The 144179-nt window shown below is 39.1% G+C and overlaps 8 protein-coding genes across 10 annotated transcripts in view; 4 read left to right on the top strand and 4 right to left on the bottom strand.

Annotated features, from left to right (window-relative positions):
- Positions 1-12850, bottom strand: part of jvl (javelin-like) — a 254717-nt gene extending 241867 nt beyond the window's left edge. The window contains exon 1 of the mRNA XM_019045446.2: positions 12196-12850. The gene's annotated coding sequence lies outside the window, so the exon portion shown is untranslated. The remainder of the gene's footprint in view (positions 1-12195) is intronic.
- Positions 12851-13292: 442 nt separating this feature from the next.
- nbs (nibrin) lies at positions 13293-26665 on the top strand. Its single transcript, XM_019045485.2, has 13 exons — positions 13293-13537; positions 14343-14464; positions 15132-15286; positions 16150-16309; positions 17669-17924; positions 18300-18425; positions 20349-20527; positions 20838-20920; positions 22208-22596; positions 23065-23327; positions 24130-24291; positions 24962-25128; positions 25671-26665. Exons 1-13 carry the CDS (start codon positions 13501-13503, stop codon positions 25687-25689), a joined length of 2118 nt encoding a protein of 705 aa, XP_018901030.2. The 5' UTR covers positions 13293-13500; the 3' UTR covers positions 25690-26665.
- A 205-nt stretch (positions 26666-26870) lies between these two features.
- LOC109033064 (uncharacterized) lies at positions 26871-32941 on the bottom strand. Of its 2 annotated transcripts, none has more exons than XM_019045488.2 (4): positions 30919-32941; positions 29926-30081; positions 28646-28841; positions 26871-27117 (listed from the first exon to the last, which is right to left on the bottom strand). In XM_019045488.2, exons 1-4 carry the CDS (start codon positions 30977-30979, stop codon positions 27003-27005), a joined length of 528 nt encoding a protein of 175 aa, XP_018901033.2. In that variant the 5' UTR covers positions 30980-32941; the 3' UTR covers positions 26871-27002. The 2 variants fall into 2 exon arrangements, with proteins under 2 accessions (XP_018901033.2, XP_072154943.1); XM_072298842.1 differs by having other exon boundaries at positions 28646-28832.
- Positions 32942-33096: 155 nt separating this feature from the next.
- Positions 33097-38394, bottom strand: RpL14 (ribosomal protein L14). The gene is made up of 5 exons (XM_019045486.2): positions 38238-38394; positions 36991-37047; positions 35995-36096; positions 34882-35076; positions 33097-33441 (listed from the first exon to the last, which is right to left on the bottom strand). Exons 1-5 carry the CDS (start codon positions 38274-38276, stop codon positions 33142-33144), a joined length of 693 nt encoding a protein of 230 aa, XP_018901031.1. The 5' UTR covers positions 38277-38394; the 3' UTR covers positions 33097-33141.
- Positions 38395-38645: 251 nt separating this feature from the next.
- LOC109033088 (cyclin-dependent kinase 2-interacting protein) lies at positions 38646-44388 on the top strand. Its single transcript, XM_019045526.2, has 5 exons — positions 38646-38905; positions 39740-39911; positions 40638-40728; positions 41874-41994; positions 43331-44388. The coding sequence occupies exons 1-5, from the start codon at positions 38833-38835 to the stop codon at positions 43525-43527; spliced, it is 654 nt and encodes a 217-aa protein (XP_018901071.2). The 5' UTR covers positions 38646-38832; the 3' UTR covers positions 43528-44388.
- A 9005-nt stretch (positions 44389-53393) lies between these two features.
- On the top strand, positions 53394-76139 carry LOC109033068 (juvenile hormone acid O-methyltransferase). Of its 2 annotated transcripts, none has more exons than XM_019045494.2 (5): positions 53394-53582; positions 68413-68820; positions 70751-70883; positions 74012-74159; positions 75032-76139. In XM_019045494.2, the coding sequence occupies exons 2-5, from the start codon at positions 68432-68434 to the stop codon at positions 75196-75198; spliced, it is 837 nt and encodes a 278-aa protein (XP_018901039.2). In that variant the 5' UTR covers positions 53394-53582; positions 68413-68431; the 3' UTR covers positions 75199-76139. The 2 variants fall into 2 exon arrangements, with proteins under 2 accessions (XP_018901039.2, XP_018901038.2); XM_019045493.2 differs by lacking the exon at positions 53394-53582 and adding an exon at positions 56444-56600.
- A 1377-nt stretch (positions 76140-77516) lies between these two features.
- Positions 77517-84942, top strand: LOC109033069 (juvenile hormone acid O-methyltransferase). Its single transcript, XM_019045496.2, has 5 exons — positions 77517-78003; positions 79300-79702; positions 81621-81753; positions 82384-82531; positions 83301-84942. Exons 2-5 carry the CDS (start codon positions 79314-79316, stop codon positions 83465-83467), a joined length of 837 nt encoding a protein of 278 aa, XP_018901041.2. The 5' UTR covers positions 77517-78003; positions 79300-79313; the 3' UTR covers positions 83468-84942.
- Positions 84943-85512: 570 nt separating this feature from the next.
- Positions 85513-124925, bottom strand: LOC109033041 (calpain-11). The gene is made up of 14 exons (XM_072298840.1): positions 124729-124925; positions 121080-121267; positions 99189-99329; positions 98516-98693; positions 96880-97124; positions 95117-95289; positions 93080-93282; positions 92422-92579; positions 91280-91349; positions 90765-90861; positions 89059-89186; positions 87940-88135; positions 86515-86570; positions 85513-85829 (listed from the first exon to the last, which is right to left on the bottom strand). Exons 1-14 carry the CDS (start codon positions 124789-124791, stop codon positions 85803-85805), a joined length of 1923 nt encoding a protein of 640 aa, XP_072154941.1. The 5' UTR covers positions 124792-124925; the 3' UTR covers positions 85513-85802.
- Positions 124926-144179: the final 19254 nt, after the last annotated feature.

The raw sequence follows: 144179 nt of genomic DNA, 5'->3' as shown, positions 1-144179 counted from the left end.
CGTCTTCGTATAAACAAGACGAATTTTGCTGTTTTAGCAATTTCAGTGATTTTATCTAAAGAGACAAAATGAATTTTGTAGGAGACTCGATTTCGCAAATTTGACACTTCCGGCTCTCTTCGCTATCGCGGCGGAGTGGATCGAATCTTTATGAGAGGTCAGACGAGACAATTTTGACCAATATGGCTGATTGCAAAGTTAATTTCGTCAAATTTTATATTTTACAGGTTATTCTGATAGCAATTTTTGCAAAAAAAAAAAAAACCCGATGACACCACTTTAAAAACTCAATGTTCAATGTCAACGGAGTTAAGAGCTTTTAAAGTTTCCACATGTTGTCCGACATCCCCGTTAACTCGCTCCGTTGTGCGGCGCGGCGCGCGGTCTCTGTTGGTGGTGAATGCCGGATTTGTTTTGGTTCATAATTATACTATTCATAATTAAATCGATTTCAGATTTCTATTCACTCCATTCACGTCGCCGGCAACGCACCGCGCCGTCGCGCAATACGTGATCGCCGCTGCGGCTTTGTCGCTCGTCGTCGGGGCAAAACCGAGGAAATTCAAACAAAGTGGGCTCCGGGCCGCGTGCCAAGCCAGCTATTCAAAGGACCTTTCATTCCTGTAATTTTATGTGATTAACGCGGTTTTTTGCGCCCGCGGATTTATGGGCCTTTCACAGTGCCATGATTTGCGTCCGACGTGAGGTGGGATAAAAGCGCGCACTTCTACCCTTGAGTTGAGTTGCTTGAAATAGTGGCTGTTTGTTGCTTTAAAAGACTCACTGGAAAAAAAAAACACATTGGATCTAGAGTCCAGACTCTTGAAAACATTGACAAGAAAAAGTACTCTTGATTCAATCGGATTTTTGCCTGAATCAAAACGAAATCCGCTTAAAGAGGCTTGGTTCTTGATTTAAGCTAGATTCTGATTGAATCAAGAGTACTTTTTCTTGTCGATGTTTTTAAGAGTCTGGACTCTAGATCCAATGTGTTTTTTTCCAGTGCTCCATTTATTGCGCGAAAGGTATGCGGTTGTTTCGAGCGAAATAACTTTTGAGGAACGCCGTTATCAAACCAGCGGGCCGATTATTGAAATTGATAGACAAAGCTAGAGATAAAGAGGACAAAAGGGGTATGGAGGGATCCTATTAATTGGTGGAGGCGGTTCGTTGTAACGGACAATACTATCACTAATCTGTTATCACGCTCAAAATAAATTTATCACACACTCCAAAAAAACCGTTACAGCTCCTGTAGGCTGGCGAACATAGTCGTCCATGTCGAAAATCAAAACGGACAAGAAAGCAAATGAAGATGACTTAACAATCTTTCTCTGACATTTTTGTCTTTTCCCCTGATACTTCCACACTGGAAAAAAAACACTTTGGATCTAGAGTCCAGACTCTTGAAAACATTGACAAGAAAAAATACTCTTGATTCAATCGGATTTTTGCTTGACTCAAAACGAAATCCGCTTAAATTAAGAGGCTTGGTTCTTGATTTAAGCTAGATTCTGATTGAATCAAGAGTCCTTTTCCTCGTCAATGTTTTCAAGAGTCTAGACTCTAGATCCAATGTGTTTTCTTTCCCAGTGAGGGATTCCCTGACTCTATAAATAAAAATTCCCTGACGTTTCCCGGTATTTCCTGACTGTGGCAACCCTGATTTTAGCGGTTAGAAAAACACGACTGGTAATCATATGCGTGAGCAAGAAAATCATCACTTATGAGTTCAATCAGGAAATCTTGACGTCACTCTTCCATCAGTATCATAACATACTCCATCAGTCGTGCTCGGATTAAACGCGGCCCTTGAAATTAGTCTGCGACTGATTGTGTTAATAATTACGTTTCACGTGATTTTCACATCGGAATCAGCCGGTAACTTTGTTGCTGCCGATGACGCAAACACTTCGAGCAACTGATGTGTTAGTGCCATGCGTGGGCTTCAAATGAACGTATTTCTGTCAAACGGGGCTATGCATTGAGACATGAGCCCTGAGACCCATAAGAATGTATGCAGAGCAGGGATCACGTCCTAATGCACATAGTTCCGTTCGGCAGAAATACGTCCAAATGGTCCATCGTAAAATGCAACTCGTGATCTGTCGAGACGGACCTTGACGAAGAAAAAAAGGCGAGTGGAGTGAATGAACAGAGCTATCATAAAAACATAAAACAGAAATCATTCGACAAACACACGAGAAAAAATTTCCTAATTTTCCGCGAGGCGAAAACCGCGTTGCCGCCTCGGGCCCTGGTGTGAACACGACGAGGTTGCGTGGTGCAGGTGGGTCCCGATTATCCGCGTTTTGACTAGCCGCGGTTCGGATTATCCGCGTTTTGACAAGCTGCAGTTCGGATTATCCGCGATTTGACAAGCCGCGGTTCCGATTATCCGCGATTTGACTAGCTAGCGTGGTTCGTATTATCCGCGGTTTGACAAGCTGCAGTTTGGATTATCCGCGTTTCGACAAGCTGCAGTTCGGATTATCCGCGATTTGACTAGCTAGCGTGGTTCGTATTATCCGCGGTTTGACAAGGTACGGTTCCGATTATCCGCGTTTTGACAAGCCGCGGTTTGTATTATCCGCGTTTTGACAAGCCGTGGTTCGGATATTATCCGCGTTTTGACTAGCCGCGGTTCGGATTATCCGCGTTTTGACTAGCCGCGGTTCGGATTATTAGCGTTTTAACTAGCTTGGTTCGTATTATCCGCGGTTGGACAAGCTGCGGTTCCGATTATCCGCGTTTCGACTAGCCGCGGTTCAGATTATCCGCGTTTTGACTAGCGTGGTTCGTATTATCCGCGGTTTTTTTTTCAGTGGCTTTCCCGTGGAATAGAGGGAAATTTAGGGATCCATTTATTCAACTTCAAGGGAAACTCTCTTTAAACGCGTTGAAAACATTGCAGCCCATCAAGAAGTTGCAATTCTATGTCGCATAATAATTACATGAAAAACTTTCCTCCAGAAATAAAGTTCGACAGGATAACTTCTTTGGGGTAAAATGCCTTCATTTTTACTTAACCAATAATTATACGCATTTCTGTCTTTCATTCGAAGAGATTCTTCTACAATACGCAGCCTTTCCCTTTCCTGGCCAGACAGCAGTTTCAAATTACCAGTGAATTTCGATTATAGCAATAGCTAAAATTCAAATCACCGCGGGTTATCCAGATTCTACTATATTTGCATTGCCACCATTGATAAGCGATGTACATTGAATATAATGTAGCCATTAAGTCAGTGTATCTTATTAGGGGACATTTTTTAATCAAAATTTTTCGTAAAATACTCTCCTATGCAAGAACCCTCAAAAAGGTGAGAAGGAGTTGCCGCTAAACGTTGACGCTTATCATCTGCTGCACTCAATGCCAACTTTGAAATACTACCTAGAGATTCACGTTTAAAATTTTACTAGCCGTTCTGGACGCGCTTTGCGCGTCCGTCACGGCCAGCCAAGGGGCTGCGCCCCCTGGACCCCCGATCACTCGCTACGCGAGTGACATTCGGCTCGCCCCGCGTGCCATTTTTCTCAGTGATTGGACGTTTGATCACTAAGATGTATACATTTTGGAGACTCTGGAGGCAAAAATGATTTCGTCATAGAACCTTGTTGCCGGAGCGTGCCATCATTTGCACATGAATAGATGTGCGGAGATGAAGCGATGATGGGGATCGATCATTTCTTCAAAAACGCATTTGACTGGGACTTCATTCCATCGGGTGGCGGAAAAAGACAATCCATGGATCTCCTTCGGCGATTTGACTCGCTGAAGTAGCAAAAGTTCATCTTCACCTCTTAAGAAGATTATCGGTGGCGTAGGGGCCTAAAAACTGCTCAACGATAGTATAGTTCGAGTTCCGAATCGCAATGAGCCCACTCGTGTTTTTTTCTTATACCTTCATCGCATATAGATTTCTCTAATGTTTTTGTTTTATTCTCTCTGATTGCATATTAGTAATCATACCCTCATTTCGTTTTCTTCCCCTTTCCTTTTTCCTTTTCTGTAGCATCTTTGTCCATTTACAATTATTATTTTAAAATAGCTTTCCCTTAGTATACAATTGATGCTTCAAACGAAATCAATTGTTTTAATGACATTTTGGCTAAATCATGGATTTTCCCAGGCAGGCAGCCTCTCGTCCCTCCCGGACTCTATTGTTGCCAGATAAGTTGCTTTTTTAGCACTTTTCTCAATTCAAATCCATGTAAAATATTCACATTTATCGCACAATCTGGCAACCTCTCGAGTGAAATAGAAAAAGGTAGAATCGCTGAAAGTCTGAATCCTTCGAAGTTTATATTAATGATTTCAAACGTACTACTCAAAATTGGTTTTAAAATTGAGTAAACGCGCCTATCTGTTCGTTCACGGCGATAATCAGCCTGCTAAAAAAACTACATCGTTTATGGAAAACTGGCGGAACCCGAGTGGAAACTCGCAACAGGGCGAACAGTAAGATAGGATTATGAGATTGGGAGGGCAAAAAGGGGGGAATGAATGAGGAGGGGTGCCCCCGGGGGTGGAGGGGGGGGGGCATGGAAATTATCAGTCCTGAGTTCCGGTCGGCGATAATCAGCACGGCACACACTCACACTCGCTTGCGCATGCGCTCTCCTCCAACTCCCGACTCGCAACAAATTCACCGCCGAAAGCTCATCAAATTTTCACAATGGCTGAACAATCTCCGGTCCCTGACGCCGAGCCGCACTGTGGGACAAGTCAATTAGAGAAGTCGAACAAACCGTGGAAATTTAAAAAGCTTCTCATTAGAACCAAATTTTGGGGGTCTAAAAGTGGTTCTACTGGTTTTCTCGTACACTTTTCTCTCAGTAGAGCCCCTAAGAATTTAAAACTTGACAAAATCGACGTCAAATTGTTTAGTTTTAGTAAACACATTCATATTCGACCTCTTCCATTGACTCGATTCACTGTGCGCCGCGCCGCACTTTACGGCTTTGCCGTGCGGAGGAAGAACGCCGTATGAACAATCGAATGTTGCCAAATTTTCTCCCATTGAATATTCATTTTTGAGGGAAATTATGAATATCTCCCCTTGGCTTGCTCATATTTATTCGTTTTACATTTCGTACATAAGAGTATAAAAATACATAAAATTGCATATCCACGAAATGAAGGGGAACGTGAACTCCTCCTGCTGTCTCAGAGACTGTAATGCAGGCTAGAAAAGTTGGATATAAGGTTCCGAAACGCGTGATTCAACTAACTGGCTGCAACACGCGTTTAGCTAAATAGACGAAATTGCAAATCAATGAAATTAAGATTTGCCAATATGCTAGACTCGCCCATGAGAAGATTTTCCTTATGTTTGTTGATCATCTGGCAAGAACTAAGTATATCGACTAGCGATGACGCAACATTTCGAAAAGACAAGGCCAAGCGATCGAGTCTTCCTGCGATTAAAAACCAAGTTTTCGTCGGTTTTTGGTGGGCGCATCGGTCGCGTGCCCATCCTGGCGTATCAGCGGAAACTTACGAAATTCTAGGAATTTTTACGTGCTCGCCGTACCGTGAGCTCTTTAACGGCGCCTGATATCATTGCCATATAGTCGCTCTCCTTACATAAAGGCGTGGCTACACTCCGAGATGAACCCTGTCATGTATAGAACTCAATGCTTTCTCGGGCTCATCTCTGAGTGTAGTTACGCCCTTTTGTCAGCCAAGCGATGATATCCTTTCACGTCCAGGTGCATACGCGGAAAGGCACGAGAAAAGCATTGGTTTTTTCCCCTTTTTCCTATCGGTATGCGTTCCTGTACTGACTTCAATTTGACGCTTCAGAATGTTGATATTTTTAGGCCCGCTTGGTGTACAAAAATTGATTTTTTTCCTAGATAGATGGAAATTTAGAATAGTTTTCGGACTTTTAAGTATTTTCTTGTGTTGACCGGACAAGTTCGAAGTTCCGCGAGCCAGGGTGTCTACTAAAATAGGCTGGCCTTTTACAGTACTTTTTCAGTACGTCCCTAAAAAATTCAGTACCTCCTCAAAACAAAAATTCAGTGCTTTTTCAGTACCTCTATTGGACGAAATTTGAAATTCTATCTCGAATTGTGACAAAAATGACGTAGACACAACATTTCATTGAAAATTGGCTGACGCCATAATCGCGATCTCGCAGCCAAATACTCCTCTGAGAATCAACGCGCAGGGGAAAACTTCAGGCTTTTTTAAAAAAACACGCGTGGTGCGGAGAAAAAATTCCGGACCTTATTCCGGAATGTTCACTCTCTTTCAGTACTTCTAGGCCGCCCTCAAAAAATCAGTTCATAACCAGACTTTCCAGAAATTCCAGACTTGAAGATTTCGGATTTAAAAGTCGGGACATCAAAACTCCGACGCAGACGAAATAACACAATATAGACGAAAATACGTCGACTTCAGGGATAAATACGTCTATCCACCCTTGTCATCAACTCGGTGGTTTTTTCGCCAGATTCCGGAGTTTAGACGTCCGAAAATTTCGAGCGATCTCGCGGAACGTCGATACCTGAATGTTACAAATTATACTGTATACTGTATGGTAAAGTGCTTCGTCTCTTTTGTCTATAGCTTTGTGTATTAATTTAAATAATCAGCCTGCAATCCACAATCTCACTTTTCCCCAGCTCTATATCCAGAGGCTGAAATTGGACCGAAACGTACGCAAGACGAGAGCTAAATGCAGCGAGCCCTACTCTTCCAAAACCTCCTAACTCCAGCAGTGTTTCGATTCGGACACGCTGTTCTCTCTTCGACAAAGATGTCGGGCGACCGCGCCGCACAGTGGATCGAGTCAACGGGAGAAGTCGGACAAAATTTGGAAACTCCAAACGCTTTTAACTCCGCCCATACAAAACTTTGAGGTTCGAAGAGTGGTTTCATTGGTTTCCTCGTGAAATTATCTTTCAGAATCATCAATCACAATTCAAAATGTGACGAAATAAGCATCAAAATTTTCAGTTTAAGTCGTAAATGTCACGTCCGACCTCTCTTATTGACTCGATCCACTGTGCGCCCGGTGCGATGCGGTGGCAGTTGGGCAAATCGATGGGAACAGCCGCGCGGCAGCGACCGAAAAAAAAGAAGAAAAAACCCGAGAAGAAAACGGGTACGAAACGAAAGAGAAAGTACCGCACTCATCAACTCCCCGTTATCAACTTATCATTTTCTCGTTAACAGTTGTTTCGTCTTGCCATGTCGCTGCACCTCGCTGTTTCGCTGTTATTCTTTATCTGCCTCTTTCATTTCGCTAATCGACTCACTTGCGTCCAATTTCGTGTTGCAGCTCCGTCGCCTGGCGTGGCGTTGCCAAACAGAGCTCTCCGATAAGAGATGTTCCCGAGGGGACTTACACTCGCTGCCTAGAGTACCTATATTGAGAGAGTATGGCCACTGGGCCCCATGGAGAGGCTTAGGACCCAAAAATGGCGGTGCTTTGTTTTGGTTTTTGTGGATGGGAGGGGGGTCATTGCCAACTTTTGACGGTTATCACCAGCCGCACTTGCTGCCAACCTTACTACATCTGAGATAATTTTTCTCAAAAATTGCACACGATTAGCCTTAAAAATATGTAAAGTTGTCGCAATAGTGCATTTGAGTAAATTTCTCGTTACGATAAGCAAAGAAAACTACATTTTGAGTCATTTTGCATTACATTAATTTATGGCGTCCGCCATTTTTGGGTCCTAAGGGCTCCATTTAGCCTAAGATGGCTGAGCCAATCAGAGGTGGTAACCCCAGTGGCCATACTCTCTCAATATAGGTACTCTATCGCTGTCTTGCCCTGATAGGAAAGCCCCAAGTGAAAGGGAAAATTCCTATTTCCTTTCCAAACCGCGAGTCATCATATGGACTACATTTTGCAATTTGGAACTATAGCATCTGGCTCAGTTCAGAAACGACGTACGGGCAATTAGTTTCCCTGGGCGAACGAGAGTTTTTACGGATGGGATAGGACCTGAGGGCCTTAGAGGACAGGGCGCATACGTTTAATTTCTGCTATTTTGAGAAATACGTGTTTGAGGTTTCGAAATCACATGGATTCGTATGGCGGAAAGAAAGTTCTAAGTGACTTTTGATGCTTAAAAATTGGAATTTGAGAGCGAATTTTTCACAGAATATGCATTAAGACCAGTTATACTTGGAATAATTTACACCTCAGTTTTTTCAAAAACTGCACATATGCGCCTTGCCCACCAAGCCTCTCAATTGTAGTTCCTAATTGCAAATTGCAGTCCATATGTAGGTGTTTGAACCTGTGTCAATTGCCGAGGAAAGTTTCTACATATACCTCTTTGAGAACCAAGATTGACGCTGTGTGTCTAACTACTTAACTAAAATCTAGGGTTTTATACTTTATAATTGCATCAGACAGGTACATACTGCGATTACTCTGCATATCCCAGAACCTACGCTCAAAGTCTATTGATGGATATTGGATGTTAGTGAAATCCTCTAATTTACTGCAGACTTTGATACCGAATGGAGAAATTTTAGTATAACTAATCGAGAACTGCTACGAGCAGTCCTTTCTGCTATCCCAGTTGAAACTCTAGTCGTTTCCTAAATAAATACAACTTGAGTATATTATTGACATAGTTTTGAAGGACGAGAACCCTACTACAGTCTATCGCTAGGTCATTATCCAACTGTCGAATTTCCCTCTAGTTAATTGTAAAACGACCACATTTGCAGATAAAACTGCAATTTGTGGCTTTCTCATAAAAGCGCTTAACTGCAAAGGGAAACTAATGGCGCATAGGATGTTATTAAAATGAGGTAGCGATAATGGGTCCTCCTTGCGAAATATAGTCGAAATTGCAGTGAGATTTCAAAATTTCGAGCAGTCTCTTGGGCTTGAGCGTTCAGGCCGTGAGTTGATGCATACAATGGGTATACGCGACAACAAGGGCTTGGCGGCGTTTATTGTTATGTGCTTGTGCATTGTGCGCCGAGGCTTCTCAGCGCGCAATGCGTAATGTCCTTCCTTTCTTTCGCTTCCTAATTTTTGGACCACGACATCGTTCCAGCCCGACCGATCGCTGGATTCGAAATCGGTTTGCCCCCCTCTCGTCGAGAAGGGGGGCTATTCCGTGCTCAGTAAAAACGCCGTATGAACCTTCAGGCGTTGCCAAATTTCTTTTGATAGGACTCAAATTCCGTGGTAAATTTATGAATATTTTCCTCCCTAATTTTCATATAATTTAGTTCGCAATTGTACCTACAGCTTCTGAAAATTTAAAGGAAAAATATTCATAGCTTTCCTAAAAAATAAACATTTTATTCAAGGCAATTTGGCAACTCTCGAATGTTCATTGTTCATACGGCGTTCTTCCTTAGCACGGCAGTATTGGAATGGGTACAGGGAACTTGGAACAGTGAGAACAACATCGAAGAAAGCAGACGCTGCTAAGTTTTTTGGCACTCGGGGAGCAAGGAAGCTGAGAACTGAAAATTATAACACGTTATTCCGCGTCATCACTGCTAATTATGGGGAAAATGCAAGAGTTATGCGTAAAATTTTCTTATTCCAGCTGTCTCTTTCTACCCTTCGATATAAATTGAGGGGCTCGGAGGACAGAACTTCCTCGATTTTCCTTCCTTATTTGCAGAACATTCAGTTTAGATTTCAGGTCCTGAGTAAAGTTGGCTTGTTTCGAAAAAATAAGATAGGAGCGAAAATTTTGAGACATCCCAAAGAAGTTGCGTGGTTTCGCATTTTGGCCATCGATGTATAGGTCAAGACAAGATCGAAAAACCGTTACACGAATGATCGACTGAAGAAGCAACATGCATCACCCCTGTGGGCTGCTTCACTGAACAAGTAGAGCACGAATCGAAATCACAGACCTCACTCGTTGAAAACGAGTGTTGATAATGATGGAATAATTACCCACAGTCACACTAAATACAGTACCTTCTGCTTTCGCTCTTCAGGACTCTTTAACGGACATTTAAATGCCACACTCAGAAACGAGAGTTACCTTCAATAATGCCACGTGCTCACAATGGATGGAATGGAAGTTTCAAATTAAGTACGGAAAAATGGAACTTTCCTAAAACTTCGAGTAAATCAATATCGATTTGAGCTAGAGGAGTTGAAAACCGTTGTTGCGTCGATCCAGATTTTCAGGAATTAAGAAGTGCAACAATGAAATGCATCTATTGACTGTTTTCGAGTTTTTATTTCGCTCGGATACCTGGGTAAAGTTTCAGATGGGGCAAAGCGATTTTCCTCAAGTTGTTTCCCTTCTATTCTGACTTTTTTCTTTATTTTTTTTTTAAAGGGAGTGGGGGGGGGGGGGAGGGAAGGGGTCTTTGTGCCTAATTATTGCGATTTTTTGTTGGAAAATAACTGACAGTGTCTGACGCGTTGAAACCGATGTTTTGACGGAAATAAATCATAGCGAACACAAACCTGACTCACATGAAAAAATATGATCCAAGATAAACATCATTACCTACAGATTTTCTGTTTCATTTATCCTGTATAACTCTTTGAAAATCCCTTTGATCCGTTCAGCTTAATGACGTCAAATAATTAGGTAGGTATTGGATAGGACCCAAGCAGCCAGGCTCAAAAGCTATGAGAGCCCCTAAAAAACCGAGTGATACAGCGAGGTGGAATGTTGCAAAACAAATTTCACTGATCATCTCATCATATTCCAAAATACAGTAAAATCAGCGCAAATCTGGTTTTAGTTAGTGTTTTTTCCACCTGTGCAACACCTATACTCGCAAATTGCCAAGTGCTTAATTTTGTCTGGAAATGGTATTATATTCTTCATTAATGTGCACTACTTGATCAATGACCATTTAGTCTGAATTTTTTTTATAAAATTTCTGTGGGGGTACAGAAAAATTAGACGAAATACTATGCCATAAAAATAATCAGTTAAACTTAAAGAAAAAAAAGAAAAAGAAAAAAAGAGGAAATCTGTGATGTCACAGACCAAGATGTCAGGTTTTATCCTTTCACCATAGAATGTTGAACCTTAAATTCTCTTCAAAGCTCACATGTTTACACGAAATGCTGGTTAAATTAACAAGTTAGGTGTTAAGGCAAGTTCCCACAAATGACTCAGGTTTATTTTTTCAACAAGATCAGCAGGGTTGCAAACCAAAGGAGAAAACCGCTCCACTGAAGTCAAGAACAAAATTCAGCTGCTCAATGACCAACGTTTGCATCCATCCATTTTTAGACCCACCACGGGAGATGGGTCGAGAATTTTGGATAGGGTCTTCGTTGCTGCCAACATGAATCGAATGTTGTAAGCGCACTGGCGACAGGAGGAAATTTTGTTCTCTTGTAACGGAGGTTGGCAGTAAGTTAAAACCTTTAACCAAATCCACTCTTGAAAATTCGCCTTTTGAGTTCAAACAATAGTGTTATATTGATTGGTGGTTAGTGGCACCTACGGACCTACACTTCAGTAACCGGCAGTGTAAAGCAGTATTACAAATTTACCTTTTAGTTTTAGGTAGGAACCTTCTAGCCCATTCTGCTTAATTTTTAGGGGTCATTCAACACTTTTACTTGTTCTTACTTATACATAAATTCGAAGAATGCAAGGAATGGAGAAAATCTATGCTATTTTTAACCAGGATTTTTGGGATGCTGCTTTATGTCACCCGTGTAAGTGACAAAAACTGATAAATTGAATAATCAGCAGTAGGTACTACGGAAATGATCACAAGATACACTCTCAAGAGAGTAGCAACTTTCAAATCAGAAAAAATGAGAGAGGCCACAAGGTGAAATTCATGATTCAAAATTTTGATACAATAGATTTCGTAGATGAACAATGGCTCAGTCACTACAGGCTGAATTGGTGTACTTGTGTAACAAATGACACCAATGAGCGATGCAGACAAAACCAGTGATAGAAATTTGGTTGGGAGCTAAATTTGTACTTGACACAATTTAGAGTGAACAGACTTGTACGTATCTAGTTTACTGATGGATTATAAAATCATGTATGCCAACAACGTCTAATTCGACTGGAGTAGAAATAGGGTTTTCGAGAAGGTAGGATTGAGTTCACAATGGCTCTTTCCGACTCCAAACATATCCAAAAGTAATGCAGACAAAGTCAGCTCTGAAGTCAGATTTAAATACTTTGATACAGATCTAATAGAAGTTTCATCAGAGCGGTGTGAAAAATGTTAATTTGGAATAGGCTTACCAGTTAGCGAATAATCAGTTCCACTTCCAACCGATCCTGGTATCAACTCATAGCAGGGTGAATTATTCCAGACTATCTTGAAAATTAAAGACGCAATCCAAGGGAATTTGCACACAACACTTAAATGTAATTAAATTAGCACGATTATAGAAAATTTCCAACCGTAGAAGTGTTACGACAGAAAAAGCACCAACATACTTTCCTACAAGGTCTCACTAGACAGTGAAAATGGTTATGGACCCCAACTGTAGAAAATCGTTACAATATTGAAACAACCACGATCATAGCACAAACATTTGTTTGAAAAGATAATAAAAGTAGACAAATTCTCCTGGAAGGGACAATTTAATTTGACCAAAAAGAATGAGGTTAATTGCGTAAAGTGATAATGGTATTCGAAAACATTATGGACGTGAGTGATCGACGTAACAAACCGTGGGTTATAATCCGATGAAATGACACACTTTATTTCCGTGGACACAGGCGAGAATTCAAAATCCGAAGAAGTGAATTTATCCGCGCACTAATTAGGGATTTTACAAAATTTGAAGGGAACACATCACGGCACACACGGACATGTCACGAAATTCACTAATCTTCCCGTCATCCTTCTCCAACTTGCCTTGTGGTGATTTTGTGTGATGGTAGTTTCTGATTCTGACAGCGGATTCTAAATTGATAACAGCGCCACTGTACAGTCTGCAGACATTGACGTATAATACAATCTAGACCGCGCATTGGGCCCGACTTTGGGCGGGGAAGGTAAGACAGCTAGGGGGGTAAAGACGCGCCTTCAGCTTAGTTGATACCGCCGGATATACGAGCTAAGTGTACCCGTATCAGGCAACGGCACTGGCAAGACTGGCATTTCCACGAATTCCACCATTGTCTCGTCGGTACACTTGCTGTGTGTTGCTGGGTTGCCTATCGTCTCGCTTGAATTTCGTAATGCGCGGTCTAGATTGTATTATACGTCAATGTCTGCAGACAACACAGAAATGTTGCTATTGGTTACTGTTTGACACAGTTGCCAAATTGAAATAATGTAAGTAAATTTAATTTTTTTTTGTTTTCAGGTGTAAGTTTGGCATCTGCGTTGTCTGTGAATTGTTTTGTTTTCTGCCAATTTTCCGGCGTCTTTTATCTTCAGCAAATTTTCTCAAACTCTGCCGTACTTTTTTGTGATGGAATAACAGTAAATTAATACATGTTTTTTTATACATTGTGTTTATGTAATCGAACTTACTCTGCGTATTGGCGGTGCTCTGAAATATATTTGTCAGCCTGCTTGAATTCACTGCAAAAATGTGGTTGCTCACAGGGATAAGGGAAGAAAACCAAGGTAATTTCCCTCTCGCTTATAATTTAGACGAATTTTCCCCACAGCATAAGCTTGCTGGTTCCAAACAACTAAGACAGTTTCAATACGTATCCATTGATGCGAGTTATGAAATACATATTACTCGCACGTGTGTGCGCGTTCTGACTTTCATCGAAAAGATCATTCAATAAATACACGATTTTACTAGCTGCCACTCCTTGTAAGATAAACGTCGTAGATTTTAATAAGCAGTAGACGCCTTGCATGGTGCTCTGGGCGGAGGTTAAGGTGGCTTAACCTCCGCCTCCTCTCTTGCGGTTTCCAATTGGGTTTTTGAGACGTGTCCATTGACTTACAACACAATCTAGACTGTGCACTAGGCCCCAAGAAGGTAAGACAGCTAGGGGGTAAATCAAGGTGAAGACGCGCCTTCAGCTTAGTTGATACAGCTGGATATACGAAGCGTACCAGGCAACGGCACAGGCAAGACTGGCATTTCCATTGTCTCTGTACATATTGGAATACTATAAGTATGTACTAAGACAATCCGGGTTGCTAATCGTCTTGCCAAAATTCCCTAATGCGCGGTCTAGATTGTACTATACGCTAATGGACGTGTCCGAAACATGCTATTTTTCTACTAAGGAAGGTTTGAAAACACTTACTTAAAGGATCACCAAAGACGAGCTCTCTTAGCTTCTTGATATAGTGATATCATGAAAACACGAGAATTATTCCTTTTCAAGAATCAGCAGTACTAGGATACCACTCGTAATCTAAATAATGTTTTCATTGTCATGAGCTCTAATTTTTGGTCTTGTTTTAGATCAAGTCTACTATATTTATCAGTCGAGAGAGCACACTGTCAGCCGGAAAGGAGGAGATGTAACTCTAGCTAATGATCAGTCCATCAGTCGACTTCATGCCAAGATAATACATGGAACCCAGGTCTGTATATATCATTTACGTCCTAGAAAATAAATTTAGCACTATTGCTGTTAGTATGCAAATACTGCCAACATGAGTCAGAAAGTCATTGAAATAACTTGAGACAACTGTCAAATGCTTATAAAGTTGGTGTTCGGGTTCGCACAAGAACTTATTAATTTAAATTTTTTAAGAAAACTCACTTGCTTGTTGTTTTAAACAACGTGCAAGTGAGTTTTCTTAAAAAATTTAAATTGTGTAATGCTTGTAGTAATCCTTCAGGAATCACTCAGTCTTAGAACTTTTAATAGGCTCTGTACTAAAAAAATTGCAAATCAATACCTAGATCTGCAACTAAAACAATTGAAAGTTTTTGATCGAGAGCACTACTGTACGGTAGATTTGTTGGGCCACAGAGATTAAAAGCCTTTTACAATGTTTGTAACGCACTAATAAATATTAAGAAGCAAACATAAGGTGATCATTGTGACTTTTTAATTTAGTTTCTGTACTTTTTAATGTATGTATCACTTTCCACAGTTGTAAGCGGTATGCTCCAGCCAAGTTGAGATCCCTGCTTTGAGTCATTAAAAATAAGTTTAAAATACTCCAGTCTACATGTTTAAGTAGGCACTCACAGCATCCAACTTCTTAATGCATGGACTAATGTAAAATTTACTTTTGTCAGGATGAGAACCAAATTCTAGTCATGGATGCAGGCTCGAAGTATGGAACTTTTTTACTGGAGGACAATGATGAGAAGAAAAAACTGGTTGCAGATGAAGCAATTATCGTTAAATCTGGTAGCATTCTTCAGTTTGGACTTCAGTGGAATGTGTTTCGGTGAGTATTTTTATTCACCTAGAACTGGGGAAAGAAAAGAAGAGACAAATGTCACATCCAAAAATTGCACAATTCAACAGATATTTACATGCTAACCAATGGACCAACTGATGATTGATGCATCTAGACTGACGTGACCTTTGTCTCTTCTTTTCTTTCCCCAGTTCTACTCATCTTGAAAAATGTTTTTAATGATGATTGCTTGAATAAAAAGTCAATGATGAATGAGAAAAAAGAAACCCAATTGGACAGCATGAAACAAATAAGTAACAATCACGGTGATAGGATTTACATATGGCAGGGAATCGGATTCGGAACCTCTTGACTGCAGGGCTAGTGCGCTACTGTTGAGATACCACTAGGTTCAAAGAGGCCTTAAATATCTACTATCATAAGCTTGTGCTTTTACCTCTAAATAAAGGATTGGGGATGTCACAATAAAAATTCAGAAACCCAAGATCAATTGCTTCCAACATAGCGTATCGGTACGTTCCTCATGATTTTTTTTTTAAAACTTGTATTCTTATTATTATATGCTTTTTCTAAGAGAGTATCACACATTCCACTCCGAGATTGGAAATTCCTACTGTTGAAATTAACACTGATTTCAAGACATAAGTTTTTTAAAGATGGATTTTAAAACTTGACTATTTACCTAAAGACTCATCGGAACTGAATATGAATGCTCATAGTCATTTTTGAAATATTGAAAATCACCCAAACTTAATCGCAGCCCTCTATACCTATTTGTTTAACAATTTTAAGAGCCTCAACATCAGAAATGTATTCATGCACCAATTCTTGTTGAAACAGCTAAGCAAATAGCCCCAAAATTTAATTGTGTTTTTGCTCCAATGTTTCAGGCTTGATTACATGCCTCTAGTCGTGTGTCCATCAACATTGAACTCAGCTGAAAAGTCTCAACTGAAAGGAATAGTTCAGGCTTTAAATGGTCAGTTAGTCAGCGACTGGCAAGAAAACACAACGCATCTTACAATGAACAAAATTACTCTGACCGTCAAGGTATAGCAAAACACAAATCTGCCTACTTACTGTATTATGAATCAATACACTCACACACTTGTCCATTTCTCAGTTTCTTATGCACCATTTTTCATTTTATATTTTTATTTTTTGTAACCAAATTAGATACTTAAAGAAAAAATATAATTGGCACATGAAATATTGTTGATAACCTTTGCTCCCGGCGACAATTTTCAGTAGCAGGTCATGTAGAGGCTGTGATGTCTCCCCAAACAGTGGTCTTACATTGAAAGCACCTTTCAGAATACAAAGGCTGTTTCACAAAATTGAAAGCTAACCTGGTCGGAGCAAAGTATTGAAGATATTAAAATATGGTCTCCAGGAATTTATAGCTCATATCATGAGTTTCCTAAGAAGCTCTCGTCGAGCTTATTTGGTGAAAAATTCATATTTCTATGGCGATTTTTTTGGCATCACGTCAAAAAAATTCTCCAGGATTTTTAAGCCATTTTCCATTCTTCAAGCTCACTCTGTAAAGCAGTGTAACACTGGAAATGAAGTTCAAGACACAACTAATCTGCCATACTGCCGTGCTAAGGAAAAACGCCGTATGAGCCATCAGGCGTTGCCGAACTTCCTTTGAGAAAATATGTAATTACAGGGAAATTCATGACTACATCTCAACTGATTTTTCAGAGGATCTCAATCGTACTTTGATCTGAAAAGTCAGAAAATTTCAAGAAAAAATATTCATAGCTCTTTTCAAATATTGATTTTTTCTGAGAGGAAATTTGGCAACATTTGAATGCTCATGCAGCGTTTTTCCTTAGCGGGGTAGTGTAGTTCTCATGTCAACTGACAATATTTAAGAAGTTGACTCCCTTTTCAGATTTTCCGAATTCAAAGATGCCAACAGGCTGCCTTTTTTAGCCTCCTTGAAGTCTTTAGGCCACCTATCAAGTTGATACTAGAGTATACTTCAAGGAGTAATTCTGTGAAAAGAAAAGTTTGGTATTTACTCTGCCTTTTGAATTACACCATTTAGCGCTAAATTGTATTTTAAAGCCAAAATTTGACAACATGAGTCAATTTAGATAGTCTCAAGAAGTAACAAGGGTCATGAGACATTTTTTCCTTTAAACTAGATACCTTTACTTTGGGTTCTAAGACCTAAAAATTTGCATAGGTTCATAACTTCTAAGTACCTCTAACCAAAAAAAATTTCAAGGAAATCTGTGTCTATGTGTTGCATCACTGGATCACTTGTCAAATAATAAACCATGCGGAAGTTCAAACTACGAGTCTGGAACAGCTATTTTGAACTTAAGTTTTATTTTCTTTACGTTACCTTCCTTCTTATATTTCAAGGTAATAAGAGTCATTGATCTGTTTCTGTAGGTTGTCTGTGCCCTAGGATATGGTAAACCTATTGTCAATTTAGAGTTTTGGAATGCTCTCAAAAATGCTGTGGAAACCAACACCAAGCTCCCTAATTACGAAAATTACACACCACCTCTTGTCGAAAAAGCTTTGCACAAAAGCAAAGTTTCATTTACAATTGATCTTGGCCGACGAACATTGTTTGCTGGCAAAACTTTTATCGCTTGCTGTCCTGCTCAGAAACAGCGTCTAGAGAACATGGTTGTTGCAGCAGGTAATTCACTTTCTTATGCTATCAATTTCATGTCATGACAAAATACTAGCGGCGCGATTATTGAAACTATGTCGGCTTGACATGACGAGACACTGCTCTATCTTAACCATGCAATACATCGCATTTTGATGTACCATTGAGCTGCTTTAAACATTCAATATTTTAATGTCTCAGTATCCTAAAATTAATTACCACACGCATCAAATCCCTGTCAAGCCGCAGTCTCGGATCAAATACGTGCAGGGGCGTCGGGATTAAGAGTCAAATGCTGCATAAACACGGCCTAATAACCCATATGTATTTCTGAACACAAACCTAAGCTCTAACAATTGATGACTCATGCCATTAATATCAATTTAATTTGTTGTCAATTAGGTGGTAAAGTTATAAGCTGGGTGGACGGAGAATTTGAAAAAGAAAAGTTGCTTGATCCTGAATTTCTCATCATGAAACCAGCGCCTAATGAATCTCAGGTTGAGGCTCAGTACCTTGAACTCTTGAGTAAGTTATTTTATTACCACACTGTTAATCAGTGATAATATTCCCTGTCTATAAACTATGAGGTCAATTATCACCATTTTACTTTCAATGTTCCTTTTAGAAGGATTCAAGTATTTTGTACGCAATGTCAGGGGTGCAGAAACTCCCCAACTTTGTGACCAGCCAGGTCGAAGGCTGGTCTCGTGAATTAGAGGAACCCTTGCAAGACCAGGGAAAAACTGAGGATCTTCATGAAATCAGAATGGAAAGAGGAGGCGGGATGTAGTGTAAAATACAGCGTTTCAGCGGTGAAAAGTCTGATATTTTGTATAAAGAGATTTTCTTTGTCTTTAGGAAAAAGCTATCCTGAATTCTGTTTTGAATTTGAAGGAAGACTAGTTGTATGAGTCAGTTGCACTGGTAACAGAATTGTGTTTTGATGATTGATCCTTGCAGATTAACTAAAAATAATATCTGTCCAAACAGCAACTCTCTATGTTCAATATTAACAGGGATAACAGGGATATCATGCTTCGAAAAGTCAGCTATTTGACGTCATCCACCGGGCACGTAGCCAGGGGGAGGGCTTGGGGGGCTCAAGCCCCCTCCGCCCCTCTGCATCAATGATCAAACAAAAGAGGAAGAAACCAAAGGTGTCACTACCGCTGTGGATGACGTCAAAAACCCGTCTTTTCAAAGCGCAATATCTCAGTTAATACTAAACGTAAGAAGTTGCTGTTTGGACAGATTTTATTATTTTCAGCTAATCTACAAGAATCAAGCATCAAAACACAATTCTGTGACCAGAACAACTGACCCATTGGAGATAGCCTTCCAACTTTTCGCACCTCAGCTTAATTCTGTAAAAGATACTCACAACGTCAGCTGTTTTGTCTTATTTGAAGCTAAATTTCGTTTACCTCATCTTGCAAAAATGCTTCCTCAAAAATTCAGATTTCTTATTGTTTGCTCAACATTGCCTCCATCAGAGTAAAGGCTATGCATTGATTAGCAACTTTGTGACCAGATCACACATTGTTAGGAAGGCAAATTATCTTTCAGCAGTATGGTCAATCCGGTCACGTAGCCCCCTCAGAAACATTTTCATGTGCCCTCGATCAACATTTACATCACTCTCTGAGACTTGAATTATTTGATCATCTGTCTTCCCTTCCTGTCTCTCAAATGGCCGTTGATGGACAGACTTTCTCAATCAAATGAAATAATGGACCACTAGGCAAGGTAAGAATTTAAGCTATGTGATACATGTTTCTTAACCAGAATTTCACGTTGAACACGATTCGCACAACGAAAATTACTGAAACTAACTCCTAACAAAGATATTAACGTTTTTATTTCACATTGGTTACGAGGAATTTGAACTGCCTGCTCACATGAAACTCAAAGCTCTACGTGAGTAAAATCGCGCACAACGGTTTCAGCAAGCTTCTCAATCGAGCAAGTTCATTTCCCACCATGTGTTGTTCCAACTATTAGCAATTTGCTATAGCTGAGCCAAAGCGTCAAGATTGAGGCTGCCAGATTTTTGTATCGCAGAGACTGTCATGATAACGTTTAGCGCAGGATGTGAATCACGTAGAGCATTGAGTTTTCATGAGTGGGTAGTTTGAATTCATGCATCAGGAATCGTTAAATATCTTTGTAAGGAGTTAATTTCGGCAATTTTGATCGTGCGCATCGTGTTCTACAAGAAATTTTAATTATGAAACATGTATCAGAATGCTGAAAATCGTACCTTGTCTAGTGGTCCATTAAGGTTGCACCTAGCTCAATAACATAGAATTATATTAGGGTATAGGCCACGCAGGAAAATACATATAGATAGAGTACGACAAAAAAATGACTAGAGGGAGTTGGAGTTAAAGCTAATCTATCAGTCCCTATTGTAACCTCCAATTGTATCAGATCAATTTTATCTTTCAGAATACCTCAAAGGCAATGAAATCCGAGCACTAGGTGAATCTGAGATTGGCATCAGTGTTGTATATTGCTCAACAGAGAAGTACTGCAACCCACGCTTTGACTTCAATTCAAATTTAATCCGAACAGAAGCAAGTGATGCAACACATCCCGAAGGGTCCTGCCTTGTTCCGGAGACTCAGGTGAGCATGGACATTAACATTGTTTAAATGAGAGAATTTACAACTTTTACGTACCTAATGTAAAAAACCCGGAGTCATATTGCCGATATATGAAAAGAGGGGGCTCATCTAGGGACTATTACACATTGACAGCAGCAAAATCATGGAAATCGGTTCAGTAGAACGAACGGTGACAAAAATGAAAATTTAGGGGTCAGAGAACTTACAGTAATGATTGTTATGAGGGCTGTCAAGACTTGAACGTATGCTAATAGAGACTTTCTCAAACATTTTTTGAAATCTCATTTTCTCTTCACTGAAATGGTTTCAGAATGCAACTAAAGATAGCAGAAGCGTGGATCGAATGACCATTCCAGAAAGTGATCCTCTTCCAACACCAGTTAATAAATCGAGGTGAGTCCTGTTTTTGTCATGTAATCATCATCCTCCACTTGTATTCAAAAGAATGGTGACACAAGAGGCTGGATAAACTTGCCAGCAGTTATCTTTCACGCAGGGGTTTTTTCAGTTGTTAGCACAAAAGTTAGCTGCTCCATCTAAATTATTCGCAGATCCTAAAATTTTACCAACCAGGACCCAGGAAAAATTATTTATTCATTGCATTGTAAAAAACAATGTTTTAAAGATTCGTCAAAGAAAGATGGACTCATTCTATAGTACTTAGAATTTCTTAGTTATCGCTGTACCTAGCCAATCTGACTGTGGTAAATGTGCATTCTCTTAAACATACATACATGCATACTTGTATCCGCCCACCGTGTTTTGGAAGAGATAATTAGGAAAACAGTACCCATGAAACATCTGTTTGAAAGTATGTTTCAAGTTTTTTTAAACGGAGGTCCAGAAAATTCCATGCATTCACATTAATCAAATTTCCTTTTAAGAAAGCCCCTGTTCAGTGTTATAAACTCTTAAGACCTCTTTTTCATAAAGATTTGGGAAGCCCAACATTTTTCTTCACAAAAATTAGCAAGCTCAATGAATTTCTTTACTAAAACCAACTTGCTAGTCGGTCTCTTTCACTAAAATCACACTGCCTCCTGCTCTCAAAGAACTGAACAGAAAATATAGAAAAGGAATTGAAAAAAAAAACCTTCAACTGCTTTTGCAAACAATTTCTCGTCCTTGACTGCTTTGACAAAAAAGTGTTGAAGCACTCCAGCACATTCTGGACCCTTGGTTTTATATTACAGTTTTTTGAAATGACAGTGTTTGTCTAGAACATAAATTTGGACAGGACATCATGTCTAAACAGACTCATTTGTTTGGTGTATGTTAAAAATAATTTTAAGATGTTTTTACGATGTAACAGGGAAATGCTAATAAAAAGTCTCATATCTCTTCTGAATGACGAATAGTTCAGAAATTATGAAAAGTTTCACCTATCCCTGTATTCCCATTTTTTTGAACAAGGCTTTTGTATTATCGTTAGAAGTGAATGGCCATAGGTATCCAAAAAATTTACCAAACCTCATGGAATTTAATTTGTACAAGCCAGATAATCATTTTTTGAAGGACACACTCAACAGTGCAATTTGAACGCTTGAAGTCCCTATCATACCAAAACACTCCTCTGGTACTTCTTTTTATCTTATTCATATTTTCAATGATTTTTACGGATGCATTTTGGATGTTAGATTGCTGAGAACAAATTACATGAAAGAAATTTGATTATTTTAGGAGCCGTCTTATCGATGACATGGATGAAGAAGACAGTGAAAAATCGAAAACTGAATTGGACTCAACATCCAAAGTGGACATTTCTAGGGATTTCTTTGGGAGCACAGCAGATTCAAGACCATCAACCTCTGGAGCCGATTCCTCATCCAGGAAACGCCCATCTGAGCTCATGGCGAATGATGACGATGCGGATATCTTTGATTTTGGTAGTCTGTCTAAAAAAGTAGAGTCCACCACGTCTGCAAAAAGTCTATTCAGCGATGTGGATGAAGATGGTGCAACAAGAACATCAACAGGCAGCTTAAGTAAAAAACCACGCTTGTGTATTGAAGATCCTGATGATGTATTCAACCTGCCTGATAGGACAGCATCCAAACGGAAAATACAAGGTGTGTACAAATTGAAAAAACATGACTCGTTGATTAGATTTTAAATTGAGTGAGTTTTGCTCCGGATACCTTGTAGACTTAGAGGAAATAAAATATGTAGGACGTCTTGAAAACTTGAGGCATATTTCTAAATGAACAATACTTTCTTAAATCCTCATTCAAGAGCTATTTTTTCCAATCTCTATAATTGTGAATTTCATCGTTTGATGACTCAACTCCGAAACTGTTGTTGTGGCCTGTTTTTCATGTTTTTTTATCATCTGACGACTCGCTTAATTATTATTATTTAACCCAAATAAGCCAAGTACATGTAGTTATGGTGTTGTTGCCACGGTCGGGCTGTGCTGTGTTGTGTTGCCAATTGTTGGAGGATAGGTGACTCGCCTGGATGTGGGTACCGTCGCTCATAATATTCATTTTATTGTTTTAAACTTCTAATTGACCAAATCCTCCTTTTATTTTTTTTAGATGATGATTCCACATTGGAAAACTCTGGGAAACGTAGAATATCACTTTTGGACAATGAGACTAGTTCCGAATCCTGTAAACGACGAGTGTCCTTGTTGGATGACGAGGTTGATGCTGGGAGTGGATCTGAAGCAAAACGATCTCGCCTTGATGGCTTGGAGTCAAATCATCGGCCACCTCCATCGACGATGTCTCAAGAAATGCGCAACTTAAATGAGCAGATGAAGGATGTAGGATTTAAGTCAAGGCCGCTGCCCATCAAGGTTGATATTTTTTAAGTTCTATCAATTTGGCATTTTCACAAATTTGATCTAAGATAGTAGAATTTTGCACGTATAATAATAAAAAATAGAGTGAGAGCGGAAGAAAAAAGTTACAAGGCAAAGCCTTTTGCTGAGCGTTTCACCTTTTAACCCCTGCCCCTCCCCCTTTACCAAATTTTTCTGGGAGACTGAAATTGAGGGGAAAATGCCTCTTAGTATACTTTTTTAAAATTCTAAAAATCAGAAAAATTCAAAAGGAGACAAAGGTCAATTGGACGTATTTATGCTAAAAGGAACTATGTGCATAGGGTTTGCGTGTAATCTAGTTCCTTTTATCATAAATACGTCCAATTTTGCATCATCCTCCTTTTACATCCTTCTTTTGCCGAACTTAATCTGGTAAAAGGAGAATTTACTCTTTCAATCTGAGGACAAGAGTAAAATCTAGATTACATTTTGCAAAAAGGAACCACTATCTCTAGCTCTTCTGTAAAAGCACTTTTCTGCATATGGAAACCAATGGCATGTATTTTGTGTCTCAAATGAGCCGTAAATAGTAGTTCCTTATTGCAAAATGGTCCATCTGGTTTTAGTCAAGAATACGGAGTATGTTTTGTTCTGCTACCAATGAATTTTGGATTGTCTTCAATCTGTAGGTCCAATCGATAGACTTGTTCACAAAGAACATTTTTACCTACTTTCATCTCTAACTTTTTACAAAAAAATTCCCTCATTTCTTTTGATTACCTATGTATCAATATCTAGTCAATAAGTCGTGTTTTTCTCTCATTTAATTTTGTAGATTAAAAAAGAAGATCCATCGGAGGCAGAAAATGATCCTTATGTACAAACATTCCTAAATAAAGCTATTGTCGAAACCAGAGATTTGATGCCTGTTCGAGAAGAAAAACCAGCAGAAACACAGCAAAGTGATGAAGGTCCAAATTTCAAGAAGTTTAGAAAGGTAATAACTGGAATCATCTTTGAATGTATTGGTAAACTCCAGCCAAGAACATTAAATATGTTTTGCTGTTTCTTATCTGATTTGTTTTCAGTCGAAACATTGTCGGGTCTACACAGGAATGCACGCAGCAGTGGGGTTTTCTGTGGTTCTTCTTTGGGGGGGGGGGGGAGGAGGAGGAGATAGACTGCTGAATTGCTACTTCCCCTATCTTCTTCGACCTCAGGTATTTTTTATATTGCCTAGAAACAGCAGCAAGCGCCCCCTTTTTTTGTGTCACTCATTAATCTTTTCTCTAGCTGACTCATAATTTCAACTCCTTAGGGAGGTTTAAATGCAAATCCCTCTTTACATGTCGATGGATGCTGCTAATTTTATATTTTATATCTTTTCATTCGAAAGACATGCCTTTTTTTAGCTACTTTACACACACCAAAATTAATGAAAAATTTGAGTGAAGAAATAACGACAAAATAAGGAGGTCCATGCCTTTGTTGCTACTTGGTGCTTTTCCCTGTTAAATTAGAGTTTAATATAAATACATAAAAATGACCTCAGTGAAAGATATTTAATCCAAGTTTTATTTTTGTAGCTTTCTGAATCCTTCATCCCTCACTGCCCCTTACGTTATGTGTGTCACTATCTTTCATTACCATTTTATTATTTGCTTCAGAATCAAGTATGCAGAACCAATGTCACAAGAATCATCGGCAGGAATGCCCTTCGACCGTTCCAGTTGCAAGAAAATCACGATATTTGGGGAAATCTCATTGAAGAAGAAAAACAAGATCATTTTCCTGGTTTTGATCAGGGATATAACTCGCACTCTGCTCTATTTAGGTAAATTGAAATTTTTTTTTCTTCAAAAGTTGCCAAGGATTAAAAAAATTGTCACTTTTTGCTCCAATCTCTAGCTGCTGCAACATACTAGTGTTCTATCATCTTGTTGTCTTTAGAAATTAGTTGCCATTTTTTGCTGTTATTAGCATTGAAAAAAGTCGAATTCAAATCTTTTACAGTTGCAGTAGGTTTATCTCCTTGCGCTATGTGAATTTGAGTCTTTTACGTACAACAATAAATTATGCTTATACTTTTGTCACAAACATTTTTAGGAGAAGTTTTGATGCACTTATTCAAATCATATACTGAAAAAATAAAATAATCATTTTTTTTTTATTGTACACTCTCCTTTTTTTCTTCTTTTCTTTTTCCTCTTTTTTAAAAGAAATTTACATCATCATTCTTCACAAACGTATCTCTAACTGTTTATCCTGTATGGTGAATTGCAAAAACCGATAATTTAAAGAATTAGTGTAAACTTATCTTGTAAGTGCCAGAAAATTGCAATGAAGTATATTTCATCATTAATATTATTTTTTCAGGCGTGGCCGAGGACGATAAACACACTGTGCAAGATGATTCCAGTGGTCTCATAATTTTTCATCTCTGGTGCAAGGAATGAAGTGTAGAAGAGGTATTCGTGTTAAATAAATTTAAGAATATCTATTTAATAGATGTTAGATCACATCACATATTTAAGAAGAATGTCTTTTTAACAAGTTCTATCTCCATCCACAACATCAAGAATATCTGTTTTGTTGGATGTTGTTGCTCTGAGTGGATTGTTTTTACCCTCTTTTGTTTCTAATCCGTCTTTTTTTCTTAGATCATATGCTTCTCTGTTATTTATTTATCTTTTATCAAAAGTGTGTCTCTCAAATTCTGTTCAAATTGTGTTTTTGCTGTCCATGGGTCAAACCAAATTTGATGTTAGTGAAAGTGATGATTTTCTTGCCCCCTCTTCAAGTAAATTTGTGGGATAGGAAGACGGGGAGGAAGAAAAAATATCTAACATGTGGCCCGAACTGTAAGTGTGTACAGATCCTGAAGATGTGAAGAGATACTTTTTTGCCTATTGTACATGGAAAGTTTCTTATTTTACCATTGACTGAGTTTGTCTCCAAAATTTTAAGTTCCCCCCTTAAACTGCGCTTTGTTACTCTGCATATTATAATAATGCAATATTAGTTATCACAAATTTTGAGGGGTTTTCCCATAATTCAAAACTGCGTATTCATTTTATCCTATCTGAAATGAATGCTTCTCTTATTTTATATAACTATGTTTTAATCATAATTTGGCCCAAAAGCACTGTGTAAAATCCAAGTCTTTTTATTCCATTTAGGTCAATTTTTTGGCAAGTTTCTCAAATGAATTCACAAACAATCCATTTCAAATCGGTCTTCAGTTTAATGCAAAAACACATTTTTTTGTAAACTATCTAAATGAATTTTTGAAGTCAGATGTTTTATACAAAAATTGTCTTTTTATTCCAAATGGAATATTAAAATTTTTTTCTTACATTGAACAAAGCAAATTCTTTCTTTTCGAACGTAAAATTGATCTCCATTTAAATCCCTCTTTATACTAGATTCAATTGATTCATCATATGATGGCTCAATCACTATCTTGCATCCAGAGAATCTTCAAAACACTACCGCTTATTTTAAAGATCGCTTGCTCGAGTTGAAAATTTTAGATTTAGAACTTACCCTGATTTCTTTTCAGATTTGTCTAGTCTTATCTCTATTAATTTGTCCACAAAATATCATATTGATTTCAACTATTTCCATTAAGAATTCAATTTTTAACTGGGATGCCACTCTCAGGATGCTTAGATTATGGGCATGAAGTTTCAGATTTCATCGTGACACTTAACGTTTATAAGAACATAGACCATCCAAAGAAAAAGATCGCAACATAACCCTGTTGTGGCAGCTAATGAGCTGATGGTGAATTTCTTCCACTATAACTCCATCACTTTGAGTTCTGCAACAAATCCAAAATGATAGAATAAACTTTGTAGGTAGATGAAAATTATTTTATAGATAGAACCTACTGTCGTATGATGAGCCAAGTGTCCAAGCCTAACAAATAACCACTAATGGAGACTTCGCATAAATATTACTGAGGAAGTCAAGCCAACGAAACAAGGCAAGTCTGTGGCTATGGTGGAAGTAGACAATCCATTGATTCGGTCATTCTCAAAAAGACTGAAGTGCCAAAAATTGAAACGCAAGAAAAACAGTAAAGACTTTTTTAAATCTTAGATGAGGTAATAGCATGATTAATCAGTTTAATGCCTTAATATTTTGGAGCTATGAGATATAAAACGAGTCAATTTAAAAGTTTTTTGTAGGTATTCGTTGGACTTATTGTAATTTTGGTGCTCAAGTCATTTTGAGAATGAACAATTCAATTGTTTTAGGAGACCGCTTCTCTCTATCGAACGATAATTGAATAAGCTCGACCTCACTCCACATTCCCTCTTTTTGTGGTATTAATTACTACCTACAAAAAAGTCTCACAACTTCAGTACATATGCCCTAAAAATGATTGGGCCCATAGAATCCTATGGGAGATTTGATCATTGCATTTTTTTACTCTCTTATTGAACATCTACTGTAATGTTATTTTTACCAGCAAATGCAGGAGTTTTGAACATTGATGTGCCCTATTTCCCAGATCTGCTCAATTCATCTCATTTTTTTTTCTGGAGCACCAGGTCAATTATTTTGAAATCAGCTCCAATAAACACTAGAGTCTAATTTCACGCTGTTATGAATAAAAAACTCCCAATTTTTCCTATGCATTCAAACTGCTCTTAGGTTTGATTTTACACCGTACAAAGACAAAGAAGCCTTATTTTGACATCAACAATTAAACTTCAGAATCTCTGCTCTGGATATGCCTTGACTTTTTCAGAATCGGACTACATTCCGATTAATTTGTAGGTACATGTAGATTAGCTTATCAGCTTCATTGAATAATACGATACACACCTAACAATTTTCTAATGGAGAATTTGCATGCAAATTTTGTATTGCTTCATCTGAAAGCGCTCTAAGAGCTGATTTCACAGTATTTGTTATAGTATTTTTCTGATATGGGAAATAGTATAAAAATAGATTTATAAGTGAGAAAATGCACAGCTGTGTGACGTCATCTGGCGGCATTTCCCATTTAAATACACATATTTTAGCAGATAAGACAATTTTGTCATATCTTCTCCAATAATTGTTCAATTCATGAAGCAAGGGTATCCCGGTGTTCAGCTCATCCAGTGGTTTCCACTGAAACACGAAATTCATCAAATTTCAGACACCTGCAAATTCTCTATTTGGTCCATTACAGTTAAATCAGGTAGGGAGCGAGAGAAGTCGTTCCCTAAACTTTACGATTGTACATCGACTGCAAATACGATCCTTGTTATCAGGTATAAAAATCCGACCCTTTCCTACCTTATGAAATTCTTCTTGCAAAAAGGATGCTTACTTCCTCATCCCAAGAATATTACCTTTCAGGGGTCATGATGTCAGAATCGTTGGCAACAGAAGAGGAACAGCATACATTTTCTGACGAAACGACAGCTCTGTTTTCTTGATGGATTTTCTCTAGTATGTTTTCCAAAGTGAAAATGACCCGAGTAAGTTCTTTTTTAACTTGCGGGTCACAAGGGAATGAAACCAAGCCACGCCTGCAACCTGGAGCACCTTATTGAAAGGAAGGAGTTGTAATTTAGTTTAGAACTACTTCTTGATATTATGATTCTATTGCTCTTCTCTCTTCCACAAAAACAGGCATTATTGATGATAAGGTAAAATTAAGAGGCGGGTAAGCTAGTTATCTCATTGGAGGTGGGAAAAAGGCCTAAGTTTGTACCTAACTACTCATTCCATTTTATTTTCTCACTTATTGATTTCCTGACCTAAAATCAAATGAAAGTCTCAATTCATTGGTACAAGGGCGGACTTTGAAGTAAGTTTACCAATTTATTTTTGGAAACATCGACGCTGAGATAAAAACCAAACCAACGTCGAAATGAACATTCTATCAGCTTTCTAGCAAACTGCCTATCAATTTTTGTATTGAGTCCAGGTGTTGCACAAAAATCATGGATTTTCTGCAACCGCATCTCCTTCAAACTTCAGAATTTCACCATCGAAAAAAGGAACACATGAATAGCAGTTTTCAGGCAAAATAATTAATTCTTCATTTTTAAATTCACCTCTTTGACCTTGCAAGGTTTAACAATAAAGGCATAATGATTTGACTTACACCCTCTTGGCGCGTTCAGAACAAATTTCATTTGTTACCTTCGCACCTCAGTTAGTGCCTTAGGGTTGATATCAAAGCAGATGAACACTGGTGGACGCATTTAGATTTCAGCTGACATCTTAGAGACTAGTGATGCGCAGAGGTACAGGCTTTGCCGTGCAATTAAATGTACTGGATGTCAAGAATACAAAATACAGCCACCTGTGTGTATCACCTTGGATAGATATGGCGAGAATGGATAGTCTTCAGCATTCTTATTACGTAACTCTCACATCTAGAAATAAAATATCTCTCAAGGTGAAAATTGAAAATAAGAAATGCTTCTGAAACTTGTGTTTATTGTGAGATTTTTATCTTTCATCTTTGAATTCAGTGAAATCTTTCCATGGAAATTTAAAAAGAATCCCTCCAAAAGCAATTGATTTTTTATTATAGGGAGTTGAATTTCACAACATACTATTGCACTAACTGATTAAAATGATGAGGAATAAAATATGGGGAAGATTAAATAGTGAAAACCTTGGGTGTCTTGCACAAGCTCCCACTGTCGCAGTGCATCCATCAGAGGTTTGTAAAATTGTAACTTGTCTGACTGAATAATAAGGTCATCGATCATTTCTTTTTCTTCAGCATCCAGTACAGTCCATCCCAAAAAAAGTTCCTTCAATCGTTCCTCTGTCATCAAGTAAGAATTTACAAATAAATAGACTTACCTTAAAATTCGCGAGTTCTTCTGGTCTAATTATTAAAACCAATTGGACGTATTTCTGCCAAACAGAGCTATGTGCATTAAGATATGAGCCCCGAGACTCATAAGAATACATGCATGGCAGGGCTCACATCATAATGAACATAGTTCCGTTTGGCAGAAATACGTTCAATTCAAATATTAAAAATCAGTAATAACACTTGAAAGATACAAGGCTTCACACTTTATTTGAGGCCCCAAGTTCCGAACTTGGCAATCTCCATTGCCCTGTCCAAAAACTGTGCGATCATTATAATTTTAAAATTGGAAGAGGAAGGAAGCCTCTACATTCATGTCATCTCGTAAATTTTCTGTAATCAATAGAGAAAATTTGGAACATTTTAAAAACCGCCACACGTTTTGGTTGTCCCTCACAGAAAATGAATGTGATTGCACGATTTTTAGACAGGGCAATGGACAAGCAATGGACAATGTAAATGCATCCATGCATGGACATGCATGGATGGAGCAATGGATGGGCAATGGGCAAGGTTTGGGACTAGGGACCTCATTTCATGGTTATCCAAGGTATTTAACCTCATCCTGCATAATTCAACCATTACTGATATCGTTACACGAAGAAATTTAGTATTTTTAGTGGGGTTGAGGTTCCAAAAAAGATGCTTTGGTAGCATTTAAAAACAATAAATAAAAACATTGTATCAATAAATAAGCAGACTTTAAAGCAGTTAACCTGATCAGAAATATAGGCTTGAAGGAAGAAAAAATTAGGTATGACTGAAAATAGGAGAGAAAGGGGGTACCTTCAGGGATGAGGTGATAAATGGCTTCATATATTTGCTTGGCTAAACATGGGTTTAGCATTGTTACAAGAAAAAGCTGAGGACTTGAGATTATTCTAAGCTTGAATTTTATGACAGCATAACCACAATGTTGAAGATGTAAATTATCTCAATTCAATCATATGTTCAATTCCTTCTGATAGAAACAGAATGCATCAACTCAGAGGATTTTTCAATTGCAGTGCCTTTCTTCTCCACTCCGATTTGAGTGGCCTGAAACTTATTTTTTTTATCTATTCAAATGCCTAAAATTAATTCAAGGTGATTCTCCATCCAATTTTTTTTTCCTTTCCGGTTTTTTGCCCTGTGATGGGGCTTTGGCCATAGAGAAAAATAGTTGACTTAGCCCCATCTGAAGTTGACCTTCATTCAGGTCATTGAGGAAACAGTAATTGAAGCACTGGGTGCAGAAAGGGCATTTCTTAGTTGCAATGCCTCAAAAGCTCCGCTAAAGTTTCATCCATTTTAAGTCAAGCAAACATATGCAATTTGTTGGAACTTCCACTGAATATTCTTTGCGATTTTTCAGTACTGAAAATGTAAAATTGCAGAAAATACACTCAATAGTTTCCTCTCTGAAATAAAAATTAGCACTGGAGATTCTACGGCCTTGTCCACACGGACCCAGTTAGAACAAATTAGTTCCATAAACTTTGTGTTCCAGGAACAAGTTATAGCTGAACAATAACTAGTTCCTGGAACAAGTTCGCCCGAAGTTTCTCAAACCACGCTCAAGTGCACAGGGCCTAAAACAACACAACTAAAAATGCTCTTCCTGCACCCAACGCCTCAATTCGGAGGCTTGAAATTCAGAATGCTGTGTTTTAAAGATCAAGTGGTATTTAGCATCCTTTAACTCAATCCTAATGTTTCACATAGTTAAAGACTGGCGCTAAAGGCAAGTGTTAGGAGCAATTATTCAGTCGCTTTACAATGATTATGAAAGAATTCACTTTTGATCTTGAGTTGATTGGAGATATTAGGATCCACACAAAAGCAAATCAATCTTTTAACCTCATTGCTTTGTTAACTTAATGATGTAGAAGCACCGGTGATAGGTATCAATACTTCAAATACATAATTTCAGGAGGAGACTAGATTTTTCCCCCGATTTCTCAGTAGCAAAATGTTGCCTTTTGGCAATACAAATCCGAGGAATTCCTACATTTGCTGCTAGGCAAAACATCTTGCGGAAAAGCAAGACAATTCTGGTTTCTTATTATGCTCTTTCAAGGTGGCAGCAAAAACAGTGTATTTTGAACACTGACTTCAAGGATATACAGCTTTGTAAAGCGCACCAAAAAACCAATTGAAAAATTTCAAAACGTTAGTTTATCAGTTCATTGAGACCACCTTTTTCCAATTTATTCTGACCAAAATGACAAAAATGAAAAAACTGCTGATACCTAAACTGAGAAATTCCAACTGTTACTTCGATCTGTAACTTGAAACTTCTCAGTTTTTCTATTGAAGGTTTAGATTCCTGGAAATTATCACAAACAGGAGAAATTAATGTTCAATTGAAGAATTAAAAGCCAGTCTGTTTCATAATAAGTCATTTTGATTTGTAGACGCTAATAGATTCGTGTAAATAATTCGATAATATGCCTTCTTTCAATTGCTAGTTACCTTTCCCTAATTTCGCATATTATGATTGCACACTGATAACATGCGCATCAACTACTTCCAGATTGAAATTGACCAAAATATACATGGCTGAGAATTAATAGTAAAATTTTGCAAAGGGCCTCTAGAAAACATAGTGAATAACATGTTGCACAGTGCTTTTTCACTGTGCAACATGTTATCTCTTAAAAATCATGCGTAGAAAACAATTTATACAAAGGTAAGTCAGGAAATCATCGCATGAATAAGATAAATGTGTTTAAAATCAACATTGGTTAAATGGAAAAAATAAAAATGGTGTCACTACATAATACAGCTTCAATTTGTTATGTGTTACGAATATCTGTTGATATTGCATTGGAAATTTTATTGTCAAACTTCCTGTTGTGTAAATCATTTTCTACGTAAGATTTTGAAATGAAAATATGTACCTATTCCTACTCCTTTAAAACTTGCTTAGTAGCCCATTACTGAGGCTTATACAGGCTGCTGGAGAAAAATAAAAAGAAGTGATTTACGTAAAAAAAATACGGTCCAAATATATTAACAAGAAACATTTTACTTAGCAGCTACTTCCGGCTTAGCGGGTTTTGGTTGACTTTTTCGAGCTAAGGCCTTTTCTCTCCTCTTAAGTCCACGTTTCTTCATCTCTTCCTTGTTCTTCTTCCTGAATTCAGCCAATTTGGTTTTGTCCATGCGTGTGACCTTTCCTGCTTTCTTTGCTCGCCTGTACTGTAGGATGCCTGCAAGTCTCTTCGGGTGAGCCTTCAATTTCTTGAAGTAGGTTCGGAGGATGTTGTTGCGTTTACTCTTGATCCTCTTTAGTTTGTAGTGGTCAAAGTCGTTCATTGATTTCATCTGGAAATAAAGTAAAGAAATGTTGACTGATTCCTTGGATTAAGAAGCAAACACAGAAAGAGAATCTAAAAAATAAGGAAATAATTTATATTTTGAGAAAGTTTTTTTTTCTTAAAAGAGAACTTCAAGTTCATGTTTAATAGTAGTTTTATCTTGACAGATTAAAAAAGAGCCATGGTAATGGAAACTGGAGAGATTTATTGGCAATTGTGAATTAGGCTTGGTGTCAACAACAGAGTGAATTTGGCGATTCGATTCCATGATTTGAAGAAAATAATAAAAATAAGTGAAATTTCAATGGGTCAATTAGGTATTTCAAATGAGTTCTTTCTGTTACATTGGAGCAACCCTTGCTATCTTAAAATGCAGGGGAAACAACTGATGAGCACTGAAAATGAAAAAAATGAGAGGCAAGAACAGGGGAAATAGCTAACTTACATGAGATAACTAATTGGAATTTCATACCTCTAGTTGATTTAAATACTTAGAAGTAGACACCAAATAAGATGCTAGTGTGGAGCAATAGGCCTGTTGCAAAGTTTTGCTAGAGCAAAAATAAGAGTTGTTCTTCTTGGATGATGTCTCAAAATCACGATGAGCGCATCTGCAAACTCTGAAATGCACTCCTAACTTCAAAAACGGCATAAGAAATTTGCGTCTTTTAAAGCTTCCCGCTTCAAAAAGGATTCTACAGCACAGGTAAACATTTCGTTAGAGGAGTCATTCCTTTCGATCCATGCACACATGGTCGACGTTTCATCAATGCGAGAAAAATGTGAATGTAAACTTGCAGATTGTTATTAGGTGGTTAGAATCATTGTCTTGTCACATGTGTTTTGGCGGACTGGCGTCGGCTATGTTGAGTATTGCATAGTGTCCTTGTGAGCAGGGGTTGGATGGAATGACTCCTCTGACGAAATGCTCACCTGTGCCATGGTATTGTTTTGGAAACAGGCAGTTAAAAAAAACGCAAATTTCTTATGCAAATTGTGAAGTAAAGAGTGCATATCAGACTTTGCTGATGCGCTTACCTTTATTTTTGAAACACTCTCTGTGAGTAACAACTCATATTTTTGCTCTAGCAAAAGTTTGCAATAGGCCCATTGAGATGAAAATTCCGTTTTTCAGATCTTAAAATTCAAACACTTTAAAAGTTTAAAAAAAAAGACCTTTGCCGATCAAGAAGTTCAGTTTCGAACGTATGCCGTACAAAATATCAAAAAAAAAAAAAGGTAAAGAAGTGTAAGGTTTTGTTCATTTCGGCAGTTTAAATTGTCATTTGAGACTCAAACCAAAATGCAGAAAATATGCTTCCTATTTATGTAGTGCTAGCAAATCCACAAACATCATACCCACTTTGAGCCCCCAGAAAACGGATTGCCTACTCTAAGAAAAACTCTAGTTGTTTCGATGCAAACAAATACGACAGACTGAAAGTACCTTCTTAGCTCTTATTAAAGCACGGCAGACTCCAGTTTTGGACCATTGCCTGTCAATATCTGCATCAATCCAAGCTTTCTTGACAACGTCTCGTTTGGCAGCCCGAGGAATGTCGATTTTTAATCCCGTTAAGTTGAGATGATCCATGTATACAGGGATGCGTGGAACTCCGGTCAAAGGTCCATCTACCAAAACCTAAAAAAAATAACAGTAATAATTAGTACAGCATTGGTTACTTTAATAAAACCTATGATTATGACCTAATGGTAGATACCATGATATACAAGTTAACAAGGTCAAAACTTACATCTATTTAATTTTTCAATTCCAACGAGTTGCCCCAATAACAAAACAACGGGAAAAATAGAGACCAAGTATATAGCCAATTAATTGCAAAGAAAAATAATAAAAAAAAAAAATGGCTAAGACTTAGATTGCTAGGCATGAAAAAAAGAAAAAAATATGCGAGAAAGCATAATGAAAGATGCTAAATTACAGAATGTATGATTGCACCTTGCGCCAGTGCTTGACAAAATGAGGGCATAAAAGAGACATTTATACGGAGACAGATTTATCATAATACATGCAAATGTAATTCTTTTGTAAAAAATAACAAAGGCTAGAATTAGTTGTATAACATGGACTTATAGAAGTGACTTAAGAATAAACTGTTGGTATTACTAAAATGAAAATGATGATAGATCTTGTGTATGCTCAAAAAAAAATTAACTAAAAATAAGTTAGTAAACGTAATTTAGGTGTAGTTTCTCAGAAATAACTCAGTGAATAATATCAATATTTTTTTGTGGAAGGTCATAACTGATTTATTGGTGGGCAGAGTAATCTTTAGTCAAGTTCTATCTTCGCTGACTGATAGATTGATTTTAATCATAAAATTCTATTTTGAATTCTGGCCTGAATGCTGGTGCAACTAACCCAACTTTTAATATTGATGCCTGAGTTGGTATTGACGACTGATTGATCCATTACTGCTTCTTGATATTCAAATTAATGCCAAAGAAAATGCTCCATCTAAAGCTTTCCTTGAGGGTATCACAATTAAAGTTCACATAAAATTAAATTGTTCGGAGAAAAAGATGAGAGTAGACTCACCCATATTTCAGAGATTATGTCTACGATGGCGGCAGTCTTTCCTCTGTAGTGAGGTCCGGTCAAAAGGATTACACGGCCAACTTCTACGAATCTATTATACCTCTGCAAAAACAGGAAAAAAACGCATGAGACACAGGAAAGTACAACTAAAATTACTGACATTCATGGCATGCCCGCACAAAACCAGACATCTATTTCTAGATTAAAATTTCAACACAAGCAGAGGTACTGAAAAATGGATAATACCTTCAGTTTTCAAAAGAGACAAAAACGTAGAGTAAGTGGTGCTGAGCAAAATCAAATACCACGATGAATCAAAATACTTTTAGAACACCATCTATGGATACTAAACTGCTATTAACTTATACACTAAATCTTTAAAAGCATTTTGACAGTGATCGGATCATGGTTGATTATACAGTTCAAAGTTTAGCTTCTATATCTGTAAGAGAAAATCCAGAATGGGCAGTTCTGGGTGCAGGGTTGGTTAAGGGCATATTCGAGACAGAAACTGTAACAAAGTGATAACATAATCATCTGGAATCCTTCTAGGCTTTCGAGATTCACTCTTGTTTCCCTGTAAAATCATGTCACTTTGCGGCTAATGTAGCTGATGGATGAGGATGGACTGGGGACAAAAGCATCTGTAAATTATGGGAAAATATGTTATTTCCTAGACCACAAATGTCGATGATTCCTTGTTTTGACTATGGGCAGGCATTAACAAGACTAAAATTAATGAAACCATCAATTGTTTATTTCCAACAGTTAGCTCTCTCTTTTAATTCCTGTAAGTAGTAGGTGTTGTATTGCTATTTACGGTGCTTGGTTACGCATGAGAGGCTTTCCAATAAAGCCCAGTCATATTGATTTTTTCACTATAATTGATTTTCTGAAATGACCACTGGGGTCCACCATCACTTCTCAGTATTTTTCCTGGAAATCTGAGAGAGAAAAGAGGGGGAAGAGTCCAGATTAAATAAAATGTGAACTTACAAAGCCTTTGCCTTCCAAAATCCTCCGCTTCGCACGGCTTTTCTTCACGGGCTTCTTCTGCAAAAAATGAAAAAAATAAGGTTAGTTAAGACAGATCAGAATATTCACAGACAACAAAGCAAAGTGAGGTTAGTAAAATCTTGCATCCTGGAATCAATTACTACAAGATGTGGAAGAATTACTTTCCTTCCTGTTTAACTTCCTATCTTCTTGAAAAGGCTTGTTACTTCTAGTAAGATGAAAACAAGCCAAGATATTACTAAATTCAACTATAGCCAAAGCAAGAAACTGATTTTGGCTGGATAGAGCTGATCATGATCTGATTGAAAGTCAGGGGCAAATGCGCCTGCATGAACGATACAAATCATAGAAATATTTGGTTCAGGGCATAATTTCTGACAAGTTTTAAGCTGGCAGCTCTATAGGCTATCATCATTACGAGTAGACATGACTAAACACTGGAACTTGCGTCAAGTAGGTTTGCAATTGTTGACTTTCTATCAAGATTGCGACTGAGCATAACTTCTGACTTCCTTGCCACTGTCTTACGTAATGAAGGATTGGCTAAAGGCAACAATTCTAAAATATGCAGAAGGGGGCGAATGCTACAATATGCAGAAGGGGGTGCAAGGTCTATAATCCTGCGCCTACCTATCAGAGATTAACATCCACCACTGAATAAGAAGTAAATTTAACTTGGACATTATCTACAGGCTAGAGCCAATAAGGCCACCGTGGAAGCTGTATCTAACACCTGTGCAAAACTTTCAAATTATTTCCGATTCCTTTGTCCTGGAAACGGTGGTTGGAAGAAGCATGTTCGCCCTGGGGCATAGGAAGTGATAGAAACTCTCGAAGGCAGACCGAGTGGATTACGGAGAAAAACTGTGAAGCCAAGCGTGCACGTCAAAATAAGTAAAAGGAACAATGCTGTGCCCTGTGGTTCTGCCCACTTTCGACTGACTCATAATTGCTAACTAATACTAGGTGGGAGACGGTCATGTCTCGAACTGGTCTCGGGCTTCAATGAGATAGAGCTCGACTCAAATAAACTTGAATATGTAAGGGTAAGCAAGTTTTCCTGGGAAGAAGATAAGTATTGTGGAAGATGGAAGCAGGTTTAGAGAGGTGTGCTGACATGACAGCATGGAGGTGCTGTTCCACTGAACTTGGGCATTCCGATACAGGAGAAATTCGTGGGGAGATAACGGGTTGTGAGTGAAAAAGTATTGGCTAAAGTTTCTTACCTTTTTCTCCTTTTTATCGGCAGGTTTTTTCTCAACCATGATTACTAAATTAAATTTCGAGAAACCGCGTGGTGAAACGAAAGCCTACGGCCACCTCAGAAGTAAAATTAACCTGCAAAACATGTATGACAACCGGAATTACACCAAACATCAGAATGTGCGAGGAGGTTGCCGCGAAATTTAAATATCACCGTAATGACCCAATATTATTTCTTGAATTTTTGGATTCAGATTTACACGAAAATGGTTCGAAAAATTTCGAAATTGATTGCAATCAGCTATATTTTCAAAAACAAGGAAAAAATTGGACTATAAACCATTGAATTTTAAGTAAATTACAAACCGTTGTGACTATGGCGTTAAAATTCCTTTAGTTCTTGTCTTCTCCGCTAGGTTCGTTGAGGTCAATTTTCACATTTTAATTTCAGCCAGAAGCATGGTTTTGTTTACATAGTAATAACTGATTGTCAATTCTAGTAAACTTCAAGGAAAATGATTTGAAAGTAAATTACACAGTTACGTTTTGTGCAAAGATTTTGTGATATCTCTTACTCTAAATTTTGCACCCAAGTTTGCTCTGTATAACTGGTCATCAATGAGTTCTACACCCGTCCGCAGCCCTGGAGGAGGCTCCTCAAAACGAAGAGAATCTTTCTCACCCATTATTCGTAAGATTTATGCTTAGATTTTTCCAATTTTATTATGGACTCACTGTGGATGCATTAAATTACCTGTGACGGAATATGGTCCCCTCTAACATGACACAACAAAGGACTCATCACAGACCGAGGACTATGCCATGTATCATATTTTTGGACAAAATTAGCTGAAGTTTATAAAGCTGAAGATGGTTGAAGACAAGGAGCGTATATCTACAATGAGGAAAGTGACAAGCCCTCCTTGAAATTATAAAATTTCACAAGATCAATACCCTTTGATGCACTGGCAGCATCCAAACAGGATCTATTTTGTGCTGCGTACTTGATGTAACTATCTTGCTAGAATGCGCGTCAAACAAGTTGGTAGTTGTTCATTTTTGACTGCAATACGCAGCAGACAGCATTATCTCAAATTGGCAGGAGGGGCACCTGCAGTCAATTTTCGATTGCTACTGGATGATAGCAACGCAGTTTATGTCAAACAGAAAGTAAATAATTGCCAACTTATCTGACGTAAATTCTATGATCAAATATTTTTCATCCAGCCTTCATGGGATGAGGACTTCAGTGGTGGTCTTGACTTGCTGAAAATTTTTAGAAATGCTCTTGAAAGAATTTTTTCAAAATTTTTTGTGTTTAATCCATGCAAAACTTTAATAAGTAGGTAGATGCTTAGTGTTGTGCTCAATTATTTAGGTGAACTACAGAATTTTATAGATCTACAAAGTAAGTAAATGCACTGTATTTGGCCTTTGATCACAGCATAGGTAATTGCCGTAATGATACTTTTTTGTAAATGTTTATATTCTACTCATCTTATATTTTTGCCTGATGTGCTTTCAGTTCCTGAAAGTCCAGTTACAAGCATGAAGCAGAAAGGAAATTTGACTGGAAATGCAAGGATCATACGGGATAATTGTGCCTCCATTTGTAATCTCAGTAAAAAATGGGATGTGAGTAACCAAGTAGGAGCTGACATAGTGATGAAGATTATCAACTTAAAATTAGAAGCACAGTAAGTTTTTCTACTTCGGTAAGAAAGATACAGAATTTCAATGAGCACATCAGTAACTGAAATCAAAGAGTATGAGCTCATCGCAAGAAGGAAAATCTCTGTGTTGTTCTATCTTAATTCTTTAAAAGAAAACAAATGAAAATATCCTGTCAAAAATTGTGGAACAAATGAAGAAAATTCACCGATAGTATCAAGGAAATCCATGATTTTGTTTCCTTTTACAGAAAACAAAACTGAAGGAGAGATTTGCTACAATGCAAACTCCAGCAGATATATGCATTGTTTTGACTTTAGGCATTATGATTGTTAAAAATGTAGAGGCTTCTTTTTGTGAGGATTCCACATTAAAATTTGTGGATTTTTTGTTTCTTTGCTGTGCTGAAAATTTTCAAATGCATGATTCACTTTGTTTTTTGTCTAAAAGGAAAAGACAGCAGTAGATTCACTCTAGTTCATACTTGAAAAAACGGCGGGTGACTAGGGAAGTCAGTAATTAACTTGGGGCAATGTGTAAGGGTTGAAACTCAGGTATATCACTCCATTCCGAGGAAATTCGTTGAAGCCAATCAACCCCTGAATATTAGACCTAGCCACCTTTCTGTCTCTTCTTCTCACCTGCCACTCTTCAAGGCATGGATGGTAAATGACTGGGTTTTTCCCTCCTCCTCCTTTTTTTTTTAATGAGCAATTGCAACTTATCTAATGGCTAGCGGTGGATTTTTTCAGGGAACAGTCAACTGGTAGCTCTGAAGAAGTGCAGTATCCTGTAGGCTTGGAAGAGTTAATCATAGAATTGGAAAATACATGTGCAAATATGGTAAAGTTTTGTCATTTAAGTATTAGCTACAGCTGACTGCAAGGTTGTGGCAAAAAATTCCAAACATTTCTACCAGTTTTCCTAATCAATGGGGATTTCAATATTACTTCCTGTGTCAGGACAGGACAGGCTCTTTTGGAGTAATTTCTCAGTTCATGACTTTTGCTTAAGGATGCTCATAATTGCCAAGCCCCTAGTACGAAATACTAGCCTACATCCTGACAGAGTCGGAATTTTTTTTGTCTGAATCAACATTTTTTGTAGAAATATCAATTGTCACTTCTTTCAAAAGAAAAATTGAAAAAAAGAAAACTTTTTTGCATAGTTAAAATTAAAACCCGGGACTGGCCTGGCCTGGTGTCATTAGCTGCAACTCCAGACTGATGACACTGATGGTTTCAAAACACATCCTAGATCTTAATTTTAAATGTGATGTGTGTAATGTTTTAAACGAAAGCAAACACAAGGAACTAAAATGGGTAGACTAGACTGAAACAAAAACAAACAAGAAATTTTATTAAATAAAACGATAAAAGTATTTGCCTTGGTCACTTGATCAAACGGTGCTATCAATATATCAAGTCCAATTGGTTATTAGACAAGCCAATCACAACACCCAACCTTGCTTTATCGATAACACGGTTTGATCCTCTGACCAGACTTTTCACTTCAAACAACGATTATATTGTAAACGCAGTAGAGATACATACATAACCTCTCAACACTATTGCTACCTAAAAGTAAATTTACAAATGTGAATAAAAAGATACACAGTGGCCATTTCTTCTTGTGACGTCATGAAATCTGTTAAGTAGTGGAGTATTTTTTCTTTTGAAACAGGGTTGGATTTTTGGCAATTTTTAAAGTCTTTTTCTCAGTTAGAATTTGATTTAATGAGAAAGCGGAAAATACAAGAATTTTCAATCCTTGAACTTTTTCCCTTAAAACATTAAACAAATTGTAAACATTGATTGTTGCCATTCAAGGCAACGTTGTAAGTACACTCATTATAGCTTGTCAAGATAATGGGAGCATTCCCTTCAATCAACTTTTCACAGAACTTGTAAAAGTACACATTTACCTTTCTTTGTACATCGTATTTGTAGCCAATAATTTCCATTTATACTTTTCAATTTATTTTTTAGGCGACAATTGTTGATGAAATGGAAAAATCAAAAGGTCATCTTCTTGGTGTGGAGAAGTTAGAAAAATTCCAGAACAAAGGGGACACCCCAATTTTCGTCTCTTGGCCCACGGCTAAATTTGGTGAGAGATGATCAGTGTCATATTGTTTATCTATTTTATGTCTTAAGCGTAAAAATTATATTTTCCAGAGCATATTTTCTGTCCAAAACATTTCTGTATGGTGTATCCAATAGTGCTTTTTTTGTTGAATCTCCCTATCTTCATTAGTTTTTCGAGTGACAAAGATGCAAGAAATTAGTTTTATACACAGCTAGTGAATAATCAAAAGGAATTATTGAAGGGTAAGAGCCAGAGGGCTTAACTGTACTACAATGTTGCAAAGTTTCTTTTGACAATGAGTTCATTTCGTCAATCAAGGTTGCAAATTCTTTTTATGAGTAGTTCATGAATTTTCTTTGTGCGTTGACCAAAATTTCCGAAATTTTGTTGGTATGTAAAACTTACACTTGTTAATGCTTAAAAAAATAAGTTATCAGGCAAGACTTTGAAACGTTGCAAGGAATTAAGGCAATGAAGCTCCTCTAACTTTCACCTCCTTCATATCTCTATTTTATGAAAAGCAACTTAAGCAATAGACGACAATACAAGGTATGATTATAAGCACTCTGATGTGTGTCTTCTCTTCAAAATCTTACGGAGAGGACAATTCGCGCAACAAAAATTTCTGAAATTGACTTTTAATGAAAGACCAGGATGGTAGAGCAGTGCTAAGTGCATTTTATCCTGTCACATATAGTTGGGGCTAAATTTGTGGTGTTTTTTTCATTGCTCCTAATCAGGAAAATTACATTTTTATTTAGCACTGGTTATTGAAAATTTGGATTTCCCTCTAACATGAAAAACCAGAGTCAGTTAGTGAATCTAATGGCTCATTATAGTGGTTTTGACAGGCTGCTGAATCAAGCAGAGCTCCTTCACTATCCTGTGTTGTCCTGAGTGTAAACAATATGCAACAGCTAAGCCAAAGCGCAGAGATTGAGGTTGCCTTATTTTCACACCGCAGAGACGGTTACGGCAATGTTTAGTGTGCGGTTTAACTAACTCTAGTAGATTATGGTTTTTTTGAGTTGGAAATTTGAATATATGCATCAGAAAACATCAATACCTCAGCGAGAAGTTATTTTCAATCATTTTCCGTCTTCCAGTCAAGTTTTATGTTATATTTTGATGAAAAAAACATACGTCATGATGCACAAATTTACATCTTGTCTAGTAGCCTGTAGTCTGGTGTATGCTGGTTGGACATCCTCAGTCAATTTAATTCTAGAGTTTCGCATTGCAAGTCATCAGATAAAATATTTTTTCTCATTGTCATTTGGTTAAAGTGTTCCATTTTACTGTTCTTATTCTGATTTATCATGTATGTAGTAACGGACGATTTCTCTGTTTTTCCCAGGGCAATTTGCAGATTATGTCGCTAGTTTGTACAGGAAGGAATTGAAAGTGAAGGTGAAAGTGAAAGAAAAAATCGCACATCAATCAACCAGGGAGAACTTGATGTTTTACTTCTCATGTTGGTTTTATCAGGTGTATATTGACAAAGATATCAAAGAAGAGTTGTATAACATGGCAATGGAAGTTGGTTTCAGATGATGAAAATGCCAGTGATATGTAGGTTATCCTGTTAGGGCGACAGTTTCGCTGCCAAGAGGGTAATTTTTCCCTCCTTGAAATGCCATCAGTATCTGCAGGCAGTTCTCCATCTTCACTTGGCCTGTTATTCACCTCACAAAAGATGATTCCTTGAGCCACTTGCTGGCAGATTCCTTATCAAACTTGGGGCATATATATTTTGCATTAAGTAGATTTTTGAACACTGCTATTAGTACAAGTAAGTGATCCTGTTTTAAAAAGCATCATGAATTGTTGATTTTTACAAGTAAAAAATAGTCCTCACCGTGAAAAATTTGTGGCAAAAAATGAATTAATGCAAAAGTGATGAACGAGAGCTATACTTATGAAACACCTTTGTAAATTTTCGTCACTTCAGAGGTTCTTCTAATGTAAAATTGTACACTCCTCATTTTTGTGCAGATGGTACAACGCAGTGCTTTTACGAAAGTAAAGCAATTTTTAATTGAAAGGACCATTATCTAATGGTAACAATGAACAACTTATAATTTGTTCGAAGAAAACACATTTACAGGAGCTCTAACTATGGTCCAATTGGGCTGAAATTCTGCAGGGATTTTATTTTCATGTATCGGTATCTATTAGAGACATGAGAACTGAACTTTTCTAACTTTTTTTTTCTCACTATACAAATAAGCTATACTGCATTGTGCAGCCATGTGCACCAAAATTAACATTTTTTGTTCATATTACTGTAGGATAACTTAAGTAAACAACTGTGATGCATATTTGTTGTTGGTTTTAACATTTTTGCCGTGTTTAACAGATTTCTATCAGTTTTTGTTAATCGGTTTTTAATAAAATTGTAAAAAAGGAAATGATCGTTCTGAGTTCTTTACAATCTTGATTTCATAACACCAATTTTAATTTCTTGTGGCAACAAAGTCCCATGAAATTCCTCAAGCCTAAACTTGTTCACTAAAAGTTTCAAAATATGTATTCTACAAAGGGAATCATAAGAAAAACTATAGTAGTGTTTTGAATTAAATAGAGTCAAACCGTAATAAGTTTCTCTGTTTCCCTGTGTTTTTCTGGTCATTGGAACACTGGTTTGATTCACAGGTTGTTCTTCTGGGTCAAAATTAGTTATTTTTGCGCAGTACCTACCATAATCTCCTAAACCCCTCTATTTTTAAGCAGTTATCCAAGTTTGAGACAATAAACCTCATTCTAACATTGTGGCGTTTAGAGATACAATTACCATGAGCATGGTAATTTTATGTGCTCCACTGTACTTGATCAAAAGAAAAAAACGAGTTAAATTTGTGAAGTAGGTACCCGGGCATTTAAAATTGCAGGTCAATACCCAAAATCATACAAGCGAGGTCATTTAAAAGAGTATTCTGCATACCTATTCCTTTTCTCTTTCTACAAAAATAATGAAATTTTCAAACTCTGTACACTTCACACTTTGTAAATTCTTGTCTGAACATTAATTTGCAAATTTTTCTGACTTTCTGTACTTTTTACATAAAAAACTAGCCTGTTGTATCAGTGATACAATTTCTTGATTTTTCTCTCTGTGTGAAGTAAATTTGATGCAAATTTTGAGTAAAATTAAATTCAGTCTATCATAACTTACCGAGATGCGTACATTTTTAATTGCAAGAAAAATGCACGTTCTTAGAATATACCTCTTGAGTTCATGTAAAAATATAAGTACTGTCGGCAGACTTATAGAAGGCATAAAAAAAAAAAAAAAAATTGAAGTAACATTGAAAATGATACTTTTAGAGCATGGTAAATATTCCGAATGAGTAACCCGTACTTATTTACCAGGCTAGCCCTAGAGGAAATACCGAGCAAATATCCTCAGGTAATTCCCCAAGTAATTCTGGTTTTTTGGCTGGGTAAATACTGCGATATTGCGGTATTCTCACGAGTAACATTATTGGGACACATTTTCCAAGGGGTGTTTATCACAGAAAGAATTTACTTAAGTGTGAAGAAATATTCTGCCAATACCATTTATCAATATGTATATTTAATCATTCATTTTTTCTTGTTTTTTCGCAATGTATGACTAAATACTATTGATTCGCAATTATTATAGAAATATCTCACCACTTCTCTGTCAAGAAATCTAAATAAAATTAAAAATTAGCAGAATTACATAGCTTATAATTAGCCACCATGAAGCACCAAATCATTTAGTCTTGTGATGTGAAGATGCTTGTCTGGTTACTTCATTACTGTGGAGAAAAACGTTTAATTGAAGATATACTGCTCTCTGACCTTTATAATAGAGCCTTTTAAAACATTGCTGCAGGACAAAACCTCACTTCATCGCTTCGCTACTTCACGCATTGCGCAATGCTTGAAGTATCCCCTTAGGTTTGTGGGCGTCACTTCACGCATTGCGCAATGCTTGGAGTATCCCCTTAGGTTTGTAGGCGTCAATGCGCGTTTCGAGCTGCCAGCAGGCAGCACGCCGCGCCGCGCCGCAGCGTGCCATATAACTTGCGCACAATTAATAGGTCAGGGTGTTAAAATTTAGGCAATTTAACATCAATTCGAAATTAGCGTTTAAAAAAAACACCAGTCACGAAACTTTCGTGATCTTTCAGTCATTATCCGACTTATTCCTTTCTATTCCTGAGTTTGGGACCATAGTGCGCCGCGGGCGGCGGCGCTCATGAAATTCTCCCCTGTGCTCAATCGGCAAAAAAATGGTTTCAGAAAGGTTTTCCAACTCTTACTTACTTGAATGATCCTGGTAAAAAAGTTTGGCTTATAGAAGCTTCCAGTATGGTCGCACAGGTTCAAGCAGTAGTGGCAATAAAGGCCTGATGAGCTTGATAACATCATGACTGGTAAAATACTTACTAAAAACATATTGAGGTCTTTGAGGAATAACGAAGGTGCATAAAATGTGAGTGATCTGAAAGTAATTAGATTTCAAAAACTTTAAGAATTATACCTTAGACGCGGTTCCCTCCTTAATTTTAAAAGCAAGAGGATAAACATAGGGGATGAGACTTTATGGTGGTAGACTCCCCCTCCCCTTCATCTTCCCTCTAATCTCTAGAAAAAGAAAAAAAATAAAAGCGAGCTAACAATTCCATCAAGGGGATTTTTTTTTTTCTTCGATTTTTATGATGCACAGTCCTTATTCCTCCTTCAATTTTACCTAATGCAACAAGCATAACACCTGAGAGCGCTTTATATGATTACGTAGCCGCGCGCCTCTCCTACTTCATTATTTTTATCTGTATAAAGTATCAACAAGACGGCATGATCGTTATATATCCTCTGCTTGTTGAAGCTACTCCTCTCCAACGGCTAGGTATATGAGTGGTAAGCTATCTGTGATTGAGTCTGCGCTGTAAAATAATACAAGGATAGTCATTTTCATCCATGACATCCACAATTTCATGAACCAGAATTAGTTGCATCCAGACGGTAAGAAGGTTTCCAATTGAGGACACCGCGCCAAGAACAGCCTATAGGCGTATAGATCGTTATTACGCCCATCTGCTTCTCGGATTCTACGTACACTGAACTATGCTGTGGTAGCGATAGAATATAGATAGGTAACGGCTCGAGGTCGAAAAACCTTTTTTTTTTTCCGAGTTAAGTAAGGCCTCTGGATCGATAGGTGCAAGAACGACCTATAAACGGGCCTATAAGTTGCTAGTTACCCCTTCCTTTACTCACTATCAATATTCTTTCATTTTTCGTTAATCATGCGTGATTAAAATGATTTATACTTCATATTGCCACCAAAATGACTGTTGGGCGTAATAATGGCCTATAAACAGCTTTTTTAAATTACATATATGAGAGTATAAACCCAAAATGTATCGCAAAATCTACCCGGCATCCTTCAATAACATGCTGGGCTTGTCGATTTCCTTTGACATTTTTGCAGTGGTGAATGCATAGCTGAAGTGCGCTCCAGCTAGAATTGTATTTAGCAAATGGGTGGTTTTTATACGAGGATTAAAAATAAACAAGTGGTACGGAACAAAACCAAAGAATATGAACTATATAATGGACCGTAGGTTTATTTAAATTTCTGACCGAACTGTTTTCTAACGCTTCCGTCAAATAGTAGTCATGAATGCATTGCTAAAATGCGCTCCAGCCAGAGGTGTAATCAGCAAATGAGTAGTTTTTATAGGAGGATTGAAAAAAAAAAAACAAATGGTAGGAAATAAAACATAATAATAAGAACTTTGCAAAACGATGGTCCGGGTATCGGAACTTGCGGCTCTTTTGAAAACGCCTTCAAACGCGGCGTGATACCTCACGCATTCCGGGGAGTTCAAATAGTTGTATCATTGCGCCTTAGACATGTGACGGAAGATTACAATTGAAATAGCCTCCATACACGCTGGGCTTGTCAATTTCCATTGACAATTTTGCAGTGGTGAATGCATAGCTGAAGTGCGCTCCAGCTGGAATTGTATTCAGAAAATGAGTAGTTTTTATAGGAGGATTAAAAAAGAAAAAACAAATGGTAGGAATTAAAACATAATAATAAGAACTTTGCAAAACGATAATCCGGGTATCCGAACTTGGCTGTCTTGAAAACGCCTTCAAATACGGCGTGATACCTCACGCATTCCGGGGAGTCAAAATAGTTGTATCCTTGCGCCTTAGAAACGCGACGGCAAGGTACAATTGAAATGGACGGAGTTAAACAGGAAGGAACCAAGCCACATCGGGATCGAACCGAGAAAAAGAGGTTTAAAGTTTGGCTCCTGCATAAGACTCGATGTAAAAGATAAACTTCAAGTTCAATTTCTGCAAAATTTGCTCCAAAAAAACTTTGAATTTTTGGTGATGGATAGTAGAGCAGTGGTTGAGTTCAAAACCACTCATAACTCAATTTTTTCCAAAATGTGGGTTGGTTCCTTTCTGCTTAACTCAGTCCAAATAGCCTTTATACACGCTAGTCTTGTCGATTTCCTCTGACATTTTAGTAGTCGTGAATGCATAGCTAAAATGCGCTCCAGCCAGAGGTGTATTCAGCAAATGAGTAGGTTTTATAGGAGGATTGAAAAAAAAAAAAAAAAAAAAAAAAAAAAAAAAAAAAAAAAAAACAAATGGTAGGAAATAAAACATTATAATAAGAACTTTGCAAAGCGATAATCCGGGTATCGGAACTTGGCTGCCTTGAAAACGCCTGCAAATGCGGCGTGATACCTCTCGCATTACCCGATACCCTCCGGGGAGTTAAAATAGTTGTATCATTGCGCCTTAGAAATGTGACGGAAGATTATATTTGAAATAGCCTCCATACACGCTGGGCTGGTCAATTTCCATTGACATTTTTGCAGGGGTGAATGCATAGCTTTGGTGCGCTCCAGCTGGAATTGTATTCAGAAAATGAGTAGTTTTTATAGGAGGATTAAAAAAGAAAAAACAAATGGTAGGAATTAAAACATAATAATAAGAACTTTGCAAAACGATAATCCGGGTACCGGAACTTGGCTCTTTTGAAAACGCCTTCAAATGTGGCGTGATATCTCACGCATTTCGGAGAGTTCAAATAGTTGTATCATTCCGCCGTAAGAATGTGAATTCGGAAAGATTCGGAATTACGGAAGATTACATTTGAGGACACCGCACCAAGAACAGCCATAGCTGAATTGCGCTCCAGCTAGAATTGTATTTATCAAATGGGTGGTTTTTATACGAGGATTAAAAAAAAACAAGTGGTACGGAATAAAACCAAAGAATATGAACTATATAATTGTCCGTAGGTTTATTTAAATTCCTGACCGAACTGTTTTCTAACGCTTCCGTCAAATAATAGTCGTGAATGCATTGCTAAAATGCGCTCCAGTAGGTGTATTCAGCAAATGAGTAGTTTTTATAGGAAGATTGAAAAAAAAAAAAACAAATGGTAGGAAATAAAACATAATAATAAGAACTTTGCAAAAGATAATCCGGGTATCGGAACTTGGCTCTTGTGAAAACGCCTTCAAACGCGGCGTGATACCTCACGCATCCTGGATGTTCAAATAGTTGTATCATTTCGCCTTAGAAATGTAACGTTAGAAAATTTCTTGCAAAACTACAAACCTGATATTAAAACTTGGCTGTTTTGAAAGCGCCTTCAAATACGGCGTGATACCTCACGCATTCCGCGGAGTCCAAATAGTTGTATCATTGCGCCTTAGAAACGCGACGGCAAGGTACAATTGAAATAGCCTTCATACACTCTAGTCTTGTCGATTTCCTTTGACATTTTAGCAGTCGTGAATGCATTGCTCCAGCCAGAGGTGTATTCAGCAAATGTGTAGTTTTTATAGGAGGATTAAAAAAGAAAAAACAAATGGTAGGAAATAAAACATAATAATAAGAACTTTGCAAAACGATAATCCGGGTATCGGAACTTGGCTGTTTTGAAAGCGCCTTCAAACGCGGCGTGATACCTCACGCATTCCGGGGAGTTCAAATAGTTGTATCATTGCGCCTTAGAAATGTGACGGAAGATTACAATTGAAATAGCCTCCATACGCGCTTGGCTTGTCAATTTCCATTGACAATTTTGCAGTGGTGAATGCATAGCTGAAGTGCGCTCCAGCTAGAATTGTATTCATCAAATGGGTGGTTTTTATACGAGGATTAAAAATAAACAAGTGGTACGGAATATAACAAAAGAATATGAACTATGCAAAACGATAATCCGGGTATCGGAACTTGGCTGTCTTGAAAACGCCTTCAAATACGGCGTGATACCTCGTGCATATATATTGAACTAGCAACACGCAGCTCGACGACACAGACTGCCTATCTCATGCCATCTTCTATGGTAAGGAATAATTTTAACTTCTCATTAAATTCAACTTAAAGTTGTTTCAGGCATTTATGGTGAAAGATAAATGTGTGCTTTTCGCTGAGGTAATTCAAGCTCCTATGTAAGTTTGTTGCCTATCCGCTGAAATTGAAGGAAAATTTTAGATGGATGATACCTGTCAACCGATTCGCCCAAGATTTGTTGATTCAACTTTCAAAGCAGCGGTATATTCATGCTCTCTTAGAGATTAGTTATTTGAGAGAAAAACCTCAAGACAAGCTTCAAGTAAGCGATACTATCAAAAACAGAGGAGTACCTAGAAGTTATACCTTATGAGACGCGTTGACAACACACTCTTTTTTGATAGGTATCTCGTGCGAGAAGATCAATAATTTCAGTTTCATATCATTGAAATATTTGAAAGGACGAACATCTAAGTGCGCCTTTTTTACTTTGAGTATGCCACCTGCCTGAGGGGTAGAAATATTGTAATAACTCGCGTTCTAAGCTAAATCCAGGTTCTGGAAGAAAGCAAATAATCTGGAAATAGCCGAGCAACATCAGTCATTGCCCAATTTTTTTTCTCATGTTTTAATTACTCTCTAAAAAAACAACCAGAACATGCAGTTTACTGGTAAAACTATGAAAAAGAGGGAAAATTAAACAATATCAAATCAACCAGGAATTATGTCATTTTAGCATAAATTAGTTCAATTGTCCGAAATAAGATCAACTGTTAAATGAGCCGGTAGGAGAGGACAGTTTTTTCCCTCATCCTCTCAAATAATGACATCCCTGATTTTAAACAATATACAACACTTCCGATCATTTAATTCAAAATCGCATTTCAGGGACATGGCCCAACTAGTTTTGAGCAATTTCAACATGTTTACAATATTTTTAAAACACTCTTAAGTTCACTTCCCGGTCCCATTTTCCTCACTCCTTCCCCTCAACTCGGATTGAAGTGTGCGACCAGAGACGCGAAGCATTGCGTTAGTTGGTGTTTCATTAATTGTTACGGCAGCGAAAGCCAAAGCGTCTTCAAATTCAGGCATGCAACACGCACATCCGGAGAACACTAACAGTTGCATCCACTGCCCAATTGTTACGGCAGCGAAAGCCAAAATGCCTTCAATTTACAGGTATGCAACACGGACATCCGGGGAACACTAATAGTTGCATCCACGCATCGCTATCATAGAATGGAAGTAGAAAGGCTTGAACCGCTCATACAGATTCATAACACACAATACGTTGTTAATACTGAATACCTAATATTCAAGTAATAGCTACAACTTAAAATACCTTAATCTTAAAGTCCTAAAAAAATCTTCACGTGCAATACTTTGAGACAAACAGTAATCACATCTCGACGTTAGATAGACCGAAAGGTTTGCCTCATTTTTGAAAAATCATAATTCTTCCGAAAGTGCAGTGCCTCTTGTAATATTAACACTATTTAAAATTAGTTACAAATAATTTGACGGGGAGTGCACTGTGCTAGTTTCTTGGGACAAAAACTTACTGGATTGTAGAATAAAAGCCTTCACAATATTTCGCTCCATTCTTCTGCCCGGTTTTTGCACTCACTTAAAAATGAAATCCCCCAATTTTTAAAGTTAAGTCGCTGACTTCCTCGTGTACACGATTTTTTTTATATCGTAATCTTAAGAAGCTACTCGTAGATTTTAGAGCAATGAAAATGAAATCTTTGAACTTCTAGCTCCCACGAGATATATCTATCGAAAGAAAATATACCTTCGCAACGCGGCTCACATAGTGCAATTTTTAAAAGTGAAATAAGACGAATGATTTGCGACGTCGCAAATCGGAATACATTGTTTTACATTCTCGCCATAGAAAAATGCCTCTGTATCGTAGACTTTAATTTGGACAAAGTCAATTAATTACAAACTTGTTTTTCCAAGTTTAGATGTACTGCATGATGCAACTCTTATGTATAGGCCCGCACTCAAGTTGCAAAGGAAGCATCAGCCGCATAAAAATGCTGGTTTCTTATGGGCATTTTTCAACGTTTGTCGAGGCAGTACAGCATTTCTTCTGGCTACCACTAGAAAGAGTAAGAATCGAAATACATACATATAAGTCGCTTTACAGCACTCCCTCGCGCTCTACGACTCCTAACCTCCACTGCTCTCTTTCAAACCACAAATCTCGTCGAAGAATCGAAATACTTCAGATAAAAATTGTCATCAAATTTTGCGGAAAATACGTTGCACCTCTTAACAATTTTGAAACTCAACTCAAGAGCGCAAGGCAAGCGTGTACTATTTAAGTTAAAATCCGCAAAAAAACCCAAAACCAATTGAAGCCGAGTCGGCTTTCAATAGTCATATCACGTGACAAATACTTAGGGTTCAGTTTCCACAAAAGTCTCCCTCCTTCTCTGATTCCTGGTTTCGTCAAATCCTTCGTCACGCCCATCAGTGGCGATTCTTAAAAGTTGGAAACACTGTTTGTTCTCCATTTAAATGCATGTTAAACAATCGATTCTTATTGGTGAGGCAGCTTGCCTCACTTAAAATCGATATTTTTAATGGATTTAAATGGAGGAAAAAGAGTATTGCCAACTTACAAAATCGCCCCTGACTCCCATGCGGACGGTGATTCGTGCCAACGTATAGCAGGATCAAATAATAATCGAGAGGTTGAAGCAACTGCGTCCGTTGTCTTTTGTAATCCTTGAAAAAGGCAATAGAGTAAGGAAGAGGACTTGCAGGAAAAATTAATTCCTTTGCAATCGATATAATCCAATAATCGGATGAAGATCGAAACCTGATCGTATCACGCAAGCTGTCTGACGTACTTAACGGCGTGTTGCCGATCCAAGCTGCAGCTTGATGACTTGCAGAGTATTTAATTATTGGAAGCATGGATGCCGCTGCAATGTGTGATTTTCCGGGACTTCCTTATTTCCCATTGAAACAGAAGAAAAGAAAATAATCGCCGGCAACTGTCCGGGTTGCGAATAGCGAAGACTGTCGTATGCGCGAAGACGTTTGCGCACAGGTTTTCTATCGTGGAGTAGACATAGGCAGTGTTAACTTGGGGACGCGTGGAATTTACAGTCTTGAATGTAAGAGAACAATCGGTAATTTTTTGTGTGTAAAGTGATGCACACCTAGTGCAATTCGCATCGAGGAAGCAGGCTTTTAATTTTTTCGCCTTGAACGCCAATATTTTACGCTTCAGGTTGAATTCTTGCATCTATAGTCGGTGAGGGTTGTAGAGACGGACACTAGTAAGTAAACATTTATAATTGAATTTCTTCCTGTGTTAAGTTAATGGGGTTTGGAATGATGGGGGCTCGATGATACAGTGAGATAGCCTACCGTTTTTAAAAATTGACCTCAGAAAGCAATTTCCGGGCAAGCCCGGGTGCTGCGCCTGGAACTTCCGGTCTCTGAGCCCGGAACGCGGACGGTATGTCTATTCAGGGTGTCCCAGGATTAAGTGCGAATCTTGAAGGAGTCGATTCTTTGGGTCAAAAAAAGACGTTTTTGTAGTATAACTTTTTTTTTCAAAAACGGTTTCCCTGGGGGCCACCCCCCATCCCCTTCGCGCCCACTCGCGCTCCATTCAGTCCCTATTATCTCGAAAACGATGAGTTATAGCAAAAAAACGCAGGACACATTTTTCAATATTTTTAAACCCTAAATCTAGTGGTGCCGTCAAAAATCAATTTTTATCTCTGGAAACATTAATTTAGGCCACTTGTAGGTTCGATACATCCCCTAACTCCCCCAACCCCCAACCCCCCCCCCCCCATGCACCCCAAATGAATTCTCTTTTTGGAGGTCAAAAATGAAAAAAACTGTAAAAATTTTCTTCATTTATCTATTTTCATTAATATTGGTTGATAAACATTGTCACAGTATTAGAAAGACGATTTTTGCTCCAGCTTTGGGGGGGGGGGTGGTCCCCAGGAAAAGCGCTTTTGGAAAAAAAGTTATACCACAAAAACGTCCATTTTCGACCCAGAGAATCGACTCCTTCAATATTCGTACTTGATCCTGGGACACCCTGGATAGCCCAAAAGTACGGATTCCACGGCCGGGATTTTTTTTTTTTTTCAGAGCAAGTTGGGATCCAGGTGAGTATTTTCAATGATTTTTTTACGTTTGCTCAAATGCAGAGCTATATGGAGAATTACATAAGCTTCTCCGAGTTCAGCTATTCACCGTGTGAAACGATGACCCGATCGTGACGCGGGGCGAGCTGCGAGGTGACCGCCCGCGCCGCGCGCCGCGCCGCGCCGGTGTGCGCTATTCACGACTATGTGGGATCCTACGATGCAGAAGTTGACGTTGGCAGCTAGTCTATCTTAATTCTCGCGATTCATCTCACACTTCTCACTCCAGATAACATGGAAATCCCGCACAGTGGCTCTGCTGCATGAGGGGTAGTACAAATGGATCGTATTCGATAGTGGTATCGATGTATCGTTTGGTTCATAATAATAGAACATACCTTCAAACTACAATTTTAGGAAATTCGTCAATAAAGCTGAAAATGAGAAATTTTGTAGCAATTTCACTACTATTAGACATTTACTACTCATACGAATCACAAATCAATGTATTAAAAAAAAAAAAAAAAAAAAAAAAAAAAAAAAAAAAAACTGTTCCGTCAGATTACTCAATTGACTTTTGAAGCTATGTTTATATTTTGAACCGATCGATATCAATACAATCTCACCCGTTTGATGTATCGAATATACGATCTATTGCAAGTGTTATAGGAGGTATTCTGCCGTGCTATGGAAAAACGCAGAAAATCTCAGTAATAAACATCTGACAGCTTCTCCCTGATAAAAAGGAGGGTAACATCTACTATAAGTTTACTTGATTTTTTACACAGTGATGCCATGGGGTAAAAATAATCAGAATTATGTTAGTATTCACCAGAACTCTGGTGATACATATACCAAAATATGGTAACTGGCACCATAGCGTCTGGTTTTTATTACCATACTCTTATCACTGTGTCAGAGTATGGTAAAATCTACCATATTTTTTTTCCAGTGAAGGAATACTTCTTAGCCCATGACTAAAATTGGGCACATGCGTTTAGCCAAATATAATAGTAAAAAGTTTGGGCAGAGAATTCTATCCCACTTTGAAAATTTCATCTACACTGCATGGAAGTAGCTGAACTTGTTTCTTGGGGGAAGGGGGAGAGCGAGGGGTCATTAGTCTATTCGTGGGTATTTACCTAGTGGTATTAGAGCGATAACATATGGTTACAATGTAGATGTTGCTTGTGTGAGGAATTTGCGATTTGACTATGGATTCTTATGTAAAAGTTTGCGAGAAACACGACGAAGCCACAGGTTTTCTCTGAAATCATCTCCCAAGCTCAAGAAAAGCTCTCAAGTTGAGGCCAAAATGGAGAGAATACCCAACGCTAGTCTAGCTGAGAGTCCATCTCTGCATCAAGACAAAATTTCCATGCAAAGACAGGGAGCAAATACATAGTAGGGTTGCCGTGTTTCCAGCTTTAGAGTCCCCAAATAAAGTGGCAGCCCTGTCAATGTATTTGCTCCCTATCTTTGCATGGAGATTTTGTCTTGATGTAGAGATAGACTCTCAGGATAGCGTGGGATATTCCCTCCATTTTGGCCTCAACTTGAGAGCTTTTTTGAGCTTTGGAGTTGATTTCAGAGAAAACCAGTGGCACCGTCGTGTTTCTCGGAAACTTTTAGGTACATAAGAATCCATAGTCAAATCGCAAATTCCTCACACATGCAACATGTCCATTCCTCGGAAGAGGGTACGAGTATTCTAGGGGGAGGTTCCCCGAAAACCTCCATCTTACGTCCATGCTAAACTGTGTTTTCCCCTCTCATTCCCGCGTTTCTCTTTTGTTTTGTCGGGAGAGAGATGACGCAAGAAGGATCATCCACTTTTAGCCAATTTTTATCAGTATTTACAGATGTATTTCACGAGACAGTTATGTAACGAAGGGTTCTTAAAGAATCTTCCATGAGACTCGACGCTGTCACATAGTACTTAAGTTTAAAATCAATCTAATACGGTTCAACGGATCATTATTTGGCCTAAAAACGACGATTCCAACTCACTGTTCGCCGCCGGCCGGTAGTTTTACGTATAAAGCATGTGGAACGTGCATTTCCACTAGTCCATTCCATTGTGGACGCAGTGTAAACACTCGTGATCGCCGGTAATATAATATTATTCAATTGCACTTCCAGTTTTCAGTTTTTTAAAGTTTTGGACTGTTTTGCAAGAAAATAAGGGTGAGTCAATTTTTATTATTTTCTTCGGTTCGCATGGACCGAGAAATACGGCGACTCTTTCCGAATTTTTCTTAGAACCTGCGTCCAGGACATGAAGATCAGTTGGATTGCATTTTGCAAAAAGGAACCAAGAGCGTTCCAATGTTGTTAGGATTGTGCAAAATACATTCTTTGCTACAAAATCACTGAAATCATGCAAAAAATTAAATTTACAAAGGTAATTTTTGGCTTGATTTTATAGTTTATGAGAGTGTAGATAAAATTGATTTAGGTGATAAGTTAATATTTATAAGGTGAAAAAAGTTGCACAATCTTTGCGACATTGGAATGCTCGTGGTTCCTTTTTGCAAAATGCAATCCAGTTGATAAAAATGGACTTGATATACGTGTAACTAAAACTTTTGACGAAGTTCATGTTCGATTGCCGCGTTCGTGCGTGATCTAAATTAAGAAATGGTAAATTATTGTCGGTACTCCTGCAATATTTATGCTTCAGAGAAAAAGAAAAAAAAATGATAGAAAAGCGAGGGAGGAAGAAAAAAGAATAGCAGTCAGCAATAAATTAAGATAGAATTGATCACAAAAATCTGACACTGCATCGATACTGCAAGTACGAATGGTGGGTTACCTTACGACTTAAAATATCGCATTTGCCCTCTGCTCTCTATTGCATTGATGGATGAGTGACTTCGAATGGAATTTTCGATCACATAATATTTTTCAGGAGGCTTGAGCTGTTCAAAATCTACTTATTTTGCTTCGCTCTTGAATACTTGACTGTGTCAGCATAAATTTAATCTTGACATTGTGCAAGGCGGTTGTTTGTATTTTCTCATGGTCGCTAGTTGCTTTAACATAATCAAGAGAACATAATAAAAATCCTTTACATCTAGTAGTGCGCAGAAAAAAGGGGCGCTTCCGTTTGCTGGTTAAATGGAGCAGGCAAAGAAACTTTGACTTTGGAGAGAAAAATAAGGTGGGGTAAACATTTTCCTGTCAATCATTACGGATAAATAAATACGCACTTTTACAGGAATTCGTAATGTCATATTATGTAAACACATGCCAAATACCACAATTAGCCCAGCCATTGTGCATTTACAGGGAGATTTTCGTTTTTTTGTATCCTTTTAGTCTTTTCAAATGTTCCAACGAGTTTGAAGCTATCACAGAGACTACTGAAGTAAACCTACAAAAGAGGAACAACCGCCGGGAATTTGATTTTTCCGTGAAAGTGAATTTTTTTGCGTCATCGATATAAGTTACACTTTCATCAAAAGCGGGTATACTAACTATCATGTTGCATTGTTGCGTCGCTACATTTGAAGGATCCAATCATCAATTGACACTGAAAAGGCATCATTTTCCCCATTAATGTGCTTAAAAGCAAAGGAAAAGCTCTCGAGGTTGATTGCGGGGAGGAAAAATTTGGTTCGCATTGGTTTTCCTTTTTTCAAGGTTTTTGATTTGAAACGGGGATGGCATGGCACAAAAGGGCAACTTGAAAAATCGAATTTGCATTGAAGAATATCAGCGTGGAAATAAATCTAAGTAACACTATGTAGGTCTCAATTATTTTCCAGACTTTAATATGTGTCTACCTGTATACCCAATCTTCTTAAATACAACGGTGACCTCATCATTCGCGTTGTCGAATCTCGGGATGAACATTGAACATCACGTCACACTTTGAACATCAGTCACACAAAACGTGAATGTTAAGTAATCCCACCAATTCCAAAATGTGAATGAAATCACCAGTGACCTCATACTTAAATCAATATCAACGTCGAATGTAAACACTGGTAACAAGATTGTCTGTTTCAAATATAAAATTTTACTACTAACAAGGGCAGTTTAAGCGCATTATTTGAGCGAGCAATATAGGTACTACGAACCGAAAACTTTTTGATGAGAAGTCGCTCCTGTTTAGTGAAGTGAACTATATTTTCCGAAAAATTAAGATCACTTAACACTAAAAAGTAATCTCATGCTACTTGGTGCCTTTATTCCCTTCATTTCGGATTTCACCAGGGTTTCCAAATTTAATCTTTAAAAGCGAGGAGCACTGAAAGCGAAAAAGTTGAATTTATGTTGAACTTCGGTTTGATGTACTGGTTTGACTTTTTTTTACCGATCTATATCATTGCGAAAATCAGATTTTGTGCAACAATGCGTATCGGGCCTAAAACAGTTCGGCTGCAAATTTAGGTACTTTCAAACTCAACGTCAGATTGAAAAGTTTCCCTGTTTACGATTTGTCGATCGATGACGTCGATCAATTCAAATTTTGGTTTTTCGATCGATTCATGTCAATTAAATCCACACCGGTTTTTTAATGATTTATCTAATGAATCGGTGTCGATCAATACACGTCGATCAATTCACGTTTTTGTTTTTCGATCGAATCGAAACCGGTATTTTAATAACTTGTCGATCGATTCATGTTTTCATTTTTCGATCGATTCATGTCGATCGAATCCATACCCTCCTAAGGATCATCAAGGAGCAAAAATTGTTCGAAAAATGTTGGCCGCCGATGAGCGATAGGGTCAAGCAATTGTTGCGTAAGAAACATTGACAGCCAAATATAAAATTATCGGGATCCCAAATAGGAAATAAGAGTTAGAGATGAGCGTCTCACATAATTTATAAGTTTTTTCCAATTTCCGCCTAAAGAGCAGAATCTAGAAACTTGTGCGTTTATATCTTGAACGAGTTTTTGTTGGTTATTGTGATAAAATGACAACTCATGTGCTTTGAGTCTAGGAAAGACTCGCTCAGAATTGTCTTGGAGGATCAAAGGCTTATAGAAATCTTGGTTGACAAGCTCTATCACTTTTACATCTCACTGGAAAAAAAACACATTGGATCTAGAGTCCAGACTCTTGAAAACATTGACAAGAAAAAATAATCTTGATTCAATCGGATTTTTGCTTGAATCAAAACGAAATCCGCTTAAATTAAGAGGCTTGGTTCTTGATTTAAGCTAAATTCTGATTGAATCAAGAGTACTTTTTCTTGTCGATGTTTTTAAGAGTCTGGACTCTACATCTAATGTGTTTTTTTTTTCCAGTGCTCGATATCGGGACTTTAAGGATCATAACAGCGCGAACTCCAGAATTTCGCTTTTACGAGGATAACCCGCACGAAGAAAACGCCGTACACAAAATTACAGGAAAGATACTATTGAACGACTTTCCCTCATGAAAGAAAAATGCGGCGGTAGATTAAGAGTTTCGATTGAAATATGCATTTCTATTCTGGTTGTCATATCACTATGGAAACAAAAAAGAAAAAAATTAACAACACTAGCTTAAGCGGCTCTGGAAAATATTTTTCTATTATGAAAAGGATAGTTGGAAAAAAGTGCATTTTATCTCTGATGTAATTCACTTCTGATAAAAAGGGGCATGTCGGTTGATTATATTTAAGCTAATTAGAGAGTGAAGAATCCACACACGTGCAGCAAAGTATCTAAGATGCTCATGCAACTTACTAATAGTATTGATACTTCAAGACTACCTATAGCAATGTGTAGTGATGACTAATTTGACGACAAATCTATAAAATTTTGCACTCTTCTCGCTGAGAGGGTTGGTGATGAAATATTGCTTTAAATTTCTCCTCGCCACCTGCCTGTTAATCCTCAACAATCTCTATCTATGAGATGCCAAGAGAACCAATTAAAATTTAAAGAGAGAAAACGTAACATGAACAATCAATGAGACAGCTTCAATCAGAATTAGTCTAACTACACTCCAAGTTGCCAAATGTTGTTTCTTGTTTTTTATTTTTTTTTAAATTTTTTTCTCCAAAAAATTAAACGTAAAAAAGAATTAGGCAGGCGTAACGTAATTGCATCGATTCCAGTTAAACTCGCGTCATTTGGAACCTCCAAGCGTTTTCAATTTTAAATAAAATCATACATAAAATCCACACTTTGGATTAATAAATAAATAAAATGTATCCGTCCAGCAAAAAGCAGTGGATGTTGATGTCTTGATTTTATTACGATTTCTGAAGTAAATCAAAAATGAATTCCTCTCAGAAAAATTTATGAGGTCTCTCTTTAAAGGAACAACTTTTTATGAAGAAAAATTCGTGGCTCATTGAAAAAAAAAAAATCTATAAAATAGAGGGGAAAGGGAAATTTTGAAAGGAACATCCCTGGGTGGATAGTAAAAATCAAAATGACTTAAATAAAACATAAGTAATTAGATGAAACTGAACAAAACAGCAAACACTCATACCTCTTTTATTTACATAATTATTAACACGTGGGTTGTTCTTTCGTGCTTTAAAGTGAGTCTCATGTGCCACGAATCCTTGTTCGAAGCTCGTATAGATGCAATGTTATACAAAGCTATGAAACTTGGAGGCGAATAAATATTCAAGATAAAATGCTTGCGTAATTTGTTTTATCTTATCGTTAACAATACAAATGCACCGACACTATCGCAAAAGTTCAACATAGTTTAAAGCTATGCGTGTAGTAACTTTTTTACCTGTCAAGTAGAGGTGTTAGATATCAAGTATAGGGGACCCTAGAAGACTCTGCACTTAGATTCTCGAGCTCTCACTCTTGAAACTACTTGCAACTGCACATGAGTAGCAACACATGCAGAAATATCGTTCCTATGTATAATCTGAGAGAATAACAATCATAATCAAATACCCACTGACAGGGCCGGATTTATCTACTTGCCGGCCGCCTGCATTTTGCCGCCCCCTTCTCATTCGTTTTGAAACATCAATAAAAACCATCAAGTGAACATGCCGGAGGGGGAGAGGGTGCATAAGACGCGTTTACCTACTCGTGTTGGATACATTTTTTGCGAAAGCCCTGTCAACACTACTAGTAAAATTTCACGGAACTTTGCGCGAAAGTTAAGTTCCGTAAACCTGTCTCTGTGTGGACAAGGTCCTCCATTTATAAGAAATGAACCAACAAATTATGAAAGAACAAACATAAATGTGGTTGAAAAATTTTAACTTATTCCGCCGCCGCTGCGCCTGCGCCGCGCTGATAGCACTGTGTTTGGCGCAATGCGTGAAGTATTCCTGCAGTCTTGTAGGCGCTATGCGTTTCACGCCAACCGCTCCTGACCGCACTAGTGTTTGACGCAATGCGTGAAGTATTCATGCAGTCTTGTAGGCGCTAATATGTGTTACATGCCGACCGCCGCGCCGCGCCGAGGGCTTGTCCTTTTCTTTTCAAGTCCTCGTCATCATTCCTCTCTGCGCGGAGCTCCAGGCCAAATTGCGTGTTTAGTTCCTCTCTTAACTCGACTAATTGAAAGATGCCTGTCTCTTGTATCGCCGAAAAACGAAAAAAATCGAAATTACTATACTCTCAGGAAAGAGAGATTTTGTCCCCTTTTCTCATTGATAATTTTTTTTTTCTGAATCCGATTTTTTCTATACCTACATTAAAAAAATTGCAAAATTTGCCGCCATGGGCCGCGGCCCATGTGGCCATCCCCTTAATCCGGCCCTGCCCATACTGACTCATTATGCTAAGACCGTCTGTAGATCCGGGGTGAAAGATTTTTGGATCATAATGTCGTTCCTCCGACGTAAGTGCGTATCTCGATTTCCACATGGACGTATAAATGGAAAGCTAAATACGCTAAATGGAGCTATATGTATGTGCAGGTGGAAAGATGGGGTGTGCTTGTTAGTGACCGGGCCATAAGAATGAATGGGAAATATAAAACGCCAGTGACGTCAGCGGCGACGAAGCCGCCCGCCTCGGTCGCCCCCGTCCGCGTGCGTCCCCACACTGAAAAAAAATTCTCGGCGTTTTTACCACGGTCCGTTGGTACTTTTACCATCTCCTTTTTTTTTTACCAATTATTGGTAATTTTGCCGAGACAGACTGGTAAGCTTACCTAAAAACCGGTATTTTTACTGTTTTTTTCAGGTAAGAATACCACTTTTATTGGTAATCAATTCCCGGTAACTTTGCCATTTTATCTCGGTAATTCTACCACAGTCGATAAAAAATATTGGCGTTTTTACCGGGGTCCAGTAAAATTACCGAGAAAGTTCAATAATTTTACCGAGATTTCTCGGTAAAGTTACCAATTCCATAAATGGTAATTTTACCAAGAAAAAACTGGGATCAAATAGAACCCTGAATTCTTGGTAATTTTACCCTTTTCTTAGTAAATACACCGAGATTTTTTTTTCAGTGCATTAACTCATGAGCCCTGTGCACAAGGCGCTCGTCACATGTCCACAGCTCAAGAGTCAGAGCTCAGTTCCTTTCGATTTAATGTCAAATCCCGCATTTCAATTTTCTCAAAAGGAACTATATCCACTTGTACATTGTTTCTCATGCAGCTTTCACGAGCACACCCCATCTTTCCACTTGCTCATAGTTCCTTTTAGCATAAATACATGTGCGTCCACATGAGCCCCTGAAAACATGGATTTATGTGCGTTTTTACTCTGCGCGTCGTGTTCTGCGCGTCATCTACCATCAGGAAAATGAATTTGTAGCTCAAAATTCGTTCACAGTTTAGTGATCCAATGTTTGAATCGGAGAATTTGAGAGGCCCGGAATTTAAAATCACTCAAAAAAATAACTAAACCAAGGAAGGCCCTTTAAGAGCTTTCATCATCGCGTAGAAATTTACGTGCGTAATAAGGTCGTTGTCCTCAGAGACTCTTCTGATGGGGCACAAGGGGACTCTGAACTTTTAAATTTAACCAGTGTGGAGGTTACCTCTGTGCCCCATTAGAAAAATGTCTGAGGACAACGGGACCAGGACACTCAAATTCGGATTCCTTGGGCTTGATTACCCATGAATACACATTTTTTCCGAGTCTGCGTCAATTTAACGAACTTGACTTTTTTTGAAAGGGGGTTCTGTCCCCCATCCTTAGGCACGGACCTTGGCAAGGCCACATATAGCTGTCATGTCTTAAGGTGTATCTACAGCTGCGTGAAGTAAGAAATTTCTCCGCGCAGGGGGCGCCACCGCTGTGTTTTAGAGTCCGTACAGCACCACGTGAGTCCTTGAGCTTTTATAAAAGTTGAAGGAATTTCTGTTTAAATCGAAGATAAATAAGTTCTAGCTATAACATTCTTCTTCCTATTGACCCTAAAAGCAACGTGAAAAGTCATTTTGAAGCTCTGCAATTTGATCCCAGAAAAAAGTAGGGTTAAGCATGATGACCTTGATGCAACCAATCGCGCTTGATCGCTCTCAGCAGTTGGCAGATATCTCTCTCCCACCGTGAGCTGTCTCTCTCACACTCATTGGATTCCCATAAGGAAAACGGGGATCAAATTCCAGCCTTTATTGTGCAACTTTGAAAGCTCATCTTTGACTTTACACATTCTTCAGACATGCTGCTAGAACTTATTAGCTTCAGAATTTAGAGTCTTTCTCTTCATATTTAAATAATCGCTGATTTCGGAGTCAGATTTTAGCAGCGCGACGTGGTGGATTTTTTCAGAACTAACGCTGAAGATTAACCTTAACAAAGGCCTCTGAAAGTAAGGACCCATTCTACTTAAACTATGACCTTTGAACTCCACCCTCACTTACGCCCATCGACCGGTCGTACTCCCCTTCCTCACCACGTCCATCAAGCGTCTTAAAAATGATTTTATCAGAATAGAGAGGCTTTTAAGCAACATCAGTCTCCTCTGAAAAATAATCACGCACCTGTAGGAATTGCTTGAAGCGAAGTATCTAGAGTACCATATACATACAACTACTACGCATGGAATATGGAGTGACAATAATTTTCTAAGGTCAAATACATCCCTCTGATTACTCGCAAATATGAGCATTCAGCATCTGTATCTCTCCAAGATGTTTACTGTTTACTCAATGTGAATATTCACTAAACGCTGAAAATAGCGTTTTCGTCATCCTATATATTAAAATGCAAAGTTCCGAATCTTGGGGCATTAACTTTGAGAGAACCACCGGACCGATTTGCGTGATCTTTTTTTTAAATGAAAGCCCCTGAGCTGTAGATTTGCAGGCTGTGATCGTTTTTTCGATTTTCTCAAATTTTCTCCCATAATTTTCTAAAATTGTCTTCGATGCATTAAAACGGAGGTCCGAATCTTTGGACGTTAACTTTGAGAGAACCACCGGACCGATTTGCATGGGGTTTTTTTTAAATGAAAGCCTGTGATCTGTAGATTTACAGGCTGTGGTCGTTTTTTTCGATTTTCTCAAATTGTCTTACTTTTATCGACGAGTGAAGTTTAGCTGGGCTCAAATTTTCTCCCATTTATTCAGACTAAAGTCCGCATTTTGGGGCATTAACTTTGAGAGAACCACCGGACCGATTTGCATGGGTTTTTTTTTAAATGAAAGCTTCTGATCTGTAGATTTGCAGGCTGTAATTGTTTTTTCGATTTTCTCAAATTTTCTTACTTTTATCGACGAGTAAAGTTCAGCTGTTTCGAGCGGTCATCTGGCCGCTACCTGCTTGCCCGTCCCTAGATACCCCCACTAGGGTCTCAGCCACCCCTCCCACCACGTTCTTTCGGCTATCTCCGTTTTCTTTCGTATAGCTTTCCTCCCGCCAACCTCAAAGAAGGTTTGGGTCGCATTGTCGTTCGTCACTCACCACCCACATTCCGTCGCAATCTCTCAGCTACTCCGCTTCACCACTTCTTGATAGGCATCCTGGCGGTTTGACTGACCCTGACTTATTAACTGCAGCGGTGCGCACACGTATTGCTAACAACATGTATTGTTATGGACATTTCATTCTTATTTGTTCTTTTCTCTTTCCAACTTTGTTTCAAATTTGCTTCGTTTCTTCCTCTCTCTTTATTTTGTTGGTCGGTCGACTACGTTGATCGGCTTTTTGCTATTGAAAGCACATTAAGACTTCATGGATTTTCAATATCATCATTTGATCTTCCGGAATTGCTTCCAATTAACCTGAATCTTCAAGGGTCAGAGCCTGACTCTCCTCCCCCTAAAACTATGATTCCATGATTTCTGCCGCTAACCCAGAGCAACATCAAATTATTTCTGAAATAATTAGTCTCATCCAAAATCCATCTTACACGTGTAATGCGATTTTCATTGATGGTCCAGGAGGATCGGGAAAAACTTTCGTTTAAGAATGTCTTACTGCGTATTGTACAAAAGGAAAACTTAGACGTCATCTCCGTTGCTTGGACAGGTATCGCCGCATCGTTGCTACCTAACGGTCGGCCGGTTCATAGCAAATTCAAAATTCCTTCGGTTCTGAATGAGAATTCTGTGTCGAGTCTCACGGTTAGCTCAAGAGAGGCTGAGACTATTCGGAAAACAACGATCATTTTTTGGGGCGAAGCTCCCATGGTTATCACGCATGCTCTGGCATGCATCGACCGACTTCTTATTTAGAGAATGGGTAATGATATCCCTTTTCGAGGAAAAATTGTCGTCTAGGGTGGTGATTTTAGACAGGTTTTACCCGTTGTTCCGCATGCTTCTCGCCAAACATTGGTGCAAAATGCAATCAAATTCTCACCACTTTGACCTCTTTTCAAAATCAGAAAACTTACTCAAAATATGAGAACTTTGCAAGACGAAGCGGAGTTTGCAAAATTTTAACTCGAAATAGGTGATGGTGTTTACCTTTCTGCTAAAAAAGGCCATGCCGGAATTCATGGATTTACCGACAAGCAGTATTACTGAAACTGATATTATTACTGAAATTTATGGAAAAGATAGCTTCCTCATGTTCGAACGTAGATTTCACAAACTGCGCAATTCTGGCCCCTAAAAATAAGCATTGCAATGAAATTAACGACAAGGTTGTTGAAGTTCTTTCAGGTGTCTCTAAAACGTACTTCAGTGTTAACAGGCTCATTGTAGAGGAAGAGGGAGAGGCTCTCAATTTTCCCCTCGAATTCTTGGACAGTCTTAATCTTAGTGGCTTACCACCGCATAAACTCACACTTTTGGAGGGGGTTTTTGTCATGCTTTTAAGAAACCTCAACGTTTCTAAAGGTTTATCGAATGGTACCCGATTGATCGTCTGGAAACGTTATGAAAATTGTCTTGATTTGCAGGTCATTTCCGGCGAGAAGGCCGGTGAAAGAATTTCACTGCCAAGAATTGATTTGTCACCTGCAGACTCCTCTCTCCCTTTCTCTTTTAAGAGGCGACAATTTCCAATTCGCATTGCGTTCTGCATGACCATCATCAAAGCTAAGGGTCAAACACTGAAGCGAGTCGGCATTTATTTACCCCAAACAGTTTTTGGCCATGGTAAACTATATGTTGCACTCTCACGAGCTACATCGTACAAAAATTTTGAAGTCCAAATTCTTCCCAAAGGCAACCGTACAAAAAACATCGTGCACAAAGAGGTGCTTCGATCTTTTATAAATCCCAAAAGCCTCATAGTCATTAGAAAATTATCAAAAAATAAAAATAAAAAAAAATTTAAACAGTAACACAAAAAAAAGAAAAATTAATAATGCGAGCTTTTTATAACATTTTTCGGTAGAATGGCAGTCTCCACCCTGTAACGCAGAGAGGCAGTTAAATTCCTTGATCTTCTGCCGCAGAATCATCATCATTATTAAATAGATTCAACTAATCGCTCCGATTCCAAATAAGCTACTGCACCACCATTGCTAGCTGTGGAGGGCGCCCGTAGGGCGCCCGGAGCAGCTAGTCTTATATAATAGGTAAAGAAGAGAGTGAGCCAGGCAGAACTCCATTTTTTGCGCCATTATGTGTAACTTAACGTTTTTCCGACATAATTTTTCGACCACATTCATTGCATAACTGAGATAAAAGCTTTCACTTTGAGTACTGCATATTTCGAGTGGAAGATTCCGAAGGTTTCTGGCCCAGTGCTAAATATTACGTAAAAGAAATTGTATCGAAAATCTGCGTTTTTTGCTCATGATGCATCGTAATTGGACGTATCTATGCTAAAAGAAACCATGTCACACGCAAACCCTATTCACATAGTTCCTTTTAGCATAAACACGTCCAATGGACCACTAGATAAGGTACGAATTTCAGCATTCTGATACATGTTTCTTGACCAAAATTCTACGTAAAACACGATGCACACAACAAAAATTACCGAAATTAACTCCTTTCGAAGATATTTAATGATTCTTGACGCGTGAATTCAAACCACCCGCTCATGAAAACTCAATGCTCTACGTGATTCACATCGCGCGCTAAACGTTATCATGACAGTCTCTGCGATATAAAAATCTGGCAACCTCAATCTTGACGCTTTGGCTCAGCTATAGCAAATTGCTAATAGTTTGAACAACACATGGTGGGAAATGAACATTGCTCGATTGAGAAGCTTGCTGAAACCGTTGTAGTGCGCGATTTGACTCACGTAGAGCTTTGAGTTTCTTGTGAGCGGGCAGTTCAAATTCCTCGTATCCAATGTGAAATAAAAACGTTAATATCTTCGTTAGGAATTGGTTTCAGTAATTTTCGTAGTGCGAATCATTTTCTACGTGAAATTCTGGTTAAGAAACATGTATCAGATCGCTTAAATTCGTACCTTGTCTAGTGGTCCATTGAGGCGTTGAGTGCCCATTATATTGGGATGAAGTAATTTTGAATCTCAGATCCTGAGGGGACGCTAATCTATTTTGCAGCTTGCATAAAAACATAAGATACCAATTTTTTTTTCAAAAGTTAAAATTTTTGGGAATCAATTATTCGAAAAAAAAAACTAACGATTTGCGAAAATCATGCCACAGAGGAAAGATTCAATTTTCAAAAACCCCTAAAATACGTTGTCAAGAATTCGCAACGCAATGCCCTTTAACTCGATCTATTTTTTTCCTTAGGGCAACATACATTTGAATCATGCAAGAGGGCGATCTGTACTCGGACTTCAACAAATCCAATCCGAATAAATTCAGAGACATCCAGGAGCTACTGGCAGACCACAAGTCGTTATTTCGATGGTTCTCGGAGGAGGTGGTGCTCGACGTGGGATGTGGTCCAGGTGACGTCACTCGTCACGTCCTGTATCCGTGGCTCCCGGAAAACGCAAACAAGACCGTGCTCGGAGTAGACGTTTCTCCCGTCATGAAGGACTTGGGCAATAAAAAGTTCGGTCATCCCGACGTTTTCTTCGAGACCTTCGACGTTTCTGGCAAAAACTTGGCTGTCATTACAGAAGACGAGAAGTTTAGAGACGGCTTCACGAAGATATTCTCATTTCACGTCTTCCACTGGATCAATGATCTCGAGTAAGTATGACGCATTTTAATACATTCTAGGGTTTATTTGTGTACTGGGGACGGGGGGGGGGGAGGATACCCTCCCTGGCCGCTCACTGGAAAAAAAAGTTCGGTAAATCCGAACTAGTTAGGATCATATGGAACCACGATTTTGTTTGGTACACACGACCGAATTATTCGGTCTGCTCAGCCGAACTGTTCGGTCCACGAAACCGAACTGTAAGAATTTATTATGGTTCGGTCGCACAAACCGAACCATTCGGTTGAACAGACCGAATAATTCGGTTTGTGTACCGAACAAAACCTGCTTCCATATGATCCTAACTAGTTCGGATTTACCGAACTTCTTTTTCAGTGCGGTTCAACCCATGGGTCGGGAGAGGAGGCTGGTCTTCATGAGTTATCGTAAATAAAGGAGACTCATCTAATATAAGGACCAACTCCTATCGATAGCCTCAAAAATTATAGAAATTGGACCAGTAGATCTTTACAACAAATTGTGAAAAAAATGAAAATTTACTTCATTCAAATGGGAAACACAAATTTATCGCGTAGCATATAAAATCCTGGGTCGCATTCCCGAAAGCTGAACCAGTGAGCAAAGCGGGCTTATCTAGGAGCTGTTGATAGCCACAAGAATCATAAAAACCGACCTTGAGGATGTGGAACGCTAGAACAAATTGTGACAAAAAATAAAAATTTACGTGGTCAGAGAGCCATAGTTAGATATAGAGTGTGTGTACTCTTGTCTGGTAAATATACAGGGCGATCCAGGGTTAAACAGCTAGACTGCAGGAGCGTGTTTTATGAGTCAAAATAAAACTTTTTTGTGGTATAAAGTTTCTTCCTAAGGTGTCCCCAGTCACAGCTACGCCCCTCCCAAAAACATTTCGGAAAGTAAATAGTTTTTTCTGAATTTTGGCAACGGTTGTGAACCAAATCTCATGAAAATTTGAACTTCCCTGTACTTTTATGTCCTAAATTCATAATTTTTCAAAAAAATCGAAATCTTCATTTAAAGAGGGCGTTTGGGGGTGTTTCGGCTCCTGCAGTCTGGCCGTTTTACTCTGGATCACCCTGTATAAATCCATATTTTTACTGTACAACATTTTAATTCCCCCTTGTTCACTTCTCCTCTTGCTCCCTCTTCTTCTCCTGCCTATACTTTTTTTTTTCTCTTTGAACTTCGTATATTACTCTTCTGTCTCATTTTTCCAAATTTTGAAAAGTTGAAAATCCTGGAAAATAATTGACAGTTTTATTTTATTCACAGAAAAGAAAAAGATTTGTGCTTCCTACTTTCCTTTATAGATACACCTTCATTAAAAAACAAACAAACATAAAACAGTTTTATGGGTCGAAGAACATACTTTAAGTTTTCTGCCAGGGGTTCATGCTTCTTAGAGGATTGTTTCTTTGCCCTCTTTTTTCTTCCTTCATGGTTTAAAATAAACGACTATTAGTTATCGGCACATCAAAGCGGAGAAAAACCGCGAGCGCTAAGAAAGGTGATGTTTTAAACGATAGCCGTTTCTTATATTGTTTTGATACGTCTTCATTTCAACTTTATCCAATACATGTGATAAGCATCATTCGTAGAGAATGTCAAAACATTCCAGTCCCCTTCCTCTTTGCGTCCACAAGTCCTTTGCCCAGGTAAAGAAGGTCAAATCAAAACTCGGAACGAATGCCAGCGCTGGCGCCACTCTGTCTGGCGAGTCTGATATCTTTACTTACATTGTTCTTCCGCTCGATCTACTCAGGAATTCAAGATAACGCCTGGCGCATGGCGCTATCGGTATTCAGTTTCGTGTTTTGTCCACTCCGCTTCATCCCCCTGACCTACTTCTTACATTAACTACTGTAAACTGTCTTTATACGGTAAGACACTGAGCATTAAATTGTAGCCTAATCAGACGTATTTTTTCCCCCTTTACAGACTGGCTTTTCAGAACGTGTATAAACTCCTGAAACCTAGCGGTCAAGTTCTTCTCACTTTTCCCATCAGTAGGCAATATCAAAGGTTATACAAGCAAATGCAAGAAAAAGAACCTTGGTCAACAATTTTGAAGGTACGTATGTACATATTTATAGGTTACCTCGGGCTTGCACGATTGTCATTGTTAAAATGTTGTTGAAAAAAAACTTATCGATTTCTTTGAGAGATATAGTGCAATTAGAATGACTGGAGTTTATAGAGCCAGGTGTGAAAATTATTTCATCATGGGTCCTTTGAATTTCGAAATTCCTGATTCCTATTGTTGAAAGTAGTGGTTCAGTGATTCCATGAAATAGACGTTTTTTAGCAAATATATACCTATGAAAGGACTTGAAATATCACGTGCCTAGTAATACTACACCAAATATGGACAGAAAAGAACCAAGCCACATCAGCTATTGCCAAATTTAACTGGGCACTTAAATTTTTTTCGATAGAATTTTTGTGCGGATTCCTTTAAAATTTTTGGGGAATTTGCTTCAAACTATCGAGAATTTTCACTGAAATTTGCACAAAAATACGTACATTCGTTTTCACGTAAAAAATTAAATTGCTCAATTAAATTTAGCAATAGATGATGTGGCTTGGTTCCTTTCTGTTTAACTCGGTCCATAAAATGAACCGTAGATCTCTTTCAGAACTCTCTTCACAGACACTTATTTTACTTAATTATGTCAAAATAGAGCTTTTTTACGAATTATATTGAACATGAAGGTCAAAGAGAAGACTACTTTACTAACTCTTAGATGCCCAATCCAGACCAAATTCACTCGAGGTTTGCTGAAAACACGTGCTCGGAGCGGGTGTATGGGGCCGACACATACGATCTTTAGATATAGTTCTACAAATACACACCGTAAAAAAGAATCAGACATCAAATTAAGAAAAAGAAAAAATCGAGTTTCAGGGAATTTTCTTGACAACTATACCAATTGAAATCCCAATCCGGGTCTAATTGACCCTACTATCTCTTCTGGGCGAGTCATAGTTATGGTGCGCCGTCTGTGTCAATATTACTTTTTCTCTCAAGAAAAGTTTTTCTTCAAATAAAAGTTTTTTTTCCCCCCATAAAAGTTTTTTTTCCCGCTTAAAAGTTATTTTACCCCAAGAAGTTTCTTTTCCCGCATAAAAGTTTTTTTCCCCCGCACAAAAGTTTTTTTTTATAAGTTACCTACAACACTGTTGCCATATCGTTTCTGAAAACCCGAATTAATTCCAACCATAGATCGAATCGGTATCGATAGGCGATAGGTCGACCGCAAGTTGTGTGAACATAACCTCAAAATCAAAATACATATTACATCTAGCATCTAACGGATAGCCACAAATATGGAACGTGATGTGTTCATTTACCTAAACATTTTTATATTTGAGAATAAATAAAACCCGTAGATAGAAAAAAAATACGTTTGAGAGAAATTAATTAGTGCGATGTATAAATAAAGTGGCGCGAGAAAATAATTACGGAATTCGAAAAGTTCTCTGCTGTTACAAAAGTTGAAGACCTACAGAATCTTCTGTCCTCTTCACTGCTTGCTACTATTGCTGGTATCGCAAATCGGAGAGCAAAGGATATTGCAGCAAAAGAAGAAATTTTGCAAGGTAGGTATTCTTGCCTTTAGAATAGGTACAAAGGTTCAGAAAGTGTATCAGGAACACTGGTTTTATCTTAGAAGTTTTAACCTTTAAGGTGATTCGATGGACGCCATATTTTGTGTCAGAACGGCATGCGATATATCGCATCAATTGGTTCCATATTTTCAGCTACTCGTCATTTTTCTCCTATTTTGAGATCGCAATTTTGTTGTCAGGAGTCTAAAGCACTCACTTACCAATTTTAACAAAGAAATTCAACGTAATAAAGGCGTGGTTTTTTCAGAGAGAAAATATCGCATTCGAGTGCAGTTTCGATATCAGTATCGAATGCGATGTTTCCTCTCTGAAAAAACCACGCCTTTATTACGTTGAATTTCTTTGTTAAAATTGGTAAGTGAGTGCTTTAGACTCCTGACAACAGAAGTGCGATCTCAAAATAGGAGAAAAATGACGAGTAGCTGAAAATATGGAACCAATTGATGCGATATATCGCATGCCGTTCTGACACAAAATATGGCGTCCATCGAATCACCTTAAAGGTTAAAACTTCTAAGATAAAACCAGTGTTCCTGATACACTTTCTGAACCTTTGTACCTATTCTAAAGGCAAGAATACCTACCTTGCAAAATTTCTTCTTTTGCTGCAATATCCTTTGCTCTCCGATTTGCGATACCAGCAATAGTAGCAAGCAGTGAAGAGGACAGAAGATTCTGTAGGTCTTCAACTTTTGTAACAGCAGAGAACTTTTCGAATTCCGTAATTATTTTCTCGCGCCACTTTATTTATACATCGCACTAATTAATTTCTCTCAAACGTATTTTTTTTCTATCTACGGGTTTTATTTATTCTCAAATATAAAAATGTTTAGGTAAATGAACACATCACGTTCCATATTTGTGGCTATCCGTTAGATGCTAGATGTAATATGTATTTTGATTTTGAGGTTATGTTCACACAACTTGCGGTCGACCTATCGCCTATCGATACCGATTCGATCTATGGTTGGAATTAATTCGGGTTTTCAGAAACGATATGGCAACAGTGTTGTAGGTAACTTATAAAAAAAAACTTTTGTGCGGGGGAAAAAAACTTTTATGCGGGAAAAGAAACTTCTTGGGGTAAAATAACTTTTAAGCGGGAAAAAAAAACTTTTATGGGGGGAAAAAAAACTTTTATTTGAAGAAAAACTTTTCTTGAGAGAAAAAGTAATATTGACACAGACGGCGCACCATACATAGTACCAGTGCATACGAGCTCCGGATATTGGTTTAAAAATACATCCTAAAAATAGAATGAGACCATTGAAAATTAACACAACCGAAGATAGGAAAGACATAATCGGCCTCATTTTTTAACTTTTCTTCCGAATCTGAGCGCAACTTCATTGGCAGCTCAGAGATAAGCAAGCTTTGCGAGTTTACGCCGCTCGCCATCGCGCCTTCAATTTTGCAAACGCAACGCGGACATCCATCAAGCACGAATAGTTGTATCTCTGCGCCGTCAACAACACACGTTCTCTCCCTCATTCTTAGCGCGACAGGCAGATTTATAAGTTAATGTCATCTTTTTGAGGCATTTATCTTAGATTTTTTTTTTATTTATAGGGTGCACACCGAGAAATCCCGAATTATTTCTTGAATGGTGACGCCACAACAGAGTTCTTGTCAATTGTGACGAAGGTTGGATTCAAAGTTGTCACTTGCAAGCTCATCACGACACACGACGAGTTCCCCAGCATTGAGGCCCTGAAAAGTAAGTTGGCTCTCTTTTCATTTGGACGTATTCGAATAAAAAGGAACTTTATCCATTTTGACTTAAGGAGATTTATAAGAATACATGCATATGGCAGGGCTCATGTCAAAATGGCTATAGTTCCTTTTAATTTAAATAGGTCTATTTGATCATCATCACAGATTTATCATAGTTTTTCAAAAAATTAGTATACATACGTTGGAATGCCAGCAAAAAACTTCGTAAGGCTCAATGGAATATGGGCTATATTACTGTGCTCTGGGTCAAATTTAAACCTTATACGTCTCAAAACCACTGAAAATATCTGCACACCGGAAAAATCTTTGTACTAACCTAAAGCATTTTGGATGTCAAAATTTTGTATGAGAAGACCTAAATACTGATGCAGCTACGCTTACGATTATTACACTCCAAGGAAAATAAATTAAATTTTGAGTGTGCCTAGATCAGAATTTGATACATATTAGACGCAGTTCTGACGTCCAAAATCATCTTCAGGATTTTAATTTTTCGGCGAATTGAATAGTATCCATTGTAAATGCGACAATTACAATAATTTGAATAAAAAGATGCCTTATTTCAAAAGTATCCCAGGATTTTCGATTCAACAGATCCTTTGAATCGCCCTGAATATATAATCCCTGACCAAACGCTGTCGATACACGAGTTCGAAGCTTATTTTGTCCTTTAAATATGCGCACGAAAAAACCATCAGACAGCTACCGAAATTTTCAAAAGAAACTACTATCTGTTATAGAAGCAGCACACTGCACAGATCAGCAAACTCAGTCCTGAATTTCAGATGATACAGATATGGAAATATAATTTGCACTGCTCTTGTTAAAGAATCAACCTTTAAATTATTTTTACAGAACTCGTTGGTTCTTTGGACATCCACTTCAATAGAATACCGACCAGTATGCGAGGGCAGTACTTGGAGGAGTGCATCGAAATAATGAGGAAGAAGAATCTGAAGGAACTCGACAACGGCACCGTAGTGGTAACAGAGAAACGAATCACCGCTTTCATGGAGAAATAATACCGTTCCAGCCGGTAAATCATATCAGTGAACGTGTATGCAAAGTACCGTGAAAGTATTTGGAGTAACTTCTCCAAATTTTATTGGACTTTGTGAGGGATTTTGTCAGTCGGTGTCGGAGACCGTGCATTTTCCGCTTTTCTCATTAAAACGTCGAATCAATTGTCCGACAGTTGTGATCTTCGACTAGAGCCCTCTTTTGTCTCAGTTTTTTATCATTTATATGTTTCATTGGATTGGTTATAATGCAGGGGCAAATAATTGTTGATTTCTACAAGATTGCATAAATCTTGTAGCCGAGCAGTGCTTTGTATGAATTATTACTTATAATATATACTGTGAGTCAAATAGCCGAAATTTGAAAAGAAAATCAATAGAAAGCTATAATCTTCGCTCCCAGTTTTTTGCAGTCATGCAAAGATTGATTATTCGTTAGTTCCGTATCTTATTTTAGCACCATTGCTATTAATGCATTTTCTCCGCAAACATTTGTTATATTATATTTGATACTCCTTGATTTTTCTTTCAAGTCAGTGAACCTAAAAAAAACTAATCCATTGAGGCTACCATATGGTTCTACCGGGAGGACTTAACGTTGTAATTAGAAGGGCAGATGACACATGTGTCGATTTAATTTTAGAGCAAATTGAAATTTTAATTTGTTGTTGTTTAACTTGTCGGGTCAAGGCCGCTGCGCTCGATCAGTATTCCTCTAATTTAATTGTATGTGGAACATGTTAATGTAGAAACATTATTTCAGCTCTAAAAATTTCAACAATACTCTGTTGAATACGTTAACTAGATCACCGAAATTTTTTCATTATTTGAATATAATTTTCTCTCCGTCGTTGTGTATTTTAAAATTTAGCCTTAATACGTCACCAAAGCAGAATGATTAAAAATCAATAAATTTTGAAAAATAAAAACTGTTTTTAAACTTTTGAGGTCTAAAATGAATTCTGTCTCCTTCATTATCTCGTTAAGGGTTTACATGAAGAAACATTTATTGAGTGAGTTGACTGTAGCGTAGCGCCTTCAATGCCTTCATGCAACTATTCGTGTTTTACGGATATGCGTGTTGCATATTCAAAAATTGAAGGCACTTTCGCCTTTTTCACTTCTCCAGAAGTCCAGAGATGCACGGGACTCGTTAGTTGTCGCACTCTAACACAGAGTACCTACACGGGGAGAGTCTATTACCAGTTAGTGACACAAGGCTAGAGTATCTGACACCCGTGTGGTTATTCACGTTAACCATGTTTCTTTGAAAATCTTTTCAGATTTCTTTAGATATGTGATCATGTACGATAATAGAGCCAGATATATTCTAACAAAGAAATTTCAACTGAGGGGTCATTTAAGCATTGCGTAAGGCATTTTGGCCGACTTTTTTACCTTTTTCCCCTCTTGTAGGACACTTGGAAGACGAAAGCTCACCTCAATTTTTTGATCACGTCAGATCAGTCTGCATCCACCTAATTTTTCAGGGAAAAACCGGAGAAAGCCTGAAATGGATAAATTAATATTACTGGAACATATTGTTGTTGATTTTTTTTTAAGTGGGAGGCTTACGTAGGACCAGGCTTGACCCCCTCCCCCTCCTCCTCCCTCCTTTTAAAATATCGTAAATATTTGAGTAGTTTACTTAAAACTTGAAAAGCCCCTGAGTACTTTTTAATCCCATAACTTGAAGCACGGAATGCTGAACGTAAACGTAGGTGCTGAATTGATATTCGGACTACATTTTGCAATTAGGAACTAAAATTTCTGGCTCGTCCGTGAAAACACTAATGTGCGTAGGAAAACTGATGATACATACGTTGCTCCTAAACTGAGCCATCGATTGTGGTTCCTAATCGCAAAATGTGGTCCATTTTAAGTTCCGTGAGGGGATTCAAAAACCGTGCATCCGTTGCAATACAGTAAAAGCTCGCAAGTCGAACTACGTTTAAAACGAAATGCCGATTAAGTCGAATTTTTTGTCGGTCCCTACACAAGGTGACTTAGCGAGCTTTCACTGTATTTCGATTAAGGTTTCAAAAGAGTACCTAGAAATTATAGTCTGTCAAAATATTAGTCTCGAGAAAAGTAATGACCAGCTATGGACAACTCAGAGAAAAGAGAAGGCGATTTACAGGAACCAGAACAGGGTCCGAAGTTTCGATGTCGAGTTTAAGGGGACAGAAAATTATTTATTTGACCTGATTCAGAATGATAACCACGAGAAGAGAATTTTCGGCAACCAAACGACGAACATTACATTTGCTGTCACACGCACAGTCCGACTGTGCATTCCAACCTAGTGCGCATGCGCTCGGACTCGACCGTCGGCAGTGGGTCACTGGTTTCATCCATTCATCCCGCGACAGACAAACTATGCGTATAACAACAGATTTACTACTGATCACCAACGTGCGCCTACGCGAGAAGGAAACCGACAATTTAGTCTCACGCACACGGCAAAGTGCTGAGGTGGACAGCAACAGCAGCCTGAAACAATCGTCTGTTGGCGGTTTGTTTTTAAAACATTATTTTTTTTAGTGTTTTAGCTTTTTAGCTTGTACAACGTTTTAATTTTTGCATTTTTGAGAATTTTACTTTTACAATTTTTATTTCCCATTTATACGATTTTATCACACTTTGCTTAATATTCTTAAAAACAATTTGACATCATCGTATGGTGCGTTTGTGTGAGGTACTACGACTATATAATCACCCATCGGCAGAGTGAAAGACGTTACTACATCTCGTGCTATTGTTGTGGTGATTCGTCATATTTAGACCGAAACTTTTGTCGCGGGCCAAGTAAGTACCTTTTTCACCACAGTTTATTTTCCCTGCATGCTTTCAATTGACTAGTCATTGTTGTTCTATTAACAGAAAAAAATAAGAAAAAAATCGAATATTTTAGGCAAAATTTATTGAGATGTTTGATCATTCTTCAGATAAGGAATTACGCAGCTATACGCAACATGCAGCGTATACGCAGCAGTTATTGAAGGTCCCCCTACGACCTTCAGATATTATTCTTGAGTATAATAAAAACGTTCATTTTAAATTATGGCATCATACACTTGACTATATTTTTTTTCAGTGAAAAACGCCGAATTTAGATGCTTAATTTAATTTTTTATTTATTTACTTTAATTATTCATATTTTTTTCAATGGAATGGAATTATAGAGCCATGCTATCTAGGTGAAGAAAACGGTTCTTGAATTATATTATCTTTTGAGTGTTGTTATCCATAGCAAAAAATATAGTGAATTTTGTAAAACCTTTTTCACTAGAAAATGAACCTTAATCTTGAAATTTTGATGGTTTACATGACACCTTGATTTTATATATACACGAGAGCCGCCTTAGCATCCTTTGGGTTTCTGTGACACCTAATCGACACAGAATCCTAAATCTTTCAAGAGTCCCTTTGGAAGCTGACATCCCCTAATTTTTTGTACAATCCCCTGTTACCATCCCTTGATTTTCACATTCTTGATTTTTATTCTGGCATAAATTTGTGTGTCCAATCCAACTTGACTCGGCTGAGTTCATTTTTCTTTTCTCTCGCTGCATGCGAGTGGCGATTGGCGAAGCGTGAATGATCGATTACCAATAACTTCTTGTTTGAAGCTGTGGTTAAGAATCGATTATTAAGGTGTTCGTTGCGAGCACCCTGTTCATTGATCCCTTTCCATAGGTTTAAATGGTAGATCAATCGATAAATCTCAAAGTCGCTGTCAGGCAGATTTCAATAACTGTAATTTACACATAAAAACGTAAAATTTTAAAAACTAGGTCGAATGTCTACGCGAAGTAAAATCTCAGAATTCAAAATTCAGAATTTCATTTCTTTTCTTTCAATCAACGCCACAGTACTCGTATACCACCTCACAGTTAATTTGATTCGTCATCATAAAAGCTCTCTGATGCCGACGCCACACTTCAGCTACGTTGTTTACGTTCACGAAAGCTTCGACTTTTTTATGGTGGCACAATATTCTCGGAAGGCAGGTGAACGCAGCTGCTTTCTGGAAAAAAAACAGAGCCACAATATTGCGTCACATCTCAACGATTCACAAGCTCTGTCCTTTTTTCTGTCCAGTATTAACTTTCGAGATGCTGGAGGGTAACTTGTACTTGGACTTCAACCAATCGAATCCCAATAATTTCAAAGACAGCGAGGATCTATTAGCCGACCACAAGTCATTATTTCGATGGTTCTCGGAGGAGGTGGTGCTCGACGTGGGATGTGGTCCAGGTGACGTCACACGTCACGTTCTCTATCCGTGGCTCCCGGAAAACGCAAACAAGACCGTGCTCGGAGTAGACGTTTCTCCCGTCATGAAGGACTTGGGCAATAAAAAGTTCGGTCATCCCGACGTTTTCTTCGAGACCTTCGACATTTCTAGCAAAAACTTGGCTGTCATTACAGAGGACGAGAAGTTTAGAGACGGCTTCACGAAAATATTCTCATTTCACGTCTTCCACTGGATTGATGACCTCGAGTAAGTGTGATGTTTCAGCCTTAAAAGTGTCGTCTACAGCAAAAATGCCGTAGCTCCATTCAAAATCTGACATTTTTCTTCAACACATACTGCTCTATTCCCAAGTAGCAGAGGTTGCAACAACTTGCAACAAAATCGTTTGATTCTTGCAACTAATAGATTGACGTGCAGATTGCCTACTCTCTCCCCTGAAGGAGCTATCATTGTTGGAACTAGTTGCAATTAAGTTGAAACATGTTCCGGCTTCAAAGTATTGCTGGTTGCCTATCTTAAGATTTTAAACAACTTTGGTGCAGTAATTTTGCAATGTCAGCAGGTTACAACTTTGTCTTCCAATCAGATCGCCGAAAATCGGCACTTATCGACCAAAAGTTGACCGAAAGTTGCAACTTTGTTGCAACTAGTACCAGCGTTGTTTCAAAATTTTGCAACTTTTCCATTGAAAAATGCTACTTGGGTATAAGAAAACCTTATGACTTCAAGGCTTCTTTTTTTCATGTTGAGTTCCTGAGAGATCTCTAGAGTTAACTGAAAAGAATGAAGGATGAGTTTTTGTTGGGATTCTTGTGAAACAATATTTTCCAGAAATTTTTTTTAAAAAATATGAATGGAATTACGGCGTTTTTATTTTGAATGGCAATTTTCAGGGGGCTGTATATTCAGAGGTTTGGCTGGGATACTCAGAATCAGTGTAACAAGTGCCTAGATCTAAAATTAAGATTAGAGTTGGTCAATGATACGTTTGGAGACCCGCACAAGACAAATGATCGGTAAAATGTTCATTCTCGTATTTCACGCCATTCACGCGTATCGCAATTTAAACGTTCTAAAATTTCCGCATACATCGTATTTTTTTTTTAAAAAAAAAACCACTGATGAACCTTGTTGTTTAAAATATTCATCGAGGTTCTATTGAAGAAGTTAAAGAGACAAATATACCCCCAGGCAATGAAGCTCTGCGGTTTTTTTGCTGCAGAAGAAATCTGCCTAGTTGCTAAAAGAGATGCGTGTTTTCTGGCTCACACCATCAAACCTCCAAATTCTCTATGATAAGTTGGAGCTTCATGATTATGCATATTAAAACACGTATTGCGGCTTCTACTCCTGAGTCCTCGCTATAATAGTTATGAAAATATTTAATATCTATGTATATCCCCTTGAAGAGGATCATGGCATTTGGCTTGATCTTTACGTATACATAGATATTTTAAACTGAATGAAAATTTCGTGTTGAACTCGCTTCCAGAACGCCAGCTTTAAAGGTCGATGTAATCATCGTGATCACGAACGTATAAGAGCAGAAATAATTGTCATGACTGTCATTTCTAACAGCTCGCAGCTATTTATGAGATTTAATTTAGATTAATCCAGTCTTACCCTGCATTAGCTGAGTGTCATTCGGATTTTCGCTCATTTGGACTGCAGTGCCCTCGCCGCAGTTTCAATAAAATGTAAACAATTGAGATACATACCTATGTATTATTGAAGAAGAAAAAAAGCAATAATGCTATTCTGTAAAAAAAAATTAAAAGTGATTACTCTTATTCTGAGAATGCTGTATTAAGAGACGGAGGCTATTTTCATCCGTTCGTATGTCCTTAGGCATATCGAGTTACTTAACATTAAATTGATCGCATCCAGCAAAAATTAACCAGCGCGATTACAGTGTTTTTAAAATTGTGCAACTTCTTTTATTATTTTAAAAATAGAACACGTACAGTATTCAAATTTACACAATTACTGTTCTTTAAAATTAACAATTTTTTGGTGGGAGGAAAAAACTATTTGCTATCCTGGGTAATTTTTTGGATTACCATGAAGATGCAACATTTTTACATCACTGTTAGCACGCTGGTTCCTTTTGGCCAAATGCGATCCAAATGCGAGTCAAATTTTCTCGGACTTTCTTTGTTTACAGACTAGCTTTTGAAAACGTGTACAAGCTGCTGAGACCCGGCGGTCAAGTTCTTCTCACTTTCCCAGTTAGTAGACAGTATCAAAGGTTGTACAAGCAAATGCAAGAAAGAGAACCATGGTCTAAAATTTTAAAGGTGCGTACATATTTACAACTTGTCTCGAGCGCGCTCTTTTAATTTAATACGTCGATAAGTACAAGCTATAAATTCATAGATGAAATGTTATTCAACAAGATTGACTTTATCATAAAGCTAGTTATAAAACTTAGATAATTCATTTTCATAGAATTCGGAATTCTTAACTTCTGCGGTTGAAAAACAGAAATAAACGCTCGCATCAAACGAACGTCACTAATTTCAAGTTAAAATAGGAGTTTTGAAAAATAGTGTGCCTATTAATGCTGTGTTACGAATTATACGTCTCTTTTGAAACACTCTTTACGACATTTTTTTTTTTTAATTTAATGTGGTCGAAATAAAGAGGTTCTCTTCTTCTTGAATGATTGTTTTTACTCAGTTTTACCACTCTTTTCTCTAGAGAGGCCCGAGATAGTGCAGTAAATTTTCATAAATGTAAAGAAGTTTTAAAATAGGCGCGTTTTTGCTTAATTTAACCAGTTTAAGAAGTTAACGCCTATTTTCGCAGGGTTCCCCACGTTCTTGTGTAAAGTAGATAAGATTTTATTATATTGTTTTGTAAGTATACGTGTAAGAGGTTGAAATTATTCTGGCGTGTTAATTTATTTATGGTTTTTGAATATACAGGGTGTCCATCGAGAAATCCCTAATTACTTCTTGAACGGTGACCCCATTACGGAGTTCTTGTCAATTGTGACCAAGGTGGGATTCAAAGTTGTCTCCTGCAAGCTTATCACGACACACGATGAGTTCCCCAGCATTGATGCCCTAAAAAGTAAGATATTTTTCTGCTCCTTTGATAATCATCAAAAAGTTATCTTAGTTTCTCCGATGATTAGTATACACGTGTTGGAATGATAGAAAAAAAGCTCCGTAAGGTTCAAAACAATATATGGACTACATTTTGCGACTTGGAACTATAAATTCTAGCCCGGTTCAAAAACAACGTATGTGCTATTAGTTTCCCCATGCACTTAAGTGTTTTTCCAGATGAGCCAGCATTTAAATTTCCAAATTGCAAAATGCAGTCCAGTGCCAGCTAGTAAACGTAATGCCTAAAAAACAAGCATTTCAAGTGCACAAGTTTGATACTTACTTTGAAACTCATCTAAACACAAAAAGGACTCATTGGCAAATGGTTGATATTGATTTAGGTTTCTTTATTTAATTCTCGATATACCTAGATAGTGGTAAAGTACGTCAAACAGATTCTAAAACTTGATTATCTAAAACATACCGATTGAAAAATATTATTAGTTTTAGTTAAGCTTAACATAATTGAACAATATTTAATTTAATGGTTTAAATAAATGTATACACTTATAGTGATATTATTTTCGCGTTCTAATAAATATATAATTGATTTGTAGGTCACTTTGATGTCAGTTTACATTGTCTCATTTTTATAGCCTATATAAAAAAGCTTTTAAAAAAATGTCTAGTATTGCGCGCAATTCGAGGAATCCTATTTAATTTCAGGACGACAGCGTGAATTTACTTAATAGCTCTTATTACATGGTATAAACTTTGATTCTTTTTCACAGAGCTTGTGGGCTCTTTGGACGTCCATTTCAATAAAATACCCACCAACTTGCGAGGGCAGTACTTGGAGGAGTGCATCGAAATCATGAGACAAAAGAATCTAAAACAGCTGGACGACGGCACCGCAGTGGTCACAGAGAAAAGAATTACCGCTTTCTTGGAGAAATAATACCATTCCGGACGGTAAATAATACCAGTGAACGTGTTTAAAAAGTGCCATAAAACTACTTTGCGTTTCTCTCTCGAGACTTAGACATTTTGCACATATTGCCGTTTCAATGCCGAAGTACGGAAGATACTCACATCCAACGCCTGTGTGCAACTATTCGTGCCTAAGACATGTGTATAGCATAAACTAAGAATTGAAGGCGTTTTGTCATTTCGGATCATCTCAGTTTCTCAGTGCAGCCAGCCGTCGCGTCGCATCGAGCCGCGGATGAAGCGGAAAGTGCCTGGGGAATCAAAACGCCTTCAGTTTCGTGCGTATGCAACACGGACATCCGCAGAGCCCGAATAGTTGCATCTAGGCGCTGAAATGAGATACGTTCCGGATTCTTCGTATGCGACAATAACTAAAGGCGTTTTGCTAGTACCTCTCGCCTCTCGTATCTTAACTTGATTCCGGCGTCGCTAATTGTGCCGATGAAGGACACTAATATTGATATTTATTGCGCCATTGTCAATTCACCAAAAAATACGTTGATTGTTTAAATGTTTTGCAACACAGCCCTCCTGAAATGTGAAGCACAGAGGTCGAATTTTGTCGGCTTTTTCACACGGCGTACAACATCCATCGATGAGATCAAACCGCACCACCGGCCAATCAGAAGCGATAAGCCGGACTTAAGTGCAGTCGAGACCCGTCCTAAGTATATTAAAGTACGGTGGAAGGACCGACAAAATTCGGCCCCTGCCTTTACCCTTACTAGCCTAAGAACGATGAAGAGGTATTGTGAGTGTGTAGTAGCTGATTGTGAGTTTTAAATTGAGGCACTCACTACTCTGAGTTTTTTTTTCATTCAAATTTTACGTCAAGCACAATGGAATTTGAAGACTGCAGCAAAAAATTAGAGGATGAATTTCGAAAAAAAATTTAGGACGAAAGAGAGAACAATGAGAGGTTAAATACAATAAAGAGGACGGCGGCGTCATCGGTTTCATATTACGCTAGCCCTTACTCATACATCAATACCTCATCCAGAAGTTAATTTCGAATTTTCTTGGTCAGCTGTTTTCTCAGCGTAAAATTTTGTCAACAAGATCCATGCACCATGTCCACCGTTTATGTTCGCCGCTTGGATCAAAATTTTCAATTTTTTTGCTCTCTAGTTCAGTATTCTCTCCTTTTGTTATGTCTCTTCATGTAGTCCTCCAATTGTATAACATTGCATTGTGATTCATATGCCGTTGTGACAGCTTAAAATGATTAAGGACTGGAAGAAACATACGATGCAATTCTGTATAACTTCTGATGTTAACGGTCACCGTCAGCATGTTTTTCATTGATTCCATTCCAGTAATAACATAGCTATGTATAAAGAAGAAAGACCCATATAAAATGTTTTATTGGTTGATTGATTTATTTTTTCATGTTTTTAATTTATTTATGCAAACTTAATAATAAATTGCAGTTATTTTATTTAAGCAAGCTTATTAAATAATAATGATTTACGATTTTTCTTTATTGAATCGCTCGTTATCGATTCGTATGAAAATAGCTTTAATTTTATTTTGGAGACTAATTATTATTGAGAACATCAATTTTCTACTTTGAAACACTTTCAACCAAGCTCGCCTTAGCCTTAACTGGATAGAACCTAACGCTAATGGTTCGGGCATTATCATATTGATGAGAAGTCAAGGATTGAGAGGTGTAGAGCAAATTAAAAGCATATAAAATTTCATTCAGCCTCTGTAAAATAAATAAACGTTCTCAATCGACTGAGTCTACAACATACTGGGATTTACAATACACTTGTTACGTATCCCTGATAAGTTTAACACTCACGTCAATCTCCGCTGCCGATTGTACATACATCGGCCCAATTTTGCCTGGGCTGATCGCGATCTACCTGGGCACATCTCGATCCATGTGAGCCATTGATGATTCATTCAAATCGGCCCAAAATCGGGATCGGCCCGTAACACATTAAAACCGGAAGAATTCTCTCCGGGATCGTGGGGTCAAAGGGATGAAAAAATAAAATTCGTAGGTTGTCTGAACCATTCACACAAATTTTAATGAAAACAAACATTATTGTAAACCATTCAAAAAAATTAAATAATTTAAATGTAAATATAAGAAACAAAGAAATTGTATATTTTAGCTTACAACTTGGGCAAAGTTATACATAAACATTTCATGTTTCGAAAACAACAACTTTGCGAATAAATAATGACGGAACGAATACAAAAATAAATTATCTACAAGAGGAAAACGTGACTAAGAATGCTTCGCATCCATACAATAAATCTTTGGTGTAGTTTGAATCGAACGGCTTCTGTCATGAGTAGATGGTCATTAAAATCATCTGAAAATAAGAAAATACAATTTATGAGGGGAAAAAGAAAAAAGTTAGAAATCCATCCAAAGTTAGAAAATACTTTGTTTCACAGGGATACAAAGTTAATTCACTTGACGGCTTATTTCGTAATGGATTGAATTTCAAAATTTATCTATCCAAAAATTTTGAGACACTATTTTAATAAATGAAAATCTAAAGTATTTTCTCTATTTTTTTGTCATCCCTGCGTAAATTTCGAAGTCTCTGATTGGTTGAGAAATAGTTAGGATTCCCGTAAGTTAGCAATAGTTTTGTTAATTTAAAGGATTGTGAAACAAAACCATCAATATGTATCACCTAGGCAGGCAGGCTACATCACCTAGAGCAAATTGCTCACAGATAAATTGAACTGAGGTTCGATGCTCCAATGGCCTTGTCATTTGATCTGTCAAACTGAACTTTTGATCAGTCAAACCGAGCGACCGGTTCACGTGGTCGAACTTTTTTAGTGAATCAAACTGATTTAAGAAGTTCGGTTACTCAAGTAGAACGTTTGGTTAATCGAGAGTGCGGTTTATCAAATCAAATAGTTCGATCGATATGGAATACCGATCGATCGGTGTTCCTTGTTCTATATCGATCAAACTTCCTTTCTTCCTTTCAGTGTTCCTAAAGTATGAGAAAACTAAAAAAATCTAGATACATTTCTTACCTCTTCTAGAGAAATCGGATTGCCCTTCATTTTGGTATCCAAACTGTGGTATCGCTCTGTGAAAGTTGAAAAGAAGAAAAAACTGGTAAAGTATTTTGATTGTGGTTTACGACAGAGCTGCTCATGTGAAACAACAACAAAAAATGCCAAATCTGCGATAAAAACCACCTCTTAACAGTACCCAGAACACAGCGTCATGGATTTATTTCTGACTCCGTATTTACGTAATAATCATCATAAAAAGCTGAGACCATGACGGAGACTTAATTTGGATACTGAAAATTAGACAGGATCAACGCGAGTGCATTCAAAATAAAGTGCAATGTTCCATGCTAGTTGATTTATTATTTTCCTTTATTTGAACTTAATGTATAGTACCGCCTGCTCTCAGTTTCCTATTCCCTCAGTAATTGCAGTGCTGCAGTATATCGACGGCGAAAGTAACAGCCCAAGTATATTTCGGTTAGCGACGTTGCACCCTTACTATCATACTTCAATTTTTAATAAAAAACCATTCAATGTCAATTCTTGAAATACTTCCGAGATTTTTCTTTTCGGTACGCAGAAAACTCTGTGAAAAGCTCAAGAAATGATATTGATTTGTTCGCCTCTAAGAAAATAAAATGAGAGCGGAGATTTTTAAACACTGTAAAGGAGATACGTACCTCCTACTAAACTCTGGCAGTTTCACCATTGATATTGGTGACCAATTGTACAATTACAATTCGAGATCAGTTAATTCGAGATCAGTTCTGCCGTAATAGCGAAGTGAGCCAGAAGTGCAAAAATGAAGTTTTAAGAAAGTGGTCCCATTAGCTTCGGAGCGGAAAATTGTATTGAAAGAGGCTTTTGTCAAATTGCCACAAATTATCCGAAAGATTCTCAGAAATCGAGTAGATGATCATGAATCAACAAATATTATTTCAATAAATTATATAGAAAGGATATTCATTTTCATGTTAGGCTAGTGTAAGGCAAGACAGCCGTAAAGTGCTATCTTCTGCATGCATTAGTGTTTGCGTTTTGGACAAACAACAGACATTTTTTTTGTTATAAGATTAGAAATTGGCAGAGGAGGGCGGTATTTTACTTAAAAGCTCTGTTTTGCGGCTGTTTTGTCTGAAATTACGTCATTTTTTGCGTACTTACGGCTTCCTCATAGGTCTCATTATCATAAAAATGAGACGAATTTTGTTTTTTTAAACTATTTCAGTGACTTCATACTAAGCGATTAGACGAATTTTGAAGGAAACTCGATTTCGAAAATTTGACAGCCACGGCTCTCTTTGCAATCACGGCGAAGTTGTATGCTGGAAATTCCCATCACTTTACGCTCTCTACGCATGAATGGAAAAATTGCATTCAAGGGATTTTTGAATCGGCATTTATTAAAAAATCATAAAACGAGGAGCATTATATTCTCACCGTGTGCGAGATGTAATCGGACCATCGCCATGACGAAACATTCGGAGGAAAGAATTGTGTTGCGCGTGAACCTGAGGACGAGGCATTCGAGAACTTTGTTGCTGACTGTGCTCCCGGCTTCCCATAACAGTGGTCGCAGATTATAACTAGAAGTTTTACACGCGCTGTTCGTTTTATCAAACTTTTGGAACGCTATCTGAAATGCCAAATAAAACAGAATCATCAGAAAAGCACTTCGTACACAGGGGCCGTCCCTAAATTGGACGTATTTCTATCAAACATATTTATTAGGAGGTGAGAAATATGGGGTGTGTTTGTGAGTTCTCTGGCCGGAAGAGTGAATGGGAACAATAAAGCGCCGGTGACGTCAACGAAAATGGATGCGACTCCTCATAGTGCGCTTTAAGTCATGAGCCTTGTTCTGTTCACGCCGCTCTCGTGCCATGCCCGCGGCTCATATATCCCGCATGCAGTTGGCACATAGTTCTCTTTGCTGAATTTAAAATCCCGCTTTTCCAATTCTTCAAAAGGAATCACGCCCACTTTTACATTGTTGCTTATCCAGCTTTCTAGAGCACACCCATATTTCTCACCTGCACATAGTTCTGTTTGATAGAAATACGTCCAATTGAGTGACGTTCAAGGGGGGGGGGGGAGGGTCGAGGATAGCGTTACGTCGTTTTGTTCGTACATGCTAAAGGAGAGGGACCTATGTTACAAAAGCGTTACGAGGGAGGAGGGGGGGGGGGGGGCAAAAATGTCGAAAAGTGCGTTATGTAATTTAGGGACGGCCCCATAAAATGGGATGGAATACAATGTGAGATTCAGGATTTCAGACCCGGTTTCTATCACCTTCCGATTTCATTTGGACGCGGTTAAATTTAAAAGAAAAGACTGCATCCACTCTGATATGACCCTTGAGATTCATAAGATTACACGCATGACAGAGCTCATATCGCAATGGGCATAGTTCCTTTTGATTGAAATGAATCGATTTAACCGCTCCGTATGGGGTACCGCTAACCCCTGGGTAACTGCTACGGGGACGGAATTACGGGAAATCAAATAAATCAAAAATTATCTGAGAATAAAGACGTATCGTACTGCTGCGCGACTTACCCGCCAGAATTGAAGCATATGCATTAAAACTGGAATATCAAGAATGTTGATCCTTCCGCAGATATTTGTGTCCCGAAGCATGATGAGACTTTTACATAACTCTAAACTAGGCTTCTCTGCTAAATACGCTGAAAACAGTGAAAATATGAAATTAAGATCACGATAGATTGAAAATGACTGTATTGATTTGTACGACCTTCAGGGCCGGATTAAGGGGATGGCCAGGGCCACATGGGCCGCGGCCCATGGCGGAAAAATTTAGGGGGCGGCAAATTTTGCAATCTTTTTAAATGTAGGTATCAAAAAATGAGAGAAAACAATCGGATTCAGAAAATAAATTACAAACTAGAAAAGGCGACAGAATCTCTCATTTCCTGAGAGTAAAAGTATAGTAATTTCTAATTTTGTCGTATTTTGGTGATACAAGAGACAACACCTTTAATTAGTCGAGTTAAGAGAGAAACCAAACACGCAATTTGACCTGGAACGGAGCGTCGCGGCAGTCGGCATGAAACACATAGTGCGAGCGCCTACAAGACTGCATGAATACTTTACGCAATACGTCAAACACACTGCGGTCAGCAGCAGTCGGCTTGAAACGCATAGTGCCTACAAGACTACATGAATACTTGACGCATTGTGCCAAACAGTGTGGTCACTTGGTCAGCAGCGGTCGGCGTGAAACGCATGGCGCCTACAAGACTGTATGAATGCTTGACGCATTGCGCCAACACAGTGCGGTCGGCGCGGCGGTGGAAGTTAAAATTTTTAACCACATTTATGTTTGTTCTTTCATAATTTTTTCGTTCCTCTTTATAAATGAAAGGCTTTGTCCAAACAGGGATGGGTTTACGGAACTGAACTTTTGTTAGTGTTGACAGGGCTTTTACAAAAAATGTGCCCAACACGAGTTAACGCGTCTTATACACCCCTCCCCCACTGGCACGTTCACCTGATGGTTTTTATAGATCGTATTCGACAGATCACACAGGTGAGATTATATTGATATCGACTGGTTCAATATGTAACCACAGCCTCAAAAGTCAATTTAGAAATCTGAAGTAACGGGTCTTATGTGATCAAATTTTTATTCTCTCGAGTACCAAATGGCAATGAAAAGTGGAATCGTTAGGAATTTTCTCATTTTCAGCTTTTCCAAGTTAAATCCTAAAATTTTTGTTTGAGGTTATGCTCTATTGTTTTGAACCAAACGATACAACGAACCACTGTCGAATACGATCCATTGATGTTTCAAAACAAATGAGGAGGGGGCGGAAAAATACAGGCGGCCCATGGGCGGCATGTAGGTAAATCCGGCCCTGACGACCTTAGTAAAATATCCAATTTGTCCTGAAGAAATACCGAGATTACAAAAAATAAGTCCAGAATATAGAACGAACATATCGATGGCCAAAGTGCAAAACTTGTGTCTCCATTGCGCTGTTTCAAGAATTCCGCCCTTATTTTATTTTTTCAAATAGAAACAAGCAAACTTTAGAGTCTGAATTTTTTACAGAAATTTAACCGACGGAGAGGAAAAATCAAGGAATTTTACAAGATAGTACGATGACTAGCATTCCAAAGATGAAATAAAGAATGGTGGGGAGTCTGCAACGTCGCAAACGGAGACACGTGATTTCGCCATCGATGTAAGTTAAAAAAACTCATATCGTATGTAAGTGAGTCATATTATAAAACAATCTTACCTTTCCAATGAGTTTTCAAGATTTTCTGAAGCTGAGCAACGTCAACTTCGGGAGGATACTTCAACAAAAGTTTTGCCGTCAGCGATTTACCATCGGGCTGAAACAAGCAAGGTCATGAACGATGTAAGCATATGCCTAAGATAGAGTGATTAGAGACGTCTTAACTCTCAGGAAAACGTATTTTTAAAATTTGTTATTTGTTTTGCTCATTCAGTATTTAAAAATTAAAATCAAAGCTCAAACGGACATGTGACCCCTTGGGCGCTAAGTGTGCTAATTGTGATGCATTGATAGCCCACATGGGTATATATTTTCATAGATCATTACATAAAAAGTGGGCCCTTGAAATTTGCTTTATAAATGAAAATGCAGTAAAAGGTATTGAAGGAATGAAACGAGATTCCCGCAATCTTCCTATTCCGGTTTGAGGAATTATGGGGAATATTTAATTAATTAAACTAGTAAGGATCATTGCATGAACTAGGAAATGTATCTATGATGCTTTCTACACTTACCAAAATAACAGAGTCTTCTAAAAATTCAGCAGATATATTCCTAAATAACATATTATCTTCATTAACTTCCCTGAAATCAAAGAAAGTTCGTGAAAAAATGCGATGTATGATCGTTACAATCAGATTATTATTACGGGATCTATTTGGTACTTGAGTTCTCATCCTTCGTGAAAACTTTAAACATCGACTGACGTCATTGATCTCTGTTTCAAATTCTTCACTTAAAGTTTCACGTGGGTAAATTATTTGTTATTTGACTACATCCATGTGATGAATCCTTGTGTGTTGTTAATGTATGTGGTTTGATTTGCATAAACTCTGATGATGGCTATCAAACCGAAAAAAACGTTAGTGATTAAAACATTTATTTATGCTTCGTTTTGGTTTAATTCATTTTCAAAATCTTATAATCGCATCGATGATATTGTTTAAATAGAAAAATATGTAGTTCATTACAAAATTAGATTACAGCTTTCGAGGATTCATAACTATGCAAGAAAATAATGATGCAGAGCATTTTTGTAAACGCGCAAAGTGCTCAATTTTCTTTGATTTTTTATTCATTGAAAAAAGTTTCATTTAAGTTTTCTCTAAACTGCGCTTCAATGACCAAAGCATTTCTCTTTTGCGAACGCCGAATTTTTTATGTAAATTCATAAGTGGATCGCATTTAGCAAAAAGGAACCAGCGTGATTACAGTGTTGTAAAAATGTTGCGTATTCATAATTATCTAAAAAATCTCCTAAAAAAGCAAATAGTTTTGACTTCCCACCAAAAAATTGTAACTTTTGAAGGAAAATAATTGTGTAAATTTTAATACTGTACATGTATTAAGTATTTTTAAAAGACAAGGAGACGTTGCACGATTTTGAAAACATTATATTGGCGCTGGTTCCTTTTTGGTAAATGCAATCCAAATCAGAAGCTGATCACGTGAAGGGGAGGATTTTATATCTAGATTCAGACTGACGTATTTAACACTCACTCCGAGACAATTTTGGTAAGAACTGACGTTTTTTAGTTTGATAAAGTATATCATAACGCGGTTACATTTCAGTAGGTTATAATATCCGGTCTAGGGAGGATTTGTCCGATAAAGCAATTAATTATGGAAAATATTTTTTAAAAAAAAAAACACTTACCAGATATTACTTTGTTCATCGGTAAATATTCTTAATAAAAATTTGGCATCACAGTTTGGTACGTTTGTTTGAGGTACGACTATATAATCTCCTGGCGGCAAAGTGAAGAATGTTACAACTTCTCGTGCCACTGAGTGATTCGTTACATCTAAGGGTTTCTATAACAGAGACAAAAGTAAAGGTGAAAGTCTTAGAAAACTTTAGAGAATGGCGAAATTGCAACGGCTTATTGAAGAATCAAGGAGTCCTGGATAAGTGAGTAAATTCAATTCGATACATCGGAGATTCAGTCACATGAACCAAAAAAAATGATTACAGCGAACTGGCATGGCGAAACGACACAGAAAAAGGGATACAAATTAACGTGCTCTTAGGTCAAGAAATTGCCTACTCGTGAAAATCGAAGGCGTTTAGTCAAACGCGGTGTTCGTGAACATACATCTTGAGCACGCTGTTAAACAGACTTTGATTGATCGGAAACAGAAAAACTCTTGATATTCGTTCTTTTCAGTCTCAAAACTGGCCGAATTATCATACTAATCTGTAGCGGCGAGGCAAGTGTGACGAGAGAGCAAAAGCATTTGACAAAAAAAGGAAGAAATTGAGGAGAAAGCAAAAATCTAAAAAAAATATCATTGCAAACGAAGAAAGAACTTACTTGATCTACTACAAAGTTTTGGGTCAGTCTTGGCATTGAGTGCGGGATTTCGTAAACGGCGAATCCAATTGCGTGCAAAGGCCTCTTTTTCTTTGATTCAGGAATTGTTTCATAATATTGAGTAACGGAGACAACAACATGGCATTTATTACTAGACGATCGCGGTATTTGTATATGGAATTGAGGATTCATGGACGTCGTTTCTAGACATAAAAAAGAATTTTACAATTAGATGCATACGTATTACAAATTAAAATTAGAAAATGGATACTTGATCATCTGCTTACTAAACTGCCGTGCTAACGAAGAACGCCTTATGAGCCTTCAGGCGTTGCCAAATTTATTTTCATAAATCACGAATTTTCGAGAAAATTTGTTTTTCGGTTTTTCCTCCAATCTTTCAGATAATTTTGTTCGCAATTTCACCTTAATTTCCTGCAAATTCCGAGGAGAACTATCCATAGTTTTCTTCAAAAATAAACATTTTATTGAAGGTAATTTGGCAACTCTCAAATGTTCATACGACGTTTTTCCTTAGCACAAAGTTAAACTCGTTTTGCCTGCCAATACAAAATCGATGGCTGACGAACAACACCGCCTACCTGCAAACTGACGATTTTGTAGAACGAAGGGAAAACTTTGCAAGTTTTGTAATTTTAAGCTTAGGCTTCCAAGCGTATTGAAGCGTCATTCATATTCATTACAGCGTCATTGAAGCGCTCCCCTACAGAATTGGAAAAAGTAAAATTATCAGCTTGCGTAATTTATACTGTAAAATGTGGCAAAATTGCTGGCTCATTTTTGCCGACACTGTCAGGTAGGCAGCATTGTTTGTTAGCCCTCGAAATATTTTGATTGAATATATAGTATACTCTCGCTATAACGAATTGGCAAGGGACCGGGCGATTCCCTCGCAAAAGAGAGATTTTCGTTATAATGAGTGTCGTTACAACGAGAGAATACTGTATAAACCATTCATTTAAAAATGACCAACAATCAGATTTTAGGCTCATAATGACGACATTCACACTGCATTTTTTTCTTTCCTTTTGAATACAAAATATTTTACAGAAATCAATATCGCCATAACATTCAGCTTTTACAAAAGCAACATCCTTCAAATTCAGATTTTTTGAGCCCAGAAACTATGCATAAATGGAAATAGGATTACCTATTTTGCCTGTAAAAATATAATTTGAGGAGGGGAAAGCAGCTTTCTCTCAAAAAAAGCAAGCAGAATGTAGGTGCATGTCGGCAAAGGAGAATTAAAACGTTGAGTCTCGAGAGACCACACACACTGCTCCGTGGCCGGCGAGTGTAGGCGTCAGGGCCACAAAAAATTCGAGGAAGAATGCAGCCTCACGCCGATCATATTTTTGTTTTCTCAAAATAAATTAAAACACATAGTATGATACGCAGTGGCGTGCGTCGCTCGAGCCTAATTATTCCCTCCTCTCCTTTGATTTACTGTCAAGATAAAACGCTTATGTAGGATTGGATAAGTGCCCACTGATAAGGAAAATAAACCATTTTTCATTTTGAATTGGTCTATCTCCTTTAATAGTCATGCAGCCCATGATCATTGTCGGTCACACCTGTGGCTGTGCTCTATGGATTTTTCAGTGTTCATTGCTGCACTCAGATCTCTTTTCCTGCGAAAAAATTCCGTGAGATTTTCTGGAGCTTCTGTCATTTCTGTGTAAATGTGTGCGTTACACTGAAAAAAAGATGCTGACTTAACATTTTGGATGTAAAAAAGTGTGCGAAAACTCACAAAACATTAAATTAACCGCCACAGCAGTCAGCTTTACATATTGACATTGCTGTAGTAACTGCTGTGGCACGGCGGTTAATTCATTGCGTTTTGTCAGTTGGCGCACACTTTCTTACATCCAGAATGTTGAGTCAGCATCCTTTCTTTTCGGAGCACTGAACTAAATCGTAATCCAAAGTTACGTGCCAAATATAGTGTCATTAGTTTGTTGTGTCTTTGTTTATTGTTTTTGTTTTTACTTTTTTTCACGCGAGATTGCATACCTGGATAGCTAGGTCCGCCACCGGCGTTGTATCCGCTTCTCCATCTTCTCCTGGCCAAGACTGCTCGCCACGGTTGCTTCGAATGCAACGCCGGCTCAATCATCCAGTCGTCTGGGCCGATATGAACTAAATCTAAGTGAGTAAAATGGCGGGCAAAATCCTCGAAGGACATCCTATCAAACATAAGACACGTTCAATTAGTATGATACGCACTGGATACACGATAGGTTTGATTTAGGTATTTAGTTTGTCAACACAACTATCCGAGCGGCTGCTCCCACCCTCTGAATTACTATGGGAATATCGATGGCCGAAGTGCAAAGCCATGCCATGTTTCAAAATTTTCCTTTGAGTTAAATGTAGATTCGACGTAGATTTCTCCTCGTTTGATTGGTGTAGCGACGCAAATGGCTTCCATGTCATGCGTTTTCAAACATTTTAGTTTCAATCTCACTATAATTTCTGCGAAAAATGATGTTAGCAGTGATCAAAGATCGTATGAAGACTTAATGTGGAAGTCACTGGCTCGCTGTCATCAGTAAGTTACTTGTAAGTCAGCGTCAGCCTCAGAGGTGTAGTGGTCAAGGCAGTTCGCTGCCAACACTGAGGTCCCGGGTTCAATCCCCAGACGTGACTGATATTTGAGGATACTCAAATATCAGTAAAAACCTTTTTGAAAGAAGGTAAAATTTCTCATCAGTTCACAGTCTTGTGAACGCTAATATACGTTTCACGCCAACTGACCGACTGCAATGCGTTTGGCGCAATGCGAGAATTATTCATGCAGTCTTGTAGGCGCTAATATGGGCGCCGGACGACCGCACTGTTTGGCGCAATGCGTGAAGTATTCCTGCAGTCTCGCAGGCACTAATATACGTTTAACGCCGGCCGCACTGTGTTTGGCGCGATTATTCGAACTCGCGTTCGAATAATCGCGGTATCAAATAATAGAGCTTAAAAAGCCCATGACGTGTTTCGACGCCGTATGAGCATTCCAACGTTGCCTCGTTCCTCCCAATTAAATATTTTTTCGAATAATGGTCCTAACCATTATTCAATCTAGTGCTCATAATAGTACGATAATAGTACAGTAGTACGAAGTTGATGGGGACGGTCCGACTTCGAGCATTGCCTGCGAGAATAGAGAGGCCGTAACTACGATTCTGTGACTTCACACTAGTAGATTAAACTCGGCCGCGATTCAACATGAGTTCTTATGGGAGAACGCATGACACATGCATGTTCCCTTTGGGCTAATATCTTTGTAGGAGTTGATCCGTCGCAAAAATTCATAAAAACCTTTTTGAAAGAAGGTAAAATTTCACATCAGAAGACTGCTAGATCATAAATTACATTGTCTGATAATTGAAGGAAAAAAGCTAAACACGAATAAATACCGAAAATCCTTACCCCACTAAGATTCAAACGCGCCGCTCATGCAAATTCGGCCGATCGACGGCGGCTCTGATTGGTTAACACGGCGATTACTCTACTAGTTTGACGTCACGATTCCGAGTGGTTCATGGCCTCTCCATTCTCGTAGGCAACCCTTCGAGGTGCATGACTGCAGGGTTCCTGCCAATTGCCTTGGCCCCTTGAGGGCGCCTCTCCGGTAAGCCCGGCCCTTACTTACTTACTTACTTTAGTTACTTATAGAATTTTGACCGAGGACTGTACAAAAGCGAAAGAGACTCTGGAGCTTGATGCACATTTTCCTTCATTTCATTTTTGAACTGATAACTTAAAGGGTGTTTTGAACTCACCAAAATTCTCCATCATTTCGGACGCGGACACTAAGGAGCTCCTTATCTCTATCGGAGAGGCCGTCCCACTCCCAGCTCCTTTCGCTCCACGGGCCGGACCACTCCCCCCGTCTCCACGGATTCCTCAATCGGACTAGAGGGGTCTCACCCATGGGACCCCGGACTCGTGCTAAACCCGTTACACTGTAAGCGTGTTGCGTCAGCAACCCGTTCCTCAACCTCAGTTGACGTTTGCTATCCTTTTCCTGCAATTCAAACATAAAAAATGTTACACAGGAGTTTAAATCACTACACAAGTCGTTGAGTATGGAAAATTTAAACTTTTTTAAAAAGTTTACGAAAATTTAAAAACATTTAAAAAACAAACTTCAAAAAATTGAAAATTTTATGCAAGTGAGTGATTTGAAGTTTGTTTTTTCAAAGTTGTTAAATTTTCTTAAATTGTTTTAAAATTTTTTTTTCCATAATTAGAACATATTTTTCACATAATCAGATCGAAAAAATAGTGCGTTCAGATGTCAATCTCAAACGACAAACGGGCCGCATTAAGCAGAAAAGAATCAAGCCTCATGAGCAGTTGCCAAGTTTAATCGGGCAATAAAACGTTTTTCATGAAAGCGGTTGTGCGGATTTTTGTGCAAATGTCAGTGAATTTTCTGCATGGTATGAAGCAAATTACTCAACATTTTCAAAGGAGTTCAAGCGTTCTCTCGTAAAAAATTAAATTACCTGCTTTTTGGCAATGACTGATGTGGCTTGGCTACTTTCTGCTAAACGCGGTCCAAATAACCAAGTAGAACAATGCAACGAAAATATTATAATAAAATTGCAAATTTTCACAGCAAATGGTCAATAAACGCCAATTTCCAACAATCAAAACAGGGATCCTTGTGTCAGACAGCTAATGTTCAGTGAATAATTGGAACTTATTTTAATTTCATTGCGACTTTCAATGAGAGATGTTCCTTCAGTCCGGAGATAGGCAACATACACAACAATCCGATGCGACATTTTACCGTGTAATTGCAATTCAGTGCAATCTGTGCTCTCTTGCGTGGAATATAATTTAAAACGTATTTTTATGGATTCATTATTTCTTTGCGCCTGGTCTTTACAACGTCACGACAGCTTTGACCGGGACTGAAGGAGATTGTTAACTTACTTAGGAGAGTTTTTCCTGGAGTGAAATTCGATGGCTGCTTAAAATTATTCAGCCTTCTAAACTAAAGGCTGAAATAATACCTGCCCTTCGCACTATCGAGATCATTCCATTGAACTTATCAAAATTCAAGCTATATTATTTTCTCTGGAAAAATGTTCAACGCTATACGTTATTCTACGAAAGGGATGGAATTTTATTTTCCGTACATTTTAATTTTCAGTTGGAGTAATGCAAATACCTTTGTAAAATCTCATCAATTTACGACGCAATTTCAGACTTTTTATCCTGAAAGCATCTCATTTCATAGGCTGATAAAATTGCAAAATCGCTAAATCATCGTGTTCCTTGATATCTTCATAATTCAAAGGACAAAAAAGTGTCGTTTGAGGAGTCAGATTTTTATTGTACGGATTCTCTTTTGCTGGAGCTATGAAACCAAAAAGAAAACTCTATTTTTACGGATGATTGACTCACCAAATTGATGCAAGCGACTAGAATGCTGGATCTAGGCACTGCACTGTTGAGCACTTGAAAAGTTAGAAGACGATCCTGATTACTAAGGGAGAAGCTTTGTACTATTCCACCTGTCAAATCCTGCAGCGCTCGGGTCGTGCACCCGCCTTTTGATAAACTCTCGTAACACCCGTACAATCTGTAGGGGAAAAAATGATGTATTGCTAATTTGCAATTGATTTTTGTCTTGATGATGAAAGTGAAAATTGACACAGAGTAAAGCCATCCCGGCGGGGCTCAGTGCAATTTTGAAACTTAAAACAAGTTTTTCTTGAAATGACAAAAATTACCTTTATGGACCATGTCACCTTCTCCTCCAAGCCCCCCAACTCTCGTCGATTCAACCCAGGCATTCTCTTTGTTTTAAGCGGTATTTCTGTCATTTCAAAGAGACGTCCTGTCAATATGAAGAGATTTTTGGTTGACTCAACGAAAATGATTCTCGTCTACATATCATTGAATAGATAGTTTTCCCGCTGAAAATAATTGTGTTCTTATCAAGCCTTCCGAGCATTTGAAGTTTCTAGGAAGCAATACAGTTCTATCGTCTTTGCCGATTTGTGCGTTCTTTGATGACAATTTGATACTTTTTACATTAGGCATTAGGGCTAAGTTAAGTTTAAAATATTCTTACTTGGCATAAGCTTTTTCTAGAAGAGGGGCCCAAAACTCGGTGCGGTTGGTAGAATGTAAATAGACTAGACGACCTCTGTAGGTGGGCAATCGGTCATCCACTAGGATTTCCTTCCACTCACCGAAATGCCAGAACCGAAACCTGCAACAAAAAAACAAAGTGAAGTTAAAAATTGATGTAAGGTCCACACAACAAGCATGCCAGTGTGATGCGATGACGATTTTCCGGGTGTAAATTCAATGCCTGCTCGATGATGTGCGAGTTCCAATTTAAAAAGATCGAAGATAGGTTGTTACACTCTAAAAACACAAATCCCTATTGAATTGTTTTAAAGAGTACGTTCAACCTTAGTTTTACTCGTTTCTTTTAAAAATTGAATCAACACGGCATTATGTAATGCTCTGTAGTATGTTCTCGTATGTTCAAAGTTTTTACTAGGGAGTTTGAAAATGTGAATAAAAATCAGAGATGTAGTTCATTTTCTTCCAGAAAATAAAATACACGCAGACATTTTAAAACAATTCCACTAAAATTGGTGTTTTTCGAGGTAAGCATAGAATTCACGAGAAAAGGGTCGAGATATTTCGGGGAAAATAGAGCTATTGGTAATTTGAAGATCTCCAAGAACACTTTCGTTACGCATAGAACATGTTGTAGCACTTTCTACCGCCAGTTTTAAGGTGTGAAGTTACCAAAATTGAGCTTTTGTTTACAACAGAAGCAGTGGGACTGACACGCAGTAACCTCTGCCACTTCGAAATGGCTGAAACGGAGTTAAGTTCCTTCTTAAACCGCGGGTTTTTGAATTCTGATCTAAAAAAGAATATTACAATCGAAACTTCAGCTTAGCATACTGCGACTTTAGAGATTCTCCTTCATCCACGGCAAATACAATCAGTGATACAATGCGCACTGCCATGGTCTAAGCTTTGAATTGAAGGCGCATTATAGCCTCGCTTATCAATCAGTGTCAGGGCGAGAAAAAGCCGGCTCATTGTCTGGCGGTGCAATAAATTGGACTTCTATGTGCGTCCCCGATTGATTACTCATTGTCAGTGTAAATGCGCGCTTTTTTGTCATGTCACGCCGTGTCACACATTCGTCACACACGTTGCCGCGACACACGCTTATCGTCACACCTATCTCGAGATCTACACACGCCTCATCGCCGATTGCGTGTGTGTATCAAAGATGAACTCGTCAAATTTTCACTTCCCTTTGCGGGCCGATCATTGAAATTGATAGACAAAGCTGTAGTTAAAGAAGATAAAAGAGATATGGAGGGATCCTATTGGTGGAAGTGTTTGGTTGCAATGGACAAATGGAGGTAGATAATAGACTAGCTAAAGGCAACCCACGAGAGACCCTATAGTTAGTCCATCATTTTCCCTCTCAGTCTATCACAACCACCCATTTCGACGAATAGATCGCTCCATATTCCCTACGTCTTTTTTGTCCATTAATTCCAATGTGCCCATAGGAGTGGATAAAACTCATATGTACGAGTAGAATTTGGAGCATCTTTTTGAGACTAAAAACAAAAAGGCATTATGGGTCTGTGCACGCAAGATATTTAGCACGGGTAAAATCGCACAAAAATCACGTAGAGCACGAAGTAAAAACGCCGTATGAACCTTCAGGTGTTGCCAAATTTCTTATGATAAAACACGTCTTTCCCGGTAAACTTATGAAGATTTTTCTTCCAATTTTACAGATCATTTTGTTCTCAATTCACCCAAAGTTCCTGAAAATTTCGGGGGAAAATATTCATAAATTTCCTCAAAAATAAACATTTTAGTGAAGGAAATTTGGCGACTCTCGAATGTTCATACGGCGTTTTTCCTTAGCACGGCAGCATAATGAGTCTGAAATCCATTTCTTGGCGCGCAATCCTCGTAGTTTGTAACACGCTTCTGCATGTTTCCCGCGTCTGCGGGCAGTTTTTCCCAGTCACCGCCGACCACATTTGCACAGGTAGAGGAGTAGGAAAAACTAACTTGAGTAAACAAACGATTTCAAAGGTTGGGTTCAAGATTTAAAATGTAAAGCTGGACATATTTGTCTCCATGATCGAATCAACAAGAAGATCTCCGCTTTTAAAGATTGCGGACTCATTGCCACTGATTGTTTCTCGCTTTGCTATCGAGTTTTTTCTTCTACCACCGGGAGAGGAAAGTTAAGGCAGGGGGAGTGCGCAGAGGAACTGAACGATAAGAAAATAATGCAAAAACATTATAAAAGAAATTAGTTTCGATGCCGCTGGAGTTTAATAACGGTGATGGGGCAAAAAAACGCGATAGAGCAACCAAGACGCTCGCCTAGAAGCTAAGCCATTCAGGAATCAAGGGAGTAGAGACCGATGGTGCCAAATTTAATACAGCGCCTGTCTTTTCTGGGCACCTTTCTTTCGATGAAGATGATTATTCCAAACCTGGTAAGAACCATATCAGGTGTTGCTAGGATTGTGCATAGTAAGTTTTTCGCTGTAAAAGAACCTAACGTCATTTCATTGAGACATTTCCTCCTTAATTTTGGTTTTGCTTTCACGTCAAGAGTCGAATTCCTTAGGCTTCAGGTAAGCCGAATTTTTTATGGGACCAAGAGAAATTTCGACTTAAGCGGCTTTTCGTCTTCACCGCTTTGCCGCTAAACATGGAATAAGCTCAAAAATTCAAGTAAAGCGATTTTAAGTAACTTATAAGTGATTTTTTCCCAGTACCTCTTCCAAATTTTGTATCGATCGATTAAACATTCTCAATTTTTTTGGGCGAATTTTTCAAATTTTATCTCTTTCCTTTTAAATAAGTATCAAAATACATTAAAAGTTAAAAATTTTAATGCTTTTATACTTCTGTACTTCCTTCAAAGAGAAAATTGTCACCGTAAATCTTTTGAAACGTTTCCTTCTTTTTAAATAGCTCCTATCTCTTGATTTTTCACGCACGGAATCGAATTCTCGTCAGTTTTCACGTAAATTTTTCCTTTACATAAACATCTTTTCCTTCGTGATAAAAAAAAAAAAAAAAAAAAAAAAAAAAAAAAAACCCGGCAAAATCTGACACAGACGCGGGTGACTCCAACTCCCGAACCAGAAAAGAAGAAGAGGGTCTGAGCGAGTCGAACTGATCAATGATCAGATCCGATTTGTTCCATAAATCAGTCGGTAATGCGAGGTTGCGCATTTCTGTGAGAGTAATTAGTAGTTGTTTACACCGAGCCCCCCCCCCCCTTCCCCCACCTTTGGCTCCGCGGTGCGGCGCGTCCAAGACACCAAGACAACGAAAGGATTCAACGGATCATTCTACAAGGTGATTAAAAATTCCGCACCGCAAAAACCAGGACTCACTCCTATAACTTTCGCACGGATTGAGATGCAGACTTGAAATTTTTTGAGTGCTCTCAGGTTAAATGGAACAACTTTTAGGACCCCCCCCCCCAAAGTTTTAAGGGGCCCATACTAAAAAGGGGCAGGAGCCCTAGCGGCTATAGGTGTGGTGCTGGATGTTTGGATCACCCTGTATACTCGGTTCGCTCCCTCGCCATACCTGGCCATACTTTTCCGTCTCATTAAGTCACGTAAGATTCTTCCGGCCTGATTTTACACCTTTCAGTTCTTACAACGAGCACTCACTCCTCTGGCTTTCAATTTTGCTCGTCTTCTTGTCGATCCAACTGTCATCGCTTATGATCTGTTTTTCCCTGATGGGTCACCAGTTAGGGGAATTGACAATAAAATTATACTGCCGTGCTAAGGAAGAACGCCGTATGAGCCTTCAGGCGTCGCCAAATTTCCCGTAATTAAACACGACTTTCCCGGTTAACTTATGAAGATTTTTTCCCCCAAGTTTACAGATAATGTTGTTCGCAATTTCACCCAAAGTTCCTGAAAATTTTGGGGGAAAATATCCATAAATTTCCTCAAAAATAAACATTTTAGTGAAGGAAATTTGGCAACTCCCGAATGTTCATACAGCGTTTTTCCTTAGCACGGCAGTACAGTGAAGTCACTTGAGAAAGGCAAGAAACGAGGCAATGCCCCCCGTGTGTGTATAATATACGACTTCATACTGGGGGCAATTTTACTCAATTTTAAAATATCAATGGTATTTCTTAATGCTTATCATATTCTGCCCTCAAAAGAAATTTTGCGTCCGTTTGCCAATTTTCGCCTCTTAAACATTGGCTTTACATAATTATAAAATACATTTCAAATTATCGTTTTCGCGGAATGCGTTTATTTGACTCAAAATTTTCGGAGAAAGACAACACTATCAGTTGGGTTCGCGACTATTTTTAATACGCAATTTCTTTTTAAAAAATTTCCTTCTGATGACGTCTTTCAAAGAGGAACCAATGAATAAGACGATGGGGCGGAAAAATGCGGGTGGAACTCCACTTAATTCGTTTCGAATTTTTAAATTCAGGAAAAAATCGATTAGTTAGTTAAAATATATTTTCCCTTCACAATGACGTACATTCGAAAAAGTTTGGTTTACCTATTTTCCTCTATTTTAGTCCGAATGCTCCTTTTAGAACGCCCGTTTCATTAAAGCTCATAGAATTTGTACTCTTTAAATATAAACAAAAATCATAAGGTCCATCCGATGTAGCCGCGACAGGAGTTTGAAAAATTTGTTACATTAACGCTGACAACTGAACCATTACAAATTAGTTTCTCCTGGGCGCAGAAAAATCGGGGAAGAGAAGCCGTTTGAACTGAGAAAAAGAGTTGAGGGGTTTTTAACTTTTTAAATCCAACCGGCAACTAATTTGATCACTTCCTCTTCCTCTCTCACTCCTTTCCTTAAACTGCATTCTCTCTCTCTCCCTCCCTCTCTTCCTCTCCCTCTTCCCCCCCTCCGTTCCAGCGTTTGATAAGAGTTTAATTAAAATCTAATTGCGATTTTAATCCGAAAGTCTAATTCCAGTGTTTCCCTGGTTTCCCGTCTCGAGCTCTTGAACAGGGACCATTATTTTCCACTTGCACTCCCGCAGGAACTTGAACGCATTCTCAACAATTCTTTCCTCGTCTTGCAAAGCTCAACTGAAAACCCAGTTGCCAAACCTGGATAGAACTTCACTATTTTTCCAACAAAATGTGACGAGAGTGGAGTAATGACTGATCCGTAGCGTACATTTCAAAAAGTCGTGTTTTCATGGGGGAAATTTTATAAATATACAAGAAGGGAAAAAAATCCGGGAATACATTAGGTTTGTCTGTTCAGCATCAATACTTGTGGAAAACGCTCTCTGTAAATGAAGTTAAAAGCGTCATCCGAGTAGTCATCAATTAGAGCAGCCAATGCGAATTTTCAGAGTGAAATTGAGTTACATTAGATTTTAACTTGGTGGACCCCTCCGCGAATGCTAAGACGCGGTAATGTCATCCACAGTTGTTTTTTTCTTATCAGATTTCCACGCAATTTCGTCAAAACCATAAGAGGAGAAAAATAACACTAAAGTTCAGCATTTCAAGGATGGCGATTTCCGACACACTGAATTCTTTTCCCCCAATAATGACAGCTAAATTTGTATCGAATTCTTTCCCACTACCGGGAATTTCCGATTAAATATTTACAATCTTAGGAAACTTTGACGGGAAAACACACACACATTAATATACATTCATGGCAATCATTCACACTTTATTGAAGGGTCCTCGGGAACTATCGGATTCCCTTTCCCTTTTACATGCCTCTCCCGGGAAACTTCGAGCTTTAGGATTGGTGCGATCAGTGCGGAAAAAAATGACGTCGGAAAAATTACATGGCAACAATAAAATTATTACAGGGTGTATAGTTTTTTTTTTCATTTTGGGAAATCCTGATAAAATCCTAATTTTCCTTGATTTTTGACTGCTAAATCCTGATTTCATAATTTTTCCAAATTCTGATTTTTTGCAGAGAAAAAACAAATTTTCTGCATAAGTTTATGCGAAAGCAGAACCCTAGAATTTCGGACGGCCGACTTTTCTGAAATCCTGATTTTATGGGCGATTTTCCTCAAATCCTGATGAAATCGGGATTAAATCCTGATTGACCTCAAATCCTGATAGAATCGGGAAAATCGAGAAAATCCTGATGCTAGACATGTGTGTATTAGGATAAAAACTGTAACCGATATTACCATAGCGTGGGATGTTTAAATGAATTTGTTTCGTTTTCAAGTGAGTACGATACAACAGACAGAAAAAAGCACAGACAACGCGCAAATAGCTGATGCACCCAAGAACCATCCGAGGCGGGCGGGAGCGTCGGGCGGTGAGCGGTACGCAGATAGGATAACATAAAAACACTGGCTACGTTTGTGTTTCGAGAGTGAACAGTTATGTCTTATTCCCAGATCTGCTGTGCTCTCGGACAGTGTTTTTTAAAGTCGAGCCGGTCACGACTTCCGTCTTAATGAACCCGCTTTAATGTCTGCTCTGCAGCTTGATCTCCTAGCTGCTCTATATATGCAAATCCAGGTCTCCTACGATCTAATTTATCTCCGCTGATGATCGCGCTTTGCGCATGCGCTGTGCTTCTACCTTTGGGTTCTAAGGGAGGATCCAGGATCGCTGAATCCTGGATCTATCGTGGTTTAAGCTACTTTCCTGTCGCAGTGAGACAGAGATATCCGTCGGTGCAGAGGAAAGTCCACGATTTGTAAAAAGAGGCCTGCTTTTAAAAAGCCTCGATCGCGCATAGAACAAACATAAAATTGACATTAACGAAATGCATTTTAAAAAGACAATGAAATTGAAAATCATAGAATCAAACAGGTTTACAAGTTTTCTGTGCAAAACGAAAATCTCGACAGTGAAGCTCCTAAACAACGTAACTCGCGGTTACGTCACGTAGTAGACTTCCAGTCATATTTAATTTTTTGAATACAAAACTACGTGACGTCGAATTCTTTGAGACCTCTGAGACTGAGATTCAAAACATCAACATTTTCAAATGGGGCTACCAAACTTTTGACGCCCGTATCCAACATTTCTTTTGCCCTTCCCGGTACAAAAACTTCCGGGAATAATGTTGATTTTTTTCTCCTTTAAATAAATACCATTGGAGTGGAGATTTTGAATTAAAACGACGCAAACAATTTAAAATATGTGATCTAAATGTTTCACCGTCGATGTATATGACCTTATTCAGATGATGTCCAAAACAATTTTCTGAAATTTTTAAATTTTAGATCTGAGCGTAATACTTTGTTATAATTTCAAATTATTACAATAATGACAACGTTGCATCTCTGCATTTGCATCGCACAATGCTGATAGGAGAGCTCTCTTGTACCAATGCTGCCTGCCTAAGAAAAAACGCGGTAAGAACATTCAGACGTTGCGACATTTCTCCCAATAAAATATTCATCTTTGAGGAAAGTTATGCATATTTTTCCTTGCAATTGTTTGATTCTTTAGTTCAAATTGTGAATGAAACTCTATGAAAATGAGAAAAAAAGATGTAAAAGCTCCTCATATACTTATTTTTTAATCAAAGGAAATTTGGCAGCGTCTGAGGACTCATACGGCGTTCTTTTTCAGCACGGCGATGTTTGTATCCGGGCGTTAAAGTCTCCTAACAGGCAGCTGACAGCTTCCATCCCGCGGCACACTGTTCTAGGCGCCTACCTACTCAAGATGGTCAATTATCGTGCCTTGATAATTGGTATGAGTAAAAAACAAGTATAAGTAACTACTAAATTGGTGCATGGTGATGCGAGTATTGGTGGATAAAGGTGCGAGGTTCTAATTTTGGCAAATTTTCTACGTTTGATGGTGATTCTGAGAGAGCATCCCTGGTGCACCTAGTTTTTTTTTTTTTTTAGACTAATTGCAAAACGAATTTGACGTATTTCTGTCAAACGGAACTATGTGCGTTAAGACATGAGCCCTGAGACCCATAAGAATATGTGCATAACAGGGCTCACGTCATAATGCACATAGTTCCGTTTGATAGATATAAGAGTTGTTACATTTGCATGCCCATTTTATTTCTTAGTTTTCAATCTCCATTTGCTCATCCGATTTCCATTTAAATGTTGTTGGTAGAGATGAGATATTCGCTGTTGACGCTGATTTTCATTTTCATGGGGTCATTGGGACCCGAAGTTGAGGTCATGTGGATTTCTGAAGTTTTCTGATCACACATCCGAAAACTTGAGGTCGAGCTGTCGAAGTTCGGGTCAGACATCGAGGCACTTCGGTATGTACCGGAGTACTTCAGATGTGTGAATCGAACCCTTCGGTATGCATCGAAGCACCTCAGATGTCCGACCCGAACTTCGGCAGCTCGACCTTAAGTGTTTAAATACGTGATCCGATAACTTCAGAGATCCATATGACCCCAACTTCGGGTTCCACGCACGAAGTTTTTTTTCTCCGTGTAGCGATATACGTATCTTATGAGCGGCCCTTACAACGAATGCAGAGAAAATCCCATGACTCGGAAAAAAGAGGGTTAAACCGGTCCCGTTGTTGAACACTGATGGAGATGAGGTAATGTACGGTGCGCACTTCACAATGAGCGTGTCCTTGCACCTGCAGCGTGACCTTGCGCTGGGATTCGCGAGTGCAGGTTCCAGGTCGGCTCGCGCCCTCCCTGCGGGGAACTCGCGCTGTGCCCCCCACCCCCACCCCGATCCCCGGCACCGGCACACTCCACCGCGAAAACAAATCGGGTAGCTCCCGCTCCGGGGCACCGATTTGGATTTAGCACTCACCTCATCACCCTCTCGCTCAGTCGCCAGGAAAACCGGTTTGGGGCATCGTGTTAGGATTCTAATTTGTTTGCGAGTGCACGCTGTGCTTTTGCAGTCAAAACTGATTGAGATCTTATTACCTCGCTCGATTAAATTGCGTTTCGTTTGGTGCCAAAATTTGGAGAGCTGCGGCTTCGTTTTTTTGGCGATGCCAATTTGGAAGGAACCGTTAGGTTCAGGAAATCAGCGAACGTGCACTTATGACGCGATTTATGACTTCTCAGTGACCAAAATTAACCAGCGAAAGATCAATGGATCAGGGAACTTCAAGAGCGACTTTCATCGGCGGACGCCGGCGGAAAACGCTGAAAACGAAACGAGTCGAGAGCGAGGGAACGCTCAGATTTTGTATGCACGACGCTTTATTCTCTGCGCATTCACTGCTCTTTAAAAATTGGCTTTTTCAACGAAATCATTCTGTCCGAGAATCGATACTTTAAAACAAGAACGTACTACACCACGTTTGACTAATCGCCTTCAATTTTCACGAGTAAGCAATTTCTTGACCTAGGAGCACGTTGATTTACGTCCATTTCGCCGCGAAGTTTGACCAGTTAAACGGAAGTCATAGTGCGTTTAATGATGGTGTCCGTTGTCGAGAGTAAAGTGGACTTACAACTGTTTCCTAGGAAATGACGTAGATTTCTGCGCTTTTACTGTTCTTCCACGACCCTTGGAGATTCTTCAAATTCGGTGAAATTTGCCTTTCAATGAAATCACCCTGTTCGAGAATCGATACTTTAAAACAAGAGCGCACTATTACCGCGTTTGACTAATCGCCTTCAATGTTCACGAGTAGGCAATTTCTTGACCTAGGAGCACGTTGATTTGCGTCCATTTCGCCGTGCCGTTTCGCCAGGTTTCCTGCATTAATCGTCACGGTATACATACATTCATTCAAGGTTAGGAGAATGCTCTCGAAGAACGCTATAGGACTTGTTTACAGCGTTCGCTAGTGAATTCACGCACTTGGAGTTCATGGTGACAAATCATCCGAATGACCCATATCTTCCCCAATGACCGATATTGATTTGAGATTGAATCCGTACTGGTAAGATTCGCCTCGATCAATTTTCAACTGGATGTGTTCATGCTAAAAGGAACTATGTGCATAAGCTTTGTGTGCAACATAGTTCCTTTTGACATAAATGCGTCCAACTGTAAAATTGCCATTCACGCACATTAGCTTATTTATTGATAATGTTTTGCTTTATTAATACAACCGAGTAGGTCTACAATTCGATTTGCACCGCGCGTTCTGCGTATGTCTAATTAGATTTTATGCTACCAGATCCGTTTGAGAAGTAACAATAGGAGAAACTCAGCTCTAAACAATCGCAGTCGTCATCAGTGGATCTAATCTAACATAAAAATAAAATATAATATGAGTGTATCAAACTAATCCTCAATGCCACTGTTTTTTTCAAACCGTAACCAGATGTTCAAATCGAGCATTTGCCAGTTTTAAGACCCTTATGATTCTAGTTAGTTATGGTCCCCCCAGGTAGGCGACGGAGAGGGCGTCCAGCCAAACGGTGGGTAGAGGGTATCCGTGAAGAGATGGAGAGATGCCAGCTTCCGGAGGATCTCTACCATGACAGATTCCTGTGGAGAATAGGCGTCGCAGAGCGCCCAAGCGCGCCGTAAAAGCGGCTCATACATACACATACATGATTCTAGTTATTATTTATCTTAATATAGACGTTTGCGCTTCTAAGAATTCAAACTTTTCAGTGGAGATGGTGATGTGGGAAGTTAACTGAGGCTTCCGAACAGTATGAATAAAACAGTTCTTTAAGAGACACAGTTAATGGGCCCCAATCACTTCAAAGACCGGTTCCTTACATACCGCAAGTGACCAGTGACAGTGAGCATATTTAATAGTTTTAGCACAAAAATCTATTTATTTTATTTTAGTAAGATATATTTAAGAAAAGAAATCTTAACGGTTATGTACGTGAGTTCCTCCGCTTTGCAATGCATTAGGAGAGGTCTTCCTTGAAAGTCAAGAAATGTTGCTTTTCTTGCATTGCGTTAAAAGAATCAACAGAGACATTCTTGTGCATCACTCCAAATTGCGGCATTAGTAATTTACTGTCAGTTTAAGCCGTTTCTGGAATTCGATATTGCCCAAATTGCGTGATATCGATAGCCAGGTACAAAAAAGGAGGAAAAAAAGTAAGATATGCTCCAGTGCTGTTGAGCTTTAAAGAGGAATGGGTGATTTGCAAAGCACCGCCGAATTTTTGACGCAATCGGCACTCATTTGACACAAATGGCGCATACCACTTGTCGAAAAAACAGAATGACATTCCGGGAAAAAGAAGTAACCTGATGGTTAGTTTTTTTCGATAATGCTCTTTAATTGCAGAGCCTGGATTGATATCCTGACTCATCTTGAGTTCATAAGGGCCGCCACGTATAAAATGTTTTATTGGATTTGTCTGAGCTGCAAAATCAAATAAATGGAGCGAGATCGGTTCTGAGAATAAAAAACCAGAAAAAGAAGAGGCTGATACAGATGTCATCGTTTGTCCTGCTGCTCGCACCATTGGATCAACAAATTGCTCCCCGGTGTAGCTCGTGAATCTCGATAAATCAGTTGAGTATGCTATGGCGGATTTACTGAAGGATCGCTCACCGTAATTCACGTCTCACAAAACAATGCAGGGAATCTTCATGGCTTTTTCAGCACCTTCACCTCTTCCACAAAACTAGCTTATACCAATTTCATGCATCTCTGATACTTTAAATTCAACAGATTTAATCGCCGCGAAAATTTGCTCCGAATTTGTCACGCAGGCTCGTTACACGACTAGATACATTTTGATGAATGAGACTGTAAGTACCATGACGTGGGCGGTGAGCGGCATCTGAGCGTGGTAACATTTGGTTATCCTCCCTCGCGCTCGTCTGATAACAATAAAGTGATAACTCATGAACAAGATAGATTCTTGTCAAAACAACGTTTTTTAGTACTTCCGGACCGCCTTAAAAAATCAGTATTATTTCCGGACTTTTCGGAAATTCCGGAATAGTGGATACCCTGTATTATATTCTAAGAACTCTTAACACATCAACTTAGAAAAATAATAAGTAAGGGTAACGTTTCATTAGAGCTTTGCTTCCACAAAATTCGCGACGAACCTAGAACCAAAAGCTATGTGCTATGCTGCCGTGCTAAGGAAGAACGCCGTATGAGCATTCGAGAGTTGCCGAATTTTCTTCGATATGAAACATGTTTATTTTTGAGGAAAGTTATGAATCTCTTCCCTCGAAATTTTCAGGAACTTCAGGTAAAATTACGAACAAAATTATCGAAAGAATCGGAAGGAAAATATTTATAAGTTTACCAGGAAAATCGTGTTTTAACCAAGGAAATTTGGCAACGCTTGAAGGCTCATACGGCGTTTTTCCTTAGCACGGCAGTATGAACGTACTAGATGAACCATCAATCGGAGGCAGTACTAGAGACCTATCGCAACCATAGCGGTAAAAACTATGCGTCGGGATCCGAACTGGAGATCGCATAATTACAAGCCCTGCACCGAAACGGCGGACCACCACGGCTGGCAGCATGAAACCACCACTCGGACGGTGTCAGCACCGTAGCTGGTCGGTTACACAGATAGACTGCGGATTTATTGACCCGGTACCGTATAGACACCGCTTTGAGCGGGAAAGGATACTGTTGTATCGTCCCCGACGTTTTCAAGTTGAAGACAACTTCCATGAGTTGCGAGGGAAAATGTAATTTCCTCTGCACTATTTGGCAACTCGGATGACGATTAATCGGGACGAGCGTATTTTATGCAAAAACAAGATGTTCATAACGCAAAGTTGATACTTTATGGCACCTGTTGCCGGAGCAGAGGCGCCGAGTGCTGGAAGGAAAGCTCTGCAGTTCCGTGCATGAACGACGTTTGTACATTGACTTTAGATGGAGGTTACGTGGTTCTTGCATCCGCTCGCATCGCCGTCGTGGCCAACTCGGTAATTATCGGCAATAAGCTGGGGTTCCGACTGCTCAGCTGCTAACACTCATAACGCCCAGCGATGAAGAGGTTAACCTTAAGCGCGCTGATCTGGCGCGGGTACATCCCCAGGGATTTCTGTTTTCAGCTATTCAGCTATCCGCCACGGGATACCACGCTTCGATAAATGATTTATTTTTTCATGGATGCTTTAGTGAGTCAGAGTATCTACTAAAACAGGCTAGCCAAAAATCAGTGCTTTTACAGTGCTTTTTCAGTACATTCCCAAGAAATTCAGTACCTCCTCGACAGAAGAATTCAGTTCTTTTTCAGTGCCTCCAATTGACGAAATTCGAAAAATTCCGAAAATTTGAATTTCTTGCTCAAATTACGACAAAAATGAATAAAATTCCGGACCTTCTTGCGGATTTTCCGCACTTTTTCTTTCCTTCGGACCGCCGTCAAAAAATCAGTGCTAATTCCGGACTTTCCGGACTTGTAGACACCCTGTAAGTGAGTACTCTCCTCCAAGATCTCAATGAAAAAGCATTGCGTTGAGCGGAGGGTTGCGCAGGTCAAATTAACCGTGTTTTTGGAAAACAAGTTCTTTGCAAAATTATCTGGTGCAAAAAATTAGTTAAAATGATTTCATTAGTTCTGCGGAGTGAGATTGACTTGGAGTCCTCCGCCCTGGAGTCTGTTGTTTTCCTCATGTTCGAAGTCGTAGAAACCCTTGCTCGCTTTTAATTGGTGCCGGATGACATCATTCGGTTCGGCGCGAAAGCGGGCCGTTTTAAATTTGCGGCCGAAGTGTGCTTTTTGAACTGCGTATTTCTCGGTTTCTGAGTTATTTTTCCGCGTTTTCAATGAGTGCATCGTATTCTACGTGTCATTTACCTTCAAAGAAATGCATTCGCAGGTCAGATAATTCGTTCATGGTTCAGTGGCCAATTGCCCTTCTCTGAAGCGGAATCAGGCAACGTCATGCATTCATATTATCCAACTGAAGCCAAGGAGAAGATTCTCGGCTGTATATTTTCGGCAAAAACAAAACAAAATGAACTTTGAAAGAATAAATTGAAATTTTCTTTCTCTTCTTTTTCTAACGACTAGGGCATAGCCCTATTTGTAGGGCCATCCCGTATCGAGCACAATAAACTATATATACAAGTATTGAAAATCTAAAAATCACTAAAAAACATAGGACTCGTCAAATCGATAAAAACAGCATTAAATCGTCAATCATCTTCAGGAGAAGCTTTGTACCCATTTCGCAAGCCCTGGATAGACGATCAAATTCCCGAACCAATTCCGATCAAAGTAGCATCAAAGTGTTGGGAGTCATCAGTCTTAAACTCATTAATTTGCTTAGTTTTAAAATGAAAACTTGGCAGAAATGTTTCCTGTGGCAGAAAATGATGAATGGTGGCACTCCATTCTGTTCTTACTTTGAACAAAATAGTGCGGCCCGTCCAAATTTGATGGTAGATGGTGACCATCAGTCATCAGCATGTCTACTTTGATCGGAATTGGTTCGGAATTTGATCGTCTATCCAGGGCTTTAGGCGGTCGTCCGGGTAATCTTCTCCCTACGGGTTGTCCGGTCATACAATTTTTTTATTTTTTTTCCACCCCTTAGATTTTAATTACGTGACTTGTGTGGAAATAGCTCCCTGATTTTACACTGAAACGAAATGAAGTCGAACAATGATGAGGTCTGTTTCTGGGATAGCGAAGGAAGTCGGATTGGTTTGGTGGCGCGGCCGGGGTCTGGCCGGTATGGCCCCATTACCACGTCTTCATCCAGTTGCCGGGGTGGTTTATGGGATCTGGGCCGGGGCATCTCACGACGCTTGTTTTGAGCGCCGCGACGCCGCCGCCGACGCGCCGATCGGGTCGGGCCGGGTCACTCCGGCTCCGGGTCTTGGGAAGATGCTCCTAAGTGATCCCACAACTGCCCCCGGCCAAAAACCCCGTCCTCCCGATAGAAACTTCGGGCGGATATGCGGTTCATGGCAACCCCCGAGCACCGACTTTTTTATGTGCTTCGCCTCCGCCCTCCGAGGGATTACTGCCGTGCTCAGGAAGAACACCGTATGAACCTCCAGGCGTTGCCAAATTTAATTTGATAAAACACGAATTTCCTGGCAAATTTATGAATATTTTCCTTTCAAATTTTCAGAAAATTTTGTTCGTATTTTGTTCTAAATAGTCTGAAAATTTCAAGGAGAAATATTCACAATTTTCCTCAAAAATAAACGGTTTATCGTAGGAAATTTGGCAACTCTGGAATGTTCATACGGCGTTTTTCCTTATCACGGCAGATTAGCACCCCGGGCCAGGAGACACTCGTAACAATGCGGTGTTCTTACATCCACTGAAACAAACTCTACTTCTTGTCGAATCCCGAGAACATTATCATGGCATCAATAGTTCACATAACCTCCAGGTCGAATTTTGTGCTAATTGAGTTTTTTTCTTTTTACTAATTCGTCTTTTTTCAAACGAATGAATGTAACTAAACTTGAAATTTCTCACTCGCGAATAATACTTTTAGCGGGTGACAAGTTTTGATGACATCATGATTTCTTTCCCTTTTGTGTAAATACAAATGCAATGAAATATTTGCAACTCTCTCTTGGACAAACGCCGCGTCGACCCGATTGAAATCGAATAAGCATTCAAAACTTTGGTTAATCGCGCGCCATAAATAACGTGAAGATACCGAAGTTTTCTGATTCAAGCGGAGGAGAGGCTTTCGAAGGGAAGAATCTTTAAATGATGGTTCAGATTTTGCACTCAACACATTCCAGCGCGGTGCATTGAATAGGGTAGGATGTGCCCGGATGACGTTTGGTACGGATGTGGACGGCAGCGATGACAGCGCAATCTGCACTGAAGAGGAAGAACTGGATTATATATGCTTAAAGAAACTATGTGTATAGGTTTTGAGAGCGACATAACTCCTTTTAGCATAGATACGTCCAACTGAGGCTTGTGGACTCATTGTCAGATGCGCATTTTTTTAACCCCGTGTCGGAGACTCCTGTGAGCTTCGGTGGGCTACAAGACTCTGAATGTTCCTGTAAAGCAATAAGTTGACACACAATGACCACGCTGTTGCCAACAATTGCCCATTTTTCTCGGAGGTCGGTCAAGCCCGCAAGGGAAAAATATTTTTCGACTGAATAGGATAATTTTGTAAAGTGTAACATTAGAAACTAGCGATATATGCGCCAAATATCTTTTGTTATGTTCTTAACAACGAGGTATCACAAGATGAGATTTGTTATTTTGTTGCTATTCACGCCGTTAAGCTGCCGAAACTACGCATCCATGCTGTAGGCTTTCGAATTTTCAGGTACCAAAGTCGAGCGAAATCTTTTTCTAAAGATACACCTGTTAGTTCCGGGAAAATTTGTCGCCACTTCTGAAATTCGAATCCAGAACTTATTGACTTGAGGCAGACGTGCTGACACTCAGCTAACCTAACCTAGTTCACGAAAACTTTGACTCGAATTTTTCCTCCCTTTTCCCAAAAAAAAAATAAAAAAAAAAAAAATAAAAAAAAAAATAAATAAATAAACATTCTCGATGCACTGAACGGCAATGTATGCCGGAACCTTATCTTGATTATCGATGAACAGGGACGAGAATAATCAAAAGCTTAATGGTCTTTTCGAGGATGTGTAAAGTTTTGAGTTCTTAAGGCAATCTGACAACACTGATGGCGGTGGCAGGAAGGTGGACGCTGCATGGCGTGGCGCGGGTGAAAAATGCGCAAGTCATCGGGTAATAGTTACATGAATGGCTATGTTAATTGTATTAATGGTTTTAACTTTGCCGATGGATATCGAGACCGATGTCCTCCTGGAGTCCCGGTGATCAGCCGATGATGCCAAGTTTCCGGATAAAATAAAGGAAATAGGGAGAAAATTAATATTATGTCATAAAACGTTACACGGGAAAACGTTTCCTTCAAATATTTTCGTGAGGTGCTTTTCATTTTTTCTAAAGGATAATTAAAGCGAACTTAAAAGAGAACTTGGATGGACGTCAAAACTTTTCAGATGCGCTCATCGTGATTTTTGAGCCATTTTGGTAAGAAATAACTCTTCCTTTCGCTCTGGCTGAAGTTTACAAAAGGCCCCTTGGAACAGGGCCGGATTAAGGGGGTGGCCACATGGGCCGCGGCCCATGGCGGCAAATCTATAGGGGGCGACAAATTTTGCAATTTTTTTATATGTAGGTATAAAAAAAAATCGGATTTAGAAAAAAAAAATTACAAACGAGAAGAGGCGACAAAATCTCTAATTTTCTGAGAGTATAGTAATTTCTACTTTTGTCGTCTTTCAGTGATGCAAGAGACAGTACCTTTAATTAGTCGAGTTAAGAGAGAAACCAAACACGCAATTTGGCCTGGAACGGCGCGACTTACCTAGAGAGAAATGATGACGAGGACTTGAGATGAAAAGGAGAAGCCCTCGGCGCGGCGATCGGCATGTAACACATATTAGCGCGTACAAGACTGCACGAATACTTCACGCATTGCATCAAACACAGTGCGGTCATTGCGGACAGCGTGAAACGGATAGCGCCTACAAGAATGCATGAATACCTCACGCATTGCGGCAAACACAGTGCGATCAGCGTGAGACGCATAGCGCCTACAAGACTGCGTGAATACTTCACGCATTGCATCAAACACAGTGCGGTCTGCGAGGCGTGGCGGCGGAAGTTAAATTCATTAATCCACATTTATGTTTGTTCTTTCATAATTTTTTCGTTCATTTCTTATGAATGGAACACCTTGTCCACACAGAGATAGGTTTACGAAACTTAACTTCCGCGCAAAGTTCCGTGAACTTTTGCTAGTAGTGTTTACAGGGCTTTCCCAAAAAATGTGTTCAACACCAGTAAACGCGTCTTATGCACCCCTCCCCCGCTGGCACGTTCATTTGATGGTTTTCATTGATGTTTCAAAACGAATGAGAAGGGGGCGGCAAAATACTATCAGCCCATGGGCGGCAAGTAGGTAAATCCTGCCCTGCAGGCCACGCTTTAGATTTGAGCTGGCGATTAGTTTTGCTGTTAAAGCTTCCCCTGCAATGACGCACCATCACATTCTGCGTTAAATTCCCATCAGAATGACACCAGAGAGAAATTAAGACCCTCCACCGCACCGTCTTTTTGACTACGTATGGAAACCACTTCTTCCAGGTCTCCGGTGTCAAATTTGTTCGACAAACATACCGATGTTTGTCAGACTTGTTAAGCTTACATATCACCCAAAGCTTAACGGTTGAGAAGATGGTGACAAACGTCCAACAAGGATGTTATTCAACGAGCAACAAGAAGATGGACGACTGTAGCTGCCCTATTAATGCTCACAAGAAAATGTCAATTCCCCGAAAGTGGAAATGTCCACCTTTTCCAGAATGCAAGTGGATGGTTTCAATTTGTCTCAGGAGACACGCATACCGTAGTGCGTAAATTCTAACCTTAGCTGGCGGTTCACTAACCTACAGCCGCTACTACGGTTGTTTCTCAATTAAGAAATTCAAGTAGAGATAAAGCAGTGCCACCTACTGCTCTTTCTAGGATCTAACATACATGATGAAATAATTAAGCGATCACCGCTTCTAAAACTTTCTCATTGCTTCCTGACTACGCATGGTTTCTTTCGACGCATATAATTGGTGCAACAACGCTGGCAACATTCTTGGAGCCCCCCCCCCCCCCCCCACCGTCCGGGATGGGCCATGCCCATTGGCTCATTGAGGAGTAATTAACGCGATTGTCTAAGTGGCAACTAATGAACGGGCCGAAAAGAGGAGCCACTACGACCGTTTTGGGAATAGACGCCACAAGCAGGAGCGGCCAGTGTGGCGGAGTAGGTGGGGGGGGGGGGGGGGGGGGGAGGCCGCATGCTGTGCGCGTCTCCGAAAAACTAAAATCATCTCTGAAAGATGCTTCAACCGGTAGTAAACCGAGTCCCGACCACCATGGTAGCCCAAAGCGCCGACGCGCCGCGCCAGTTCGTGAGCTAATTAAGCTTGAAAATATGTCTGATGTTTGTCCAATCAGTTATTACTGGTATGATTGGAACCTCCCCCTTCCCCTCCAGAAATGCCCTACGGAAAAGAGGGAATGCACTTAAAAGCCACGGTCGGGTCTTGGATTTCCAAATTTTCCAAATAACTCCTTCTACGTACATTTTGGTGTTTGTTGCAGCGACATCGTTAGCGTCGAAATTGCTCCGACAGCATCGGTCTGTTTTCTGGGTCGTCACGTTCCGAGATCAGCATATTCAGTGTAACATAGTTCCCTAAGTTGATGTGCTTTCCCGAACCAATTCCGATCAAAGTAGCATCAAAGTGTCGGGCGTCATCAGTCTTAAACTCATTATTTTGCTTAATTTTAAAATGAAAACTTGGCAGAAATTTTTCCTGTGACAGGAAATGATGAATGGTGGCACTCCATTCTGATCTTACTTTGAACAAAATAGTGCGGCCCGTCAAAATTTGATGGTAGATGGTGACCACCAGTCATCAGCATGTCTACTTTGATCGGAATTGGTTCGGAATTGATCTTCTATCCAGGGCTATATGTTTTTCGAAGAGAGTGGCTCAAATTGTCCTCGAAACGTCCCAATTATTGAAATTTTCCGCGGAATGCACCCCAGATCCACCCTCTCTAGGACCTCAGAAGTCTCTTAGTTCCTCTTTTGTAGTATGACCGAGCAAAATGCCTCGGTTTCATTTACAACTCCAGTTTGTTTTTATGCGGAAATATCTTTTTTGTTTTAACTTTGGAACACATTTCCCGATATTTAAAAGACCGAGGGGCTACGCCCCGTGATCGTTTCGCGAACCAACCCCCTGAAGTGCCTCGCATTTGGTTTATGCGTTACACATTATTCCTATGATTGTACGTAATGCAGGACAGAGTAAGCTAATATTTTAAGGTCCCATTGAAATTTTTGAAATAAGAAAAAATCTGGCACTTTTCAGAACAATCACTTGAGAGACTTGGCGTTCTTCAATCCTTTTATCCATAGAGCACTCTTGAACCTAAGACTTCACTCAGACGTGACGATGCCACCTAACGGGACTCCTGTTTCATTCAGCGTCGAATACGCACAAGTTAGCAGCAATAAACAAATCAACTTTCAAGTCGTAAAGAGTTGATCGTTGGGCTGCTCCATGGATCGCAGAACCGTTGGACTCCGGTCAGATTTGCGATTCAGAATTTGCCCCGTCATTTTCCTTACAAGTATATGTTCGGTTTCTCCACGATAGTGCTGCGTTGAGGAAAAACGCCGCATGGACATTCGAGAGTTACCAAATTTCCTTTGATAAAATTTTAATATTTGAAGAAAGTCTTTAATATTTTCCCTTGAAATTGCCAGGAAATCTAGGTGCAATTGTGAATAGGATTTACTACAGAATTGGCAGAAAAACATTAATAAATTTACTAAGAAATTCGTATATTATCAAAGTAAATTTGGCAACGCCTGAGGGCATATACGGCGTTTTTCCTAAGAGTGGCAGATTAGGAAGCAACAGCGCAATCATTACGGTGGATCTTCAGTTTTCGCGCAATGAATTTTAGGTACGATCGATATTTTCAAATTTTTACCTTTGAGTGCCAGTGATCTTAGGAAAATTGAAATTTCAGTCTGTTGATAAATTATCGAGAAATATATTCGTACCGAAAATCATCTTCCATGAACCACGATCCTCGGTTTAAAATGTTCCATTCTCATTTCATTCTAATTAAAAAGAAAGAAAAAAACCAACCTATACTGCTTGTTGCAGATCACTTTCGTATAGATCATAGGTTTTTTGCAAGAAGAGGACATTTCACGGAACCTTTTAAAATGCTCAACATTAACATACGCAAGCGTCCGCTAATATGTCTACCTTTTGGTGATAAAATTAGAATGAATTGCAATGTCCAATAATAGAATTGACAAATTCGGTACAAATCAAAGTGGTGTCGATATCGTTTAATTCGCTTTTACGACCCGACTTTATGGTCCTAAAAAATTAGATCGGTCTAACATTGCATAGGTATTTTGATGGCTGAGGATAGATTAAAGGTATAGGCAATAAAAAAGAAAATCAATGAAGTTAAAAATAGACAGCCAAGTGAATGATAATAAATTCGAACCTAATCCTCTCGATATAAAATCAGGAATTTGACCGCGATATCTTCAGACGATACTAGCCTGTGTCACACTATCAAAGTTAGCCATCAAAATATCAAGGTCAGATGTTGTGATTGGCTTATTCGATGACTTGGGCCAATCACAGCACTCGACCTTGACATTTTAATGGAGTATTTTGATAGTGTGACATAGGCTATTGAAAAGGGAATGCACTCGAGTGGAAAATGGCTTAAAATACGATGGAATCGTCGAATTAGTACCTGATTTCGTTTTATCGTGATTCCAAGAAGAGTGTTAGTGCATAGCTGTTATTTATCGTTTACACAGATGCTCACCGCGGTTTTGCCGCGATATTAGATGACTTTAAGATTAGTAAGAAACGATGTAATCTATGTTTTTACAACTTGCTTCCCAAGACATTCTATCATGTTAACCAAATTCTTCTTTATATAAAGTAAAGGTCAGTTTTGACGATTTTCACGAAATGGGGGTTGTACCGTTTGTCCGATCTTCCCTAAAATTTGTGTACAGGTCCTCTCCAGTTCGGTGGGTGACACTGGCTACTTCAATTTTATCCCGGTCGTGATTTCGGGATTTTATCGTCAAAAAATGGGAAAATTGGGGAGAGGAACGGGCTTGATGTGTTTGTTGTGTTTTTTGTTTTATGTGTTTGATGTGTTTTTTGTGTTTGATGTGTTTTCTGTGTTTGATGTGTTTTTTAAGTTTGATGTGTTTTTTGTGTTTGATGTGTTTTTTGTGTTTGATGTGTTTGGTATTGATGTGTTTTTGTGTTTGATGTGTTTTTTGTGTTTGATGTGTTTTTGGTATTTGATGTGTTTTTTGTGTTTGATGTGTTTTTTGTGTTTGATGTGTTTGATTGATGTGTTGTTTTTGTTTGTTGTGTTTGATGTGTTGTTTGTGTAATCAATGTTTTTACAACTTGCCTCCTCAGACACCCTATCATGTTAACCAAAATATACTATAGAGTAAACTTACCTAAACATTCCGCAGTAGGTGGTACCAGCGTCGAAGGATTGATCAGGCGGTACCACCCTGTCCAGAAGTCGAGGAGTCAACGAGAGAGTTGATATCGCTGCCAAAAACCACGGATCGCCCAACTCCCCAGGCTCCACGTCAAATTTCCTATCACCTTCCGAGAAGAACCTAGGTCGCTGACACATTTCCTGAAACAGAGAAGCATTTTGTCAAAATACGACTGAATTTAAAATTGCTCAAAACGTACATTATTTTACTGTTTCAGTTTACGGAAGAGGCAAGTAAATTTTCGCTAAAAATAATCGAGAATGAAGAAAAAATTCAATGGAAAAGTGCCCCTGGAAGAAAATTTTACAGAAAAACCGATGCAGAACCAGGCCACATTAGCTATTGACACATTTAATGGGGCAATTTAATTTTTCACATGAAAACGGTTATGCGAATTATTTCAAGAACTATGCACGGAGAAAAAAACTTCGTGCGTGGGACCCGAAGTTTAGGTCATATGGATCTCTGAAGTTTTCGGATTGAGCATTCGAACACTTAGGGTCCAGCTGCTGAGGTTCGGATCACACATCTGAAACTTCAGTTCTTACGTCTGAAGTACTTCGGTTTTACTAGGTACTTCGGTACCTCGACAGCTAGACCTGAAGTGTTCAGATGCTCAATCTGAAAACTGCAGAGATCCATATGACCTAAACTTCGGGTCCTACACACGAGGTTTTTTTCTCTGTGTGCAAAATGGTCAGTATTTTGCAATTTGCAATTAAAAAATCTAACTCAGTTAAAAAACGACGTGTATTCCATTGGTTTTTCTAGACGTTTAAGTGTTTTTACGTATGGGGTAGAAATTAAAGCTCCTAAATTGCAAAATGTAGTCTAAATAATGCTTCAATTCAGATCATGTCTGGCGCTGGCGATCCAATCCACATTCGCGAGGACACGATGTCCATTGACGAGCCTCGAGTGAAACGCCCTCGCCGCCCCGCGTAGACGTCTGCGAGACGCCACCGCGCCGACGCGACGCCATTGCCGGATTGTGCGATGAAATCCTATATTTCACAAAAGGAAATAATACGTAAAGTCATGATACTGAGTGCAATCTGGCAACATAGGCGCGGGATGCTCGCGAGGGCACGAGATGAAAGCCCCGAGTATGACTGATACTGATACACGTAACAGCTCAGTCTCGGGGCTTTTAATGTTTCTAATGTTTGAGTTATGCTCAGACAACGCGCGACTAGCTGCTCCACCATAAATCACGACTTTACACATAACCCCCCTCCCCCCCCCCCCCCCGCGTCTCCAGGTGACTACCACGTGATGCTCCTCAAAAATTATACATCTATTACATAACGATCCTAGTTGCCTTGTTTCGAGTATTCGACTGTACCAGGTCTAATTCGCTCTCAGAGAATGATTTATAGCGTTCATAAGAATCATTTGTGATCGGTTTACATCGATCTGCCGTGCGTCGACGATTTCATTCGAGGGGCTCGAAGGACAATGCGCATAAGTGCAGTGTTTACAAAATAATTAATAAACACGTAAGCGCAGAAGTGGGTTTACATTTCTGTCCTTGCGTTGAAGTCTCCGAGGTATACTGCAGTGCTGAGGAAACATGCTGTACGAGCCTTCAGGCGTTTGATTTCAACAATTTGGGCCACAGCCTCCGCTAAACTCTTCCTTTCAATATTCTTAAATACATATCTTCAGAACATGCATTTAAATCATACTGGAAACTTAACATTTACAAGCATTGAGTTAAACGTTATGAATCTGAAGAGTAAACGTTGCTCTTTTACTACACCGTCAAAAATTAGTAAAATGTTTAACTTCATAGTACTATTTGGCATCAAAGAAGATAAAGAGTTATTACGAGTAGCGAAAAGTGGCCGAAAATAAGACATCATTCTAAGAAGATAAGATCCGACCAAGTATTCCGGACGCGTCGCGAGATACCCGAGATTTTAAGGCTGATTAATTTTTGGGGCCTTTCGTAAATACTTTCCTCATAATTTGTTGTATCATTTTTTATTCTCGGCCCTTCTTTTTCGGCTCCAAGGACGAGCCGAGGTCTTCAATCACCCGACCGCGTGGATGCCAATTTTAGCGTAATCATCGTACAATTAGAGCAAGTGCTAAGACGAATTTCCCCGTAATATCACACATAATTGCAGTATGGCACGGATGCTACGTCTAATTTCACCTGTGGTCACTATGATGGTAGGTCCTGCACGATGAAGATAAAATGAACTACACAACAGACGATCCTTTGAATCAGAGGTCAGCGGCCCTTCAAATCGAATATATCTGGTTATTTTTTAGCACTGCACGTGTTGATCAAAGATCGTCTGTCTTGTCACTCCTCCATGGCAGCTTAGTAATAACCAGCAGCTTAGCTTCTTTTTCAGTCATTAATCATTTTTGTCGAGACACCTCTGTAGGATTAATATGCATATCAAAAATCCATCAGGAAAGAAGTCGATTTCATTAGGATTCAATTGCAAAATTCTTTCCTCAAAAGGCATCAAACGCGAGAAAGACATTTAAACCGGAATGAATTTTTAAGGAAAGTATTTTGCGATGGCGATAGGCTGCCAAAAAAGATGCTTGATTGGGTTCCTCCAAGGAGGAGACGTAGGGGACGCCCAGTGAGAGGTTGGCGACAGGGGGTGTTGAGTGAGATGAGGGAGTGTCAACTCCCTGATGACCTGTGGGAAGACCGAGCTTTCTGGCGATTAGGCGTCGTAAAGCGCCAAAGAGCGCTATAAAAGCGACTCATATGTATGTATGTATTTTGCGATTTGTTGAATTCTTCTGATTTTTTCGGGGTTTGTGAAGGAGGATTTCGTTACTTCTCGCTCTCGTCGCTTCTGATTGAACTTTTGACGTCGCTTAGTTACACAAGTCTTGACAGGCTCCCACTGTAACGTGTAACATTCATGATGACTTTGAGGTAGGCAGTTTAAGCTTTGGTTTGTTCTAGTTTTAGACGAACATTTCACGCATACAGGGGCACAGAAAATTCTTTGCCCTTACATTTTTTGAGGAAGTCTCAGAATTTTTTCTTGAGGTTGCTTTCACATTGCTGTCTACATAATGCGCGCTTCACTCTATCTTCGCAGAAGAGAGTGCGTTACTCAGTTTCCTACCCAATAAACTTTGCGCTTAGCTGGTTTATGCATTTTGCATTCACATTTATTCCAGGTTTTCCAGGTACCTTCACATTTTTTCACCCCTTTCCAGTTGCCTTCACATTTGCTCCGCGATTGGCTCGCGATCGGAGAATTGGCCGATCGAGCACTTTCTGCATCCCTGCGCCTGCTCGCACATCCAACGTAACACTCCCTTCATTGAACATTTTAGGTATCTTAAAAATCAGTTTTCGGTATAGTGTAACTTTGATGTGTTTGACTCTGTGAAATGTATGTTTGTATAAAGTCGCTCCTACAACGCACTCTGGCGTTCTGCGACACCCAAACACCACATATGTAGAGATAAAGAGGTTATCGGGCAACTGACATCGCAACATCTTTTGATCAACGCCCTGCCGCCACCTCTTTACGACTTTTTATAAAATACAATTTAGATAAGATCTAGTCTGTTGGTCATAGAGTTAGTTGTAGGTAAAATTCAGTCAACTTACATGTGGTCGCATCCATACGATGGGTTGCAGAGATGGCTTTTTGTTCCGGTAGAGTGCGCGCATGCCAGGCGGAAAATCGGGGTCCTCAAAAAGGATTCCTTTTTCTCTGCAGGCCCTCCGAACTGCATGGTAATTTACTGCTGCAAGTGCTTTGGCTCTCTCTACCGTCCAGTACCTAAAACACAGAATAAAATCAAAATAAAGCGAGAATCAAAATGATTAGAAAGCCTCCCGATCGTCAGGAGAAAACAAATCAGGAGGGGTTGAGAAATGAGAATCATTATCAGCCGCGGTACATGACAACCTCGCGCTCTATCACGGACATGAAACGATGGCACGATAAATTCCGGAATTAAGAAGCGTCAAATAAAAGTCACCCGAACGATTTTGCCATCACAATGCCCCCACGCACAGAACTATGCTGCCGTGATCAAGAAGAACGCCGTATGAACATTCGAGGTTGCCAAATTTCCTTTGTTAAAATGTTTATTTCTGAGAAAAGTTATGAATATTTTGCCTTGAAATTTTTAGGAACTTTAAGCGAAATTGCGAACAAAATTATCTGAAAAATTGAAAGAGAAATATTCATAAGTTTACCAGGAAATTCGTGTGTTATCAAAGTCAATTTGGCAACGCCTGAAGGTTCATACGGCGTTTTTCCTTAGCACGGCAGTATGGAACATGGATCAAAAACGTATTTACCGAAGCGGCTTTGGTGAGGGGAGATCGCGCGTGGAAGCTGGCGAGGCGTCGCGCTTCTGAGCTGATCTGATTTACAATCCCCTGCAAGAGCAGCCATAAAAGCATGACGACGGCTTCATCCCGAGGCCTGATATCTCATTTACATACGGGCAACTCACTCAACGTGTGTTACGGCACTATTCAAACATTTTTTCGATATAAATCCTACTCATTACAGATTGTGTGGAATTTTCAGTTTATTTAGGTATTTTTAGAAAATCAGTAGTCAGGAAATTGAAAGTTGTCTCAAGAGTTTATGTGGGTGCCACGCAGTTAAAAGTCTCGAGTTTACGGTTACTTCGGGTTACTTTGAGTAACTTTTTCTTACATCAGATCAATCAGATCAACCGTGAAAACGTTCCTTTTTGTGAGATTTAGTTTCTTACACAAAAGAAAAGAAGAAGTAGAAATTATCTGAATTTTAGTTTCAAGTCTACTTAAAGAGAAAATCCTAATTGGGCGTATTTAAGGTATAGAAGGATCGATTTGCATAGGGTTTGCGTGCAAGCAATAAAGTTCCTTCCAGCTTAAAAACGGCCAATTGAATTTGAATTTGAATTGACGTTTTCAAGAAATTATAGGAATAATCGCTCAATAGCTATATACAATGCTACATTGTCACGTGTTACCACCGTTCCTAATAGTTGTGGTCGGAGACTTAAACGCAGAATAGAAAAGTGGCGGGTCTAAAAATTTGACGTTGATCATCCTCAGGTTTTGATGGCGGTGTTGAATGCCTTCAATGAGTTGCACTTATTTTTCCTATATCGTTTAAAGTGAAATTAGGCGAATTCTCGTGCTCGCAAAAAATGAGACAAAATTGTTTCGACTTTTCCTTATTGTGTGGACTGTTGAAGCATAGTTAATTTCACTTTTATCCATACATTTCTCGCATGACAATACGACGAGTTCACGAATGGAAACAAATCCGTGTTCACTGCGTGTCTTATTAGTAGGTGCTTCCCGGATCGGCGGCAAGTATACAGCGGCGCTAAGTAAAAACGCCGTAGGGGCATTCAAACGTTACCAAAGTTCCTCTCAGGAAATATTTATTTTTGACGAAAGTTATGAATATTTTTCCTTCAAATTTTTAGACTTTAAATATCGAATTATGAGCGAAATCCTCTACAAAATTGGAAGAGCAATATGTGCAAATCTTCCTGGAAACTCGTGATTTGTCGAAGGAAATTTGGCGATGCCTGATGGCTCATACGGCGTGTTTCCCTTTCCTTCGCACGGCAGTATGAGTCATCTGGAGACGCGACAGTTCACGACGCGGACGAATGCGACTCGAGGAGCACCCGTGCCAAGTGAGAATTGGATCGCTTTTGCGGCACGATTCGAACCGGCTTTAAATCAGGGCACTCACGATGCAAAAGCAATAAATTACCTTTTAGCCGGTGATTAATCCCGTCAATTGTCGCACAGAGGCAACGATTCCAAATCTCAAAGCTTCGACGGCCGATTGAAAATGAAAGTTATGGGTGGTTAGTTTAGAAGGCTCTGTCCTTGAAAATAAGATACCGAACAAATTCTAAAAATTTTGATTTGTACCAAACACTAAAATTGTAGAACATGAGAAAATAGCCCGTCGGCTGTCCATCTAACAAAAGTCTGTTTTAAAATCCGTAAAATGAGGTCAAAAGTATCCGAAGCTGTAGTAATCCGTGTGAAGTATCTAAAAAATGGTCCGAGGAAGCTACAGGTCGATGAAATTTATATTTTTAAGAGTTGATTCCATATCCATTTCCGCTTCTTTTTAAAAATTCATTTCAGGGCATAAATGGACCGTGTTAAACAGAAAGGATCCAAGCCACATCAGCTGTTGCCAAATTTAATTGAGAAATTTAATTTTTTACATGAAAACGGTTTTGCGGATTTTCGTGCAAATTTCAGTGGAGTATTTCCATGGTGCGAAGCAAATTCCTTAAAATTTTCAAAGGAAACCAAACAAACGTTCTCTCATAAAAACTTAAAGTACATAGTTAAATTTGACAATAGCTGATGTGGCTTGGTTCCTTTCTGTTAAACGCGATCCAAATCATGGATTGATTTGACTCAGACTATAGATCCAATGCGGACATTGGATTATTATCGACAGATTCCAATCCACTTCAGTCTTCAGTCAACTAAATCCTCACGCTGCGGAAAGGCGATATTATTTTAATCAGTATATTTTTGACCATGTAAAACCCTTAATTTCGTATCAGGCTTCCGTTCAGCCCAGATACTCTGAATCACACTATATCGCACTATAATAGTGTAATAACAGATGATATTTCAAGGAGGTATACATTTTAATTAACAGCGATTGGATCTCTGTTTGGCTTTTTCTTTCTTTTTGTTCTCCAAAAATGTTGTAACCTTCACGGAAAAAAGTGTCAGGGGTTATCCCCTAAAATTGTGGTACCACCAAAATCTGTTGGATGATACGGACATTTCTAATTAATTGTGGTAGAACCGCAACTCAAGTTAGGGTTGTACAGCAACATTTGGGTGAGTAACCTAATTTATTGGGGCACGACCACGATTAATTCGTGTACTACCACAATTAATTCGTGTATTACCACAATTAATTCGTGTATTACCACAATTAATTGGAAATGTCCATATCGCACAACAACCTCGTGCTCTTTTTTATCCGTGTTGCATTGATTTCAAAGATTTTAACTTAAAAGGACATCAATCAGTGGCAATATGGATGTCTTTATATATACTAAAAGGAACTATGTACATACGGTTTGCAAAGAGACATTGTTCCTTTTAGCATAAATACGTCCATAAGTGCGTAACTTTGAGGAAAATCGCCCATGGAGTCGGTTTTGTTTTGGCACGGCCGTGCGAGGGGCCAGCAAAAACCTTATTTTAACCCACGTGCGCTGGTCCCGTGTCCGCGTGTCTTGGGCTCCGTAAAAATGCAAAGGAGTCTTAAGTTGTCACGCGGGTGGAGCTGTTTTTTGGAGCGTGCTGAAACTATCAGCGAAACTGAATTGCGTGCTGATTTCAAATCAATGCTAAAGGTAGCGTTGGTTTTGGCGCCTCACTGGCGCGCTTACTTAATTGTCACTCAGCTCCCAGCATTTAGTTGAGCCGAACCATATTCTGCCGCGCTAAGTAAGAACGCCGTGTACAAATTCGAATGATGCCGAATTTTTTCTCACAAATCATTTATTTTAGAAGAAAGTTATGAATATTTTTCCTTGAAAGTTTCAGACTGTTTAGATCAAATAACGAACGAAATCCGCTGTAAAATCGGAAGAAAGATCAGAATTTTCATGAAAATTCGAGATTTGTCGAGTAGGTACAATTTGATGATGCATGGGAGTAGTAATAGTTACTCGAATCATTTCAGCTACGTTCACTTGGTTTTTGTACATTTAGCGTCCTAAAACTTCACTCGCAGAGTTCCTAACTTGTTCCGACCAGTTCGCCTGCAATATCTCGATAGGTAATGTGAATGGCTTGAGAGCAGTAATAGTTGCTCGTCGCGTTCTGGCTACGTTTACTGGAGCAGAACACGGAAATATCGGACCGCGTTGAGCAGAGGAGCCAAGCCACCAACCACATTTAGTTTTTAACATGAAAACGGCTGTGCGCATTTTTGTACACATTTCAGTGAATTTTCTGCATATTGCGAAGAAAATTCCGTAAAATGTTCAGAGGAATCTGCACAAACGTCCTCTTGTAAAAAACGGATTTGCCCAGTTAAATTTGACAATAGCTGATGTAGCTTGGTTCCTTTCTGCTTAGAGCGGTCCAATTGGTTAAAGCTCAAGCACAACTTCCTCGCCAAGTATGAAAAGTGATCTGCTTTGCTAAGGAAAAACGCCGTATGAACATTCGAGAGTTGCCAAATTTCCTTCGATAAAATGTTTATTTTAGAGGAAATCTATGAATATTTTTCTTTGAAATTTTCAGAAACTTTAGGTGAAATTGCGAACAAAATTATCTGAAAAATTGGAGGAAAAATATTTACAAATTTCCCGTAAATGCGTGATTTACATACATATAGCCGCTTTTATAGGCAGCCTCGCGCTGAAGGCTCATACGGCGTTTTTCCTTAGCACGGCAGTGTTGGGCTTGCGATGAGCTGCGAAGGATGACAATAATTTCGTATCGTTAGGAAACTAATTCACACGCAGGAGCACAGATACGCATCAGGACACATATATTTACCCGGCTCAGGTTTACGCATCGGATCATTTTACTCGGGAAGCTGCGATAAATTCGCCTGCGAAAATTGGCCTCTTCTGATTTCGCTCCACTCACTCCGAGCAAGCGTCCGACTGAACTTCCCTGCTCGTTCTCACGCGCTTCAGTTCTCCATTGCCACTGCATCGTTGTCGGAATGGAAATTCAAATTGCAGCATTTACCTTGGTAAATCCTATATGCACGGTGAAAAATCACTCCCGGCCGGGGTAACCTAGAATCAAATCGGGTATTCGCATCGCCAAACTGGACAATCCGCTTGTCCAGCGGGCCGATTACTGAAGAAAAGTAAATAGATAAACATATGGGAATTTGTTGTAGTTATATGATACTGACCCCTCTGAACTTTTAACTATGCGAATGCGAACTATACAATGATTCTTTGTGCAAAACTAAGTTGTGATATGTTCACATCACGACTACGTCCGCACCTTAGCGAAATGTGCGTCTGTTTGGAGCAAGAAAAGTAAGATCGTGCGGCCGTGCGCCTTGGCAAAAATGTTCGAGGGTACAAATATATCACTCGCTGACACCTGCAGTCGCGCAAATTGAAGTTGACCATCGCTGATAGTTAATTATCAGGGTTCCATACGTCTTCATCAATCATACAGGGAGGCACCTAGGCACCACCTCGCACAGCACCCACAATCTACCGCGCTAGGGAAGAACGCCCTATGAACATTCAAGAGTTGCCAAATTTCCTCGATAAAATTTTCATTTTTGATATGTATGTATGATATGTTTGATATGAAAGATATGTATATTTTCCCCTGAAATTTTCAGGAACTTTAGGTGAAATTGCGAACAAAATTATCTGCACATTTGACAGGAAAATATTCAGAAGTTTACCAGAAAATTCGTGCTGTATCAAAGGAAATTTGGTAACGCCTGAAGGTTCATACGGTGTTCTTCCTTATCACGGCAGCAATGCCTTGGATCCGACCAACCTAACTCAAATCAAAGACACGACCTGCGGGCTGATTATTGAAATTGATCGACAAAGCTATAGACAAAGGAGACAAAAGAGGTACGGAGAGATCCTTTTGGTGAGAGCGGGTGGTTGCAATGGACAAAGGAGGTAGGTAATAGACTAACTAACGGCAACTCACGAGAAACCCGACAGTTAGTCTATCATTTTCTCCCTTTGTCAATAGGAACCACCCATTTCAACCAATAGGATCGCTCCGTACACCTATGTCTTCTTTGTCTATAGCTTTGTCCATCAATTTCAATAATCAGTCCGCAGAAAGGCATGAAAGATGGGACTGAAGCGGTGTCTCTTACTTACAAATAAAAATGACCAATTTTCACAAATGTCTTGAAACGAAATATCCTGCGTTTGCAAGCCATTGAAACTGACCTTTTTTAGTAAAATGTTTCTAAACCTGTTGAACCAGATGAGAAATAATTACGAACGCTCCGAACGAGGGCAGGTGGCGCCACCGGGAAAAATTCGCGAATTAATATCATTAATTCACCGCTCTCACCGGGGAGTTAGGCTAAAAAGTGTTTAATCTCCGTTAGACAAGGACCGAGCGAAACCTTCGATGCCCTGCGTACGATCTCCAGATTATCCACGCTATGTCGGGGCAAAACGTGAGACTCAGCGTGATGTATGGTGGTTGATGAAAAGTCAAAATGTCAAACTCGATGTGTGTGGCTGGTTGGTCATTAAGTGTGCGGCATATTTTGCCATTACCCGCGGCCGTGGCGTGGCGTGCTTTGCGATATATCGATCGATCTTTCATTTAAACCTACGGAAAAGGATCGAATATCAAGGTGTTCGCTTGATAATCGATTCTTTGACATATTTTCAAATGGGGAAATATCGATAATCGATCCGGCGACCGTGAGGTCCGTGGGGAGCGTCGAATTTATCACGATCGCTGGACGCGGATCAGACGGGAGAACATTGCTCCGAGAGCTAGGCTCCGGTAACTGGAACACATATTAATATTCTATTATGAATTACGCGACGAGCCTTTTTTCTGGCCATGCTCTGGGGAGCCCTCGCAATAGGTCAGCGAGAGGAATTTCGTCATTCGCCGAGGAATTCTGCCCCACTGGAGGGTGCAGTCGTGGACTCATGGGCTGCTCGGTCTGCGAGACTTGGAAATGAGATCCGATGAAAAGAGAACGGGTCAGCGCCCTGAAGCCAAAGACAAGAGACCCTCTACTGGCCCCTCCGCGACAGGTGGAAGCTTTTACTTTCGGGGACTCAACACTTCCTTATGGACAATTATAAGGGAGCAACAGTAATCTTACCTACTTGGTGGATGATGAGCTACGAGTAACGTCACGAGCCAAACAAGTTTCCCAAATTCCGGTATGTTTTGGTATGTTTGCAAAACGAAACTCCCAACACGTTGTTAACCATCGACCAAGTAGTTATAGATCGACAGTTGAATGCTGAAGTCCCGAAAGTAAAAGCTACCACAATCTAAAGATACCAGGAGGGGCTCTTGTTTCTGCCCGAAGCCCATAAATACATAGTCACATGGTTGATATCAGCGAATCTAAAGCAGGACTAGGAATCCTCGTCTCTCTCGCTCATCACGGCAAGGAGATAAAGGCGAAGAAATATTGGTGAAAAAATGTTGAAAATATGGATTTTTGGGGCTACATAAGGGCAATCTTCCCTCTCGAGAATAAAGAAATCACTCCCCTCCTTCCTCGAGGCTGTTGCCTTATAGAGGCAAATGAGACATGTACTTACTTTTGGTAAAGCAGGGAAGAAAATCAATGGAGGCGGAGTCTTAAAATTATTTGAATCTTTGAGAAAAGAAACTGACCAAAAAAAATGAATGAATAAATAAATAAATAAAATATGATAAAAACTTCGGCAGAGTAGGTTTGAGTGTTATTATTATCGATACTGCCGTGCTGAGGAAGAACGCCGTATGAACATCCGAGAGTTGCCAACATCCAGTTAAATGTTTATTTATTAGGAGAGTTATGCATATTTTCTCTTGAAATTTTCAGATAGTTTAGATCTAATCGCGAATGAAATGTTCTGACTATTCGGAGGTATAATATTTACAGGGATTTATTATTCAATATTTATACATAAAACATGTATTTTTGACAACATTCACGCATACTTTTCCTTGAAATTTTCAAATATTTTATATTAAATTGCGTACAAAATTGTCTGAAATTTTTGGGAAAAAATATCCCCAATTTTCCCAGTAAATTCGGTTTTTATCGAGGGGAACTTGGCAACTCCCGATGGTTCATACGGCGTTTTTTCTCAGCACGGCAGAGTGGAGGCTGGAATATTCACGGCGAGACTTGTACATGTATGAACTATGCGAATGGTGAATTCAAAATAATGCAGAATGATCCAGCTCCGAACTAAGAGCGGGAGGAGGATAGAGAGCAGGAAGAGAGGAGAGGAGAGTAAGTGAATTTCCAGGAATGCAATGAGCTAATTATAACGTGTCTTGAGAGCAAACATGCAGCTACAATTAACAGGCGCACAGCGATCCCTATAATGCTTTGAGTCTGCACTCCGTGCCTGCTGGCGACGCCTAGCGCCTCTATCCCAGAGGTCTCAAGATGGTATATGAAACGCCACGAAATGGCTCTAGTTTTAGGTTGCTTGCGCAATTCATGTTATTTAATATCCTTCGATTTCCGGCAAATTTGCACCAGCTGAATCTAGAGCTTAAATCTCGTATATAGTCTTTGGCAACGTAAGAAAAGGTTGCTACTCGAAATTTAAAGAAATTTCGACGTGAAGACGAAAATTTTCGGTCCGAAAAAAAAATAATTCAAAATCTACAAAATCGATTTTGTATAACAGCTTGATCATTTCGGTCTCGTTTTCATGTTCTTTAAATTACACTCACTCCTGTTAAACGTACCTCAGTAAATTTCCTGACTTTTCCTTGGAATTCCCTAACTTTCCCTGACTTCTCCCGGTCGCCTCACAGTCCCTGAGTTTTTTGGTTTTCCAGACCGCCTACAACCCTGACAGTTGCTCTCTCACCGCATCGCTTTTCCTCCGTTTAAATGTATGCAAAACAATCGATTCTCGATGAGTCAGCCTGCCTTAGTTAGATTTGATAATGTTAAGACGAATTTACGCGAATGGATTTGCTTAAAGTTTTCAAACTTACTGTCAACCTCCGTTACAAAAAAACGAAATTCCCTCCTGACGACGGTGCGCCTACAATATTTGGTTTTTATACTGGCAGCCCGCACCAATGACGACCACATCCAAAATTCTCGACCAACCTCCCGAGATGGGTTGAAAAGTGGATGGATGCAAATGTTGGCCAGAATTCATCGAGCAACTGAGTTTAGTTCTTGACTTCAGCAGAGCGTATTTCTCTTTTGGTTTGCAACCCTGCTGATCAGCGGGCTGATTATTGAAATTGATAGACAAAGCTATCGACAAAGAAGACATAGGGGGTATGGAGCGATCCTATTGGTTGAAATGTATGATTCTTATAGACTAAGGGAGACAATGATGGACTAACTATCGGGTTCCTCGTGGGTTGCCGTTAGTTAGTCTATTGCCTACTGCCTTTGTCCATTGCAACTACCAACTTTTACAATAGGTTCCCTCCATATCCCTTTTGTCATCTTTGTCTATAGCTTTGTCTATCATATTTCAATAATCGGCCCGCTGGTCAAAAACTCGACCAAATCCACTTGCCCAAATTCGCATTTTAGAATTTAAAAAAGGGATGTAAAATCAGCCACTAGCTCGCTCTGGAATGAAGCTGGGCTTCGGAAATCTCCGCGCCATGCGCCACTGCAACTGCCGCGAGAGCTATGCAGGCTTCAACACCTGTTGCACCGAACGGGACCCAGGCTGGCGCGAGCCGCGAGGCGCCGCGGGCGTCGGGCGGGCGGGCGGGCGGGCGGCGCGGGTGAGGGTCGTCGCGCCGGCCGGCAGAGCAGGTCGCGCGTCGCGAATTCTTGAGCGGTGCGCGCGCTCGCGGCTTGGAACGCGACCAAATTCGCCCGTGTACACCGGCCTCATTGCGAGATTTATCGGCGTCAATTAAGATCCGCGATGCGCTGGTATGTGACAAAGGCGAGCATTTGCGACCGGCGCAAACGCCTCTCCACACGGAGCCGAAATATCTCAGAGAACTAATGGATTTTAGTAGGAAGAACTTCCGGGATCCGACACTCGTCCGCACTCAATGATGAGATGAATCATCAAAAGTTGTTGTCGTGGTGTCGTAGGCACAGTGCGTCCAACTCACTCGTTCGTGGCTGCGATAAGATTGCGCGAATTCCCCCTTTTTTACCTTTTTGGAGATGCAATACGGAAAAAAAAGAATTACTGATTCAGCAATTCAATTGCTAAAAACAGTGAGTCCAATGTTTCAACGCAGATTTTACAACAAAAAAATGCTACTTTAACCACCGACGTTTAAAAATATCCGCCGCCATTTTATTTTTTTAAAGAGAAATTGTTGATTGAATCTGTTTGAAAATTGCGCTGAATATTACCAACGTCCCGTCACAGGTGTTTTGGCGGATTGACGTCGGCTATGTTGAATATTGCGTAGTATTATAATATTATATAATATTAGTAGCGTAGTATTATAATATTACATGTATATATCGACGGTGAAACTACCAAACCACGTATCTCGTTTGCGGTGTTTAAAAATCTACGCTCGCATTTTATTTTTTGGAAGTAGACCAAATCAATATCATTCCTTAAAATTTTCACAGAATTTTCTCCGCACGAAGAGGAAAAATCACAGAAATTTTCAAGACTGGTAGTTTTTCACTTAAAAAATAAAGTATGACAGGAAGTCTGCGACGTCGCAAACCGAGATACGTGGTTTGGTAGTTTCACCGTCGATATATAATATTGCTATAGTATCCTTGTGAGCAGGGGTTAGACGGAATGACTCCTCTAACGAAATGTTTCGTCTGTGCCGTGGTATTGTTTTTGAAGCGGGAAGCTCGAAAAAACGCATATTTCTTGTGGAGTAAGGAGTACATTTCAGACTTTGCCGATGCGCTCATCGTGATTTTTGAGACATTTTCTATACGCAACTTCTCTTACTTTTGCTCTGGTAAAAGTTTGCAACAGGCCCATTCAGTACGGCAATGTTGGTCTGAAAAGATTATTCTCACGAGTACGAACGCGGAGCGACTCCTTAATTTTTGGAGCTGTTACTTATCACGCTGAAGATGCGACTTTCCGCAGCCTGGAGGTCATGGAGGTGCGATGGAAGGTGCGGGGTTCGGGGTTCGGGAGGAAAGGAGTGAGTGTGTATTCTGGTTTTAATTGTACGGTAAGTGCCGTGACTGGGTTCAATTGTTCGGCGTCGCTCGGACTAGCATGGCGGTCAACTGCACCTCGCTTACTCGTCTGCAACGCGTAAGGTGCATGTAAGCGTGTTACCATATCACCGGCTTTAATTGTGCATGCCGTCCGTACACTACGTTGTCATATCTACGCCAACTTGACCACTATTTTAAATCGAGGAGTGAAATTCGGTGCTCAAGTTTATAAAGCGCCCAAAACCCCCGAATGATATGATTGTGAAGTGAAATCAGCACCATAAAAGTGTAAGATTTTCCGGTTAAATGAATAAATTCCACTCCGTAATAGTGTAAGTCACTCCGTGAGGAGCAAAGATTCTGCTCCGCATTCACGACACTCGGGGTTCTTGGGCGCTATGTAGACTCCGGCACACTGGAAAAAAAAATTAGCTTGGATCAGACTCTTGAAAATAATGACAGGAAAAAATTTTCTTGATCCATCGGATTTTTGCTTGAATCAAAAGGAAATCCTTAAATTAAGAGGCTTGGTTCTTGATTTAAGCCAAAATCCGATTGAATCGAGAGTATTTTTTCTTGTCAATATTTTTAAGAGCCTGGACTCTAGATTCAAGCGACTTTTTTTCCAGTACACCAAATTACGCTCCAAAATTTTTGACAGTGAAGACATGCTTGGAAATCCTCTATCCTCTGAGAGGAATGCTGATTATCGAGGGCTGAGAGCAATACCGCCTGACTGACAATTATAGCTAGAATGAGTTAGCGATTTTGCCCCACTCTAAAATATAAAATACGCAAGTTGATGTTTTGAGTTTTTTACAAATTAAAGCGCTGCAATGAAGTTCTAATGTATAAAAAATTGCAAACCTGACTCAAAATTACAAAAATTGCAAATATTTTTCTTCGTCATGTGAAACTGACAGTATGGGTAGACGGCGACACCCTGTTTATCGATATTTTTCTATAGGTTTAAATGACGGATCAATCATATGGCAAAGACGGCGACACCCTGTTTATCGATACTTTTCTATAGGTTTAAATGACGGATCATATCGATATTTTTCTATAGGTTTAAATGGCGGATCAATCATATGGCAAAGACGGCGACACCCTGTTTATCGATACTTTTCTATAGGTTTAAATGACGGATCATATCGATATTTTTCTGTAGGTTTAAATGGCGGATCAATCATAAAGCAAAGCACGCCAGGCCACTGGATCCAACTACCGAGATCCCTCATGTGTCACGCAGCCACGCAGCGTAAAGGCCCCATTAGCTGGTAACGGCACCTCGGCTTGTAAACTTATGGTATGACGCTCTGTTATTATGAAATGGTGCACATAACACACAGCACAGCGCATAACAGCAATTGAAATAATTAGACGGGCTTGAGCTGCAGGCCGAGGAAACGAGTAGCCCTGGTGGGCACCTTATAAAGATACGGGGTCCTCGGCTTGGGAAATCGACATTCGGTCGTGCGCCTCTTCTCAGATTCCCGTTTGCCGCGGATAGTTTTATACAGGGTGATCCAAAAGTTCCGCAACACCCCTTTTCACCCTAGGTTTTTGCCCCCTCAGAGTGGAAACTCAAAAATTTGAGGCTGTTGAAAATTAGAGCACCTATATAGCGAAAGTACAGACAGATGTAAAACTCCGAACATCCATCAGGCCTACATCGATGCCTGTGCGAATAAAGTTAGGGCCCAGAAATGCAGCCAACCTATGAATTTCAATTACCCAGATGGATTAACTACGTAATAAAATTGTTTAGAACCATCGTTTATGAAGCCGTATTTGACTTGGTTTTTTTATAATTTACTCATTTTTGCGGAAGAACGCTCATTTGTGAATATTCTTTGCCATCTTGGTTAGAATTGGAATCTGTAGACTGGCAGTGAAATTTTGTGTGTTAGAAGTTGGTTAGAAGGATGGCTGCACTTTTGGGCCCTAGGCCCTCCATGAAGCGATCTGTCCATACTCTCGCTATGTCTGGGTACTCTACTGAAAATCATTGCCTTTGATCTAAGAGCATTCAAGAAATTTCAAGGCCCTATCTTAATTTTTTCAGGAGCTACGGGGGTGATGTCGGATGTTGTTAGCGCGGAGCGTTTTGAAGCACCCTGTACATGCATGCGCGGTGAGGTGGCGGCCAACGCAATAAAAAAGCGTAAGCTGGAGGATTTTATCGTGAAAAAGATGAGCTCTACAGACTCTACAGGAAAAGTATCCTGCCTGTACTAATGGCCTTTCATACTCTATTCATAGGACTTCCCATTAATCCTCGCGCTAGGATGACTGGTGAGTACCGTGTTGAGCCATCAGTCTTACAAACACGATCGATTTAGAAAAAGTGTTTAGATAAACTGGACACGACATTATCGGTTACTATGACAGTGGTTTTAGCAGAAGGGCCGTAACCGCATTTGCATTTATTCTAGTTTCTATGTACTGCAAGAAAATTGCACATCCGGCGGCCCCATCATTTCCTATATGATTTGCGATTTTTGAGTTTTCGCATTTCGCGTCTAATCTTAGATAACATGGCTACAAGTACCGATTTTTGCAGTGAAAAAGAAAGATAATTTGAAGAAAACGGCAGGACCTCATTTACTACAAGGAAACATATACTGCTAGTATCCTTTCCAACTTTGCAATACTGCACTACATGCTGGCCGTATTGTCACCCATCGAACATTTTAAGCCTAGAGGCCTGGATACACGCTCTTTGCATCAATTTCCGATCAAATGGTGACTGGTGCGCACCATCTACCATCAATTTTTTACGGCCTGCAAAAATTTGATGGTAGATGATAGAACTTTGGGTCTCATCCGTCATCTGATTTCCACACAACCGTGTTTATTTCATGCTTATTTCAATCAACGCGCTGTTTTAATTAATTTTAGATAGCAATGTAGATAACTCTCGACCGCCATTTTTGTCATCATTTTGATCGAAAATTGATGAAAATTTGAGCGTGTATCCAGGCTTTCGGGAGAAATATCGGCTTGCCCGTTCGAATTGTTTAGACCTCTTGGATGAGGATAAATAAAACAGACTGTTGCGGTACCCGGTATGACTTCTACCGGAAGTAATCAATAGCAAGTATAGGGTAATTGGAGCAATCACCTGAGTGGTCTCTTTTGTTTAATCTAGATATGGACAGTAAAATTAGCCATTTCGTGGAATTATTCACAACAGACTATAGTTTGAGTCAAGGATCATTTCGATACTAAAGAGCGAAACCACGTAAATCCGTTTGCGACATTGCAGACTTCCTGTCATAGTTTCTTTTACTCTCTTGAAAACTGGTAAACGCAACTGCTTGAAAACTTCATTGATTTTTCTGTTCAGGAAGCAAAATATTCTGTCTAAATTTCAAGCGTTAAGTTGGCTGATTTCTTTTCGAGCAAATAGAGAGGAAGCGAACATTTTGAAACACCGCAATGGAGGTATGTGGTTTTGCACTCTAGCCATCGATGTGAGCCAGTTTTGGTTTGGGCCCACGCCTGATAGATGTTGAGAAACCTTTGGGTGTTTTAATAATTACAATCTCGCTGACTAAGATTAGGGAAAAGATGTGAAGAGTTCGAGGAAAAAAATAATAAAAGCAGGAAAAAGCTGGACGGCAGCCTCTCATCGCGGTAATAGGAATATGTATTAAAAAGCCATCGAATTCTACTCTCACTTAAGTGATTTAAAAACGTGCTGGCCGGCTAGCCGCAAATTAGGCGTGCTATATTCGTGAGACTGGTTCTGCGGTCAGTTGGTCACTGCTCAGGAGCCTGTCTCTTCACAAGGCATCATCATCAAAACCGAACGCTTTAATCACGAAATATCTCCGCTTGTAAAACTTCTCAGAACCGATGGATCGCTAGATGGGGTACAAAATTAAGCTCCACGGTATACTTTCTCGAAATTTCATATGAAACAAGATGATTATTCAAAGAAATCTAAACGCAACCCGTAAGTTGAAAATTAGCATTTTCTGTTGGTTCAATTTTTCGCTTGGTCGAAAAACCGAAGTCTACTGGAGTCAAATTGAGCACTATAAATTAATTTCAAAATATATTTTGCTAATAATAAACAAGGAAACTTTGCGTTTGGGCCAATCTTCTTTTTTGCTTACCTACTACCAATAAATTTTATTTAACTACCAAGAAGCGATGCATTAGCTAGTGAAACTGTGACTATAATAGTGGTCGGCGTCTAGCGGTAGGCGCACCAAGCAGACTCGACAGGAATTGTTGAATCAAAGTTTTTCAAGATACATTCTCAGTACTATATCTGTATGGTTACAATCGGTACGATAGACATATGATAACTCACGATACGCAGAGGTCATTTGATTTTTCAGTAAGGAGAGATACCTGAAACACAGAAAAAAATAAATCATTAAATCAGATCTGAGTACATTGAATCTGCAAACCCTCAATTCATTATTACTAATTCAAGATTAGTGTTTAATCCATCGACCAGTCAAGGAGGAAAAATAGACTTTGTAATGGAGGAATATGCAGAGTCCTTGTCAAGAAAGCGCAAGATCATAGAACGCTAAATGACAATGACGAAAAATATAATTTTTTTACGACTTCATTGCTTTTATAGGAAATGGAAAATGGATGTGTTAGTGCGGCAACTTTAAATGATTCTAAAAAAGCTAAATCGAGCAGACACTTTTCTTCCTCATTTTATTTACTACTTCAATCGAGGGGCTTGGAGGACAAGGCGCATACATGCAGTGTTTTTTTTAACAATTGGGATTTTAAAAATGTCAAGTGAAACTAGTTTTAATGCATATTCTGTGAAAAATTCGTTCCCAAATTTAAATTTATAAGCATCAAAAAGTCAGCTTGAATTCCTTTCGCCATAAGATCTATGTAATTTCGAACCTTCACGTATATCTCTAAATAGCAAAAACCGCACTTAAGTACTGTTTCTTCCAAGCCCCTCAATTGATGCGGAAGCAACCTCTTAATTGAATCGACAGAGAAAAGGGCCTTGAACTTGGACAGGGTTGCACAACCCTGCTTGTGAAATGATCACGTTTCACTGGCTTCCTTAAACACATAAAAAGTTTGCATTCCTCTCTGTGTTGACGGCAGGATTTAACATAGGCTGTCCACAGAGCATCTTACTGAGGTCATTGTGACTCGGAATGAAAACGGGACCACAGTTCATGCCACGGGCCTCGGGACCATCAGATCATGCGACCGTGGAATGTCCTGTCAGAATTCGCCAGTTCCTGTCGAGGCAACATGAGGCTCGTTAAGCGAAAGGTCCACCTCTAGGAATACCAGCCGTCAATACTCTGCGGTAGAACATCTTTGTATCGACAGGAGAAAAGGGGGTCTGCTTTCAATGAACTTCGGAGATGGATTGGTCGGGAAGTATTTCTGTATAAAATTTTGCCGATTTTTGCGTGTAATTAGAAAAAAAATTGGTGACATTTTTAATTAGAGATGCCCAACAGCGGGCCGGTTACTGAAAGTGATGAACAGGAAAACCAAGGGAAAATGGAGCGATCCTATCGGTTGTATTTTGTAGTTGTATAGACTAAGGGAACAGAAAAACCAAGGGAAAATGGAGCGATCCTATCGGTTGTATTGGGTGGCTCTTATAGACTAAGGGGAAAATCTTTCGTAGGATCCGTTCGTTAGTCTATCACTTACCTCCTTAGTCCATCACAACAACAACCTTCACCTCTAGGACAGCTCCATTTTCCTTTCAACATCTTTGTCTATCGGTTTGTCTATCAATTTCAATAATCAGACCGCAGTTTCCTCGTGAAAGAACGATTTCCAAGAGGGAATTTAACAGTTCCGCTTTTTCATCTAAGTAACAAAGTAGTATGCCTTTTCAATGAATATCGCTTTACAGTACAAAGTACAGAGTATATTTGGAGACCATTCTGCAATAGGAACTATAATTTCTAGTTCAGTTTAAGTACAACGTATGCACGATTAGTTTCCCTATACACATAAGTGATTTTACCAATCAGCCAAATATTTTAGCTCTAATTGCAGAATTTAGTACATTTTACGTCTCGTTTCACCAGATAAACTCGCCACTGTACATAAGTTTGAGAGGAAAATGCCCGAAGGCAGAGCTTTCACGCCTCACCGTGTGACGGCGGCTAGGGAAGGGCCTCCCACTGACTTGGCGAGAAGGGAGCCTGGCGTAATTTCTGGCACCGTATTTGGAATAATCGGTCCTATTGTTTATGCAGATGCAGCCGTCTACTCTACGTTACAAAACCCGGTCAATCAAAGTATGTAATATTTTTATGCAGTTATGTGGCGCGCCAGGTAGCCTACACACACTATTAAAGATATAAGCATTATTTAACGCAGTCATCGAGTTGAAGCGAACTTAAATCCCTATTTTCAGGACACGATTCACCATTGGGGTTCTTGCGAAGATTGATTCCTCGACGCTGAAACGTTCGCCAAAAAAATGGCTAATTATTGAGATGAGGTTTTCCGCGGAACTACGAGGTGATTTTTTCCTGTCTCGTTGCGTGTGTTTTGGCGGGTTAACGTCGGCCATTTTGAATATTGCATAGCATCTTAGTGCGCATGGGTTGGAGCGACTTCTTTCACGAAATATCCACGTGTACCAGGGTGTCGTTTTTTAAGCAGGAAGCTTAAAATAACGCATTTTTCTTGCGCGGTTGAAGTCAGGATTGTAACTCAGGCTTTTCTAATGCGCTCATCACGATTATTGAGCCAAATACCTATTCTTTTTGTTTCGGCTGAAGTTTGCACGAAGCCCATTTGCAATATTAAAATTTTACCTCTTAAATGGATTACATCTTGCAATAAGGAGCCCCTATCTCTGGCTCTCCCATAAAAGCACCTTTCTGCATAGGGAATCCAATGGCATACATTTTGTTACCAAAATGCGCCAGAAATAGTGGTTCCAATAATCGCAAAATGTGGTCCAAACAGGGTGGCAAAATTTCATGAAAAATACAATCTCGAAATTTCACGTGAAATATATCATGAAATTTCAGACATTTATAAAAGATACTGAAAAATACCGGTTCCTTTTTATGTTTTGCAAAAAGTAAAAATTGTGTCTTTCTTCTATTTTTGTGTGTTTGAGTGCAGATTGCATACTTTAGCCCCTGAAAAATATGAAATATTTCACAGCCTCATGAAATTTCGTGAAAATTTCACTGAAATTTCCAATCTTACATTTCTTTCTTACGTTTCGTGCCACCCTGGGTCCAAGTGCTAAACATACATAGGTTCTCCCTAGAGTATAGTAGTAGAAAACGTAGCCGGTCCACTTCACTTTCACACGGCATACAATGTGCAATTCAACAAAAGCAAGGACTCGTACGCTGGGCTGACGAATGGGAATGGGCCGGGTCTCCAAAGAGACCTAAAAGTAAAACACAAGGGCCAGAAAGGGGCTTAGCTTCACGACACGGGCGGCATGGCGACACGTAATAGTCGGCGCAGATATGTAATTGACATGGGTTGTTCGTGTCTTAAATTACGGCGGTGACCCCCACCGGTGACCCCTTGCCCCCAGGAGCCCCCCCTCCTCAAACAGGACGCACACACCGCTGCTCCACGTTGCGTGCTCTTATGAAACGCGCCGGGTACGACGCCCCCCTCTCCCACAACGACGCCACATCCGCCGACAATTTTGCCACTTTCCGGAGCGAACCGGGAACTATGATTTGGTACCGGAATTTGGACCATACTCATTGTACTACAAATAATGAACTAATTTGTTTGGTTCCTTTGAAATAACATACGTGCAATTGGACGTATTTCTGTCAAACGGAACTAAGCGCCATAGGGTGAGGAAGGTATAGAGGGGCTTGGATTGGCGGCGAAACCGGGCGTCGGGCTCATTCCGTCCGATACTCGCAATGCTTTTCCATGGTGCTTAGTTCCGTTTGACAAAACGCGCTATCCAGCATTCTAAATTCTTCAAAAGGAACTCAAATGGCGCTTAGTTCAGTTTGACAGAAATACGTCCAATTATTAGTTTCACCACGTGGATTGGTTACTCTATGGACGAGCCAGATTTAGTAGATCCTTATTGCTAAAATTAATCCACATCTTTTGCACTTCACTTTCCCGGGAAAATGAATCCCATTTGATTTACACTGTAGTCCTGATCCGTCATGATGCAATTATTTACCAAGGGGTCTTTTTCGCTTTTCTTTTGTTTGATATCGTAGCTTCAAAGTATAAATGAAGATTGTTGCGGCAACGTGGG

This window comes from Bemisia tabaci, chromosome 3, assembly GCF_918797505.1.
Source record: "Bemisia tabaci chromosome 3, PGI_BMITA_v3".
Classification (NCBI taxonomy): Eukaryota; Metazoa; Arthropoda; class Insecta; order Hemiptera; family Aleyrodidae; genus Bemisia; species Bemisia tabaci.
Note: the sequence above shows the minus strand (reverse complement) of the source record. Positions and strands in the feature narration are given on the sequence as shown.

Excerpts from the sequence above, each read along its gene's own strand:
- LOC109033064 (XM_019045488.2), bottom strand. The coding sequence starts at position 30,979 with ATGCTAAACCCATGTTTAGCCAAGCAAATATATGAAGCCATTTATCAC. Across the intron at positions 30,082-30,918 it reads TTATCACCTCATCCCTGAAG|AGGAACGATTGAAGGAACTT; the intron begins GTACCCCCTTTC and ends ACTTGATGACAG. Across the intron at positions 28,842-29,925 it reads GCTTGTGCAAGACACCCAAG|GTGCTCCAGGTTGCAGGCGT; the intron begins GTTTTCACTATT and ends CCTTTCAATAAG.
- RpL14 (XM_019045486.2), bottom strand. The coding sequence starts at position 38,276 with ATGGTTGAGAAAAAACCTGCCGATAAAAAGGAGAAAAAG. Across the intron at positions 36,097-36,990 it reads TTTTGGAAGGCAAAGGCTTT|AGGTATAATAGATTCGTAGA; the intron begins GTAAGTTCACAT and ends CTGTTTTTGCAG. Across the intron at positions 35,077-35,994 it reads ACATAATCTCTGAAATATGG|GTTTTGGTAGATGGACCTTT; the intron begins GTGAGTCTACTC and ends TATTTTTTTTAG.
- LOC109033068 (XM_019045494.2), top strand. The coding sequence starts at position 68,432 with ATGCAAGAGGGCGATCTGTACTCGGACTTCAACAAATCCAATCCGAAT. Across the intron at positions 68,821-70,750 it reads CACTGGATCAATGATCTCGA|ACTGGCTTTTCAGAACGTGT; the intron begins GTAAGTATGACG and ends CCCCCTTTACAG. Across the intron at positions 70,884-74,011 it reads CTTGGTCAACAATTTTGAAG|GGTGCACACCGAGAAATCCC; the intron begins GTACGTATGTAC and ends TTTTATTTATAG.
- LOC109033041 (XM_072298840.1), bottom strand. The coding sequence starts at position 124,791 with ATGCGCGCACTCTACCGGAACAAAAAGCCATCTCTGCAACCCATCGTA. Across the intron at positions 99,330-121,079 it reads ACCTACTGCGGAATGTTTAG|GTTTCGGTTCTGGCATTTCG; the intron begins GTAAGTTTACTC and ends TTTTTGTTGCAG. Across the intron at positions 89,187-90,764 it reads CTTGAAAACTCATTGGAAAG|CGTATTTAGCAGAGAAGCCT; the intron begins GTAAGATTGTTT and ends CACTGTTTTCAG.
- LOC109033088 (XM_019045526.2), top strand. The coding sequence starts at position 38,833 with ATGAGTTCTACACCCGTCCGCAGCCCTGGAGGAGGCTCCTCAAAACGA. Across the intron at positions 40,729-41,873 it reads AAAATACATGTGCAAATATG|GCGACAATTGTTGATGAAAT; the intron begins GTAAAGTTTTGT and ends TTTATTTTTTAG. Across the intron at positions 41,995-43,330 it reads TTGGCCCACGGCTAAATTTG|GGCAATTTGCAGATTATGTC; the intron begins GTGAGAGATGAT and ends TGTTTTTCCCAG.
- LOC109033069 (XM_019045496.2), top strand. The coding sequence starts at position 79,314 with ATGCTGGAGGGTAACTTGTACTTGGACTTCAACCAATCGAATCCCAAT. Across the intron at positions 81,754-82,383 it reads CATGGTCTAAAATTTTAAAG|GGTGTCCATCGAGAAATCCC; the intron begins GTGCGTACATAT and ends TTGAATATACAG. Across the intron at positions 82,532-83,300 it reads CAGCATTGATGCCCTAAAAA|AGCTTGTGGGCTCTTTGGAC; the intron begins GTAAGATATTTT and ends TCTTTTTCACAG.
- nbs (XM_019045485.2), top strand. The coding sequence starts at position 13,501 with ATGTGGTTGCTCACAGGGATAAGGGAAGAAAACCAAG. Across the intron at positions 15,287-16,149 it reads CTTCAGTGGAATGTGTTTCG|GCTTGATTACATGCCTCTAG; the intron begins GTGAGTATTTTT and ends CCAATGTTTCAG. Across the intron at positions 16,310-17,668 it reads AAATTACTCTGACCGTCAAG|GTTGTCTGTGCCCTAGGATA; the intron begins GTATAGCAAAAC and ends CTGTTTCTGTAG.